The following is a 144,179-nucleotide window of genomic DNA, read 5'->3' on the forward strand; positions in this document are numbered from 1 at the left end:
AATTTAAAACCAACAGAAGCATAAAGGTTTGCCTGGCACCTACATTGTACTCCTTCCGTCGCCAGCTGAAGACCTTTTTTATTTTCTTAGTATTTTAACACCTAATTTAACTTAAATTTAAACTTTGCTGTTTTAATTCTGTATTTTAACTTATATCAATTTCTGCTGTGTGGTTTTATCCTGGTTGTGCTTTTTATATTGTATTTTGTAATTGTGTTTTTAGACTGTTGGTTGTTTTATTATGCTTTTCATGGTTTAAATTTTTGTGAACTGCCCAGAGAGTTTTGGCTATTGGGCGGTATAAAAATGAAATAAATAAATAAATAAATAAAAACAACAATATCCATTTAAAACAACTATTCTGCTGTCAGTTAAAACCAACAAAGGCAATGGTTAATCTCCCATTTTAGAAAATTTGCTGATGAAAGTATTTGGCACTGTAAGGGTTCCATCGTATACATATTTAGACAGAAATAACTCCTACAACTCTCACCATCCTCCACCCAGCGTGGCTGGCTTTGGGATGCTGGGAGTTTTAAGATTTTTTTCTGTCTAAACAGGCATCTGTTTGCATCCAAAATGTGTTAGTCTTTATGGAGGCCTGCGGCCACACCCACTCCTACCCTTATATCCTTTCCTATCTTGCCCCATCCATCTTCTACAAGAGTTTATTTTATATACATTCCATTTAGCAGATGACCAATAACTATTATTCTCTGGGAAACAACAACAACAAATGTGCATAGGTTAAAGGAAACAAGTACGAAGGAGAACACGGTTACATGATGAAAATGGTCCCTGCCTGCTAAAAATATGTTTCTCAATGCTATTGGTTAGACCAGGGATGGGGAGTCTTGCAGTGGGCAGTGGCTCTCTTACATGTACACACTCCATTCTTGCACACTCTCCACTCATACAAACATGCACACACTTCATTCATACACACTCTTCTTATGTTTTTCTGCATGAGGAATCCATTTTATCTTTTGCCTCAGGCAGCAAAATGTTTTGGGTCATTCTGCCCCCACAGAGTGGCTTTTGAACTAGCAGATGCTTCTGCTAATGGAAGAAAAAGGGGGTGATTTTCACCAATTTTCCCTTTCCTCTGTAGCCCCCCACCCCACGCCGTTACCATCTACACTGTAGATTTTGGAGGGCTGCAGAGGGAAGGGCGAATTGGGTGGGGGGAAGGAAGCCTCCCTCCTCTTTCATTGGCAAAGGCATCTCCTGGATCGAAAGCCACTCCGAGAGCAGATGAGCACATTTATGGCTACATTCACACACTGTCCTCTCATACTCAGTAAAGTGCCATGCTTTATACATGAATAAATGATCAGCCCCAGTGTCTTCCCTTTCTTTCTTTCTTTCTTTTTTTTAAAGCCAGATTGTGAAAACTACTGAATTTGTTAAGGGCTATATCTTGTTACCAGTCAAACAGTTAGAACAATGTCCTTAGGCAAGAGTGATAATAGGAACAGTAATTGAAATTCAAGGATTTTTGAATAGGCTGATTATGAAATTATAATTATTAAAAGGTAAATGAAAGGAACATAACAAGAAACAGTCAGTCACATTAAATGGTAGATGAAATGGCTTGTGCGCTCATAAGATAGAGAATTGAAAAATATTTTAAAAAGGAAAATGGTACAGAAAAAGGAAAACTAAAAATACAGAATAAACTACAAAGCTAAATACAAGGTTAAAAAGTATGAGGATACAAAAGCTAGATTACTTAGAAAACATTGTTAAATTGCATAGATATTGTAGTGAGCTTAGCATAGCATTGTACTTGCTCAGTTCTTTTGTTTGAAAGGAACGGAGAACAAGCCTTGCTCGCCTTGGGCTATCATTCCCATCATTCCCAGCCAACATGGCTAAGGATGCTGGGAGCTTTACTCCAACACATCTGGAGGGTGTTCAATTTGGGGAAGGGTGTTCTTATCAGAACCAGGTTTGCAGTCCTAGCACTTTTCTGATGGAGCACATCTCTCACTAACTATTTCCCCAGTGTTTCTGCAGCTTCATTTTGGGCATCCTCCCACATTTTAAAGGTTAATCTTTCTAAAATTCAACTTTTGGTTTGAACCCATAACTATTCTTCCGATTCCTTTTCTCTGCCCCCAATATTTGTATTTCTTCTTTCTCCAAAATCTTTAACCTGAGGATTGTGTTTGACTCTTCACTTTTCTTCCTTACATTCAAGCCATAGGTAAGTTTTGCTAGTTTCATTTCCTTATTGTTTCAAACATTTCTATCAATAAAGCTAAGAGGTTGGTCCCTTATTCTTGCTACACTAGATTACTGTAGTGCTCCCTTCACCTGAGAAGTTTACTCATTTCTGATCTATTACTTCTTCTGTTCTGAACTTGTTCTGCTCACTTTGTGTTTTCCACTCCTTGTTTTTCTTACAACTATCCATTTCTCTCTCTCTCTCCCTCCCTCCCTCTCTCTCTCTCTCTCTCTCCCCCCCCCCATTGGTTTCCTTTGCCTTACAGTATTTATTTCTTGTTTATAAATGCTTACATTCACATGTCTCTTGATGCTCTCTCACGTCTTCTTTATTCTATTGGTACTCTAAATTTCTAAACCAATAGTTCTGTTTTCAGTGCCTCTTTTCTTGTTTTTATTTGCTTGCAATCCTGTGGGCGGGCCTGAGTTATGGGGTGGGTTCAGGGACAGAACACATGCTTTGCCAGCAGAAGGTCTCAGATTTAGTCCCTGGCATATCCTGTTAAAAGGATTTCAGAAAGCATGATCGGAAAAGACCCCTCCCTCTGAGACCACAGAGAACAAAGAGGCCCGCTCCTTTATTACCTCAAAAGCAGACAAGAATGTCCCAAGCTGCTTATAAATAACTTTAATGCAGAGTCCCTTTAAACATCCGACACATTTTGAGCCACTGTATGTTCTCTGGGAAATTCTAAAACTGCCCCAACGTGAGCTAGTTTTCTTTCCTCCTTTCTCCAACCTTCTGAATACTCTCTGGGAGATTGGAGAAAGAATGGAAATCACCTTTCTTTGTTGCAGTTTTAGAATTCCTTGAAGAAGAGCATCCACTGGCTCAAAAAGCGCTATTGTTGACAAACACATTAAAGTTATTTATAAGCATCCCAGGATGTTCTGTTTTGTTTTTATGATACCATGGTGAGCCACCGCTGGCTAAAACAGACAGTGCTGGGCTAGATGGAGGACGAATGGTCTGACTCAGTGTGAATTGAAGTTTTATGCACTACCCACATCTTCAATGCACTTTTAAAATAAACAATAACATTATTGATTCAACAGGACTAACTTCTGAGTAAACATGGTAAGGTGGATGATTCAACCATCAAAATCAAGGAGTAGTATCCAGTGTTAGTCCCATGTAGAGCAGACCCAATGAATGGGACATAAGTTAGTTGTGACATCTTGTCTCATTCATTTCAATGGCTCTACTCTATGTAGGACTAATATTGGATACTTCCCAAGAGCTGGACCAATGACAGAGTATTAACAAACAAAGTCTTCTTTCTTTACCAGCATCCTAATGGTGATGTGGTTAAAACCAACTGAGCCCAAAACACTGAATATTCATGAGATATATGATCAGAACTTTTAATCAAGGTCATGACATGAATCTGTGGACCATTATAGTAATGCCATAGCAACATGACCATTGGCATCTGGCACCTTGTTTATCATGACACATCAAAACGTCAACATTTTAACGTGTAATGGTCTTAAAGGGAGAATTTATTAAAATATATATATTTCACGAATGGCATTTCAAAACATTTGGCATTATAATCAGAATAAGGCTGATTATACATAACTGCAAAAATAAACTAAAGAGGCGATTCTCTGTGAGATACGCATTCTACTGTTAGTTTTGTTCAGTTTTTCTCTTTAGATTTGTTCAACTTCTATGAATTGCTGGAAACTTTTGCATGATCCTATCCCTGTTTAGGCCTGGGATAGGGGAGGCTGCAACTTCCTGGCTGAGGGGATGGTCTCTCCTGAAAAGAAGGTGTAATGGCACATGTGCAAAAGCCCTGGCACAAGTTAAAATATTCCAATTGCAGCCAATCAAGAATTATAAGCAACTGTCTTCCATGTTCTCTTCTTTTCTCTGTGTCCCCAGTGCATCTACTACAAGAAACATGGTGGAGAAAATATGGTGGCCTTTTATTTCTAGGGGAGTAAGGAAAGAAAAGCCTCAGGACTTTTCTGAAAATATTGTTTTTCGAGAAATTTTGGCTCGGTTGTAGTTGTCATTCTTCAGGGTTCAGAACCATCCCCGGAGTCAAATGTTGCATTTCTGAGGAGCAATTGTGGCTACATCTTGCCTATAATGAAGGTGCTAATATCTCTCCTTCCCTGCAAGCCCTGTATCAGGTGTGTCTAGCTCCAGGGCAGAGGATGAAGTAATGCTGTGCCAAAATCTTACCTCCTGTTTCCTGAAAGTTTTCTTCCCCCATGGAAGAAGAGGCTTCCATTTTTCTGCTTTGTTCTCCGGGCATTTTATATTTTATTTTGAATTTATTTTGGTTGGTGCTTTTGACCTTCCCTAATTACTGTAAAGTGGTCTGGGTCATCTCTCTTTCTCTCTCTCTCTCTCTCTCTCTCTGTGTGTGTGTGTTTCCTTTGTGTTACTCATTCCTCCATTGCTCTGCAGTCTCCCAAACTGCCTGCACTTCCTAATCTGAAAAGGGCCTATGGGAAGAATTACCCCTTGATGTCTTTTCCTGGGCAGGAAGACAAGGTGGCTACAAGTTGCCAGAGAGACGATTGTACAGCGAAAGATAGGATATTCACTCACATTCCTCAGCCACTTCATAAGTAAGATAAACACAAGAATCCTGAACCAAACCCATGAGAAATTCTCTGAAATTTCTTTTCCTTTGAATTTATTTTTGAAAGCAATTTCTTTTCTATCAAAAAGAACGGTAAAAAATAAATGTGGGGCCATCCCCCCCCCCCACACACATAGCAGTACTTAAAACAAATTATTTTTTCCTCCTTTAGAACACCCTTCTTCAACTTGGTGGCCTCCAAATGAGAGTTGTAGGATCTTTTTCCTGACTAGACATGTACCCTAAAGGAGGAAAACATACTTGGAATCCTGCCAAAAGCAGAGACATTTTCAGATATTTTCAGACCAAATTCCATGCCACATGAACTGAACTCTGAAGATGTTTGGAAATGACAGAGTCTAAAGGGGAAGGATGCATGAATGAACCATATGACGAAAGCTTGATAAGGTGCAGATACTCATTTGTTTAAGAAAGAACGAAGTATCATGGACTCCAGTAGGTGCTGAGAACTCAGGAAGGATTATGGGAGTTAGGTAGTGCTGGGTGGCAGCTCTTTGACAGGAGCAGTTATGCTGGAGAAACTTGGGGAATGGATAAGGTTGATGGCTTTGTTCTGCAGAGTGCTCTTTGTAAGAGTAATTGCTATACGGCTTTAAAATTCTAGCAGCAGGGGAGGGAGGATATAGAATGCTAAACTTTCTGTAGGTCTGGAGGTGTTGCCTTTATGTATGGACAGGTGCATGACTTGCCCTTCTGGAGCATAAGAAGCTAGATTATACTAAACCAGACCCTTGGTCCATTAGCCCACTACTGTTGAAATTGACTGGTAGTAGCTTTCCGGGGTTCTTTCCTAGCCCTACTGGAGATGGAACCTGGGACCTTCTACATGCAAGCCAGGTGCTCTGTCACAGAGCTCTAGTCCCAACCATAGGCTATGATCCCAGAATGGTTTGTGTGGAACTTGTGGGTGAGAGTTAAGGAGTGATATGACTTGTAACACTATTGGGTTTCCTTGTGGGGAAAGATGAACTGTCAGCCAATAGGGGCTACATGCACTTTGGGGTATTCCAATGTGCTGACCACTGAGATAGGCAGCTGCCAGGGGAACTCTGAGCATCATCACACAGGGGGAAATTGCATTTGCTTACCTTCGCTTCCCCACTCGCACGTTTGTCCCTCATAACTTCCTCTTTTGAAAGAAGAAGTAAACAACCTGCACGTGGCCTATTTAGTGGGCTGTTTTGATCACGCTGCTTCTCCTGCACACAGCAGGAGATAGTGGCAACTTCTGTCTTTTAAAAAAAAATAGACTTACTGGGGTGGTTTTTTGTCACGCAAAGAAGGCTAGAAAGGGCAGGAGGCATGCGGGAGGAAGACGACATTGTGAGAGGGACCTGTGAAAATTCATGACTGCCCAGTAATGAGTATGCAATAAAACACTCATTTGATGGAGCGTTTGTGTGAGTGAAAGAGCAAGGACAGCTGAATTAGGCCTCTGAGAATGCCATGATTTGAACTAAAGCTCATTCTTAGAACTAGTTGTGTATCTCTGGTATCAGTCTGAGAACCATGTGAAGTGTAAGGAAGGCAGTACCACTGAGCACGTGTAGAGTGCAGTTTCCTTATTGTAACCCGCTCTCTCACACAACTAGGATTAGGGTTTTCCAAGCACTTACCTCACCTCAGGGTTGCAGATGGCTGAGGAGAGTATCTTGGGAGCACCCAGGAGGATTCTGACTTTGGGGGCAAAGAAACAGCTGACTTTCGCTGTTGGGACTCCTCAGGAAGAGACGTTGGCTGAGTTCGGACGACACGCTAATCAGCGGTTGTTTCCCATTCTGTTCCTATTCCCCCCCCCCCCCAGTTGATTAGCGTGTCGTCCGAACTCAGCCATTGTGTGGGGTGGAGGCGGTGTGGTTAGCTGTTCCGAAGGAAGGTGTGTGCGTGGGGGGGGAGGTCGCTCTTTGAGCCCCCCCTCCATGCGCAAGGTTCTGGTGGGAGGCGGGCGCAGGTGCTGCCGCACGTGGCCTCTTCGGGGCTCCCCCTCCCCCGCGATGGGGGCGGGTTCGCGCGCTCCCTCCTTCTCTCGCTCGCTCGGGGCTACAGGCGGCTCGGGCGCAGCCGCGTGCTCTGCCAGCCTGCCAAGCCGGAGCCAGAGCCAGAGCCGGGCGCAGCAGAGCCGCCTCCTCCGAATCCTTCCCCGCCTCGCTCTGCGCGCCTAGCCGCTGCCTCCCTCTTCCGCCGCCGCCGGGCTGCCCCGGGGATGTCGCTGGGCGCGAAGGGACCCGGGGCTCCTGCACTCGCCTGCCCCCGCCGCAAGGACTACTGAGAGCGCGTGAGTCACCCGCGAGGGCTGCCCGAGCGCCGCCGGTCGAGGGGCTGGCTGGCGCTTGCCTCGGCGCCGCTTTCTGCCTTCGGGAGCTTTGCGCGGGGTGGGGGGTGGGGGTCTTGCCGGGGTCTTCCCCTCTCCTCAGGTGCAGCCCGGCGAGAGCGGAGGGCGAGGCGAAGCGCGCGCACGGCTCGCATTGGTGGGGGGAGGGGGAGGGGAAATCCCCGTGGTGGCAGGCAGGGAAAATCCAGGCTGAACGCGCAGCCGGCGCGCGAGAGCTGGAGGAGGCAGGCGGAGGGGGCGGGGGGCCGCTGCCTGTGCCAGCCCCTTCCCCCCTCTTGCCTCGAGTGCGCGGGGCTGCTTCGAAGCCGGGCTCTGGCAGATGATTCATTTCTTGCGGAGGAGGCGCTGAGACACTTGGCTAATCGCCTCCCCCCCTCACAATGGCGAGCCGCGTGTGCGCTTCGCGGGGTGGGCGGCGGTGATGCGAATCTTCTGCTGCGCCTTGTGGGGTTTTTTGGGAGGGGGGGTGTCCAGCCCTACTGACTGCTCTCCCCGCGATAGTAGTCCCCCCCATTGTTTCTTGGGGGAGAGTCGAGGGCGAGCCGCGTACAGGTTTCTCTAGTGGCGTGGAGCACTCCCAAGCGCCCGGGACGCGACACTTGACCTCCTGTCCCTGCAGTGCGAGCCTTGCGCTTGGCAAGGGGGGTTGTGGCGTGCGCTTGGGAGCAAGGGCCGCCCATTGAGCTCTGTGGGACTGCTTCTGCGACACCGGGCCGGGGATCAGGCTCGCCCCGTGGAACTTTTAGGCCGTTTAGGGTTGGGAAATAGAAGAGCGGTCTGGGCTGAATTCGGCGGGGGTGGCTGGGTGGGTTAATGAGAATGAGGGGATCCGGTTTAGTGCAGCTGGCCGAGCGCTTCAACTTTCTTATTTAAAGGTTCTAGGTGGGAAGTACCGACATTTGGGGTTTGTAGTATGCCTCCTCTTCTTCCCTGTTGGTCGGAGGTGACAGGCTCTATAGATTTGGGGGGTGGGGGGAGAACTCGGAGCAAAATCCCTCTCTTGTTTCTTCTGCAGCCTTTACAGCGAAATTGGGTTGCTGTGCAGAATAACAATACAGAGCTAAGCTCCCTGAACAGATCTGCAACACCATCCCAGGCTGAATTGCCAGAGACGAGAAGGGGAGAAGGGATTTATAGCCCAGCGGTACCTTCTCTCTCCCCACCCCCTTTCCCCTTGTGTTATCACACACACATTATTACACCTCAGCAGGGAGCTCGCAATGAGAGCTTCCCTTAGAAATCATTATAGAAGCAGTCTGAAGCAAACTAGCTCCAGGGGAAATAGGAGATAACTTTAGCAAGCGCCAAACCGCAAAGCCAAATACTAGCTGTGGTTGAAGATTACTGTATTGTGCAAATTCATACCTTGTCTTTTGTCTCTCTGCCCCCCCCCCGCCCCCCCTTGCAGCAGTTGGCTTGCTCTGTTCTTTTGGCTTTGTTAGATGTAGTAGGCAAGTATATGCTGGGTGCAGCATTGTCTTTAAACGTTTTGTTCTGGGAGCGCCATTGAACACCCCTCAGTCACATGAACTAGCTGAAGAAACTCAAAATGTGTAGACTGGCTGATACAACAGGAAAGACGAGTGGGCATCCAGCTTGAAAATAGGTTTCATGAATTCTAATATGATACGGAGAAGAGAGTGATGGATGGGAGAGGGCTGGGTTCAAACTCCAGTTCAGCCTTGGACTTTCTAGTTTACTTGAAGCAAGATAGGGACCCACGTAAAACAACACTGTAGGTGCCTACTCTTCTGGATTGGCCCTGTAACACACAGCTAGAAAAGCAGTAGCTTAGGATGTGACCTGGGGAAAAAAGTCAACTTCTCTCTGGGGCGTCCCACCTTATGGTTGAGGTTAGCTATACAAACTGTTTGGATCTTGCTAGACTCTTGCCTATTCCCATGAGCTGCACGAATTGTGGGGACTGGCTCAGTTGTGTGTATACAAAATGCGTGTTCTTTGGTTTGTCCTTAAAGTAGAGATGGGAAACCAAGGGTGAGTAAATTATGAATAGCAGCGGTATATCTCTCTAGGTCGTTAGGGAAGATAAACCAAGTTCAGGATTGTAAAGCATGCTGCAAGGTAAACAATACTTTATTGCTAGGAGCATAAGTACTTTCTCTAAAGGGGAAAACTGGTGGGGGTTGAAATGACAGCTCAGGTAGGAGGCAGGAAAGGCTACCTGATTCCATTGAAAGGGCTGTGTAGTTTCTACTTTGCACACATAACTATACAAGTACAAAACTTAAGAGAGGGCAGAGTTATATAAAGTATTTTGCTGGTATTGGCAATGACTAAATAGGTTCTTGGCTAAATAATGGCAACAGACGCATGTGTCCTCATAGCTTGTAACTATCAGTGTTTGTCCTAAGCAACAGACAGTTCTTTACTAGAATATGCTGATATGAAGCTTCATCCTCCCCACCCCCTTTTTTGTTTCTGAAAATATCTGAAAGGCTTTTGTTTAATTGAATATAACTATTAATAATTACATCTCTTAAGATTTAAAACTTGCGTCACTTTTTGTCTGCAATGCTCCCCCCATCACAATAACTTTGCATTTTGGATTCTTAACAGAGAACTTAATTAAGCTCTATTGTAATATTCCCATTAACACTAATTAAAACCAGCCCCTCTAGGTGAGTGCTAATTGTAAAGAAGAAAGTTGCATGAAGTGCAGGCTGATTAAAAGGGAGGGAAACAGTAAGGAATATATGTTAGCTTGACAGTGCAATCCTATTCATATCTATTCAGAAGTAAGTCCCATGGAGTAAAATGGTACTTACTCCTGGCTAAGTCTATAGGATTGTAGCCTAAATGTGTATTTGGGAAGCGAGAGCTTCTTTCCTTCCTTCCCTCCACTTTCTTTCTTCAGTCTGTTGTGCAACTGTGGAGGGAGAAGGCAAGGATATGTATGGCAGACTCTGCAGTAGCAAGGGTCAAGTGAGGGCCATAAAATCGAAGCATTTGCATCTTAATTTCCATTTTCTGCTGGAAAACAGTGCCTATCAAATTTTATTCTAAGTAAGGTCCAGTATTAAGGATGTTTATTGGGTTTTGTTTGTTAGTGTTTGAGAAGGGGTAAAATGAAATATCCTCTGCATTAAAAATAAAAACCAACCTCCTGGGTTATAGTGAATATGTAAATAGTGAATGTATAGTGAATGTATAGTGAATACAGGTGCATTTCTGTAATTCTATGTATTACTGTTTACAATGAAATGAGATTGCATGCATGATGTTGTGGTGATACAGGCTTTTGTTTTATGTAAACCTAAACCAATGTGCCTTCTAGCAGCAAAGCACATCCACCATTGGAATGTAGCATTTCCCCTCCATTCTCAGTGGTTACAGTGTGTATGCAGATAGTAAAAAGTGCTCATCAAATAAGGAAGTAGCATAGGTGGTACTTGTTCAGACATCGGCAGGTAGGAAATGGGTGAACTTGTTTTCGATGTATAGTTTCCTGCACCACAAGGAGACTCACCCCCACACACACCCATGCACTAGGAATGCATATTTACTGCATTGTTACTTCTAGAAACAGTTCTTTAGGTACAGAATGAAGAAACGCCTGGAACGCTCTTCCAGAACATTTGAGAACTACAAGTTCAACCGCAGCTTTTAAAGCTCAACTAAAAACTTTTCTTTTTCCTAAAGCTTTTAACACTTGATGTTGTGCAGACTTCTACTGTTACTTTCTACTGTTAGTTTTACCCTACCCTGTGCCTGCTTACCCTACCCTGTACCTGTTTGCATTCTCTTCCCCTCCTTATTGTTTTACTATGATTTTATTAGATTGTAAGCCTATGCGGCAGGGTCTTGCTATTTACTGTTTTACTCTGTACAGCACCATGTACATTGATGGTGCTATATAAATAAATAAATAATAATAATAATAATAATAATAATAAAGAAAAACTTAACTGGTTAAGTATTTGGGTTAGGAAAGTCAAGCTTTTAAAATTTATATGGCATTTCTAGACTATCCCAGATGTAGTATGCTTTCAAAGTGATTTTCAGATGATGATGGATGAATAACTTAAGATCTTATCATTGCAACTGGAGTTTTGTTGTGTTGGAGAGGCTATAATCTACAGGAGGATGCAAACAGCATATGCCTTACTGAACTGCCAGCCTTTAGGCTGCAATGGAAGTGACTAAGAGCATAATCAGACAGGGGAAATCATGTTTCCCTACCATCACTTTTCTGTCCCACAATAGGGATAAGCAGCTTCTTCTTTCTTCACATGGGGAAGGAAGAGGAAGCAGCAACGATGCTGCTTTTCCTGCACACAGCAGGAAATGGCAGCAAGTTTCGCCTCAAAATAATAATAATAATCAGATTTACCTGGTCTTATTTTGTGGTGGAAATAGAGCAACAGGAGGCACCCAGAGTCATCAAAGGGACCCATAAAAAATTGTGACTGGCCAGTAACAAGCCTGCCATGATTCCCCAAATCATTCTCATCATATGCACATATTCACAAGGGACTTCCAATCCATCTTTTTTGTTCTTTAGCATAAGACAGAAAATGTGGGAAGCAGTCCTGGGAAGAAAAACAGGCATTGGGAATCTTGTGTGCAAGATCAGCATCTCTTCATTTCTTGTGTGGACAGGACAGTTGTGTGCCCCCTCAGATTCTCCATGTCTGTTAGATGCATAGATGGAGGATCAGTATAAGCTGTGTTTGTATGCTTACTGACCATGCCTGAGACCTACATGCATCTCTTGCACAAGAAATGATGACACTCCCACTGTTTGCTGGGCTTGGAATTGAAGGAAAATCTTACCTTATGGCCTATTATATTTGAACCAGGAACTTAACAATAGACCTGGTTTGTAATTTTGCAGCAAAGCTATAGGCTGTAAAGAATGTTATTACTATTTTTATGCAATTACTGAGATGCTAAGTATTCCTTAACAAAAACTGTAAGGGGTAGGCAGTGTTATTACTTTACATTACAGATAGGTGTATGTGGATTTGTTTGTTTTTGTGGGGGTTGGGAGTCTTGCTAAAGGACATCCTTTGTTTGAAGATTAGTCTGACATCATTACAGAGCTGAGATTTGAACTGGGGTCTACAAGCTCTCAATTGTACCATATTAGACAGAAATTTGACTGTGGAGCAGGGATTCTGAAAGAGAGATGGAGAATGCAGGTGTAAGAAGTTTACTAGAGGTCTTGGGAACAGTATTATTTTGGGGGAGAAAAGTTTTGAAGTACATTGAGAAGAAACCTCCATATCCTAGACCAGGGATATGCAGAAACTAGATCTCCAGATGTTTTAGACTTCAACATTCAGTATTCCTGACCACTGGCCATGCTGGCAGGGGCTTCGGGGAATCAAAGGCCAAAACATCTGGAGATCTACTTTCTTGCTTTTAGGTGGATTCCTGCACTGAGAAGGGGATTGGACTCGATGGCCTTGTAGGCCCCTTCCAACTCTACTATTCTATGATTCTATGATATTCCTCCTACCCACCCCTGTCCTAAACAGAAGGGGATGAGTGGGTAGGAGAAAGTGAAGGTACTAAGATCACTGCAGCTGCATGAAATGTAATTTTTTTGGGGTGAGTGTGTGTGTATACTTTAGCCCCTGAATGGTGAGTTAAGTAAAAAAAAAAAAAAAAAAAGAAAAAGCTTATGAATCTCAGGTTATAGCAGGGCAACAGAAGTCTAATGCTGCAGTCCTAAGCACTTTTACTCAGAAATAAGTTCTGCTGAAATCAGGGATTTAATGTCTAAGCAAATAAAGGATTGAAATGTAAGTGAAATTTCAGGTCTTAATTATCCTTGCACTGGAATTATCTCTCTGAAAAGTTTAAAAGCCTAGTGGATGCCCGTTTTCTTTATCCCTTCTGAGTACTGGAAGGAAGCTGGAATCACCCAGTATTTGACACAAGAGAGAAACTTGCCTCTTGGGAAGAGAGGTATGAAGGCCTTTGCCTTCGGAAGGCTGGTCCCCCCCATAAATGATTCTTTCAAAGCTGCTTCTTTGCTTTTTGGCTCTTTCTTTAAGAAAAAAAAACTTTTAGAAAAGATTTGCACATATATCTGACACTTATTCCTACATCTTGACACCCCAAAGTGCTGCAGTCTTATTGAAGGCTCAGTGAGCACTCAGTGAGTTCCAGCATCAAGACTGATTGTATCTTGAGTAGCTGACTCTGCTGGTAATTCTTCCCTGGTTCTGGGATGCATGCTCCTTGCTCTGTCAAGTGGGTCTCAGGTGCAGATTCTGAAAGAAGCAGTCTAATTTTCAACTTGTATTGTTTGTTTTTACTGGGTCTACAAGTCCTGCTTGATAATCAGATCCCTGTTGGGTGCTAGGCATTATAAAACACAGAATGCCATGAATGTCCTTGGTATTGCTAACTCCTTGGTGGCTAAAATTATAATAGGAAATTGTTTTTATAGCCATGAAGGACCAGCAGAGCCAGCTGGCTTGACCTTCTATGCTTGTGTACATGTTAGTAGGGTAGCTTTTCCTATTTGTGAAACTTGCATGGGTCTCATCACTTCAGTGGTTCTAAAGTAAATTTTTCATCCATGTGCCCAAGGCATATGGTTATATGGCTACCTTGCATTCTAAAGCAACTACTTCCTTATGAAGGGTTTCTGGGGAGGATGAATTTTAGTGGTGAAGTTGCAGGCAAGGGAAGAGGTGTTTAAGCACTCCTAACTGCTTTTTCCTTTGCAATGGTTGCCCTCTCTGAAACTTTGCAGATCTGTGTTTCTGTAACAGACATGGCCAATGGGGGTGTTGTGCTGCATAAAATGTTGTTCTGGCATTATTTTGGCCAGAAGGTAGTGTGACCATCAAGATAGGGTATTGTCTATTTTCATCCACAGTGCATGGCTCCCTCCAGACCACCCAGTGGTAAAGGGAGCTGGGAGAATAAAGGGTATCAGAAAATAGTGTGGGCCCAGCATTCTGCTGTACTTGGCAGGTATGAGAAATGAATACTTAATTTAGGGTGACCATATGAAAAGGAGGACAGGGCTCCTGTATCTTTAACTGTTGTATTGAAAAGGGAATTTCTGCAGATGTCATTTGTATATATGGGGAACCTGGTGAAATTTCCTCTTCATCACAACAGTTAAGGCTGCAGGAGCTCTGGCCTCTTTTATATCTCGTTGTGCTAGGCAGGGCTCCTGCAGCTTTAACTGTTGTGATGAAGAAGAATTTCACCAGGTGCTGCATGCATACTGTTAAAGATATAGGAGCCCTTTTCTCCTTTCCGTATGGTCACCCTATATTTTGCAATTCCCTGCCCCCATCAGGAATGAGGCTTAATTATTTATGCCTATCAGCATAGGATCATTGTATCTTGAGGCAGTCTTGGTGGGTTGTGTGCATCTGCAAACTTCTGAAGTTACTGCAGCCCTGCTCATTGCTTCACATTGGGCTAAAATATAACACATATTCGGCAGCAACATAGATTAGCATGTTTGTAAGAGGAATCAGCACACATGGGGTGATCCACTGTTACCAGGAGATGCACTTGAATGACACCTAGACAGATTGTCAGGGAAGTAGCTGGTTGTGGTAAGATTCCAGTAGCATGCATACTGGTATCAAATATGTGTGGCCAGGCCGCTGTTGGGCCTGCTTAGGATGTTTGAGAAGCATTTGCCTCAACCCAATGGGATTTGTTATAAGACTGGAGTCCAGTTTCATTAGGGTGGCCATATGGAAAGGAGGACAGGGCTCCTGTATCTTTAGCAGTTGTATAGAAAAGGGAATTTCAGCAGGCGTCATTTGGATGCATGCAGCACCTGGTGAAATTCCCTCTTCATCACAACAGTTAAAGCTGCAGGAGCCCTGGCTAGCATGATTAGATACAAAAGAGGGCAGGGCTCCTGCAGCTTTAACTGTTGTGATGAAGAGGGAATTTCACCAGGTGCTGTGTGCATCCAAATGACAGCTGTTGAAATTCTCTTTTCTATACAACTGATAAAGATACAGGAGCCCTCTCCTCCTTTCCATATGGTCACGCTAGTTTCATGTAGGCTGGACTAGTGAGAATACCCAGGATTACATAAAGAAGTGCCATCATGTGAAGATTTTTTGCTTTCAAGGTAGCTTATCTAGCCCCATGGGGCGCATTTACTCATTCAGTCTGTAAATGCAGATTTTAAGTGCACGCATTTGCTAAATTAGTTTGTCATCACAGTTTTTCAAAACATACCAGCTGATGGCAGATAAATGCCTTTTGAAGGTTACTTGAGATAATAAAAAGAGTATGTAGGGAACTCCTTAATTTATTGGAGCATTTAACTAGTATATCATGTGGCTAGTATACAGTCAGTAATTTGCTCTTGTGAAACATCTAGGGCAGGTGTAAAGAAGCAAATGAAAAGGAGAAGGGACTGATGTTTATTGCCTATATACTTATAAAAATGGCTATGGAGTAGTGCTTATAAAACTGGTAGAGTATGCATGTGAACTTGCACAGCATGTACACCTAGATCATACTTCCCCAATGAAGAGCCTTCCAGGTTTTTAGACTTCAACTCCCAGGCTTCCTGACCATTGGTCACCCTAGCTGGGGCTGATAGGAGCTGAAGTTCAAATATCTGGAGGGCACCAGGTTGAGGCAAGCTGATCTAGATTATGGCCAGATTGGGATATTCCCTGGAGTAGGGAAGAATGAAAACTTCCTAAACATCAACGCATAATGATTAAATGAAGACTCTACTGCCCCCTGGCAACCTCAATGCTTGTATTTTATCTTAAAGTACTTTACCATTATTATGTTACATTTTTTTGTTTTTTTACTATCTCATTTGAATTTGCCCCCCACCCCAACTTTTGCTAATTGAGGCATCAGTCCTGTACACACTTATCTAGGATTAAGCCTCATTGAACTTTTGAGTAAATATACATATGATTGTTCTGTCAACCAAAATATCACAGAAATGTGTAAGCTTTTGAGACTTCTAGATTCTGTTACAAAAAGCAGGTTTGAGAGGGGCAGGGTAGAATGGGAAGGGAAAAAAAACCCTGAGTTCTGGAAAGATAAAATCCAGCTGTTACTCAGATGTGCTTTGGAGAAGGATGGAAACATATAGGTCCTTCAGATTCAAAACTGAAAAATACAATAGAAATGATGAAATCAAAAACAAATATGATATGTTAATTAAAAAATTAAAACAGCAATACATGAGGAGCATAAAATAACCAGGACAGTTTAAAAATACATCACAAATGCTGACAAAGCTGCAGTGGCTAAAATTCCCTCTTCTGCACAACTATTGAAGGTGCAGTAGCCCTGTCTTCTTCTGCATTTGGCCACAGCAGGAGATTAAAACAGATTTAAAGCATGGCAATTTTTTTTAAAAAAAAGTCTGCCATCCTCTTAATATTCAAGGAGAGGGGGGCAAACAAACTTCTTTTGGAAGGGAATTCCATAATCTTGATGCTGCTACTGAGAAGGCCCTGTCTCCACCAAGGACACCTCTGAAGGTGGTGGAATATGGGGTAGGATATCAGATACGGAATGTAGTTATATCCAATATTAGTCCTAAATAAATAGAACCATTGACATGAATGGGACCTAAAGTGGACTAACATTGGATACAACCCAGTGTGTGATCAGGTTCGTGCAGGAGGAAGCAATCATACCAAATAACTTGGTCCAAGCTGTTTAGTGCTTTATAGGTAATAACCTGCACTCTGAATTGTGTCTAGAAACAAAGTGGAAGCCAGTGCGAATGGAAAAGAACTGATGTAATATATTCTGAAAAATGAACAGCAGCAACCACTCTGACCATATTCTGCATCAGCTGAAGTGTCCAAACACTCTTTAATGGCAACCCCACAGAGAAGGGGTTGTAGCAGTCCAGTGTGGATGTGACCAGAGCAAGAGCAACTGTGACTCGGATCTGCATAATTCAGGAAAGGGAGCAGCTGGCATGCACTCCTGGCCACTGATGCTTCCTGGGCCTCCAGGAGTAAGGTTGGGTCCAGGAGCACAGTCAAAATGCAGACCAAATCCTTCAAAGGAAGTGCAACTCCATCCAGCACAGGCTATATCTCCAAGCCCAGCTCAGTTCTCTTACTTTTGCCTTGTCTGGATTAGTGTTTGGTTTGTTAGCTCACGAGCCTCGTGTGACACAGAGTGGTAAAGCAGCAGTTTCTGCAGCTGAAACTCTCCCCACGGCCTGAGTTCGATCCCAGTGGAAGCTGGTTTCAGGCAGCTGGCTCGGGTTGACTCAGCCTTCCATCCTCCCAAGGTCGGTAAAATGAGTACCCAGTGAGCTGGGGGAAAGGTAATAACGGCCGGGGAAGGTAACGGCAAACCACCCCCCTATAAGGCCTGCCAAGAAAATGTCAGTGAAAGCTGGCGTCCCTCCAAGAGTCAGTAATGACTCAGTGCTTGCACGAGAGGTTCCTTTCCTTGTTAGCTCACATCTGATCCATCTCTGCACCTGGACAACTTAATGTTCAGTCTTTGTCCCTTTTGTTTTCTTGACTACCCTTTGATTCTCTCTGCAGAGTCACTGATATCAAATAGATTTCTGACAGGAGGATTCCCTTTGTCCAGTTGTGCAGGCTTCTGCTATCCAGTACATTTTTATCTCATTCCTGGTAATGTCCATACACTTATGAGCCCTAGTCCTGATCCCAAAGCAAACCGAACAAACCAAATGTTTATTTTTTGTTGAACTGGAAGAGAATGGAATTTTATTTGAAAGTTTTTGTTTAACCCAAACTGGAACCGAACCGGGGAAAAAAATCCAGTTCTGCTAGTATGCTCATTAGCTTCAATCAGAATGAACCGTGACTGCATAAAACAATGAGTTGGGAAGACTTTGACACACTTTGTGTTTGTCAGGTTCTGTACTGCTCCACCTTCAAGGGCCAGGAAACAGCAGGTGGAATGGAGGCATGTAGCTTTAAGACTGTAATTCTTTGTAACCAGCTAAAGATAAGAAATCTGATGGAGGAAGGAATTTCTTTCTAAACCTTGACATCTATCTATCTATCTATCTATCTAAAAATTGTTCCATTCCAGCTAGGGTGGGGAACTTGTGGCCCTCCGACGTTGAACTCTGTCAGCCCCAGGCAAGACAACCGATGGTCAGGGATGATGGGAGTTCTAGTACCGTAGCATGTGGAGAGCCACCAGTCCTCCAGCCTTGCTTTATGGATAGGTTGCATCCCTGATGGTTTGTCATGCATGGTCCCAGGCAGTGCAGTAGCACAGTTTCCAGGCTCTAATATAGATAGTTCCAAGAGGCTAGAAATAACGGTGGGATAAGAAGGGTGTTCTGAGTATAATGGATGAGGTTTTTTTTACTTAAACTTTGTACGTTTACTCCATCAAATTGGTGCTTTCATTATAAGTAATAATCCAAACTCGGTTTCCCTGTGCTCCTTCCCTTCCCTGTGAGTTGTAGTTTCTCTCTCTGTTATATTTAACCATCCAGTGTTGAGATTAGGGTCAAATATAACAATAGTATTAATTACCTTAGAGTATATGCATATGAACAGTGTTGCTATTTCTGTTTTCCCATGTGAACCCAAACTGAACTGGCTTAGGTGCGTGGAACCAACTACTAAAAGCTTATTGGCTTAAGCCAGAGCCATGTTGTCAGACACAGCTGAACTTGAAACAAACCCAGAAAAATGGCTTTTCTTTGACATGCTGGATATTTGGAATAATCTCTTGGATTTCCAGTGGAATTTTTAATATATTAATGAAGAAGTAGGATTAGAACACTGTTTCCTCATTTTCACTCTTTGGTGAATCAAAACACTCTTAAGACTTTGAATCGTCTTAAGTTACTATTACCACAGCTATGCATAGAAAATCAGTCTCCCTATGTGTTAAATGAGGCTGGAGCAAGGCCCCATACAGACTAAAGGGTCACCTGATGTATGCTTCTTCTTTCTTTGAAGAGACCTTGGCCTGGACACTGGTGAGTGAGTGGGTGGGTGTGCACGTGCGCACCCCCCAGCTGAACATGAGTGCTGTCCTCCCTTGTTTTGCTAGTGAACATTGATAGCAGAAAGCAGTATGTAAACTCTCACCTGTTAGGAAAGAGGAAATGTGTGGCTTGCTTTCCATTTATTATGTTCATAGCCCAGCTTTGCTCCATGAATCTCAAGGCAGCATTCATGGTCCCTCCATTTTATCCTCACAACAACCTGTGAAGCAGGTTAGGTTGAGAGGTAGTGGCTGGTTTGAGGTCACTAGTCCTCGTCTGATTCTCTAACAACTGCACCAGGCTGCCTAGGGTGACCATATGAAAAGGAGGACAGGGCTCCTGTATCTTTAACGCTTGTATTGAAAAGGAAATTTCAGCAGGTGTCATTTGTATATATGGGGAACCTGGTGAAATTCCCTCTTCATTACAACAGTTAAAGGTGCAGGTGCCCTATCTTTTAAATCAGGACACTCTAGTATAGCTCCTGCACCTTTAACTGTTGTGATGAGGGAATTTCACCAGGTTCTCCATATATACAAATGACACCTGCTGAAATTTCCTTTTCAATACAACTGTTAAAGATACAGGAGCCCTGTCCTCCTTTTCATAAGGTCACCCTAAGACTGCCTCTTTATCCTGCAGTCTCAGGGGAAGGAAGGACTGGAAATTGTGTTTGAAGAATGCATCCTATTTTCCAAGCCTGTTTCTACCGCCCGACCCCCCATCATTTAAATTTCTAAGGGGGATATTGCCAGACCCTTGTAGTTTAAAGGAGTATGGGTAAAAATGGAAGCTTTCAGGATGAGTTTTGGTATGTGGAAACATTCTACTACTTCATTTGGAGTGCCTTGAAAACTGCTGTCAAAGTCAGTGACGATGTTGGTGTGAAATATGTAGATGACCTGCTTCGCACATCAGGGCAGTTATTTAACCCAGGAATTGTAAGGATGAGCAGAGTGCATGAGCTGTGCGCTTGTTATTTCCATTTCTAATTACCAACCCCAGAACACTGTTCCTGTGTTGTTTCATGATGTGCACACATGGAAACTTATAATTGTTTATGGGTTAAACAGTCTGGAGTTAACTCAACAAGAAACCATGGGAAAGTATTGGGTTAGTTTTGGGTTGTTTTAGCCCATAAACAGCCCAGAGTCATGAAACATCTCAAGAACAGGGCGTTCCTGACTTGTTAATTAAAAGCTGAAATGATGAGCATGTGGCTCACACACTCTGCTTGTTACTGCAGTTCCTGGGTTAAACAAACCAGACATTGCTGCCATGACACTGAACCAGGTCATCAACATCTACTGTTGCCTTTTTTTAATAGCCCCTCTCTTGTTTCTTTTTGGGTACAGTTATACTACTACTACTAATTATAATAAAGTACTGTTACATAGCATATTTTATTGTTAGAATGTACAGAAACCTTTTTAAGGAGCATCTGTACTTGCTAGCAGGGAGAGGGTTTTCAGGCAAAAAAATGTCAGATTTTGATTTTTCCTTTCTTTTGGCTTCATGAACTAGAGAGACTTGAAGTTTGATCTGTAGCTAATATTATATGTGTTTTTGTTAAGAGCAATGGAAGTCTCATTCCTAACTGGGAAGTTGCATTAGAACTGTGCAGCTCACAACTAGTCTGATTAGTAATGCAAGATGGGATGAAATTGCACCACTTGGAAGCTGGTTGCTTTGTGATTCGCGAATACAAATTACTCTCCTAGCTGTTGTTTTTTGTCACTGGTGTATAATAGGTTGACTGCAAGTAAAATAAAGGGCTGGTCCAACCCCCCCTCCACATCTCCAGGGTCTCTTCTTAGCTGCTGGACTACATATATACATTTAGCTTTTGATAGAGGTCTGTAGAAACGTAGTCCTAGGAATTTCCAGCGGGGTATCTGTATTAGTCTGTATCTGTATTAGTCTGCTGCAACAAGCTGCTGTGGTACCTTAAAGGCTTAACAGTGTATTCTGGCAAAAGCTTTTGTGGACACTTAATGTATCTGATGAAGTGGGTCTTGGTTCACAAAAGCTTATACAGAATAAATGTGTTTGTCTTTAAGGGCCACATGACCCTTTGTTGTTAGTTATTGGAAGTAGAATGTGCTTAGAGTATTCCACCTTGTTTTGCAAGGAGCTAATTTCACACTGATGGTGTGGATGACTATAAACTACCCCTTTTCCCATTTGTAAACTGCTATTCTTCGGTGGGGCTACGGTGGCAACCAAAGTGCTTTAGTTTGTAGCAAGTACACTGCAGATCTCTGCCTTTTCCCTGCTGCATTGATAAATCTTGTCTACGCAGCATTTCTCTGCAGTTGCCCCAGAGGATGAGACAGAACCCCACTAACATCTCCCAAATTGCATGTCAGCACGGAGTTATAGCTCAGCAAGTAGAGAGAGGCCAAGCAATAGTTAACTCTGAGAGATGCTGACACTCTTTCCTGCTCTACTTGATAGACAATTAAAGTGCTGCAAAAGAGCAAATTAAGATCCAGCAATAGAATAAACTGAAAACTACCTCTTGGTCTGTTTTGAGCAGTGATTATTTACATTTCCTGATGCTTTGTACCAACTCTGATACATTTTGAGAGCTTGCTTTTTGGGATAGGATGAATTTTTGTTTCATGATCAAGTTTAAGAAGGGCTTGATTCTGTCTCATTATTGCCAGTGGCAGGATAAGCGTAACAAGAAAAAGTGGATAACAGCATGAGGAGTTGTCTCAGCATTTCTAAGGCTCTTTAAAATGAATGCTGGACACTGGAAAATAAAGAATTGCAGCAAGGGTTGAACCCTTCTTTCCTCCCCAAGGCAAGATAGGGAAGCTGGAAGCCTCCCTAAGCAAAACCAGTCTGTTGTTTGTACAAACATTGAGAATGTTCTCTTGGAGAAGACTGGGGAGTCTTTGGCTTGTGTATTGCATTGAAACAGGTGATTTGAGGTTGGGGGTGTCACTCAGTCTTCTGGCCAATTCAAGACAGCATGGATGGGGTTAGGGAGCAGTTCATGGTTCTCTGTTCACCAGAAATTTACCAGAATTATAGAGAAGCTGACCCTGTACTAACATGAAATGCTGCATGCTTGTATCAAACTAATCTTAAAGAATTGGTGGCCTTTTGGAAGTTTCTCGCGTTATTTTTTTTAATCTTATGGAGTAAAATTATGTAATTTAACAGAACTTTATGCTATATAATTGGAAGTTAAAACTCTGCTTCCTCTCCACACACCTCACCCCAGCTCTCAAAAATTAAAATTGATGCTTTATGAAAGCATTGGCTTCACAGTTTACATTCAAGAAGCGCATTAGAGTAATGCTGAAAGTTCACCTAAGGTGGAGTGCAGAGTTTTAATCAAAGTTTTGCTTTCATTGATCCGGTTCAGATGACACACTAAGCCACGATGGTTAAGCCTTTTGAGCTAAAGATTACTGCTTAGTATGTCATGTGAACCATGACTTAGAGTGTCATATGAACCATTCCTAAACATGGTGGCAACATAATCACAGTTTAAACACACTCATTAACCATTTACTGCAAAAGGATTAGCAGCTTAACCATGGCTTAGAGTGTTGTCTGAACAGGCACATTATTAATTTCTTTAACCCCACCCCCTGCAAATTGATAAAACATTGGAAAATAAAGGTAGATGTTTAAACTTTGGATGGATAAATTCCATTTCGTTGGTGCTTTTGGGAGCTTAAAATGAAGGTGTGGGGTAGCTAATGTTGGTTATTTGCTCATCAGGTATATGGTTTCTATTGTTAAGGCTGAACAGATTGTCAAGTATATATTTTCTATTGGACATGGGATCACTTAAAGTTCATATTTTCCTTCTGCCATTTGTCTGTTCTGTGTTTGGATAGCAAGTCCTAGTTCATGCCAAACTTGCTATCCGCTGTGGAAATTCCCAGTTTTCCTTCTCCTCCTTTTCTTTCTTCTCCTTACAAAATTTCATTTTGCCATATCATATTTACCCAGAGTGTCATCATCTGGCTCTTCCTTTTTTTTTTTTTTACTGCCTTCTTTTTGTTTATGTATTGAAATATTGATTTTGGGAACAATTGAGTTCAGAACATTGTTTTGGCTTGATTACAGGACAGATGGAGGAACTGCATGTGCACTGGAGACACTGTGGTGCCAAAGATACACTTCCCAGTATGTTAGTTCGTCGTTGTAGCCCTGTTCTTGCATGGCAGGGGTATGTCACCATTTTTAAAAACCAAGTTGCTCTTAGGTGTGACATCATGACTGTGGTTTAGCTGGTGGGCAGCTGGACTGCACCACACTGTGTATGTGTGTTTGTATAGTTATCTCCAGGGTCACATTGTATCGCCGTACACCTATTGGTGAGGCAGATGCGGAAGAAACATGCTGTTCTGTGCTGAAATACTCTGCAGGTAATCTGCATTAAAGTACATTGTTTGCTGCAGTGAGTTAAAGCAGCATTATAGCAGGAAGAAAATACACAGACCGATTCCCATTGTGTTGTCAACAGTCTCCATCAATAATACATAAAGAGAACCATTTCTCTCCTTAGTGGCAGCCGTGGTTGTGTCACTAGGCTTGCTTGGCCTTCTCACTGCAGATTTTTTATTAACCACCACTTTCATAGGTTGCTTTGCCTTTAGCAAAGGGACATTAAATCTTACTTTATTTTGTGCGTCTTTTGTCTCTGTATATTGGAGGCACTTTATAAAGCATGCTGGGGGTTGTGTTTGCAGAAAGAGGTGAATGTTTCTGTTTATAATCTGCCTCTCTACAGTATTCTGTGGCAAAGGTAATTAGGAGTCCTGAGATAGCTCCGTCTCTATCTTTGAAGCAACGAGGCTCATAAAGCTTGATTCAGGGACCTTGTTATCTTTATTTTTTAAAAGAAGGTTTTTTTTTATTTAACTTCCATGAAGTTACCATGGTTACTCTCATACTTGGTGGCGTCTTTGCCTCCCTCTTACCTTAAATGCAGCTGTGCTGCCATTAAGAATTAAAATATCAACAACAGGAACATCCCCAATGTCAGCCAGCCGTAAATCCTGTTTATGTTCCTCATGGAGAGGGGAGCTGCAGTGGCGGCAGTTCGGAGGGACTGTGGAATGGAGGATGTTTTAATGCAGTCCTGTTGAGACATTGGGAATAGTAAAATGGCTCTATCTCCCTTGCTAGAATAATTACCGGCGGTAGAACTTAGAAAGGGATGCAGCATTAGTCTGTACCAGAGAGAAAATGTTACTCCCTCCCAGCAGAGCTACTTTACTTCCTTGTCGCACATGACAATTCGGCAACAAATTGATGCTCTGCTCTCGGCTAGCAGTTGGCTAATTCTGCCACTTTATCCCCATGCTTTAGTTGCAGTGAGTGGAATATTGCTTAATTTAACTGCATGCCACCTTCTATCCAAGCCACTTAGCCTCTTGCTGTCTTGACATCTCATTAATATGAAGGTATCTTATATGGAGTCAGACCATTGGTCCATCTACTGCCTACTCTGAAAAGCCACTGCCAGCCAGAGTTTTGGTCGTTTGGACTCCCTCCCTCCCCGTCTCTCTTAAACTTGAGTTTCCAGGGATTCAACATCAAGCATTGACCTGGTTTGTATGTAGCAGCAATTTGTGAGCTGTTTAACCCATTAATTGTTGGAGTTGCGGGAGAGCAAGCACACTGTCTCCTGCTTGCTCACATCTCCGGCTTGCTCGCCACTTCTGCTTTGCAGCTTGCTTCTCAAACAACCCAGGAATGCCTTGTTCTTGCTTTGTTTGATGTGATTTCTAGACCTGTAACTCTGGGTTGTTGAGGGACAAACACCCCAAAGTTTTAACCCAACAACAAGCCATAGTTGTTTGTCCTTCAACAACCCAGAGTTTGGGGACAGATGTTGCATCGAACAACCCAAGAATGGGGGCATTCCTGGGTTATTTGAGAAACCAGATGCACCGCAAAAGCAGCAAGCAAGCAGGAGGCAGCATGCTTGATTGCTCTTGTGTGGTCTCAACAACCTATGGTTTAAACAATCTATGGTTTGTTACATGTAACAGGTCATTGTGCATGCAAAACATGTGCTCTCTCACTGAACTATGAGGCCTCCTATATTTGAACAGCATTCTATACAGGCTTCTCAAGGTGTGAGACTTGGCTATGGCTCTCTGACTGGGTACTCATCCTATATATTCCCTTCTTGACAAACCTATGACAAACATCCATTTTATGGTTGATTTTCTCAGGTTATCTAAATCCAAAGAAATTGCCCAATAACTTCATTTACCTTCCATTTTGTACCTTTTAAAGAGGGATTTAAGAAGGAAGCTTCCATATTAATGTAGGTACAATCCACATTTGGCTTGTGATGCTCCTCTGGACCACACTGAAGAGGGTGGAAGCTTCTTTGATGGGGATAGGCATATCCATCTGGGTTCACCAGTTATGGTATGTGACTAGCTGGATTGGGCCCACAAATATTAGTAGGTTTTCATTTCCACTGAAAAATGAGAGCTCTTTGTGCTCTGAAAAAAATAGAGGTAGGGTGCTAATAGTCAACCTGCTCCCAAAAGGCATGGATGTTACATCCCAATATACGCCTGATGACACTTCGCTGGATATTTCAGATAAGATGTAATAAGAGATGCATTAATTAAGATATGAATAAATTGCAAGAGAAAGCACCAAGACTGACAACCTATTAACGAATTGTTGTTGTCTGTTAATTTCCCTTTTCATTTAATTAATTAATTGGTAAAATTTGCATATTACCAAAACTTTAACTTCTTGTGAATAACCAAACCTACTTCTTACTCTTAGAAGGAGATAAACAAGTACATCCTTAACTCAGACTGACTGATTAAAATTGACCCTCAACCATCAATTAGCTAAATCATTAATTGACTAATCTATCAGATTAAAGCTTGCTAAGGGTTGAGCAGTTTAAACATTCAAGCTTGGAATGTTGATTGTTAACTTGGTCTACATTTGTCTTCTTACAAACCTGTATGATTTTTAAATGAGACCAGTGGGGACCTGCAATAAAATGTTGCAGTGTGTTTTTAATTATGTTGTTTAATTCCTACCCTGACACACTGACCCAGTGGAGACGCTCCATTCCTGGCTTGCTTAACTTTAGTTTAGCAGCTGAGAAAGAGCAATGAGACTACACACTCCATCCTCTCACCTCCCCTAGCCTCCTTCCTTGATGCCTTCATCCTGGTTTAATTAAAACACAGCTAGCTACACATCTGATTTGGGGAACTGTGTTTTAATGTCAGTTTACTAAACTGGATCATAAAGCAACTGTGGTTTAATATCCTGGAAAATAAACTGACATTGAACCACAGTTTCCTGTATCTGATATAATGACCTACTGTGGCTTAATTAAACCAAGATGTAATTGCTAAACACAGAAGGAAAAGAGGGGAAGGTTGAGCAGTGATTCATTGCCCATTCATGGTTTCTGAACTATGGTTTAGCAAGCTTTGAAGTAAGCATCTGACTTGGGCCACTGTATCTGAGGGTTAAAGGTTGGCTAATCTGAACAGTATGACATGGGAAGATGTATTTTTACATCTCTTTCCCCATACTGAATAAGAAAGGGGAGAAATTGGAGTTGGGGAATATGTGCCTGATAGCACATGTATCTTGGCCCAATTTTCCTCTGCCCAGTTAAAGGATTACCCTCCTGGGATTTAGCTTCTTTTGTGCCCTTGTTTTGGCTTTGGCTGATGATAGTTAAGTGATGACTTAAAGGAATTAAGTAAATGGGTAGCATTTACCACCTTCTTGCATAGGTGCTCAACTCACGCCCTACTTAGCTTCTTATTACTTTGATGCTTTGTTACTGGGGGCCCTCCTTGCACTTGTAGTGCTAGGCTCTGCTGCAAGTTTATCTTTGTGTCTATGCCTTGCCTCATGTCATGCAGCTAAGCGTCCATGATGGTATGAAAGCTGCAAGCTTAAATATTCCAATTTGGTTTGTGTGTTCCTCTTTAAAAATACACAAATCTTTTGGCATATCCAAGGTGCCTCCCAGGTATGCAGAAACTACCTACTACTCTCTGGGTAGCCATGTTTTGTCACTATAGTAAGTGGCACTAAGTCATCCATTTTGCTGTTATAGATAATTTTCTGGTAGTTTCCCCCCCTTTATCTTTGTGTCCCGTAGACTTTCTTGCTCATTAATGCTTGTTCTGATGTTGGGAGCCATTAACATCCTTGGATTTGTGGATACTGGCTAGTGTCCAGAATGGCAGCCTTTCCAACTCCTTAATTTTCTCTTAACAACTGTAGTAGCTACATTGTACCTCCTGCTGCTGAAACTAGAGCTGGATGAATCTGTCAAGTTGATTCTACCCTATTTCTGCATCAGTTTGTGAATTTTTAAAAACTCTGCATGAAAATTTCATGTGCATTTATCTAGAATCAAGATAAAGTGAAAGACCAGTGAAGTTGGGCTGAGCAGCTTCTCCTGCCCCACGTTCTCTACCCAATGGGAGAAGGTGTGGGGCAGAATAAATAGCTTTGCAGCATGCATTTAGTCTCCAGTGGAAGAAACCCCACAAACAGTGAATCCATTTCTCAGTGGATGCACCTGAAAGAACATCTACCTGGTGCGCCTGCTGGGAACCAAAAGATGTCAGTGGATCTTTCTCCACCTCCCTTGGATGTAATTTGGCCCACAGAGGGCTGGGTGGGGGTCATCTGGCACACTACCTGTTTTTGGATGCCTGCTCAGTGTATGCATCTTTGTACACACTTTTCCGAAGGTACACACTTTTGTACGTGCTTTTCTAAATAAACGTATTTTTATAAGTGATTTCCTCTAATACAGTTTAATTATTTCCAGACATTTTCTGATTGTAGGTATTTTGTGCATTTTTGAATTGTGAACTGTATCGCAAAATGTGAAAGAACAAATATTGCCTTATCACTGTGTTCTGGTTCATGCATGGGACTTTGGGTAGTGCGAATTTGGTAAGTTTCACAGATTGCCCACTCCTGTCCTACAGCAATAGCAGCCCTTGTTCGTGGAGTTTGTACATGTGCAGCGGACCCCATTGCCCTGGTTGGTGCATACACGGGCATTTAGGAAGGATATGGTGAAATACAAGTGATAGCTGTTTATGTAGGACTACGATTGAATCTTTCAATCTTTGTCCTATGTTCTAACTTTTTGAGTACTGTTTTTTGGAATTTTTTAAAAATCCCATATAAACCAAGAAGCAATGTTGGTAGAGTTTGAGGAGAGGTTACTGAAATTCGAGCTCTGACTTTTGCTGTGATGTTTGTAAAACGGTTGGTTTTTTATTCTTTTGCATCATCACCCTTCAACCTCCCCTCCAGCTCCTTAAAATTAAGCAAACAGGTTTTGCTTGTGTTCCCCTCCTTCCCGCACTTTCTGCCTCCTCCAGTTCTTTCATTCTTCCATGTCCCTTTTTCCTTTTCCTTCCCAGTGAAAGATTCCCCTCCCCCTTTTCATGCTGTGTCAAGGCAATGTGGCCTGGTTCTGTAATAAAGAGACAGCTTATTAGAATTAAAGCCTAACAGTCTTAAAAAAAGCAATCTCTGCAAGATTGAAGCCATGGGGGAATTGTAAATTCTCAGCAAAGACCTCATTTAAAGACTGGAATGAAAACGCATGCACAGGCACAAGCAGTGTAAAACCTTACCAAAGGAGAGAGGTTTTAGTTTAAAATTAAATAAAATTAAAGTAAGTGAAGCGGAGTCATGTTGGAGGGAAGAGGAAAGTGATTTGAGGTGTGCTCCCCCTTCCACGGTTGGCATCTGGCCAACGTTAAGCTGGTCTGGTGGAATTTCTTCATCCCCTGAAGGTGTTTTTTTTAAAAACACACACACGCTAAATTCAACCTCTTGCACTATTCAGTGGACAATTTTAAAATTAAATATATGCATTTATATTTATGTAGTAATGTGTAGATGCACAGTGTGGTTGTGATTCTTTTTTCCTTCTGGGGCGAGGTTTCAGACCTCAGTGTTTTTTCTCCCTTCAATGTTTTGCTTCTCTTGTAATATATTGTCAACTATCTTTTTCTATTTACTTTTTCATTAATTTCTCAGGGGATAGATTACCCTTTCAGCCCTCCTCATTTTCCTTTACATCTTCACGCAGCCACTTGCCCACTGCCCTATCTCTACAAGTGGGGATTGCAGTAGTAGCAGAAAAATGAGTGATCAGGTTTTATTTAACATGTAGCCTCTTCAGAATGTCAGGGAACCCTCCATTAATTGCCCTGCTGTTTACAAGCTAAGAGGGGCAACTCTTAGAGGCTTCAAGATGTTTTGAAAGGATCCATAAGCTGTTTAAGCTAGTGCTGGGCTGAAAATTTCAACCATTCCAGTTTTGGCATTTCGTGGGGGTGGGGGGGGGGGAAATAAACTCAGGCGAAAGATGCTGGGAGAGGTGTGAATTTTGGAGAATTTTCTCCTTGGGGAGTGGACAGGGTTTCTACTTATCTTTTTAAATGTAGCCAGTTGTTGAGGGGTCTTCTTTCTTATCTTTTTATGTTTTCAAAACACCATTAGCATTTTCAGGAGCCCAAGAGTTCTTCCTGAGTGCTTATTGGAGAGGGTGAGGTTACATGATCTCCAATAGCATTCACTTCTGGGATCCTCCAAATGCCAAGTGAATCTGGTGGGTTTTTTTTTTTTTTTTTTAAAAAGAACCCCTCTCAGCAACTGGCTACATTTTTTAAAAAAAGGTATGTGGAAACCCTGCACTCCCCACAAAGAGAAAATTCTCTGAATTTTCCCCTCTCCCTGCAAAAGAGGCAGAAAAAACAATGCCTCTTTCACAGGGAGAGAGAAAGTTCCCGAAAATAGGGGGCAGCACTAGTTTAAGTCATAACAGGTGGAGAGTTTGCCAAATCCAGTTGTAGGTGTAAGTTTGCGTCTGAATTAGGACCACTGAAACTGAGAGTTATATAGGAGAGATGCACCTCCCTTTGAAAATCAACTAGTCATCTGAACTTTGACATCTCTCCTGAGTCTGGATTTGCAGGACTATGCCTGGTTGCAAGTTAACCAATTCTGTGAACATATATATCCAGGAGCCCACCATGCAGGGTGTAGTTAGAGGAACTGGCAATTTGAAGTGGAAAGCTGGTGCAGTGAGGGTGGAGCTCCTTCAACCTTTTTGCATCACATTATTTCCTGCTGAATAGCCACTTTCCCAGTGGCACTGCTGTATCTCAGGGGGGCCTGGACTTCTGCCTGAAGGTACGTGGCTAACTACCATAATAGTAGAAGCTGAACCTACTAAGCTACTCCTTGAAGAAAAGTCTAGAGCAGCCTTCCCCAATCTGGTGTCTTCAGGTGTTTTGATCACAACTCCCAGCATTCCTAACCGTTGGGCATGTCAGTTGGAACTGATGGGAATTGATATCTATAATCTCTGGAGGGCACCAGGCTGGGTAAGGCTGCTGTAGAGAAACTGGGCCCTTCTATGAGTCCAGATTTGGCAAAAGGGGAGCCTGGGCAGCTAGCAAGAACTGTGTGGGCACATCTATGGCCAAGTGAAAAAATGATGCCATAAATAGGCAGATGTGAATTCTGACTGATGCATGTTCCTCAGCTCCCCTACCTTTCAGCAGCGCAATAGGGAGCTTGTACTCTCCTGGCAACAGGTGATGACACAGATAAAAAGGATACAAATGCAGGCATTTCCTCTCTGGAACATCTACAGTCCAATAGTCTAGTGATGATTACACCAGAGAGCCCTTGACTCTTTGCAGGTTATTAATTTTACAGCATTTGGAAGGAATGGCACTAAGTCAAGGGATAGCTTCCATGCAGGACATTTGTGCAGTTCTAGAATCTCATTAAAATCTCTACTGAACCCAGTTTAGCTCTGCATATTGCTGTAGTTGGAGACTGGCACAAATCTCCATGGCTGTGTTAATATGTACATAGGTGAACAGTGGGAATATTCAAGAGAAAGTACTGCTCATTATTAATCTTAGAGTTCGCTGCAGCATTTTCCACTGTGCTCATTTTCTCAATCATGACTGCTATGATACAAAGGTGGCCATTTGTTGTTTGACAGTTGGGGAACTGAGGCTTGGACAGAGGGAGAGAGCAGCTTGTCTAAATTAAATGTGCAAACAAATCCATGATGCTTACTAGCCCACATGTATCTGTAGCGTTAATGTAAGGTTTATAAGGAACAAAGAAAAGAAAGACAAACATACCCTTTTCCCCTGTTCCTTGAAGGCAATTTTGAGCCACCACATAAAGCTAGGCAAACGACTATTCCAAAAATCTGGGTTGAAGCCAGCTGTTGATTACACAGCTGTGCTGGAAACTGTGTCACAAGGAGAGAGAGGGTAAATGGTAGAAATTTGAGACAATTTATGAGTCTGTAGTTGCCCTTGATTTCACACAGACCCCAACCTTCCTTCTTTCCTTCCTAAGGGGCAAAAGTGTATCTTACTTCTGTTTGTTAACCTTTGTTTCATCCAGACCCCTGGGCTGCCTGCTTTCTTTCCTAAAGGGCAAAAAGTACATGTTGATATGATTGGTTGGCCTTTGCTTCATTCAAGCCCAATATTCTAATGTGGAGGCCATGCCATTGCGTCAATTTTGCAGACAAAATTTTACAAGCAAAAATGTTCAGTCACGGTCTATGTCTTCAGTAGGAGTTAAGAAGCTATGCTTCTTGGATTCCATGCTATATCATCTGCCATGAGAGAGCAGAGTCACTTTTGACTCCTGACTCAACTGCCTCTGCAGTGTGTAAGATACTGCTGACCTGCCAGCTAAAGACAGTTCTTGGGTGATAGACCAACATTGTACATTTCCTTTATTGACTACAGTTCTATGTGTCTCTGCAGTTTGCTAATAATTCTTTTTTAATTTTATAATCTAGTGTGCTCTGATCCAATAGGATTCTAATTAACCCACCTTATTTCATCTCACATCACTGCATAGGTTCTCTCCTCCAAGCTTCTGCAAAGGTATGTTCTAACTCAGGAGACTTGGGTGGAGATGTAATTAGATATCTCAGTTAGATCTCTTCCCTCCCCATGATACTTAAGAGACCTATTGCTCTTGTAACTCAGTAGGTGGTGGCAGCTATTGAATTTGCAGATACTTTAGTGTGTATCTAGGTCCAGTAGTAAAGCTGGGAGTACTTTGAACCCATCTATTTTAGCTTACCTGGTGACCCCATGGGGTGCCAGTTTTAGGTAGAAAGGTAAGGATGTGTCTCAAGCGCATTTCTGATGCTACCCAATGAACTAAACTAGTTCCAAGAAGTCAAGATATCCCCTTAAATAAACAAAGGGGAGTTACAAAGGGGAGTGAATACTTTACTTTGTTGCTGACTTTATTCCTACTTCCTGTGCAAACATGGAACTAAAGGGAATTAATTTTTAGTCTTTGGAATGGGGTGTGAACATAACCCCTGCATAAGCTTTTTCCAGCCTAGTTCTCCTACAGATGTTTTGGACAGGATTACAACTCTGAGCATACCTTATCATTGAACATGCTGCTAGGAGATTTATTTATTACATTTCTGTACCACCCAATAGCTGAAATTCCTAAACCTCTGGAGGGAACCAGGTTTGGAGAGGCTCTTCTACATGGTACGAGGTGCTCCAGCTGATAGGCTCAGATTACGAAAATAAGCTTTTATTGTGGAATTACATTGGTATATCATAGAGGCATTTTACCATGCAATTGAATAAGGAGATGCCAGTGATCAAGGGGAATATAACTCTCCAATATGACTTGAAACCATACTGTGAATATCAGGCACTCAGGAAATGACATATCACATGGCTTGTTCTACCTGAGATGTTGCTTTGCATTCTAGGTGCCGCTGGGGCAGGCGATCTATAGAGATTCTGCAGTGTGAATTGGTCCTCAGTGGCTGCCTTCTACCTCAGCCAGAGACTGTCATTTAAGGCTCATCACACTTTTTCCTGACTGATACGCAGTTCAAAGTGCCAAAGATGTGCTGTTTTGGCTGTTGTACTTGCCGTCTCTTGCATCAGGCTGTTCTGGCAACCAGCATAAATGAACTAATTGTTACTGTTGTCCTCTGTCTAATTCCCAGTGACACAGTCAGGCGATCTAGAAATATGTTCAGCCACAAATCATAATATTTGGCTTTCTGTTGCACAAATTAGATGGCCTTTCCAGCCTCCTTAAAGCTGAACTTATTTAATTAAAAAAGAAAGAGATAGGGCTTGTTTGTGAAGCTTTGGCTATCTAAATCACAATTAACCAAATTCACTGTGAGACCCTCATACAGGATCATCTTGTGGTATTTTATTTATTTATTTATTACATTTTTATACCGCCCAATAGCCGAAGTTCTCTGGGCGGTTGCATTTTTAATTCATGTATAGTCCACAAAAACTTCCTTTCTAGTGTTTCTTTGGGTATTATGCCATATATAAAATGCATAGCAAGGGGGTGGGCAGAAGGTAGATCTCTAGATGTCTAGGACCTCAACTCCCAGAAGCCCCTACCAGCATGGGCAGTGGTCGGGAATGCTGGAAGTTGATGTCCAAAACACCTTTCTGCCCATCTCATGATATTTAGGATGTGGAATATTAATTGGAAAAGAGTAGTCTGAGAACCTAGTTTAAAAAATCAGTTGCAGGAATGCTAGTCAAAGGGTAAATTCAGTCCCAAGGGACTTCCATTCAAACAGGCAGCAGCCTGAACATCAAAGTTGATTGGCTTAGCTGTGCCTCCAGAGGGATAGAGATTCAATCAGAAAGTGTTTCTAACAACTTCACTTTGAGACCTATTCAGAAATAGGTCTTGCTTGTTTCTTTGTGAATGAGAAAGCACTGTTTACTTTTTAGAATGCACCCATCATGACTATTGTATAGGGATTGCTCACACAGCACAATAGTGTGAACAAGTGTGGGTCTGGAAGGAGATTCTGTTAGACTTTGGGAGGGAGGATAGTTGGCTATACACCAGCGTTCTTAGTCTATGTTTATCTCGCTCTACAGTCCCAGTCTGTGCAGGACAAGTTTCCTTCTCTGCATTTTCTTTCATTTTCAGCACCTTAATCAATGTAAAGTACACTTCCATATTCTGTAGAACTTCCACTAATGCAGTCTGAACAATGGACATTATTCCCAGGTAAGTGTATATAGCATTTTCAACCGAGGCTGCATTTCTTTATATACTTACTTGGGAATAGGACCCACTGAACTCAGTGGGACTTACTTTTTTATGGAAAATGGAGGTGGTTCTGATAACAGACATGCATAGAATTGCACTGTGAGCTGTAAACCAGAAAGGTCCGAATTCAAATCTCAACTCACCATGGTCTTAGTGTTGGGAAGAAATATATTTATGACATCATATAAGCAAATGTAAATTCTGGGAGTTAAATTGTTAGGACTAAACTGCCTTGAGACAATAATCTTTTGCCTTGTAAATATTAACTGGGTTTATACAAAACCAGACTCAGTTTTGGAAAACCTAGAATACTTTCAGTAACATTATTTGATGTATGGCATAGGTGGGTCAGGGCGGGTAACAGCCCCCTTTATCCTCCCCAACCCTATCCCCCACACTCTGTGCCCAATTTTATATGAATATTCATAAAAAGCCCTAATGAGTTCACTGAGGCTTACTCATAGCTAAGTGTGTACAGGATTGCAGCCGAAAGGAAAGAAGTCCATAGAATAACTACTTCAAGTAAGAATGTGTTTTAACTCCAGATATTGTTGCACCAAATGGTCACAAGCGAACATTTGCAGAATTGAAAGGGTGCTTTTGAGAGGGCTAAAACGGTTTCCATGTATTTCTTTTTCAGTTATTTGCACAATTGTCTGGTTGTTGCTCTGGAGCCACATTGTTTAAAATTCGTCATTGTTGTTTGGCTGGTCATGAAATCCAGCCGGTTGGAGATCACATAGCCAGTGCAGTGACATCATGACAACATGCAACTGCAAAGCCAATTCAGACTGAGGTAGAGCTGTGCACAAGTGGTCTCTCAAAGTGATTTGTGGGTAGAGAAATTGGTGGGATAATTTCACCGAATTTCTCCAGGGTGAGGAGAAATTTTCCAACAATTTCTCATGGGCATCACCATTCGCAAGGGATGTAGAACAACTTCTTTCTCCTAAGGGTTTTTGGGTTTTTACAATGGTACTGTAAGTGGCAAAAGCATCAACTGTGTTGTCAGCCTGGCCCCCATTTTGCATTCTCTGCAATGCCCCATATACCTAGCATCACTCCAGGGCATTGAGGGCAGGTAATGAAGCCACCACAAAAAATAATGGTGGAGAAAATTCTGAAAAGTGTCCTTTTATTTTTAGGAGGTATGAAAAGAAAAGTCTCAAAAATTTCTTGAAAGTTTTCTTTCCCCATGAAAGGGGCTTCCATTTTTCTGCCTAATTCTCAGGGCAGTTTATAATTGATTTTGAATGTATGTTGGTGGTGTTTTTTACCTTAATTAATCACTGTGAGGTGGCTGAGGGTACTGTCTATATGTTTCTTTCTATTACACATCTCACCGTTGCTCTACAGTCTCCCAGGCTGCCTGCACTTCCTAATCTGAAAGGGCCCTTTAGGAGGAATAAATTTATGATGTCTTCCCTTGTGTGGGAAGCCAAGGAGGCTGCAGGCTGTCTGAAACATGATAGTACAATGAAAGACAGGACACTCACACACACCCCTCAGTCATCTCATCAGTAAGATAACCACAACAACCATGAACCAAACCCATGAGAATTTCTCCAAAAATTATTCCCCTTTGAATTTTTTTTCCAAAAGCAGTTTCTTTTCTATCAAATTGAATGAGAATGATTGAAATTTTCATAGAAGGGAGCACAGCTGAAGAAAATCCTGTCCCTGTTCACAGCTTCTTTCCCTGTAAAACCACTGAAAGGAATTCTTTCATGGAAGGAAAACTGTTCCCCATTTTATTTATTTTCAACATTTTTATATCGTTCATATCTAAAATAGATTCCAGAGTGGTGAATATAGTAATAAAACAGTAAAAGGATTAAAATACTAAAGCAGCAAATTAAAATTGTTCAATTTAAAACAGAATACCAATAAAAAAGTGGCTGGTCAGTTGAGGGATGCTTCTGGAATACCTGAGGGCCTTCTCCCTTATCAATCTGTCCGGTCATTAGAGGGCATGTTCCTGGTGGTTCCACATAGCCCTATAGCCCTATTGGAGTCCAACAGGAGAAGAGCCTTTAGTGTGGTAGCCCCTTCTCTTTGGAACTCCCTGCCTGTGGATGTCAGGCAGGTGCTTCTGGCGCCTCCTGAAAACTCCAGCAGCTAAAGAATATTGTGTGCACCATGTCAGCTGAACCTCACAACCTCTCACATGCACAGTGCTTCATCTATGTAACATGCATCCAGTTTCTGTTTTGTTTGTTTATATACTTATTTATAGTCCACCTTTTGGAGTATTTGCTTACAAAGTGGGTTATACTAATAAAACACAGAATACATTAAAAACAAGAAAATCTAGACATTATAAGACCGCATCACATATTTAAAAAAATATAGGTCAGTTAATGAAAACATTTAATAAAACAGCAGCATACATTAAAAACAAACAGGGCAAAAATATTTTAAGAACAAAATCAATCAGTTTTTAAAACCTTTTTTATATGTATGTGTGTGTGTGTGTGTGTGTGTGTGTGTGTGTGTGTGTGTGTGTATATATATATATAATCAGACACATGCAAATCTCAGGGAGGAGGGAGTTCCATAACCTGAGGACTATCATGGGAAATGCCCTGTTTTTCGGGCCCTCCAACTAATTTAACCTTACAGGCTAGTTGACAAGTAGAGCCTTTGAGGCAGAATGTCACCCTTGCCAGATCTGCATCCTCCAGGAATGGATACAGTTGGTGCAGCAGTCTCAGCTGGGCAAAGATACTCCTGACCAAAGCCGAGGCCTCGGCCATCAGGTCAAGGTTGGGTCCAGAAGAATCCCCAGCCTATGTTTTCAGGGGGAGTCCTATCCCATCCATCATAGGTTAAACCCCAATTCCCGGGTTACCTGTACTGACCGAGAGCTCTCTGTCTCGTCTGGATTCATTTTCAATGTGTTAGCCCACATCCAGTCTGTTACCATCTCAAGGACAGTTCAAGCTTTTCTCCCTCTCTCATAATGCTAGAACCTGGGTTCATCTAATGAAGCTGATTGGCGGGAGATTCAGGACAGATAAAGGGAAGTACTTCTTCACACAGCACATACTTTAACTATGGAATTTGCTACCACAAGATCTAGTGATGAGCTGATGTCCACCAACTTGGATAGCTTTAAAAGGGGATTAGACAAATTCATGGAGGATGAGGCTATCAGTGATTACTAGCCCTGATGGCTATTTGTTACCTCCAGTACTGGGGATAGTATGTCTCTGTCGTGGGAAGTCACTGTAGGGGGAAGGTGCTATTGTACTTGTCTCCTGATTATGTGCTTCCAGTTGGGGCATCTAGTTTGCCACTGGATGAACAAAATGCAGGGTTCTGCTTGTGTTCTTAGTGGAGAGTTTTTAATAGAAATCACCCTTGCCTTATTTCTGGATGAACTTGCTCTCCTCTCATATCACTCCAAAATAATAAGTGACTGCTTGTCACACCCCAAAGTGATACCAAAAGGAGCTGTCCCTTTGAGGTGTCATCCCTTGAGGTGGAGCTTAATAGTCCAAGCTAATATGGTGGCAGTCCATGGTTCCTTTTGGCTGCCACAGGCTTCATGTCGCAGGGTAAGAGCCATAGGGCAAGAGACTCTATGCTGGTACTAGCTTTATGATGGTTACTTGATGAGTGGACACAGAACACACTCAGGCCAGTGGTGGAACAGACTTCCAAATAAACAGGCAACCTTCCCCTTTTGGCTTTCCCTCAAGTGCAATAGGTAAAAAGAAATATCAAGGATACTCTATCCTTCTACTTGTCTGCTTTGGACGTTGCCCTTGTCAACATTGTGGGGGAAGTGATGCCAGGACTCTGTGGAAATGATACCCTTTTTGTCATGGCATTCTTTGTGTGTTTCATTCTTAGGTGAGGTTCTCCCCCCTCTAGTATTTGAATATACTGAGTGTGGGGTGTAATATTTTTTAATCTGTGAATTAAATCTCCCAGTCTTTGATCTGAATTTATGCTTCTCAGCTGTTTCACTCATATTTTAACTTATATTTTTATTATGATTGACTGTTTTATTTTTGAGCATATTTCTAATAGAAATGAAGGCTAAAGTATTTTTTTAATAAACAGGTCTGAGAAAGTCAAGTTACATAAGAATAGCATGGGAAAGCAAAGAAACACAAATTCAGGCTGTGTGGCTTAGAGCTGTTAAGATCCGTGCTCCAAGTAGGAGAAAGCTGTTGCCGACTTTCAGAATGTCGGCCTTTGTCCTTCTTGCTTCCTCCACCCATTCCTTTGTTTCTGTGCCTCCCCCTCCACCAACAAGTGCTTCGTTTTCTAGAAGCTGTCATATTACATAAACCTCTCAGCGAGGTACATCCATTCCCACTGCCAAAATCTCCATATCAAACACTTGTAACATGCTTCTGAACTGACAGCCCTGACTACACAAGCTCTGCAGCTTTACAAAAGGAATGCTGTGTCTATATGAGGGATATAAATACATGCATTGGAATGACACATGACCCCTGGGTGGGTGGGTGTGGGGAAGACTCTCCCTGCCACCTATCTAGCATGTCTACTGCCTAAGCCTGTGGAGGCCAAGCCCCCTCCCACACGCCCCATGTAAATGTAGGGTTTTAGCTGAGGCAAAAGGGGGAATATGTCTGCCAGTTGGTAGGGCAAAGTGCTGAGAAAGTCATAGAATTAGAGTTCATGTACGTGTGCTGGGTAGATGATGGTGGGAGAGAGAGGCCGCTTTGCTAAATAAAGGACAAATGTTTCCTGGGTGATAACGGAGCAGAAGAGACCCAGGAGCCTCAGAGTTGAGCTTGTGAAATCTGATAATGCGGATGCTAGTGCCTCAGCATAGAAATCAGTTCAGCTCTTCTAAGTGATTGTTACATATCTTTCTGCTTCACCAGTCCCACCTCCCTGGACCAGTGCAAGTGAGCTCCTACTCACATTCACCTGGGCATCAGGATAAACTCAAAGTTGCCCTGAGATGCCAGCAGGCTCCTCTCTCACCTGGGTAGGGTGGCCAGATAAAAAAGAGGGAAGAGCTCTTTCACCTTTAATAGAGGAAAAGAGGGGATTTCAGCAAGTGTAGCTTTTGTGCAGGGCCTCTGTCGTCTCTTGGGTCTGTTCACCTTGCACTTGGGTTTTGGGGAGCCCCATCACAGTGGTAGTCCACAACAGTGTTCCTCAAAGATTTTGAAGTGGGGCTCAACTCTAAATTAACTCCACCCCCTCCCCTCTCTTAGCATTGTCACAAAGACAAGGGGCCCATTCAGAAGACAGCTTAAACTATAGCTTTAACCATGGTGGTTAATCCACAAAGCCAGGCTGTATTCAGATGACACCTTAGACCAGAGCTTTCCAAACTGTGTGTCACGACACGTTAGTGTGTCAGCTGCAGTGTGTAGGTGTGCACACAAACGTAACGAGAAACCTCTGAGTCTATGTGAAATAAGCAATACCAACTTGCATGCATTTTTACGCAGCAAAGGTGCCGATTAGTATGGTGCACTAGTATATTCCCCTTCTGTCGTATCCGTTTATGCACACCATGGTCGAGGGATCATACAGGTATTGCGCATGCGCAGTATGCATAATCGGGTCGAAACAGCTGATTCCACGTCACTTCTGGTGACGCGGCTGCACCTGAAGTGACGCATTCGAGAAATTCCATGGGTCCAGTTTTTTGATAGCATACCGTCTCAACCACCGTTCGATCGCAGCTCGACAAAATTGGTTCAATGTGAAAAGTCTTGGAAATGTATTTTATTATCTTGCAAATCATATATTTTTAAAAATATAAATGAAAGGTTTTCATGATTTATGTTGTGTCCCCATACATTTTGTTATTACAATTTATGTATGTGTCCGTATCTCTTATAAGGGGTTAGTTTAACCTCTGGTTTGCTAGTAAAACTGAATTTTTGAGTTTTATTGTGTTGCGAAATGATGCATGTCTAAAAAGTGTGTCACCAACATGAAAAGTTTGGAAAGCTCTGCCTTAGACCATGGCTTTAACCACAGTGAATAAAGCAAAAAGCCTTATTCACCATGGTTTAAGGTGTCTTCTGAACGGGCCCAAGATCAGATAAATTTGCTTCTATTTTCAACTAACTGCAGTTTGTAGTTACATCTGAATTTTGACAGGCTATAAATAAGCCAGCTTCAACCCATGGTTAAGGATCATGGCTTATTTCAGTAAACTAACCACAGTTACTGATCCAGACATAACAACAAACCATGGAAGTAGATTTTTTCAATCTTGTGGCTGAGCCAAAGGAGAAGAGGGGAAGAAGAGTGTGTTCTGAGAAGAATTCTGAGGTTCTTACACATGATGCTAAACTATGGTTTAGTGTTATGTGTGAAACATTAGAGTAGCATTATACTGTGCTTCCCTGATGCTGATTCTCATTCCCCTGTGCCTGCACACTGGCAATACCGAGTGCTTCCAGAGCAGCAACTCTTCCTAGTATTATCCAGTCATCTTTTGCTTAAGCTGCAGTTGATTTTCCACTTTTTGGAGGATGTAGCACTTTGGGTATGGGTAGGTGCATGTTGCATGTGCTCTGCTATGTTCCATCTACACTAGTGGGCATGATATTTTTGTGTGGACAGGGAAGAGAAAATGCACCACTAAAAAAAATAATTCTTATTATTAAAAAATCATTTTTGAAGCTTGTTTAAAACTTTAGTGGTACTACTTGATTACTTAAATTACATTAAGATAAAATAAAGAATATAGAAATGCATGTTTTAAAAACATCAGAAGGGCGTTGTTTTTTAAAAAATGCCAGCCTGTTCATTTGTGTAAAATACTTTTTCATTTAAGCACTCTTTCATGAATGAAATATTGAAATACGTACAACTTGAAATATGAATTAAAAATAAGTTGGCACTGAGTGGAAAGATAAGAGTGAAGGTGTGCTGAGATATAGGTGTGTGTGGGTGTGGGTATGTGAGATAGACTCACCTGCCTGGTATGTCACTGCACATGTCAAACTCATTCCTCTTAGAAAAGATTAGAGTCTAAGATGAGAGTCTAAGATGATCTACACTTGTGGACATTGGACTACTTTTCTGTTCTTCCCCCACCCCCAAAAGCAGGGCTTCCTGAAGTCTGAGTAAAGATGGAAGGATCATGTAGGAAAATACAGGTGAGCAAACATTGATGACATCCCACAAGTCATGCAGATGCCCTGTAAAAAATTAATGATTAAAGTGTGGTGGCTGTCATGGGCTGTAGCTGCTCAAGTGTGTCCCCAAGGAGTCAAAACTTAAGGAAAGTTCCTTGGCAGAGCCACAAAGCTTTATTGCAAACAATTAATACTTCTGTAACGAACTAGGCACCTTTATGGGGAAATTTCCCCTAGGCAACTCTATGCAACTAAGCAGAACAATTGACCATTCAAAGGAAAGAAAAGGCGTTTCAAATGTCCCAAGCTTCAAGGTGGAGGAGGGAGCATAGTCGCCTTCTCACACAACCTCTCCAACTGTCTCTTTGGTGCTAATCTTGCTGAACGTTTTAATTTCCAGCGATTCCTTAGCATCTAGAAATGTTTTGGAATGTTCACCCCCGGAAGTTGACTCCCTGTCTCCTGAGAGCATAGGATCTGGCCTTGAGGAGACAGACTCTGGGAGGGGCGCATTCACAGCTGGAGGCTCTTCCGTGTGAACTTCCTCCCCCACTGGCTCCACATCTTCTGAATCAGAATCTGTTTCTGATGGATACCCTGTGTCACCTGGTCCCAACATTGGAGCAGTAGGGGCATACATGACAGTAGCATTCCATGCTGAATGCCGAGTTTGGAAGCACCCACTGCTGGATGCCAGTGCAGATGGAGCACATCAGGGGCAGGTTGCAATCAGTATCAACCTGCTCATAACAGCTAATGCAAACATGGCTTCTGAAGACATCTGTTCTATTTCCTCAAGCTGAATGCAGAGTGACCTTGCTCAAAGTATTTTCTGTTTTATATGCCTGCTTTCTTCTCCAGTTGCTGTACAACTTGAGTACTTTGCTCTGTCTTTTCCACAGCTAGCAAACTTTCAGTTTGGAGTGTGTGTGTGTGATTGTGTGCACATACACACACACACACACACAATCTAGAATGCGAAAAAATTGTGCAAATAGAATTTTGATTTGAATGGATTTCCATTAAGGCAGAGGTAGCGAATTCCCCCCCCCCCATGAGGGCCACATTTCTTTGAGGGTAAAGTCTTGTGGGCTGCATGCTGGCAGTGAGTGAGGCTAGACCCACCCCTTCTCTTTCTCCATTAAGTTTATCACCACACCCACCACTTTCTTTCGCTTACCTGCACCGAGACAGAACTACATCACACTCTTTCTGTGTGTTTCTTAGGTACACCACATTTACATCCATTCACGCACACATCCACACAAATACACTGAGTGATCAGTTCGTCCACCAGCTGCTCATTTGACTTCTGTGCCTGGATACCTTTTGAAAGTACAGATCTGGTTGGATCCACACTTTCAAAGTCCCCAGCTATAGCATTCAAGAAAGCTATAAAGACTGATCTCTTCTGGCAGGCCTATCCAATGGAATTTTAAGATGTTTTAAAAATGTTTTTAGGATGTTTTTTAGGATGTTTTAAACAATGTATATTATGTTTTAATTGAGTATTATGTATTTTATCATTTATTGTTGTTCCCTGCCTCGATCAGAATGGAGAGGTGGGTAAGAAATAAAATTATTATTATTATTATTATTATTATTATTGCTCAGCTTATTGGCAGGAGGGAGGGGCAAGAGGGAGCTACTGAGCCCCACTTCCCAGCTGGCCCTATAGCCATTATTTCTCTTCTCTGCTGCTTAATTGATCAGTGGGAGGAGATGCCACAGGCTCCATAAAATTAGGCATTATACTGCATGCAGGCTACAGGTTCCCTGCTCCTGCATTAGGGGAAAGGGAGGATTGGAATACTGTAGGCTGGGGATGAAGGTGCCTAACTGAGAATGGAAAATGTGTGAGAGTGTTTCCGGCCCCTCTCTAAAGTGATCTTGGTTCCTTTTCAGCATTTCCCGTGCCTTTCTTTCACAATACGCTTCCCTCTCCATGCTGCAGTAATGACCAAACTCTTTAAATCTCTCACTTGGAACACGGGGTCAGCTGTGGTCAGGGTTTAATAATATGCTCTCAGCCACTGCATAATAATAAGTGCCCCCAATGTGGCATGTCATTGCCGTAGCCTCCAGACCTTTCCTGTGGCTCCTGGGGGAAAGCCTTTCTTGGTTCAAGATGCAGCGTTTTATACACCTTCTGCTTTGTAACATATGCATATTGGATTGCATCCCAGCTCTGCTCTGTTGTGGGCTCAGCTTATTAACATGGAAACATTTGCTGTGGGACGTGTCATCACTCCCTCTCCACCCCCAGCATGCAGCCCTGTATTGCCTCTGTATTCCAGTGAGCCATCCCCTGACTGAGATTCAAGGTCAGTGAAAGACTCTCTGAATTTAAGGAGGATGAGCTGGCATGGACAAGTCTAGAGGGGCAGGTTTTTCCTTTCACTGCCAGGTGACACTCCTCACAGCCGTGATTTATGCCTGACTACCTTTTTTGAATGGCATCCAAATGGTGTTTTCTTCAAGGCAAATCTTTGTACTGCCCAGTTATGGAGTCTGCTGTAGAGGGAACTGGGTTTATGTGTATGGAATTTTTCAGGAGCCTGGTATTTATCCAACATTGCCTCGTCTATTGGAATACCTTGATGCACATCCAAAACATCTGGATACTTGGCATTTTATAATCCACTAGTGGATAGACTGATGGGTACTGGAGATCCAGAACTTCCACTCAGCTACAAAACTCTCTCAATTACTGTTTATCAACCTTATCATGCAAGCTTTTTGGGAGGAAAGTGTGGGGTATTTTATACACTGAAAAATATGTGAGTCTCACTTGCATCATTTTTTAGCTAACAAAACTTGGGAAATTTGAAGAATGGAAGTATTGGAGTTGTCATGAGGGTCCTGGTTGCATTTTAAAGTGAGGAAAATTAATGTGGGGGGGGAATAGTAGGAAAATGCAAGTTTCTTGGTAGTAGACTATTCCATACTATTGCAAAAATGGAAAGAGGTCAGCTTCAAAAGATGGCAAGGGGGAGAGGCAAAGACCACTGCCTAATAAAGAATTTCTCTTTGAGTGTACTTCGTTAAAACACATGAACATATAGATTTATAAACTACTGAAAACACATTGTCTAAATGTTTTGGGCAGTTATCATTACACAAATTCTCCATTTACCTATCAAAAGTTTGCTTCATTTTTACTTCTTCATTTATTTATTTTTTGCCATTTTACTATATACTGGAGAATTTATAAATAATAGAAGTAAAACAAAGTATCCCCTTTTGTTCTGAGAAGTGTATTCTTTTGTGTTCTAGCATAGGTTCCCCCCCCCACCATGGGAAGGCATTCCTGTTGCTGATGTCTTTAAGGTATGAAATCTCAAAGACTGCACACCATTAGAGGTTTATGTGTGTTCTCTCTTGATGCCTGTGAAGTTCATTTTCAAGAAGCACCAAGGTGTCATGGTCTCAAGGTCAGACTCCCTATGTTTGGAGGATGAAGCCATGGACTCTGAGGAGGAAGTGGTGGAATGGAGGAGAGAATTATCTTCAGCACTGACCCCAGATGACCCTTCTTTCCAAGAAGCCCCAGCACCTGAGGAAACCGTTTTGTCACCACCTTCCTGACCTGAGGAGGTTGCACTGCCATCCTGACTCCAGCTTGGAAACCCCAGCAGAGTCACACCCACCCACCCAACTTTTGCTGAAATAGACACAGCCCCTTTTAACTACAAGGGGCTTCTCCTAGTGGAGGTGAGGCTGGCCACTCTGACTGAATTGCACCCCTATTTAAATTTCTTTTGTCTGCTGAAACAATAGTTGAGTTTTAGCCTGGAGTCCACACGGAGCTCTCCAAAGTGCTGACTTGCCTTATTTCTCTCCCTCGCCCTGCAACTTTACACACCACAGGCAGATCAGAACACAAGTGTGAAGGATACTGAACATTTGGCTGGCTCCTGTACAACTTTGATGGCTAAATTCACCAAGCCTGTACATAGGTTTAATTGTTTACATTGGTTTTACTGTTTTTAAATTCTGTACTGGTTTTAGCTTATTAATGGTTTAATTAGTTTTTAGCTGTGTATATTTATTGTTTTATATTGGTTATATGATTTTATCTGTACGCTGTCCTGAGATCCTTGTGATATAGGGCTGGATACAAATGTCTTAATAATAAATAAATAAGTAAATAAATAAATAAGCTTGATGGATTATAATAAAACATGCTGAGAAGTAGATCTGGTTGTGCTTTCTGCTAGTGGGTGTGGGAAAGTATCAACATTGTTCTAGGCAGACGTTAACTGGAGAAGATCAGCAATAACAGCTTTGAAAGCCAAATGGTATGTATGTATGAAGTGCTTTGACATCTTTTACTTTGGCCTGGTTCAGACAACATGCTGAACCATGCATGCATTCCCTTAACCATTTTGTGGTTAAGCAGCATGGTTTAGCATGTTGTCTGAACCAGGCCTTTGTGTAATCTATATTTTCTTTGTTCTTAAATGAAGTTAGTCAATCCTCAGTTGTGGCTTGGTTACATAAGTGGAAGTCAGAACTGATGTGGGGTGTATGTGTTGTTAACACAATTAATACTCGTGGCAACAGGAAAGTACTTTTTAAAAAAATTATGTACAAATTTACAGAACATTTGCATGTTCTGAAAGTCCCAAATGGGATGCAAATTATTATTTCAAATCTGCAGGTATAAAAATTTCCCAACTATTTGATTCAGCCTTTGGAAAAACTTTGGTCACAGCCAAAAAAAACCAGAAGACTGTATGGAAGGTAAATATCAGATAATAAGAAAGGGATCTTTCAGCATCCATGAGTTAATTGGGGCATTTTTTTTCTTGCTATAAAAGCACAGATTCTGTGTCGCAAAGTTGTCAGGTTGAACATGTCTGCGTTACTGAGGCCTACTTGTTTCTGCAATGTTCTATGTGTCCTTGAGCTGAGTCTCTACCAAGTATTGACCTTACCTGACCCTGCTTGGCTCACGGTACCTTGAGGGGAGCACTAGCTGTAAAGTGTGAGAGAGGTCAGCAGAGATAATTAGAGGCCTAGGTGTGGGATAATTTGACAAGACTTATGACTGCAATATTTGGGAGGAAGGCTTTTGGGAAGAAGTGCTAGTGTCTGACCAAGTTCTTCACTATGTTGGATAGTGGTAAGTGTGTGTGTGCATGCGCACGCAAAGAGAAAAACCATAAACAGTATTTTAGAGGACTAATGCTTTAAAGATTATGGTCTCTAACCTAAAAGCTAGTATTTATTAGCTATCAATGCTGGACGTTCCTTTCATTTTTAAGATAGCAAAAACTACAGAAATCTTTGCAGCTCTGGAGAAAATCTTGAAGATCAGTAGGCAATACTATATCAAACTAGGAGGGGTTTGTGTGGGGCTTCAAGTAGTTAAGAGGAAGAAAGGGCTTTCTGCTCCGCTAGCTTTCCTTCTGTGTGACCTCCTCTTTTCTTCTACTTGTTTAGGCCGGTGACAGATGATAGTTGATTGATGGGTTTGGGTTGTTGTTGTTTTTCAGAATGCTGATGGGCAGTTTGAAATGGGGATTTCTGCTCATGGAGTGCACACTCCTTCCATGTTAGCCTCTGGTAAACAGAACCACACTATCAGCAAAGTGCAACAAGGCCAAAAAAAAAAGTAGCCGTGTATAGGACCGGGAGCCAAATCTTTCAAACCGCTTCCAACTCTTTCAAAAACTATCTCCAGCCATGTTGTCTACAAAATCCTCCCTCCCCAACAACGAAATGCCCTGTGCCATCATTTCTCATGCACCATACTGTTCCCTGTGTGCCAAACCTGCATGCCCCTTTCTATCTCTTGTAGCAGGTAATAACTGATACTTTGTATGAGAAGCGTGCCACACGTCTTTATTTTATTCTGACAAGCACAGTTCAGGTTTTCTGATTGCAGAATGAAGGCGATTTAACTGGAGAAAATTTAAACTCCCTGGTTGCAGGTTGATGCATAGGAGAATAGGAGGCTGTAATTGGCAGAAGAAGGCTCCCCTGGCATGCTCGAAATGCATTGGTAATCAGCCTTACAAATAATTTCCTGCACCTGGTTGTTTCTGCCTTTTGCGTGTTCCCACCTGCAGTATGTGAACAAAGATGGATCAGTATAATTCTGTTAGAATTGGTCCTTTTTTTTATCTTTGTGCCTTTTCCCCCCTCTGTGCTTTTTGTCCAACACTCTGCCAGTGCAAGATACAATGCCATCCTTCCATAAAGGTCCCACAGAACCATTAAGGTCCTTGTGTAACTGTTTCTGTTCCAAATGGGATTGCTGAGAAGACCTTTCAGCAATAGAAGCAGAACAAGACGTGTCATACCTTATTTTCAGGAAACTGAATTCCATACCCCAAATATCTAACTTTGTCCGGAATACACACAGCATCCTCCTCCAAATCTGAATCAGTCTGGATTCAGTCTGCTTCGGAGGAGTCCCACCTCAATTCAAACATCTCCCAAATCTGTCCAAATGAGCCCAATTCAGTTCGGAATTTAGCTGAATCCGAAACAAATGGAAAACATAGCAGACCTATTATATATCACTTAGAGAACTACTGGTTGACCTCAATCTACCATCTGCCTATCTTTGCTCAAATATTTAATACGCTGCAGCCAAGGATGTATGTTTTGAACTGTCCATAACCTATTGTGTTTTTCTAATATAGCTTTAGCCCAAAGAGGCATCACCTCTTATCTTTTAAGCCAGTGGAGGAAATGTATTTACTTATTTAAAAGGTTCCAGGCTGTCTTCAAGGCGGCTTACAAAAATAATAAGAGCTGTTGCAGAGTAAATGAGGCCAATCCACAGCAGGTGAAGTAGAGCTTTCAACAACATTTAATAGCGGAGGATGTGGAGCTTGGAAAGTGTTCCTTGTTGTGAGAACAGAGATGTTACAGGATGAAAGCAGGGGCATGCTGTGAAATGCTGGAGGTTATGCTGTAAGTCACAGAATTCAGCTTTTTTTGGCACAGAATTCTTCTTTTTGTATGTGTGATGGAGATTACGCATAACTCTGACATTTTGCTTCTACAGCACTGTTTTGGCAAGTCAAAGTGGCTCTTCCCGTATTTGTGAACACTGAAGTGACTGCAAAGCAAGGCAGAAATGATGGAGGATGGCATGTGCAGTGGCCACTGCAGACAACTGGGAAGTTAAGGGAGGGTAATTTCATCCTAAATGTTCATTCACGGTGTCTGGCTTAGGGTGGTGTTCCTCCAGTGCCTCCTTTTTCTGTACTTGGTTGCTAGCAGAAATAAAGTCTGCCTGGCTGTGAGTTCCATCCCCAGCTTACTGAGACCTCTGACATGGTGAGACAAGCCGTGGCTGCTAATGGAAGTTGTAATTGGTGGAGTGTATATCCCATCACTTTTAATGCTGCATTTCAGACTCACTTGCACCGTGGGACGAACCTTGACACTGGAAAGCTGAGTTATTTTTTAATGTAATGTCATTAAAATGGTTTCTAATTGAGTTCATTCCTACAAATTCTATGATAAATTTTTAAGCACCACAACTTGGAATGAGAGTGTCTCTGTCTCTTATGCTTTGCCTCTTGTGTGCCCCACTAATTGATTGTGCATGCATGAAAGGTGAGTGCATTCTTGTCCTTGCTGGTGGAGTATAGATTAGCCTTCCTCAGCCTGGTGCCCTCCAGATGTTTTAGATTACAACTCCCAGCATTCCTGACCCTTGGCCCTGTTGGCTGTGGCTGATGGGAGTTGAAGCCCAAACATCTGGAGGGCACCTGATTAGGGAAGGCTGATATAGTCTTAATTAGGCATGAATAAATGCTTGAGTTCTTGAAATGTTTCTCACCTGCCTTTAAAAAAAAAAGGGATGTTAAGAGAGCAGTCCTAGCTCCTGGGTTAGTGGGTTTAGGATGGGGTAGAAAAGCCCCACCACTGACAGAGAGAAGCTCTAGCAGCAAATCTGCCCCAGATGTCCCCGGTATGCATGAGTACTACCAGTAGTAGGGCCCAATCTTGGGTGTTTTGGGGTAGGTCGTGGATCCTTTGGAGCCAAAGCCCCCTCACTTCCTCAAGATGTCCCCGGATTGGTCCACCAATCTTCACCAGCTTCAGGTTGACATAGATGTTTCCCTCCCCATTGCTTTCAATGCAAGGGAAATTACATATCAAAAATCTTCTGCAGGGCGGGTGGGGGTGGGGGAGACAGAAAAACAAACCACCTGCCATCATGGTTGAAGCAAGCTGTCAGGGCTCTGGAAATGGCAGATCATCTGCCACAAAACTCCTCCTCCCACTGAGGATTGATCTGCCCAGCAACTTGTTTGCCATGGAGGACCATAATGGAAACAATCATCTGGAGGCACATGGCTAATTAGCATGCTCTTTTAATGATGATAATAGTTTGAATTTCATTTGCAAGAACATTGTTCAGGCCAAACCTTTGCTGGTGGCCAGATTCGATTTGTTTTGTGATTTTCTTGTTTCGGAATTGGTTTAAATTCTAATAATTATGCAAACGAAAAACATCAGCCATGAAAGAAAAATAACTGTGCCTCCAAAATCATGAGTTATTGCCGGAAACCACCTTCTATACAATTACTTTATGATCCTTAATATATAGTCTTCACAGTTTCAAGGTTACATCCAGAATCATGACAACTGGAAATGACAAGAGTCATGACAAATTTACAAGCAAAATGTGGTATTGTGCGGATCTTGGCACAAGTCAGCAAGGTAAGAAAAGGAGTTAGTCAGTGGCACTGTATCGGCCACTCTTGTTTAAATTGTGTTTGAGGGAATTTTGCACAGTGTCCCTCTGAGCATTGTAACTGGCTTCAACCTATTCTTATCAATGCTCCTATTCTGAGCAATTGAGAGAGAATAAGTGAAAAAGGTCTTCCCTCAGGTCTTGTGCTTCTATAAACCTTGTGAATTGCACACAGCATGAGTGTTTAGGCTGTGATGTTGCCTGCTGCCCTCTTTGACTAATATCTATACAGTCTCTCTCCTCTCCTTCCCGTTTGAGTTGCAATCTCTGTAGAATGGCAAGTGAATCATTGATTTGCTCCGACAGGCTATTTGTCGTCGTCCCCCCGCCCCATTCCTCATGTGCTCACTTCTCCAATTCCTCCCCAGACTCTGGCCTGGTTTCCATTCTTAAAGATCATCATCTTTGTTTAGTACATATCACCATGAAGGACCATTTTGGAAGCAATTATGCTGCAGAATTTGGTTTACATTGGTCTTGTATATATACATAATTACACCTTTTTAATTATAGACATATGTTGGGTTTGTATTTCTTTGATCAAACTGCCTCCATCTTGGCTTTGAGCTTCCAGCTTGCTTGTCTACATTTCTTTAGGCTAGAGAAGAGCAAGACTACTAGTTGAGATGTTTATTCAAACTACTTGTCGCTTGTCATTCTTTTATTTAGGCTCAGGCCATTCTACCCATCAGGTAAGTAGGCAGAGATTTCTTACTTAACTGATGGGATATTTCCAAGTGCAAATTTCAGCCCAACCTGTTGGATAACTTTAGCTCTCCCTTTCCACACAATTTAGTGACTTTTTTCAGGTGTTCTATGCAGTCCCAAATATGGGAATGAGCCCACTCAGAACACAGGTGAAACTCACTTGAACAGGGATGGGTAGAAGGTAGCTCTCCAGGTGTTTTGGACTACAACTTCAAGAAGTCCATGACAGAGTGGTCAATGGTCAGGAATGCTGGGAGTTGGAAGTCTGAAACATCTGAAGGTCTACTTTCTGCCCGCCCATGCCATAGAACACTCTGGAAATTTAGGAGCCCTGCCTTTCTCCCAACTATGCTGCGCAGTAGCATGCCTTGCATGGGGGTGAGGGAGCAGAGATGACACCATCCCACTCAGTGGCCTCCTGACACACCAAGAGGAGCAGCAGGAAGAGGCCTCTTCTGTACAGAGAGATCTATGGGTTACTTTTATGAGGGCTTATTCTCTTTTCTTAAGCTCTCACACTCAGGGCAAGTACAGCACTCTTGAAAAAATGCCTGAATTGGATTGTCATGACCGCTGTCTTGATGAAGGTCATGGCATTGAGAGTTATAAGTGGTGCCAAGATTTTACTAAAATGGCCAGGGAGCTTAGAACTCGGCATATCCAGTTTGTTTTGTAGAAATTAGCATTTATTTGGCTACAGACATGTCCCCTTGCTGCTTTCATTCTATCCACTCCCCTCTTTCTGAGACCTCTCCAGTTTCTTCTGGATTCCATTGCTTTATTTCATCAGAGAAGACCTCTGCTTCACAGCCTTCCATCTCTGGTGCTCCTTGCTGGGGAACATGAATGGGAGTTCCTGGTCCTGCTTATGGGTTCCTGGTCAACAACTATGAACCACTGCGGCTACTGTGTGAAATGAGTGCTTGTCTAGATGGATCCTTGATCTGATCCAGCATGGCTCTTCTCATGCTCTTATGTTCAGTGATGCTGAAGACTGCTTCTTCAAAATCTTCAACCCCTTGAGTCCTTGACATCCAGGACTGCCCTACAGCTCTGTCTTGTAAAATCTCCTTGTCCAACTGGATGTCCTTGGCATCTGTCGGTTTCTAAGTGTATGGCCTTGAAGTCAGCTTCTGAGCATTCATTGTTTTCATTTCCCACATACCACTGGCGAGGTCAATCATGTGCCAACACTAGAGAATAGGCTGTTTCAACTCTGGCCTTGTGGTTGAGGAATACATTTTCAACTGGGGTGCATCAAGCCCTGTCATTACAGACCTTGAGAAGAACTCGTTTTCTCTAGCCTTTTCTTAAAATAGGGTTTTATGGGCTTTGAACTGAAATAGCTTTAGCTGTTGTTGTTTAAATATTTATTGAAGTTTTGTATTTAACTAGAAAGCATGTTTTAGGTCTTAGCTGGCTTTATGTAACTTTATTATTTTATTAAGTTTTGGAAGCCACCTTGAGAGGGCTTTTTTTCTTAAAGGCAACATTCAAATATCTGAAATAATAAATAAATAAATAAATACTAACATACTGATGCCAGTGGTACCATCAAGGCAGGACTTTTGAGCAGAGGCTCGGGACTTCACTCAATAGAATGTGCAGGAGGGCTTTCAGATGCAACCTGGCTGGCTCACCACATTTAGAAGTAAGTGAAGTGATACCCATTACCATCTAAAGAAGAGTGGAGCTTGTAAGCACTACAGGTTGATTTGCTCCAAATCTCCTTTGGATCCCAGAGACTCGGGGATCAGCCAGTGGTGAATAGACCCCGGACCCCTGTTTTCTTCAGCCTTCTGAATCATCCTTTGTGGTTTTATGCTTCCATATTTTAAATTTCATGCTGTACCTAATGGTTTTAATTTTTGTGAACCACTCAGAGAGCTTCAGCTATTGGGTGGTATAGAAGTGAAATTAAATTAAATTAATGGCTAAATAAAAAAATCTGCCTATGGAGTCTAAGATATCTGACTCCTTTACTCACATGGATCCAATAGGATTTATTGAACATCTGACTCAGTTGTCTCAGTTTTCTCAATATGACCCTTGATACTGAGGGAAAGTGACCTCCCTGATGTTTGACCCTACTAGTTTTTAGGGATGAGCATTCCCTACCTCACCCAATGGGAACAAGGATACGCACTGTTTGATTATTAGCTTGATAGCGAACCCAAACTTGTGCTCATTTCTAACTTGACTGTAATGATGTGCTACACTTTGGAGGTGCTCTGAGACCCTACACAATTACCCGAGTAATCCCCCACTCTCTAGCTCTGCACTAGGTAGGGGATTGGGGCAGTGCCTCGTCCCTGTCGTGCTGAGCCTCGGAGAGGCTAGGAAAGGAGTGAACATCTTGCTGCTTTCCAAATTTCTTTCAAGATTTAACCCCTACCTTTCTCCAAGGTCTGGTGAAAGGCAGGGCCACACTCATGAATAATAATAATAAAAACCTTGCCAAATGTGGCAAGTACATTTGTGGGGACTCCTGCAAAGGAGATTCAGTCTTTAAAGTGTTCACTTTTGTGTTCACCTCTGAATACATATGATTGACACAAACCTTTGGAATGTGATTGAGGTACCTCACTCCTATTTCATTCTATTGCTTGTACCTACGTTGAAATTTCAATCTCCTAGGGCGCTCTGCTGCTGATCTGAAAGCAGCTATTCTTCGAGAAAAGGATGTCAAAGGGAGACTCCAGCATGAAATTGAACTAGAATTTATCAGCAAGTTTGATTCTACTCAATTAGGACTCAGTTGAAATCAGAATTTTATCTTCCATTAAAAGTGCTAAATTAGCATAGCAAAACCAGGAATATTGTGTTATCGCCAGTTACTGCTGTTGTGAATGGTCACTGTGCTTATCTTGTGTGTGTTTGAGCTTTGCATAGAAATGTCACAGACTGTACCTCTTGCATTTCTTGGCCTTTTGGCCCTACTGTTTACAATTCTGCTTCTCTATGCTTGTGTTTATTTTACTTACACACAAATACTCGCAGAGCCAAATGAGGATAACGCTTTATGTGTCTGAAGGCTGCAGTCTATAAAATCATATGCCTCAATAAGAGACCAATCCTATGGTCCTGGGAGCCATAGGAATCATCAGAAAACACCCATCTGAGGTCTTAGATGAAGCTCTGACCTTGGAGAATTTTTTCCCCTTTCAGTGCCTCCCTCTTGGTCTTGCGGCTCCCTCTGTGTGGTTGGAACTCCATGGCTCTCCAACCTCAAGGAGAAGAATAGTTGTGGTTGTGGTGGTCAACAGGGAGGTAGTAGCCATGGATCCAAAGGATCCACATCCCTCTCTGGCCCCAACCAACCTTGCCCCTGACATGGAAGGGGATATAGATTAGCTCTGAGGCTGAGCTAAACTGATTCTAGATGTTAAAAAAAGAGGGAGAAAAATAATAATAATCCACCTCTGCCGTTTCTTCTGTTATGTCAGCAAGAGCCTGGTATGGCTATGGATATGGCTTCAACAATGGATGAAGGCCAATGCAACAATGGATGAAGGCCAATGCACCACAGTACAGAGAACAGCTCCAACAGTGTCCAAAAATAGTGTCTGCAACAAGGTAGGAACAAAGCCAGACTATAAAACACATGGTCTTCGATGTCTATATACTAATGCCCAGAGCATGGGAAACAAACAGAATGAACTTGAACTCTTATTACATGAAGGCAAATACGACTTGATAGGTATAACTGAAACTTGGTGGGATGACTCCCATGACTGGAATATAGCAATTGAAGGATATAACTTGTTCAAAAAGAACAGAAGAAATAGAAAGGGAGGTGGAGTTGCACTATATGTTAAAAATACCTATCCCTGCACAGAAATACAGGCGGATGAGATTGGGAGCCCCGTCGAGAGCGTCTGGATTAAAATAAATGGGGCTAGGAATAAAAAGAATATGATAATCGGAGTCTACTACCGACCACCCAATCAAGGAGAAGACGAGGACGAAACTTTTGAGAAACAAATTGTCAGTGTTTCAAGGAAGTGTGATGTAGTAGTGATGGGGGACTTCAATTACCCTGATATCTGTTGGGAGACCATTACTGCCAAAAGCAGCCCTTCCAAGAAATTCCTGACATGTATGGGTGATAACTTTCTCCTACAGAAAGTGGTGGAAGGAACTAGAGGATCGGCAATCCTTGACTTGTTATTGACCAATAGGGATGACTTAGTGGATAAAGTGGCAGTTACGGGAACTCTGGGGGAAAGTGACCACGTCATACTTGAATTCTTGATTAGGAAGGAGACAAAAGTTGAGCGTAGCCATACACGTACTCTGGATTTTAGGAAAGCTGATTTTAATAAACTCAGAACTATAATAAGTAAGGTCCCGTGGCAAGAGAGCCTAAAGAGAAAAGGAGTGCAGGATGGGTGGGAGTATCTAAAAAATGAAATTTTAAAGGCACAGTTACAAACAATTCCAACAAGGAGAAAAGATAGAAGACAACAGAGGAAACCAATGTGGCTCCACAAAAAGCTTATTGATGAACTGAAAACAAAAAGGGATACATATAGGAATTTGAAGGAAGGCCAGGCTACAAAAGAAGAGTACAGACAAGTGGCGCAGAAGTGCCGAAATGGCGTCAGGAAGGCTAAAGCTGTGAATGAGCTGAGATTAGCGAGGGATGCTAAAAGCAATAAAAAGGCTTTCTTCAGATACGTGAGTAGTAAAAGACAGAGGAAAGAAATGGTGGTTCAATTGCTTAATGAGGATGGCAAATTGATAACAGACGACAAAGAAAAGGCTGAAGTGCTCAATTCCTACTTTGCCTCGGTCTTCTCCCAAAAGCGGGTCTATGACCCCCCTGGAAAAAGTGAAGCAGAAGTTGAGGGGGCAGGATTGCAGTTTGAGATTGATAAACAAATGGTCAAAGAACAACTAATTTCCTTGAATGAGTTCAAATCTCCAGGGCCCGATGAACTGCATCCAAGAGTAATGAAGGAGCTAGCGGAAGAACTCTCAGAACCTTTGTCTATTATCTTTGCAAAATCATGGAAGACGGGTGAGGTGCCGGACGACTGGAGGAGGGCTAACGTTGTCCCTATCTTCAAAAAGGGCAAAAAGGAGGAACCTGGGAACTACAGACCAGTCAGTCTGACATCCATCCCTGGGAAAATTCTGGAGCAGATTATAAAGAAGTCAATCTGTAAACACCTTGAAATCAATGCAGTGATTACTAGAAGCCAACATGGATTTGTCAGGAACAAATCCTGTCAGACTAATTTGATCTCATTTTTTGATAGGATAACCTCCCTTGTGGACTGTGGGAATGCTGTGGATGTCATATATCTTGACTTCAGCAAAGCTTTTGACAAAGTACCACATGACATTCTGATTAACAAACTAGCTAAAAGTGGGCTAGATGGAACAACTATTAGGTGGATCCACAGTTGGCTACAGAATCGGACTCAAAGAGTACTTATCAATGGAACCTTCTCAAACTGGGGAGAGGCAACGAGTGGGGTGCCGCAGGGCTCAGTCCTGGGCCCAGTGCTCTTCAACATTTTTATTAATGATTTGGACGAGGAGGTGCAGGGAACGCTGATCAAATTTGCAGATGACACAAAATTGGGTGGGATAGCTAATACCCTGGAAGACAGAAACAAACTTCAAAGTGATCTTGATAGGCTGGAGTGCTGGGCTGAAAACAACAGAATGAAATTTAATAGGGATAAATGCCAAGTTCTACATTTAGGGAATAGAAACCAAATGCACAGTTACAAGATGGGGGACACTTGGCTCAGCAATACTACAAATGAGAAAGATCTTGGAATTGTTGTAGATCACAAGCTGAATATGAGCCAACAGTGCGATATGGCTGCAAGAAAGGCAAATGCTATTTTGGGCTGCAGTAATAGAAGTATAGCTTCCAAATCACGTGAGGTACTGGTTCCTCTCTATTTGGCCCTGGTTAGGCCTCATCTAGAGTATTGCGTCCAGTTCTGGGCTCCACAATTCAAGAAGGACGCAGACAAGCTGGAGCGTGTTCAGAAGAGGGCAACCAGGATGATCAGAGGTCTAGAAACAAAGCCCTATGAAGAGAGACTGAAAGAACTGGGCATGTTTAGCCTGGAGAAGAGAAGATTGAGGGGAGACATGATAGCACTCTTCAAATACTTAAAAGGTTGTCACACAGAGGAGGGCCAGGATCTCTTCTCGATCCTCCCAGAGTGCAGGACACGGAATAACGGGCTCAAGTTAAAGGAAGCCAGATTCCGGGTGGACATCAGGAAAAACTTCCTAACTGTTAGAGCAGTGCGACGGTGGAATCAGCTACCTACGGAGGTTGTGGGCTCTCCCACACTAGAGGCCTTCAAGAGGCAGCTGGACAACCATCTGTCAGGGATGCTTTAGGGTGGATTCCTGCATTGAGCAGGGGGTTGGACTCGATGGCCTTGTATGCCCCTTCCAACTCTGCTATTCTATGATTCTATGATTCTATGATAGATAAGAGCACTCTGTCATTTGGGCTCCTCACCCTTAAGTTTGCTCCCTAAATTTGTTGACCTTTAAGGTGCCACAAAACATTTTGTTATGGTAGGAATAGGCTTGCTAGATCCGGTACTGTTTCATTAGTTGTGTTCTGATTTTCCTAGAAGGCCAGTATTTGTAGTGTGGGCCAAGCTAGCCCCACCTGAAACACACACACTACTTAATTTTTGTGGTGCCTTAACCCCTTCATTCAGCTGGTAGGCTCTGCTCGCTAGTTCACAGAATCACAGAATCATAGAATAGTAGAGTTGGAAGGGGCCAACAAGGCCATTGAGTCCAACCCCCTGCTCAGTGCAGGAATCCACCTTAAAGCATACCTGACAGATGGTTGCCCAGCTGCCTCTTGAATGCCTCTAGTGTGGGAGAGCCCACAACCTCCCTCGGTAACTGGTTCCATTGTCATATTGCTCTAACAGTCAAGAAGTTTTTCCTGATGTCCAGCCAGAATCTGGCTTCCTGTAATTTGAGCCCATTATTCCGTGTCCTGCACTTTGGGAGAATCGAGAAGAGATCCTGGCCCTCCTCTGTGTGACAGCCTTTTAAGTATTTGAATAATACTTAGAGTTGCTCTACACCATTAGTTGAAGTCAACTCTGCCTTTGCTAGGGACTCTCTTGGACTTTTAGTACCTAGCAAGAAGAAACCATATTATTGGGACTGTGCTGTAGCAGTCAGATAAATAGGAAATGCTTTGAAATTCATGAGATTTGGGGATATGTCTGTAGAAGCATCCTTCTGCTTCAGTTCCTCCTGGATGCTCTTGCAGATTTACCTTAAGCATGTTGCATTTACAACCAAGTCCCACCGAATCTAGTGAGACTTATTCTCAAGGAAGTATGCATAGGATTATGGTCTTTGTGTGCTTCTTGTTCATTCATGCTTCTTTACCTTGAGATGGTGAACTGCTCAATGGGTTACCAGAGAAGTAACTCTTAAAATAAAGCTGCACATTTTGCTGTAGTGCACAAACAAAAAAAGTGGGCGAACCTTCCCCTCCATGTGATTTGGAGGTAGCTGGGTCAGTGCAGTGTCAACAGAAAAGCTCACAGAATGAAATGGTTTATTGGAAAGTATGACAAACTAGTGTCTCTGCACCTTCAACCCTGTGAGGTAGGACAGGCTACAAGATCGCCATTATCTATATTCCTTAGAAGCAGACTCTTGCCACCCACATATTAATAACTCTTATTTAATATTTAGTAACTCATAATCTGAACACGTCTTTCCAGAGCTTCCTTTAAACTCCTTAGAACCTGATTTTTTGCTTGGGCGCAGCTTGTTGTGACTTCCGAACCTGGTTTGGGTAGGTAGTGGGGGTAGTGCAAGCCTAGAACAAGCCATGGGTTCCAGGGTGGTTTGTAAACCACCCCTGCTCGGTTCGGACATCATGTCAAGCTGTGCCCAGTGAGGGTAATTGTGATAATTAGGCGGCATGTGACAGGAATGCGCAAGGCTGAAAAATAAGCCACGGTGGCTTATTTCCCCTCACCAATCATGCAAAACCCTAGCAAAGAAATGTTTTGCAATGACAGGTATTTATGTGGGGAATGGAGAGTTCCGAGAGAGGTGAACTGATGAATCGATTGTCTGGGAGGACCTGGCCATGTATCCTTTAGGTGATTTCTATGGTGTCTACTTAGCATAAGGCTGAGTTAGCCTGGAATCTGTATACAAAGGCAGATTTGGGGGGCTATTGCAGCCAGGCCATACCTGGGCATACTCTTTGTTCAGAGATATTTCTAGAAAAGGGGAGGAGGGAGAGAGAAAGAAGGTTGGATTTGTCACAGTGGGGATGGCTAAATAGGTAGAAAACGACCTATTATAAATCTCTCTCTCTCTCTCTCTCTCTCTCTCTCTGTGTGTGTGTGTGTGTGTGTGTGTGTGTGTGTGTGTGTGAGAGAGAGATATAACATTTCTATACTGCCCAATAGCAAAAACTCTGGGTGGTTCACAAATAAAACTTAAAACCATAAAATACAATAACATAATAAAACAAAAAAACTTAAGTTTAAAACAAAATAAAACCAATGTAAAAACCAGAGTAAAAGCCAACATCACTGTAAATATAAACACACACACACACTTATTTAAAATAAAAACTTTAACAAAGGTGCGAAGGAAGCTGCTGCGGAAGAATGGCCAAGATGAGGGCTGTTTAAGATATCTGTCAGAGCAATCATGTGAAGGTTACAGCTGTTGAGGGAGATATTAACTTTCACAATAACATCCAGGAGTGAAGGACTGGTCATAGAAGTGGAGGGTGGAAACTCTACCAGGTATTAGTAATGTATTTTGGTACAAATCATGTGAAAGACAGCTGGTGCAGATTAATTTCCTAACAATATTGATATGGTTAGAATGTAAACCTCTCTTCTTTTCCCAGATTATCTCATGATGGTTCAGAGGTAAAAAGAAGAGATTTTTAGCTTATGGTGGTTGTGAAATAAAAGTTTGGACAGAGAAGTGTGTTGCTTCCAGTGGCTGTGTTTGAGTGATGACTGCAAAGTGGGCTTCTTCAGTCAAAGTTCATGAACGTTCATCATGAGCAACGTAGGAAGGTTTTTCTTCTAATGTGCTGATTAAGAGCCTTCCCAGCATTGTGGCATGTGAGATAAAATACTGGAGATTGCATTCTTTGCCTTAAAACTTAATTAAAACCATATATCAAAAAGCAAGACCCTGAGCTTAATAAAAGAAGCCTTGATAAAATTATACTAATACACTTCAGTTTCAATCAAGAGCTCCCTGATGGAAGGCGTTTGAGAGGGCAAGCCTGAGTGTAACTAGATTAGAAACGCCTCCAATGCAATATTTATGATGCAGCCAACCCCTGCTTAGAGATACATGGCCTGAGAGTCAGGAATGCCCTGGCTCCACAGCAAGGCATCAGTCCTGCTTACCTGTAAATGGAAGCGGGGTAAAGACTATGCAAGCAGACAAGTTGCAGTTTTGCATGGGAAGCTGTTGACTTGCAAGTTCAAGGACTAATTTTAATGGCCGGTTCCTCACCCACGACACTTTGGCTTTTGTGGGGGGAGGAAACGAAGACTTTCATTAGCATTTGGGGCTCTGAAAGAGAGAGCCCCATTCCTTTACTCACTGCACATGACCCTCCATTCCCGGTGAGCTCAGTTACCCTATTTGAGAAACCCTCCACCCAAGTCCTACAAGGTGCCATTTTTAGCACAGCAGTGTATGCTGCCCTGGCGTAGGAGTCACTGCATTTAACAAAGGAAGCAAACAACAGGAACTTTAGGACACTCTTGCCTGCCACAGCTGCAGCAGCTCTCAAGAGCTGCCTCCAAGTACCATCTTGGCAATGGGAGGCCGATTGCTAATGTACAGCATAAATCGCAGCAGAGACAGAATAGGTCGGATGAGGAAGATGGGATCAGTAAAGCATTACGGTCGGCAAGACACAGTCCTTAAAGGGAAAAACAGGATCTAATTAAAAAGAGAAGGGAGGATATGACATGTAAGAAGCTGCAAGGACCAAAAGGGCTTTGTATTCTCTTTCCAACTTGAAAAAGAGGTCCTATTAGAATCTGGGTGCATGTCCATAGATAATAGCCCCAAGCTCTCTGAGAGTATCCTGTGACCTATAGTATCTCTGGCTGAGAAATATGCCCTAGTACGCTGGCAAAGCAAGTCTCTGTGCCCTTACTGGAAAAGGAGAATCCTCACTGTAACTTGTTTAATAAAACTCAGCAGCAGAAATAGCTCTTTGGGGACCAAGCTGAGGGAGAAAGATTTAGCAAGGCATCACTGAGAGATGTGTTCTGCATGGTAGATGAGTCTGAGAAAAGAATGGAGGAGCAGATACTGGAAAGAACAGCCTGTTGTATTTGACAGTTTTCAGACTTCCATCATGGCCCAGTGTTTCTGGTTTTGTCACACTAAGTGTAATAGAAATGGAGATCTCTGAATTGGCATAATAAAGGCATTACATTGATGGCTTACACACTAAGCCATGGTGGTTAAGCATTTTAAGCTAAACATTAGGGCTTAGTGTGTCATGTGAACCATTCCTAACCATGGTAGCTACATAACCACAGTTTAAACACACTAACCATTTGCTGCAAAAGGGTTAGTGGCCTCACCATGGCTTCGCTTGTTGTCTGAACAGGCCCATTATATGGGTTTTAGAAATGGAGATGTAGTTCAGAAAGGAGGCAAGCAGATCTGTGCTCTCAGCCTCCCTTCCTAAAGGTTTGTTCTTCCAGGGTACTCCAAAACTTACCATGGCAGCCATGTCCAGAAGATCAAGGGGAAGGGAAAAGCAGGGCGCTCCCTCCTCTTCTCATGGGTGACTAGTTTGAAAAAGGCCAGACCATTTTTTCTTTTTCTTTCCACTTCACTTTTTAAAATTTCATTTTTTATTGTGAATATCAACAAAACAAAAAATACATTGTGAAAACAGGAAAAAACCATACATCGTGTATATAAAATTATCATCATTTTCCATCATAGGTACTGTTCCAAAAAATAAATAAATGGAGTTATAGAAAGGTTTCAAGAAAAGCAGACCAGATATCCATACATTTATCCTCTTGCAAGTTGCGTGTATAGAACACTTGTTCAAAAGTTGATAATGTTATTTGGTCCTCAATCCATTGCATTATGGGATGTGTGAATTTGTCCTCCCTGGCCAGATCATTAATAACGTTAAAGGGGGAAGGGGTTGAAGCACGTGGGGGGGGGTGTAGCAGGAAAGAGGGGAATGTCAAGGAGAAGGAATAGATGCCTCCTTTCTGAATATTGAGCAATTAACTAAACTAGATAAAAGGTAAAATATAAAGATGAGTCTTAATCAAAACTCTTAAGATATTTGGGGGAACATAGGAAGATGAATTATACTGAGTCAGACCTTGGTCCATCCAGCCCAGTATTGTCGACACTGACTGGCAGCAGCTCTCCAGGGTTTCAGGCAAGATTCTTTCTTGGCCCTACCTGGGATGCCAGGGATCAAACCTGGGGCTTTCTATGTGTAAAGCGTGTGCTCTTCTGCTGACTTGTGTCCTTCCTCCCACTCCAGATGTCTGTAAATCCAAATTTTACCTTTTGTCAACTGTCTGCTTGTACCTTATGTTCTATTATGTGGAGATTGCCACTGCATTTTACCCCATTGCCCAATAGGAAAATTATTTTGATACAGATTGTGCTTGGAATACCCTTAAATGGATGTTTGTCAAGATGATGGCAGTGGAACAATTTCTCTCATGCCCATGTTTCTTTGAAATAAGTATCGGGGCAGGCATAGTCATTGACTGGGTTCACATAAAACACTTACCCATGATGGTATATTTTCTGGAACAACCCATGATGGGCTAGTGTGCTGTCTGTGGGATGTCCCCACCACCACCACCACCACCACCACACACAGTAGGTTATTTCTTCCAAATAAGCCATCCTGAGAACCTGTGGTCTGCAGTAAGGGTTATTTTAACTGTGGTGGATTAAGATGTTGTCTGTTGTAGTAGCATGGGTTATGGAGATTGCCTACAGAGCTGCTCAGCAAGGGCGGCCAAAAATGCTGCTCCTGCTCTGTTCTTCTCAAGCGATATTTATTCCCACCACAGAGGAAGCTGGGATCCCTGCCCAGCTGAGTGGGAGGATTACAGGAGGAGGAGGAGGAGCGATGTGGGGCGGGGAGAGTGAACTAAACTACTCTGTGTAGCTTGTTTGCCTGATCATCTGACGGGAGCACAGTAGGTTGTTTGCACTACCACCCAGTGTAGTCTGCTACCCAGCAAGTGTCTGGGGAATTAAATATGGGGCAGAGATGCGCCTTTGGGTAACCTGACCTCAAGCCATTTTGAATTGAGCCCAGAAGCAGATGTAAGGTTAGAAAAACCCTTCCATTGGTACCAGTGGACACTCAGGGCCCTGGGAAATAGATTTGGGGCCTGGGCCATGTGGACCCAGACCTAGCAATGCCCCTGCTCCCTAAAAGTGTGAGTCACAGCCCAGCCCCATACAATCTGGAGTTTCCTTTCTTGTACAAAAAATTGCCATGGTCAACAGAGTTGTCTTACTGGCACATACGTTTAAACAAAACCTCCTGTTTAGCTCTGCTTTGATTTTAGCAATTGTAGCAGGAGAGCTGGCTAGGCAGAGAGAGAAGGCCCGCGAATGTTCCACATGGGTCTTGGCAAGCCCCATATCTTCCTACCTCACTTCTTCAGAGCTGAGGCTGTTGGGCAATGAGGGTTTTGCCTCCTCCTCCCTTTTGAATCCTCCTTATGGCAAAGGAAATATTCTCATGTGCAGCTGCAGTTTTGGAGTATGCTGGGGAAGGGAGAGGCAGTGCAACGCGTGCCTATGGGTGTTTGGGGTGGGGGGGGGGGAGAAAAAGGATTGGCTCCTTTTCAATCTTGTTGGAAATTCCTCTGCTCTACTTCCTTCATTTAAACCAAGCCGTGAAGCAGAGGTTCTGTGACTATCCAGTCTGCCAAGAGATAACAAGGGCAGCTGCAGTGCAGTTTTAAAGATAGCCTTATTCTCTGCCTTTTTGGCAAAGGATTGGCTGTGTGCGGAGCTGGGTTGGGTTGCCCCTGCTAGCATCCCTCCAGCAAAGCGCTGCTCCCCCAGCTGTTAATAGTGGTGTGGCCGTTCTGTGAGCTCGCTTCCCTTCTTTAGCGTTCTGGGAATCTGCTGCAGTGTGGGCACTAAAAGGGCAATATCCCCCCCTTTTAGGGAATTTCCTTCCCCTTTAATACCTGGGCTCCAGTTCTTCACAGAAAATGCTGGTTTTGATTTCCCCTGTGGTGGCACAAAACAGGGTTCTCAGAGCTTTAGGTTAGAGTGACCATCTTCGCGTCCCCACTCTACCTGCGCAGGTGATGGAGGCTTGGTGTGCAGTACAATTCTTTTTCTGCCAACAAGTGCTGTCGGTCGAAATGATTTTTTTTTTTGCTGGAGGGACGCTAGCAGGACTTCTCCCCCTCCTGAAGCCCCCTCCTCCTTTCTCATCTGGTTTTTTTCAGTAGCTGGAGGGGTGATGCTACGCCTGCTTATGATGAATGGAGCAGAAGGGAAGACCAATGTCTGTAAAGTATCTGAAGTGTTCTCTCCTCCACTGGTGGGCAGTCTGTGCAAACCTGCCCCCGCCCTTGTTTTTTTCCTTCTTGGGCATATTTTTAAATCTCAGACTTTCCAGTAGTTATGAGCCCCACAGCTTGTGTGAGCAAGGCACACTCTGCAACATGCCTCTTTCTTTTTTTGGGAGGCAGTGGGGGTGTGGGGATGTCGTGTGTGTAAAATTAGCACTGCCTCGTTAGGCCTTTTCAGGCTAATTCAGAGTGAAATGCTCTAGCAGCGGTGGGCTGATTCTATCAGGAGAACAAGGACTAATTAAATTCACTCTGACCATCAAGCAGTAAATTATTTATATCCAGACAGATGCAATCTAATCTCTGGTATCTAGCCCAGCCCATCCTCCTTGATTCAGAGAGAGGGGAGGGATTCAAAACAGAGGTGAGAACAGAAGAGAAGAGGTGGTTTGGGGTATAGAGCTGGATGGGATAACATTTTCGGGAGGCAATGTGTGATTCACCTCCACCCTCTTTTTCTAGCCTTATGTGAAAGACTGGCAGTGAGTGTATGTTTGCTAATGAGGCAGACAAGAGTTTGTACATAATGAGCTTTAATGGGTAGATTAATCAACTACAGCTTTAGTTGATTGATCGGTGAGGACAGAGTTTAATGGGTAGGTCAATGATTTAAGGCAATAGTTTTAGATTAGGCTGTTTTGGTTCTGATGCGTTACTCTTTACTGAAAACAGCCTATTTTTAATATTTTCCTTCAAACAATGTGTGCTTATTGTGTTGTAAATTCCCTTACACTTTAATACCTTGAAATTATATATCTTCTAATACTGTACCCACATTAATTTTAATCAATTGATTAATTGGATACAAGGCAGATGATTGATCAGCTAAAAAATATTTCATTGATTGACAGCCCTAGCCATCATGGCTGTCTAGCAGACATATTGCCGGTAGCTGAAGAAGTATGCATGGGCCACTTTAAGTGTTATGAAGTGTTTGCACAGTAGTCATCTATATAAAGCTACAATGCAAAGACCCAACCCATGTTGAGACTGCAGACAAATACATGTTTTGCAAGCTTAAACATAGCAATTGACTAAGATATATGTATTTGCTGTATTACTCGGTTTATGTTTTAGGTGGAATGTGAGGAAATACTATGTAGTTATAAAGTTGACATTTCTTGCCTAGTTAGAGCTGCAGAACCTAATGTTGGCCCTCTCTTCCATGACTGCGGGGCCACACCAGATGTCACTTTGATTTCTTGAATGCAATTAATATACACTTTTAAAAAATGAAAATAGCAGCCATGGGGCGTGTGAAGAATTTACTCTTATCTATTTATACGTTGATCTCAACAGTTTAAAGTCTTCTAGATCCATCTGGAGTGTTGTCCTACTGCATATTGTGTAATCAGAGAGCCTTGTTCCATGCTGTATTCACTTTTGTATATGCTTCCACACCTTAAAGCACTTATTGCAGAGTAACTAAGAGAGTTCGACAAGCAAATAGTTGGATGTGAGCATATGTGTATGGCCTGGGAGGGAGCCACTTTACTACATTAATGCATAATCCAGGGATCATCTTTGTAATTCATGTAAATTCTTAATTACTTTTCAGAGGGCCTGTTCAGACAACACGCTAAGCCATGGTTAGGCCGCTAACCCTTTTGTAGCAAATGGTTAGTGAGCATGTTCAAAACCATGGTTATGTAGCTACCATAGTTAGGAATGTTTCACTTGATACACTAAGTCATGGTTCATAACCACCATGGCTTAGCGTGTCATCTGAACAAGGCCAGAGATAAAATGTCCTTGGGTAGGTTTCATTCTGGGAATATCTTTGTTTCTACATTGAGAAATATGTATTTAGTGTTTGATATCGTGATTGTTTAATTGGTTTTAGTATGTGTTGTGCATCCTCTTGAGCACCCAAAAGGTGATTTTTAAAGCAAAATTCTGAATCTGTTCACTTCTAGCATATGAGCAAGCTTGTGTCCCCTGATTGGAAAGGAGATGCAAAGAATGTTCTTGATGCAAATAATGTTCTTGCAGGGCCAGCCCCCAAAGTGTATCCCCTAATTGGAAAGGGGATGCAGAATACTTTTGCATGGCCAACCTCCCAAAGTGCCATAAGAATGCTTAGCTGTGTGGCACATAGCTGTTGCCTTCAATAGTAATAACAACTTTATTTCGTGCTGTAAGTGTGCAGGACACTTTTCCTCTTGAATGCGAGGCACTGTGTGTGTGTGTGTGTGTATGTATGGTCTGGTGGGAAAGACACGCACTTGGGAGGCCATGTTCGTCTCAGCCTATACACGGCATTGCAAGAGTCAGGCTCTTCTTCCCTGATAAATAATATATAACGTGGGAATAATCATTGACAGATAATTACAAGGATGGCTGAGATGAGGATGATGAAACACTCCATAATACATGGAGGATGGAATATGTTCTTCCCCACTAGAAAACATGAGAGTTAGAGTGGTGTAGTGGTCAGAATGGGGAGATCCAGATTCAAATCCCCATTCAGCTATGAAGCTCCCTGAGTGATCTGGAATCAGTCACCATATCTCAACCTAACCTACAGCGTAACCCACAAAGTTACTCTGATAAAATGTGGGGAAGAGGAAACATGTTCATTTGAAACATGGAATTGCTTTGAGGAAGGGCAGAATAAAAAGGTAGTAATGGTCATAATAATAGGTTTTAATGCACTACTTGAGTGTAACAGAAGGATGTCTCAAGTGATTAGTAGTTAATGCTAGCAGTAAGAAATGTTGTTACTTTTAACCTTCCCTTCATCGTCTTTCAAGTGTCCTATCATCTCTTCTGCCCAGATGTAGCTTATCCTTGATTTTGTGTGGTTGTGAGCACGCTTACCTTAAATAAATAAATGAGACTGCTATTCTTATTGCTTAGCTTATTCAGATGTGGTTTTCCAGACTGTGATGTCACTAAAGTTGAGATGGTTTTGAAGAGAAGTTTGTCTCCTGTTTTCTAGTCCCAATCTTCCTCTGGTCAAGGAAAACATCTTATGTCATTTTGGATACCTATTGGTTGATAAGAATTGCTGTAAGAGTTCCTATCAATGTTTCATTCTATCCACTATCGTACCTCTAACAATAACCTGTACAGGAAACATCCGAGAAAAATGTCAAGAAACCCCAATGTAATTATAGAGCAAACTGTAAATCAGTTATTGGAGGTACTTTACACATTAGATTTTTCCTATATGGAAATCACTTTTGTAGGAAAAAGGATAAAACCAGGTAGGTAATCATGTGCATTTCATTGTAGGATTCTTAGCTATCTTCATGTTTGTTTTTCTATACAGAATTGTTGTCTGTGTAGGAAAAGCATAATGTATAAATAAACAGGCCTTCACTGACCATAGTTTCGAATAGTGGAATATTTGGTCATGCCATTTTAAATTGCATCTTGGAAAAATTGTCATTTATGAGGCTAGCCTTCATGAATATCTACGGATTTTAATTTCTTTAAAAAAATACTGACCACTGTGCTGCCCTACAGAGATAGGTTCTAGAGATTACGCTGACTTATTACTTGCAAAAAAGTATACCTGGATTCATGATGTATCGATCGGGAGTACTATTCTGGAACAGTTTCAGGAATCTCATTGTAACCCTTCAATCATTGGACTCTTGTCAAAATTTCTGTAAGGAGAATGTAGTCCTGATAGCATGGGAAGAGTGCCTGTGTATTTCCTGGGGCTCACTTGAGAACAGTGGCTATTGCAATAGAAGCAGGGAACATTCTACTTTGATGGTTTTAATCAGAGCTGGTTGTGGGCCCCCAGATTTGACTACAGTTTTAATGGTACGTGTTTTCACTTGGGTCTTTCAACTGTAATGTAACCTCTTCCCCATCATGCCTTTATCCATCTCGTCACCTGACATGACCCCCAAGAGCCTTCCCTTTAGGATGCAGGCAGGTAGCACAGCATAATCTCAGAGCAGATACAAACTGTTATGATCTTCTTTAAAGACTTTCTTTTCTTTGGGTTATCTGACCCCAGTGTCTGATTAGATCATTCTTGTGTCTCAGTGGTAACATGAGCTTTGACTGCTTAAAAGCTGCAGTTCACTCTAATTACTATTGAGCTGACACACGGCTCTTTCCCTCCAGTTGAAAGGGAAGGGAAGGATGGGGTGGGGGTAGATGAGAGGGATGGGGGAGCAGAGACCGGAATATCTGGCTTAATCCTTCAGAGCCTCGTAAAGGTTTGCAGCATCCTAAAATCTTCCTTCAGCTGATGACTGGTTAAGAATATTATGTTGGGTGGGGGGAATCGTTTGGCTGTCAGACAGACACACAACAAATTAATTTCCAGGGAGCCAATGTTGTATATTTCATTAATGATATATACAATAAAGGGGGGAAATGAGATCCAAGACAACATGCATGTGTAGAATGGGGAACACATGTTAAAGCCAGTTCTGTATTATGAAACTGGCCAGCCAGGGTTGCATGAAAGCATAAAGATTTAGGAGGCATCCATTTGCCTTAAATTGTTCATTCCATCCCATTTGGATCCATACCAAGGGCTTTCTAGGAACAGGATTGCTAATTGTTTTCTTATGCTGATGTTTGTAATCTTTCGAAGATATGTATGGGAGTGTGCGTGCAGTGCCTTGCATAAACATAGGTCTTGTTTTTTAGCTTCTTGAATAACATTTCTGGATTTCCTCCCCTTTTTTCAAAAAAGAAGCACAAAAAGTAGCTTGGTATGGCTTATAGAGCCGATTTTTATAAAGAGGACGCGATAGTTAAGGCATTCTTGTGGTATTTGTTAGGTGCCCATGATTAAATCAGCTGTAAGTACACTTTCTTCTTGATTTTTCACAGTCTCTTCTCCTCCCTTACAACTCCTGCCAGTCCCATACCCTATGGTATTGAGCTTTGCAGAATGCCAGAACAGCCTTTAGTTCATCCTTCACTCACTGACTGCTCCATGCCCGTTTTCCTCTTTCCTCCTTGCTGTAACCACCAGCTAAGCCACTTCCTGCTGTAATTAGGGCAGTGGTATGATAAAGCAATGTATATGGTTTTGAGTAGACATATTCAAAATAGTTAAAATAGAAACAGTTGGCACATATTTAAATGCTCATGTTTTACATGCAGAAAGAACATTTCATTCAGGAATCTCCTTGTACAAAGAAGATTAGTTTTATATATTTCAGAGAGAATTTAGGAATGCAGTCTTCTACCTGGAGGTGAAAATGTTACAGCTGAGCAACAGCTAAATCTTGTACTTTTAGCTCATTGCGTCCACACTAGTTCCTTAAGGGGGAAAGAGAAAGCTGTGCATACAGCCTCTATAGCAGTGCTCTAAGGGGGCAGAACTATGTAGGCTATGCAAACAACTTGGACCTCTCCACCAGCAGCCATGAGAATGAGGGTGCCTGGTCTCTTGTAGCCAATTGTTACTTGCCACAAGTGATCAGCCAAGTGCTAAATTACAAGGCAGTTTTTATTTCTCCCAAGGCCACTTAGTAATTTTTCATCTTTAAACAGGAAATTCTGTCAGGCTCCAGGGCTTACACAACCTGGTTTGCAAACAGTATGCATCAGCTTCTGATCTGATATTTTTCTCTGGTAAATTTATCCTGCCTTCATATTCAAGGATAAAGTAAAAGAAGGCTGTGACCACATTATGGGCAGTATGCTTTGTGCTCTCAAACCATAACCTTTTGGAGTTAAAGGGATAAAAAAACAATTCTTGCATTCTTCCCTCCCATGTCCTCTGAACGAAATGAGCTCAAGATCTGTTCTGGCTCTGCAAAAACTCTTTGTGGAGTGAAACCAACTGTTCCATTCATTCTGAGTTCAGCCATAGGGAATAGTTGCTTTGTAACCATTTTAACTTTGCATCAATTGAAGCTTCTGTAGAACCAGAATTTCTACACCACTTTGAGACCTGGTGGGCTAAGTGAGGTTAGCTGCAACTACACTGGCATGCTTATGATGGAATTAGAAAAGAATCTGGTGCAGACAAGGGGCTCATCTACATCAAGCAGGATATTCCACTATGAAAGTGGTATATAAAAGGCAGGTGCCACACTACTGCTTTATAGTGGTATTGAAGTGCACTGACAACTGTTGGGGCCCAGGACACATCTACACCAAGCAGGATATAACACTATGAAAGGGATATGAAAGCAGTATATGGTATGTGTCATGGGCTCCAACAGTTGTCATTGCACTTCAATACTGCTATAAAGCAGTAGTGTGGCTCCTGCCTTTTATATACCACTTTCATACTGCTTTCATTGTGGAATATCCTGCGTGGTGTAGTTGAGCCAAAGGTCTAAAGGCCACTTCAGCTGTTACAGACCAAATGTTTATTATCACGTTTGAAGCAGCTATAAACACTTATTCCTTGTGTGCATCCAAGAGGAAACAGAAACTGGTTGCTTCATATATAACTCTACACCATATGTACATGTTATATAAAGCATATATGTTAAGTAGGCCTCAATTAAGGATGTACAAACTGCTCAGCTGGATGAGAGAGAATATGTTCAAGCCTAGTATCTTTAGCAGCAGATGTTATGCAGAAAATATAAAAGAGCATTGGGGGAATAAGGAAATCTGTTGTGAGACCTCTGCTGTTTATTTAACCTCTTTAACAACCCCTGTCTTGGATAATTTCCAGCTGATCCCTAATATTGCATTTCTGGACAAGATGTTTGAGTATGTAGTAGCGTCTTAGTCACATGGGTTTCTGGATGGTACAGATTTTCTGCATGGTAATATTATCTGGGCTCATTTTAGGACAACAAGAATCTAGGAGCACCTTTTATCATCTTAGGTTGATATACCAGCTGCGACTCTATCTGGACAAAGATAGCCTTGTGACTGTTGTCTATGCTCTGGTAATCTCCCATTTGGATTATTACAATGTGTTGTATGTGAAGCTACCTTTGAAAACAGCTCAGAAATTTCAGTTAGTCCAAAACAGAGCTGCTAGGCTATCAACCAGTTGACATTTAAAGCCATAAATGACTTGGACAAGAATATCTAAGGCAGTCTTCACCAACCTGGTGCCCTCCAAATGTTTTGAACTTGTCAGCTCAAGCCAGCACGGTCAGTGGTAGGGAATTCTGGGAGCTGTAGTCCAAAATGCCTGGAGGGCATGGAATTGGGAAAGGCTGAGCCAACGGAATGTTTCCTACCATATATACCTGCCCGGATTTTTAGGTTATCTTTGGAGCCCCCACTTCTCTTTGAGGGTCCTTGCCAAATGAAGTTAAGCAGGGCTACAAGAGAGGGCCCTCTCCATTTATGCAGTGTCCTCCTGAAAGACGTTTGCCTGGTGTTCACACACTATCTTTGTGGTGGAAAGCAAAGACATTTTTCTTCTCCCACGCATTTTAGACTTTTTATTATTGTGATTTTATTTTCAAGTTTGTTATTTGTGGTTTTTATTGTGGAAGCTGCCCTAAGAACTTTTTATTAAAAGGTGGCATATAAACATAAATAAACAACAGCACAGTGCAGAAAAACAATGACACTCTAAATTTAATTGAAATAAAACTCGTAGCAGCTTTAACTCAGTGCTGTAAAAAACAAGGTGGGCATCTGGAGAGCTTCCGGAGACGCTGTTTTGCAAGCAAGTTGACACCACTGAAAAGGTTCTGTCCTGAATCTGCCACCTGCCATACCTTGGATTGCAAGGGTGCCCTCAGAAGACCCTTTGGTGAAGACCTCAGATTGATATGGGGAAAGATGGACTGACAAATGTTTGTTCTTTGCTATTCCCTCCCAGCTTCCATAATTCTATGGTTTACTACATTCCTGAGTCTGAAGATGCATGTTTAGATTAGGTGTGATTTCCTAATAATAGAAATCGGTAAGCAATATTCTCTGTTCATTCAGTTTACCTCCCCAATGACTTCTGCTAACTGGTCACCTAAGAAATAGCCGGTGACAGACATAGCTGGTATCTTTTTCCAACCTACCTCTCCTTTGTGAATAAGGAAGTGCTCCTCACCTGCAGCAACATCAATAATTGGGTGTACAAACTGCATCTGAGTGTAGTATACGATCTGGAAAAGGATCTTTTGTTTTTGGTAGGGTTACTGGAACCTGAAGGCAGTGGCAACATGGAGCATGAAACTAGTCGTTCTAAAACATTCTACAGCAACAGTAGTAAAAGGTGATGGGTTGGGAGGGGGGAATTGAAAACACTGAACAGCCTTCAAAAGGTCAAGCCACTCTCTTAACCCATGTTTCCAGGAGCAAGTCTGTGTGTTCAGGCAGGCATGTACACAGCGAGTTTTGATCTCTTATCTGTGTAAGCTGGCAAGATCAGTAAGGTGAGGATGCCTGCTGTGGCATCAAACAAGCAGAAAAGGCTGAGGAAAGTAACATGAAAAAGTCAAGCCATGGTTTCAACTTGCAGGCGAATTGGATAATGGGAGGGTTGATTAAACAGCTTCTCTTAGAGGGAGGAATTAAGAATTTCCCTCTGGGTTTGGTGAAATTGGTTGGAAGGGAGAGGGAATAGGAGGCAGCGAGTGGGGAGGCAGCCAGGCGGAAGAAAGGGAACTTTGAAGTGTCTGTCAGGAGGGCCAGTGCCGTTTGATTCTGCTGACCTCCCTCGCTATGGTTTGTGACAGCTTATTGGCTGCCATGCGGCAAATTCCTGTCACTGAGGATGTTTTAAAACATAGCCATGTAAGCAAGGGCCATGAATTCCCAGAGAGAGAGAGAGAGGTGTGGGTGGGGTGGGGTGGGGGCTCCTCAGAGAAGGCTTCTCTTCATTGTTTCAGCAAGAACACTTTTCTTGTCACATGGGATGATGTGGAGCTGACCTATCTAGAATGGAGAAGGTGTGAGATAAGGAGCTACACAGTTTTTGTTCCCATTACATCCAATGCCTTAAAAAAAAAAAAAAGCAGCAGGTGAGGGGATCTAGAATTGGATATTTTAAATGTTTCCTGCCAGAAACAGATTGGTCCAGATTACTACCAGAAATCCCATTCAGAAGAAATGCTTCATATCAAGCAGATTTGCATGAATAATGGAAGATGGGTGAGGTGCTGGATGATTGGAGGAGGGTTAACGTCCCTATCTTCAAAAAGTGCAAAAAGGAGGAACCTGGAAACTACAGTCCAGTCAGTCTGACATCCATCCCTGGGAACATTTTGGAGCAGATTATAAAGAAGTCAATCCGTAAGCACCTTGAAAACAATGCAGTGATTACTACTAGAAGCCACCATGGATTTGTCAAGAACAAATCCTGTCAGACTAATCTGACCTCATTTTTTGATTGGGCAACCTCCCTTGTGAACTGTGGGAATGCTATGGACATAATATATCTTGACTTCAGCAAAGCTTTTGACAAAATGCGCTATGATATTCTGATTAACAAACTAGCTAAAAGTTGGCTAGATAGAACAACTATTAGGTGGATCCACAGTTGGCTACAGAATTGGACTCAAAGAGTGCTTATCAGCAGTACCTTCTCAAACTGGGGGGAGGTAACAAGTGGGGTACCACAGGGCTCAGTCCTGGGCCCAGTGCTCTTCAACATTTTTATTAATGATTTGGATGAGGAGGTGCAGGGAACATTTATCAAATTTGCAGATGACACAAAATTGGGTGGGATAGCTAATACCCTGGAAGACAGAAACAAACTTCAGTGATCTTGATAGGCTGGAGTGCTGGACTGAAAACAACAGAATGAAATTTAATAGGGATAAATGCCAAGTTCTACATCAAGGAAAAGAAACCAAATGCACAGTTACAAGATGGGGATACTTGGCTCAGCAATATTACAAATGAGAAGGATCTTGGAATTGTTGTAGATGACAAGCTGAATATGAGCCAACAGTGTGATGTGGCTGCAAAAAAAGCAAATGCTAATTTGGGCTGCATTAATAGAAGTATAGCTTCCGAATTGTGTGAGGTACTGGTTCCCCTCTATTCGGCACTCATTAGGCCTCGTGTTGAGTATTGCATCCAGTTCTGGGCACCACACATTAAGAAGGATGCAGACAAATTGGAGCGTGTTCAGAGGAGAGCAACAAGGATGATCAGGGGTCTGGAAACAAAGCCCTATGAAGAGAGACTGAAAGAACTGAGTATGTTTAGCCTGTAGAAGAGAAGACATGATAGTACTCTTCAAATACTTAAAAGGTTGTCACACAGAGGAGGGTCAGGGTCTCTTCTCGATCCTCCCAGAGTGCAGGACACGGAATAATGAGCTCAAGTTATAGGAAGCCAGATTCCAGCTGGACATCAGAAAAAACTTCCTGACTGTTAGAGCAGTATGACAATGAAACCAATTACCTAGGGAGGTCATGGCATTCACACTAGAGGCATTGAGGAGGCAGCTGGACAACCATCTGTCCAGGAAGCTTTAAGGTGGATTCCTGCATTGAGCAGGGGGTTGGATTTGATGGCCTTGTAGGCCCCTTCCAACTCTACTATTCTATGAATGCACCCAGTGTGCAGTTTTCCTAAGGCATCTAGTTGTAAAGACTGTGTTCACAGTGACAGTGTGTCCACACGCACTTTCCAAAGATTGCAATGGTAGCTTCAGCTGTGGGGCGGTATATAAATGTAATTAAATAAATAAATAAATAACTAAACAAACTTTAAGGCTCCCTGGTACAAGGCCAGCACTTGATCCACTGGACTGCACATGGTATTGGCTCTTGTCATCAACCATATACCCTTAACAAGTAAAAGCAATTTACTAAAATTGAATAACTCTATAACTTTATCCATGTACAAGCCGGCACAATAGTAGTTCATTTTGTAACCCAGGGAGTTTTTTCTGCCGAACTTGCACTCCAGGGGGACATGCTTTTCTTTGCGCCACCCTCAAGGGAGCCACAGGGAATAGGAAACCTACTCAGCAGGCATTTTCCTCCCTTCCTCATTCTTGAATGTGATTGCTCTTTGCCTGTCTTACAGCACCTGCTATGTTGCACCATACGCATGCTCTCTAATAAACCAGCCTATAAGAACAAGCACTGGAAAAGAAGCAGATTGTAGAACTGTCTTTTCAGGTGTTGATTAGACCAACAGCCTATGAAAATGGTGGGTACAGCCTACCTCATTCTCTTCGGGTCTTAGTATTTAACCTTTTACTTGTGTTAGGTTAACAGAAAACAATAGAAATATTAAGAAAATTAAAATAAGGTGTTAAAACTAAAAGATACATACATTCCCCCACGCCCCATTAGACTACAGAAGGCTCCAAAATGCCTCAGGCCATGGTTAGACGAGGGGGTTTTACGGCGAAGATCTCGCGATTTTATGATCGTGAGATCGTCGCCCTCGTCTACACTCAGCACACAACATCGCGGCCGCCATTTTGAATTTATTTTTCTTAAAGGAACAGGAGTGCACGAGTGCGCCACCGAAATCGCAAGTTAAAAAAAAACTCGCGTTACCCCCACCCCACCCTTTATGGGTTACTCGCAAGGAGCTGGGACAATCCACGATGCCTGGCCACACGTTCCGCGGTCTTGGGATAATCCTGAGACCGTGGGAAAAACCAAGAAAAAGGTATGGCGATATCCCAGGGAAATGGAGGGATCATCCTTCCCTGCTCCCGGGATGCCCTGTGTGTCATGTGGATGCACAGGGATGATCCTGGGGTGATTACCGGGATATCGCCCCCATCTAGCTATGCCCTCAGTTTGTTGTGGGTTTGTTTGGTTCGCCTCTTGGCTATGGTGCTTAATGCTTACTGATAGATGGTCTGTGAGGAGTGACAGTTTGATGCAATGTATTGGCTTACATTTCTAAGTCAGTGATCTCTTCACTGATGAAGTTAAGTGAATAAAGTTATTTAAAGGTGAAGGAAGAGTGTTATACCTTATTTGTGAAGGGTACCCCTGGAACAGGCATATTTCTTTTTCTTTTTTTTATGAACATTGCTGACCTTCCTAGCAGAGCAGAAGTGTGTCCATCTTGCCCACCAGATCTGGCCCATGGTGTGGGGGTTCCCACACCTGATTTACATCTGTTGCTTCCTTATTCCTGTACTGGGCATAGTTCCAAATGCTGATAGGCTGACTTATACTGCAATCACATGCATGTCTACTCAGACGTTAGCCCCACTGATGGCCCATTCAGTGGGCTTTTTAATTGCGCCACTTCTCCTGCACACAGCAGGAGATCGCGGCAAGTTCCATTTCTAAAAATAAATCAGACTTACCGGGGTCTTTTTTTGTCACGGGAAGAAGGCCAGAAAGAACGGGAGATGCCTGGTAGGCAGGCAGTGTCATGAATAGGACCCGCGAAAATTCGTGAGTGCCCAGTAACAAGCAGGCTATAAAATGCTTGTCTGAAGATCCCCTGTGTTTAATGAGTCCAGGTAAATGTGTATAGGATCGCAGTCTTAAATCACAGTTCCTTACAGCTGGAGCTTATGTCTTTCTCAGCTTACATCACTTTTATGAGTATGTATGTACGTATTTATTTAAGGCAGGCCTTAGATAAATGAGCCTTGTGTGGCGCAGAGTGGTAAAGCAGCAGTTTCTGCAGCTGAAACTCTCCCCACGGCCTGAGTTCGATCCCAGCGGAAGCTGGTTTCAGGCAGCAAGCTCGGGTCGACTCAGCCTTCCATCCTCCTGAGGTCGGTAAAATGAGTACCCAGTTAGCTGGGGGAAAGGTAATAATGGCCGGGGAAGGCAACGGCAAACCACCCCGCTATAAGGCCTGCCAAGAAAACGTCAGCGAAAGCTGGCGTCCCTCCAAGAGTCAGCAGTGACTCAGTGCTTGCACGAGAGGTTCCTTTCCTTTCCTTAGATAAATACATACATACATACTAGTGATGCACCCTTCAACCCATTGTTTTGGACTACAAATGTCTTAGTCCTTAACCATTGAGTATGCTGGCTGGGGTTGATGGGAGTTGAAGTCCAAAATATCTGGATGGCATGATGTTGCCTACCGCCAATTTAAGATATTTCTATATCGCCCTTCATGATGTCCATCTCAGGGTGGTTCACAAAATAGGTTAATCAGCAACAATGATAAAAGATATGAAAACACAATTAAATCAAACTAGTAGTTTATCTGTTTTCTGCAAAAAAAAAAAAAAAGCTGACTTATCCCTTGAAACTACTATACTGTGATGACTACATTTTGGTGACATCCATCACCTCCGCCCCTGCAAACATGGAAGTTCAGCAAGAGATAAAGAATGCTTTTTGTAGGAAGTCGGTCGGTCGGTCGGTCGGTCGGTCGGTCGGTCGGTCGGTCGGTCGGTCGGTCGGTCGGTCGGTCGGTCTGTCTGTCTGTCTGTCTGTCTGTCTGTCTGTCTGTCTGTCTGTCTGTCTGTCTGTCTGTCTGTCTGTCTGTCTGTCTGTCTGTCTTTCTTTCTTTCTTTCTTTCTTTCTTTCTTTCTGCACCCTCCTTCCACAATGAGCAGAGCAGTCTGCTCACCCTGCTCTGCATTTTCATCCCTGTCCAGGCATCAGTTCTGCATCTTGGTGTCCCAAAGAGAATCAGCTGAGGTATTCACTGCCCTGGCAGAAGTCCAGTTACTCTCCCACCTTCCAACTATTAAAGAGAGATGTACTGGGCCAACAATTGAACCCCTTTGCCTTGCAAAGGGGAGTATGAAAGGGATGACATGTTGCAGCAGCAGAGCATAGGAAGCACTTCACCTAGAGAACCAAGATAAGACAAAACCTATGCAGGGCAAAATAAATATATCCAGCTGGTTTTCTCTGCTGTGCCTTCAAGACTAGGTGCTTCATACATTCTCCCAAGGAAAGCTATTCTTAGAACCATTGTTCAAGTTAGACAGATTGAAGTGGTAGAATGAGATGGCAGAATTCTCAGGCTGTATATATTTTTTTAATCATCCTCCCTCTCCCCACGTACAACAAAACAAGACAAACCCACAAATACATAACGCTATGCCACCCCAGTTGGGTTGGGGCGGGGAGAGAGGTTTAATGTAGCGCTCTTCTGGATATGCTGGTTTACTATATGAAGAGAGCTTTCCATATGGGGAGCATGAAAAAAAAAAAAAGGGAAATATGGCAACTGGATTTTCTCCAAAGGCAGAGGATGCCTTTGTATGAAGTAGAGATGAATTCAGATCCCTCCCACCCACTCTGCCCCAGTGAAGAATAGGAAAGGACTCCTTTGAGATCCAAAGTGGGAAGAAGGCATTCATTCTAGTTACTTATCCTTGTGTTTCGTTGAAAGATACAAACCAGTTAGAAAGTTGAGACAGAAAAGGTAATTTAGGGTGGGGCATTATAAAAGTAACTCTTGATCGGTGAATGAAAAATGTAAATAGGTGGAAGTGAAAGGGAAATCAATTTCTGTAGTTTTAAGCAGAGAGAATCATGTCGTCTTGTTCTTTTGCTTTCACAGGGAAGCTTCTTAATTTTAACTGGGCAGTGGCCAAAACTCACATAGTGCCCTTGAATTCAATCCCATCATGAGCTGGCGAGTTAATGGGCTTTGTACCTAAGACTCTGGTGTTGGATAGTGTTCAAAGCAGTTAATCTTCAGTGATCTTTATTATCCTTCCTTTGTTTTCTTTTTCTCCTCTTTAAAGGCTGTTCTCAAGGAAAAGGTGGAAATTATCAAGCTATCGAGAGCGGACCTGTTTTGTGCCAATGCTGGCATGGCTCTTTAGGTCAACTTCTTGCATATTTCTGGAGTTCTGAGAGCTAGCAGCTATTACTGTATTCTAGCTTAGAGAGCCCTATGAATAAGGCAGCAGTTAGGATCCCAAATATGGGGAAATAAAAATACCCTGATTTTTGTGCTGTTACCTCTTTTTCCTCCACCCATCAAGAAAATCCTCTGTGTGATATTTTTGTTGCTTTGTGGACATCCTTTTGTGAGGTTGCAATTCTTTAGTGAGGTAGAATTAAGGCCTTGATCACAAATATGTGAGGCGGAGGAATATGTATCCTTCTTTAACTCTTTGAAATTGAGATCTTGATCTCCCTGATTCAAAGGAAATTACGTGTCAACCTATGTATTGTTGTCACTCATCCATGGTAGAGAATGAATCCTCAAAGACTTCATGGTTACCTAAAGTGTTTAGAGTGGCAAATAAAATAAAAAATACTAAGGGAATTGTGAAATTGCAACTGTTATTCCAAGAATCCAGGGGTAGGCAACCTTTTTGGGCCAGTGAGCACTTTTGGCAATTTAAGAAACTGTCTTGGACATTACCACAAAATGGTTGCCATGGCAGGCGTGGCTAGTCACAAAGGACAAGCAACCTGCCGAAAAGATTGCATACAAGGCAGAGGTGGGGTCTGAGTCCCAACAGATGAAGGGTTCAATCCTATGCATGTTTAGATGGGGGGGGGAAGCCCTACAACTTTTAGATAGAAAGAAGTTCTACAACAAAAAGTAGTAGGACTCTTTTTCTTTCTAAACATGCATAGCATTGCACCCTAACTAACTCTTTTGAATCCACAGTTTTCAGTGCCAACAGAAACCTATTCAATAGAAGGCAAACTCTTTTTCTTTCCCCTCCCCATCTGTCCCACTTTTGCCAGCCAACTCATTCCCCATCACTTTTTCTCTCCGCATTCTCTCCCCCACCTCTCTCACACATCATGTATCCATCATGCATACACACATGCCCCTTTCTTATCACTGCAAGTACACACAAAACCACACTCACTCCAAAATCCCCTCATCTGGAAACTGTAGGTAATAATAAGTAATGCTCTGTTGTTTTCGCTTCTCACTCTGTCCTGTAGTAGCTTATACTTGGGTACCAATCTGGCCCTGTCAATCTGTTTTTTTCACTTTGTTGTTTGGGTATTGTGGTCTGAGAAATGCCAGATGTAAATCCTTAAATTATGAATCTCTGCCTGTCTAATGAGTCTACAACGGTCTTAATTTCTAGAGGATAGCCATGTTAAATCTATTGCAACAAAAACAACCAAGAGTCTTGTGGCTCCTTAAAGACTAACAAATGTATTCTGGCATAACCTTTTGTGGACTGTAGCCCACTTCATCAGAAGCATGGAATATTAGTTGGTCATGATTAATTGATTTCTTCAGAAGAGAGAAACTGATATATGAACCGTTGTAACTAACTTACAAACTAACTAACTAAAGGAAGTTGAAATGTTATAGATGGGGGAGAGTCTCTCTCTCTCTCTCTTAGAATGGTTACCAAAGAGGCATGTTTCAAGAAATTTGACCAACTTGATCAATCTATTATTATTATTATTTATTTATTTATATAGCACCATCAATGTACATGGTGCTGTACAGAGTAAAACAGTAAATAGCGAGACCCTGCCGCATAGGCTTACATTCTAATAAAACCATAATAAAACAATAAGGAGGGGAAGAGAAAGCAAACAGGCACAGGGTAGGGTAAAACTAACAGTATAAAGTCAGCATCTATCTGGCCTGTAATATATGAAGTCTATATATCCTGGGACTTTACATTGCGACCACTTTGGGAGCAACTTCCAAGCTGAGTGTTGCCAAAATGAAGACAACCAGCACTTTTAGGGGTGTTTGTGTGTGTGTGTGTGTGTTGTTGTTGTTGTTGTTGTTGTTAGGGAGTTTTCTGAGTTGAGGATAAGGAGTTTAGAGGGATGTCATTGCATCAGGCCTGCTATAGCTTGCCAGCAATGTAGAGGAGAAAGCTAAAAGGAATCATGTCACACCTCTTTCTGAGTTTGCACCCAATTGATTATTTCCAGTGATGCCCTTGCTTTTCCCTTCTGTTAGGTTTTTTAGAGGCAGCAATTTTGTTATCAACAGCAGTAGCAACTCTATGCAGCTGCACTGTGCGATAGGGCAGTGGCACCATTCAAGGAGCCAAAGCCTTTTAAATCTCTGTACGTGTGTGTGTGTGTGTGTGTGTGTGTGCATGTGCATGTGCATGTGCATGTATGTATATCATTTTTTCTCTCCTGTTTTTGACATTGTTCCTCAGTCCCTCTTTTCATGCCGCTTGTTAAGCTGTTAACTCACTCCATTTATTTAGTGTGTGTGTTGCCGAGAGCTCAATTTTTTATCTTGGTGAAAACCAGGCTTGCTCATGGGCACATAATGAAATTGCATAAATATACCCTTAGCCAGGGAATCTAATTTATTTTCCCTGTTCATTATGGGGGAGAAGGCCATTATGAAATGTATAACTTTTCCCCCCTCCTCCTTTCCTCAGTGCAGGAATTGAAAGGCAGGCGTGCGGGCTCTTTTTGTACTGATGATTTCGCCCTGATTCAATTTAAAGCTGGTTAGAGCTCAAATACTGTAGCGTAATTGACAAAGATCAGTGTGGGTTGTAATGCTAATGTCTTGGCTGTGGCTTTGGAGGCTCTACAAGAGAGCAGGTTAGTGTACACTTTCTGGAACGGATTGGATCTGTAGTAGTCTGCTGGGCTGATGAAAAATCAGAAGGTAAGTTGCTATGATCTGATCCTCTTTGATCTAGGGTGCATGTGGGGTATTGTATAAACAAAGCAGTGACTTGGCTAGTGGTGCATGTGTGTGCATGTAGACATAATGAATACATATGAATGCTCCTCTGCCACTTGTATCACAGTGCTGCAGCCATAGGCAAGCCATCCAGCAAGTGTACCAACATTTACTCCATATTTATATTTAATTTAATATATGTTTTGCTGATACCTGAGATATCATAGTCCAGATAGAAGGATCCCATAGGCTATGGAAATGTTTTGTTAGCAGGCCTGCATGGTGATCAATGCTGGAAGAACAGTGTTAGTTGTATCATGTGATCAACATGCCTCTAGGGCAGTGGTTCTCAACCTTCCTAATGCCGCGACCCTTTTATACAGTTCCTCATGTTGTGGTGACCCCCAACCATAAAATTATTTTCGTTCTTCTCTACACGATCCATTGTCATGGGATGGTTTGCTAATGAAAATAATACATAACAATAGCTTTAATAATACAAAAGATGATACATGACATAGTTCAGTCAATACAGTTTCCTAAGACCATCGGAAATATGTGTTTTCTGATGGTCTTAGGCGACCCCTGTGAAAGGGTCGTTCGACCCCCAAAGGGGTCCTGACCCACAGGTTGAGAACCGCTGCTCTAGGGCATCACAAGGTAAAACTAAGACATCTTCCCTAATCTGAAGCTGGAATTAAACTTGTGTGGCTGCTGCCAAAAACAGAAGTTTCATGTCTTCATCCTTTAGTCCTGTGTAGGTGTCATAGGATGCCACTGTAGGCTTCCTCACTCCTGCTCTACTTCTGGGGGTTTCCTCACCACTACACTGCTCCACTTCATTGGCTGCTGTCTGCAGGGGCGGGGACACTTGCATCATGATGACATCACATTCATTTTGCATTGATGACATTATCAGCAGTTGGGGGTGGGTTATAGCGGAGGAGGAGGAGGTATGGGGATGTTGCTTTCACTAGCAGCCATGCAGCTCCAGTAACATCAGGGTGCAGATACACCTCCGTATGACCACCAGCAGATTTATTGCTTCACAGTGTTGCATGCAGTGTCTCATGTATATGATCATCAAGGTAGGGAACAGCAGTGGAAATATGAATGATTCTGTCACATCTCTAGAACGATCGCTTCACATATCCAACTTGGCAGCATGTATTTTCCATGCAGTCTCAGACATGTACAGAATCATGGGGAGAAACATCAGCATGAACAGGACTGCACAGCCTTCAGTGACCATGGCTGTGATTGTGGCAAATTTACTAGTTAATGAAATTCTCATAATAGAGGTGGGAAGTTGTGGCCAGCAAGATGCTTGCCTGTCCATTAGTTGTGTAGCCCAGGATTTATTTACATTTTAAACACATTGATATTGCAATAAAATCCACATCTACAGAGTTATAATTAAGGGGGGCATTTAGGTGATACTGCTGAGTGAATTTATAAGATGTGTGTTCAGTATGTTTTAGCTTTAAAAAAGAAGATAATATCTTTTGCAATTGTATTGGTTTTGACAGTCATTAGTAAAATGGAGGTTTCTAGGGTCATGTTGCCAAGCTAAGAAAATGGCAATTATATCCCAGCCACTGATTGAGTTTAATTGCCTCCTGTGTGAAAAATCTGGAAGCTATGTATAAAAAAGAGATGCGTAATAGAGTTGGGAGTGCTGCTGGAGATTTAGGACAGATCCACCAACAAGTCCAGCATGTCCGGAACTGCACTAATCCCCATCGGACCTGGCTGCATGAAATGAGCCTCTGTACTCTAGAAATATCCCTTTTTGCCCAGGCGTTTTTAGAATTTTTATGTAATTGATCGTTGTGTTATTATTAGTTTTTTTTTGGTTTGCTGGTTGAAGCATTGTTGTTTTTTGTTATTGTTTGATTTGTATTTGTTTGTTGTTTTGTGTATTGGATTTGTTTTCGTTTTTTAACTTTTGCTTGGTGTTTTTTTTTTTTTAATGTTACCTTGCAGGTAAAGTGTAGCTTTTAAGATTTAAAAAATAAATAAATAGAAATGGGTTCCTTGTTGAATGGTTGTTGTTGTTTTGGGGAGCCACCTCTTGAGTGTGCCTTGAAATAGGGAGCTGCTGTTCTCTGTCTGGTTTACTCCAGCCTTTAGAAGAGCTTGTGCTAGCACTGGCAGGCATCACTTGTGTTCACACATGTGTTCTCCATCTCTGTTTATCACTTCTTCCCTTTCACCTCAATCTTGTGTGCTCTGTGCTCAATGAGATGGGGTTAATATTTGCTTCGCTTAACTGGCTAGGGTGTTTGTGAGGATTAATTATTGAAAGCCTGTAAAGTGGTTTTTTGAATGTGAGTGCAAAGCTTTATGATTATTTTATCCTGCCCCACACTCAAGAGGTAGGGCAGGCTTTCCTTATGTTATCACAGGCGCATGGACATGTCACTTGGCAGAGCTTGCTGGTATTACTCTTATATCCAGAGCTGAAAGAAATCTTTACTTTAATGTAAGCTGGAATCCTTCTCTGTTCAGGAAGGAATAGGCTTTTTACAGCTGCTACTGCACTTTATGGGGACAGGCACTCCTCCCAGATGTCATCTGTTTCTGCTCACCTGAGCTGCATCTCAAAGATAATAAATGGATTGTGTTGCTTGGCCTGCGCAAACAAATTGACTCAGGTACAATTGGATTGTTGCTAAGCCAAAGGAGGCAACGGGAGGGCATTCTAGCAATGACGACGACTACGCATTGTTCTTATTTCCTCCACTATATGAAAATACAGAATGTTCATTCTTCTGGCAGAGTTCTAAAGGAAATAGCAAGCTACGGTGCAAGTGACCAGAGTGACCAGGATGTGAGGAACACCCTCCCAAGCTGAAAACTTGTTTGTATTTTGTTCTGCAAAATGCCTAGCCTTCTACTTTTGGATTTTGCTTCATAAAGAATTCCTTCAAAACAGCAAGCGATTTGCTGGTGTGATACCACATGCAAAAAACTATGAGAGAATGTTCGTTCCTAAGCATTGTTCCTCAAAGAAGAAGATTGTAGAGCTATTGTTTGTGGTTGCTTGATACTAGACCGGACATCATAGTTCTATGATTGGATCTTCCATTTCTTGACACTTTTGCACGGACCACTGGTTCAAATTAGGACCATAGAGCTGGGGAAGGGAAGTTTAACCCTGACGATAATCCTCTGACTTAAACTATTTCCCCTATTGGGGAGAACATTTGGATTCCCTAATGGGACAAATAGCAGCAGGCCATTTTCAACAGAAAAACTGTGAGGGTGAAGGATTATGGATCTTCCCCCACTCCCTCCCCAATACCACAGTCCTGATCCAAATCAGGGTCCCCTTCACTTGCCGTACACAAATATCTTAAGTAGACCTGAGGTCTAGTCATGGGTTTCCATTGTCTCTTCAGTTACTCTTATTTAAGAAGGTGGAATGGATGTACTGATTTTCTTTTGGATTTAATGAAGTTTACAAGGTCAGTTTAGGATCTAACAACTATATATGAAGTAGGAGAAATATGATGGGCTTATCATTGGATGTAGGTTGTATAGAACCATCTATAATAATAAAAGAGGATGTATGCTTTCTGTCAGTGTCATAGTACTAAGACTGGGAAACCTAGACACCCAAAACTTGGCATATATACTAAGGGAACCTTAGGGATGCACACCTTTGGGTAAATTATTTTTAAAAATATGTAAATTAATTTAAATGTGTCCACGTGATTGAAGTTTGCAATAACATCTTCCCACTACTAGGGGTAGTACATAGCTTTGCAGTTGATAGAGTTTGATAGGCTGAGGGACAGAGTTATACACCCACCCTCTCCACCATGTTGTGGGGCAGTTCCCCTCAGGCGAAGGAAATAGACAGTCCTGTCCTGCAGGGGCTATAGAGGTGCACTATGGCAGGGAGCAAGCCTAGGGGTGCCAGCAGACATAGCTTCATTCAGATGTGATGTGTTCAACCCTGACAGCTATTTCAAGTGAGAGGTTGTATATAAATATTGTTAATAAATTAAATAAATAAGTTGTGTAACTTTGCTTGAAAACTTCATTGTCTCCAATAATTCCAACCCACTTGAAGCCAAGTCTGATCACTAGTAATTTGATATTGAAATGTTGTTTTAACACGAAATTAAATAATTCTTTATTTTGTCTCCTTTATAACGGGGCTCAAGTAATTAACCAACACTAGTTAAAGAAACAGGCTTAATTAAAAAAAACTTTATTATGTAAACTTTGTAAAAGTATAGATTAATATACAACATGTTATTTTCAGGATACAGAAATTGCAACATTGGAAGTCATTAATAGAATGTCTCTCCAAAATTTATGTTTCATGTGTCAGCCCCATAAGTGGAAAGTTTACAAAACAGTTTCTAAACCGTAAGCCCTCTTTTCCCAAAAAGAATGGAGCCTTTAACTTCTTCTACCTTTTAGTGTTTAGAAGAAAGATGAATTCACTTCCATCACACTTAGCTATTCTATGAGCTAGTTTACATGACACAACAGTCCACAACAGCTGGAGCTGAATTTTGGCAGCTCTTGAGTGTGAAAAAAGTTGGAGGATGCACTTTTTAGGAATATCTGGGTTTTGTGAAATCTATCCCGTGTATGTTTCATGGATTGTGTGGTGTCACTTGTTCCGGCATCTGTTCACAGACAAATTCAATTTTTTCCCATTATGCAAAAAAAACCACCCCAAAAACGTAAGTTTGCAACAACTTGCGCAATTTATGTTAGTATGTGACATTTAACGTATTGTCCCCATTCCGTTCAATTTCCCCCCGGATGTGTTTTCTAGCATGGCATATGTCTCAGGAGAAATGAGCATATTTTCCTGCAAATAAATTTGCGTAAATTTCAGAAAAGTAAAAAAACAAACACCAACACCTGGAAGTCTGCAGACTCTGCACAGCCTAGGGAGGCTGGCCTGCAGTGGATTCCGCAGGTCAGGGTCTTAGAAATCCAAACTCATTTTAGTCCGTCTCGAATTTCTCCAGCATCCCTAGAACTTTTCAATAAAAACGGGGTCCTGCCGATTTGGGTAGAATGGAGTAAAAGGAGGGCACCCTCATTGGTGGGGGGGTAAGACTTTAATTGGGGGGGGCACTCAGCAAACTAGGGGATCTGGAGCACTTTCCCCACCTGTCAAAAGTGCTAAAATCTCCCAGCTAGTTAAGAGCACCTACGCTTTAAAGTGCCACACTGCCATCTGTGGAGCACCTCCTCCTATTTATTTTATTTTATTTATTACATTTATATCCCGCCTTTTTCCCTCCAAGGAACCCTAAGGTGGTGTACATAATCCTCCTCCTCTCCATGTTATCCTCAAAACAACAACCCTGTGAGGTATGTTGGGCTGAGAGTCTGTGACTGGCCCAAAATCACCCAGTGGGTTTCCATGGCCGAGTGGGGACTAGAACCTGGATCTCCTGACTCCCAGTCCAACACCTTAGCCACTATACCACACTGGCTCTCATCTAGGGTTCCCCTTCCCAAGTCACGTGCACCCAGTTTCTATAGAAAAATGGGAGCCACACCATTTCCTTACCCCAAGCTGCTGAAGTAGAAGTAACAGTAACAATGACCTGGGGAGAGCAAGGAAGGCTCAGGTACACTTAAAAACAGGTGCAAGACACCCAGGCTATTGGGGATTTCTAATAGGACACTCCCAAGGTTCAAGGCAAGGCATTGAAACCTGGAGATGACCTTCCTGGGGAGGGTGTGTGTGATCTCCAACCCATTTATCTACCTTTCAGCTGTGCAAGGCTGGCAAAATAGCTGTGATACAGTGTTGCTTTGAATGTTCCCTATATTTTTGGATACCAGCAGTTGCGAAGGCTGGTGGCTCAGGTATTTGGCATGTCCAAGTTTGTACAACATGGCAGCCCATTGTGGGTAAAATAACCCCTTCTGTAGACCATGGGGGAAAACCCATCCTGATGAACCGCTGCAGGTTTGGACAACACGCTAACCCACCATAGATTGTTTCAGACAACAACCGATTTTTAATTGGCTTGTCGTGCGAGCCCAGTTGTTGGCTGGGTTTGCACGATCGCATGGGAAACCACGCAGTATGGGTGGTTTCCCCCACCCCCGCGCATCCTGCTCATATAACTGGTATTTGCTTAATTACCCGTGCCATGTCAGGAATTGCCATGTCATGTGAACCCGGCATACCATGGGGATGGCTTCTAACCCACCCCACAACCTATGGTTTGCAGTAGGAGTTGTGGGTGGGTTAGAAGCCACCCTGCCTTGCTGCATGTAGGTTTGGACATCACAGTGACCTGCAATATGGCACAGGTAATTAATTAAGCAGCATGGTTTCCCCTGCTGATTGTACGAACCCGGTGAACACTTACTGCCATGGTTTTTAATAAAGTTCCCAGTTAGACCTCCCTGTAAGAGAATGCTGCCACAGCTATAAAAACTTTAAATACAAAATAAAAGCCCTACAACTAAAGGAAACTCAGTAGCATGGTGGTGTAGGCATGGAATTGGCAGCATCGCTGGAGACAGTCTTTCAAAATTGCAATAGTTAAGATGTTTATTAAGGGGAATTATTTACAAAAGGGAATAAAATGTCAGTCTTCAAATAGTAGGTTGAGAATGCTGAAAGGTTCTTAAATTAAATATGCTTGGTTGCCATTCTTAATAGATGAGAGAATTTTGCCCAGCAAAATAAGCTCTCAATAGCTTTTCCTCCAGACCAAATTTTGCTAAATTCCACCTCAACGAATTCCTCACCAACAGGAACAGAGGCAATCTTCTTCCGCCTCCACCTCTTCCTGCTTCTTCTAGCTTCTTGGATAATTCAGATGTTCCAGGGTGTACTTGCTGAAATTCCTAAAATGTATTATGTATAACTAGGTTTGCTGATAAAACTATTGTGTTTGGTATATTAAATTTAAAATATAGTGTATTTCAATAATAATTATAAATTTACTAAGTTTACTTTTATATATTTGTAATATTCATGATAATTTTATGAATAAACCAAGTTACATGTAACACACTTTTGTTCCTAAAGTAACAAAGTGATTTTAAAACTGTAAAGAGTGCTAAAAAAGTAAATACTATTTTTTTTTCCAAATTGCTCCCAAATTTTCATCTTTATTTTAAAAAAAATCCTGGGGGCAAATGCCCACATGTCACAACTCTGCAGAAGTGTAAACCCCCCCCCCACAGAATATCCAGTAGGAATGTGAGCAGAATTCTTCTTCCTAATAATTATTATTATTATTATTATTTATTTATATAGCACCATCAGTGTACATGGTGCTGTACAGAGTAAAACAGTAAATAGCAAGACCCTGCCGCATAGGCTTACAATCTAATAAAATCATAGTAAAACAATAAGGAGGGGAAGAGAATGCAAACAGGTACAGGGTAGGGTAAGCAGGCACAGGGTAGGGAAAAACTAACAGTAGAAAGTAACAGTAGAAGTCTGCACAACATGAAGTTTTAAAAAAACAGAAAATCTTGCTTTCAGTTTTTTTAAAGTAAGCTTCCAGTCTTTATGAGCAAACAGGCACAGCTGAAAGTCTGTGGACAACACCAGGTACAATTTCAGGAACCAGAAAGATTTCCTGTACCTAAGGGCAGGTCTGCATAGCCCCTTGCAGGTTTGTTTATTTATTTTTAAAAATTGTGGTGGCATGTGTTCATTTTAAGGACCAAAATGGCACTAATGGTTGAGAGCATTCCTCATGCGTGCACAAAATGTCCATGATGGTAACTCCCAAGAGAGAGGAGTGATGTCTGTTTGTTTGATCCCAAACAGGTTCCCCCATCAGTTTAAGTTGTGCAGTGTTTAGAGACGCTGGGTTTCCATGTAAATGTGAGACACACTAAGAGCAACCCCTAACCTGGTTTTCATTTCAAATCTTTGGTGGGGTCGGGGGAGCTCTGTAAGGCCCTCCATTTCTGTTTTTTTCTATTCTCTCATCCTCTTTAGGCCATAGAAGGCCAGTATCTATGTACCTTGCAATGACATCTTTTTCTTTCTTTCTGTGAAAGCAAAATTATTGCCTGAGAACCTCTCCCCACAGAGGGTGAGAGACAGATGTACAAACAACATAGGCGGTCCATGGAGAGATACCCATATGCTATGCTTTCTCCACTAATACACTTATTCCATGAATACTGAACTCGCACAGTTATTAAAAGCTCAACAGTTTTCGGAGCCTTCTGTTCCCAGTCTTTGCCATTTGCCACAACTGTTGTCTAAGATAGCAGAATTTATTTAGCTTTCCCCTCCTCCCCCAGCACCATTGTGTCCTGCATATTATAACCGGGAGGATTTATATATCTAAAACTCACATTTTTTTGTTTTCCTTTTCCTTTTGTGGAACCATAAATGGACTCAATTGGAAATGGAATATTGGGTGGGGCATATTTTGTGTTAGAGCGAAGAAATTTCTCCTGGACAGGTTGGATTTTTAATGTGTTCTGTTTTAGCAACCAGAATTTCATATCATCATAAATTTATTACCATATTTGGTTTCTGGGAGGTCTTAGGGCCACATTTCTTTAGTGCATAAGACATTTGGTTTATAAATACACTATAAAACGTGGTATTAAAATGCCAATAGGTCCAAAAGATAAAAGCAGGAGATTATGCAATAATGAAATAACCTCATATACAATTAAAAACATGAGAGAATAGGATGGACTTTGTTGGGCATCTAAATCGGAGTAAAGAAGGCACCAGGAAGTCATGCCTAGAGAGGAAATTCCACAGTCGGGGTACCACCACTGAGAAGACCCTTTCTCTGGTTGCCAACTGCCTAACTTCTAAAGGTAAAGGCATTTAGATAACCATTGCTTATGAAAATTAGCATTTTTTGTTGTTGTATCTGGCCAAACATGGTCTTTTGATATGGGATTATAAAATTTTAAATCTAAACAGGAGATGGTATCTCATTGGCCTGGTTAGGACTATTTAAGGAATACAGTTAAACTGAGAGTTAGTTCAATGCTCTATACAGCCCAGAATCCTGTCTCCACAGTGGTCTATATCAAGCAATATGTAAAGGAAAAATAGAAGGTCTAGTGTAATTACAAAATGATCTTGAGCTGAATATTCTGCAAAATCAAGTTGTGCATGTGTACAGCTACCCCTGAGCAGCAGAGCCATTTATGAATTAATTCATCTTCTATCGTTCTTGTCTGATCAAGAAATATTAGTGTCCTGTATATACACTCTGTCCCATACCATTGGTGAATGCACTTAGACACGAAGAGGCTTGGGGCTTTTATATTCCTTCTCACAGATGCAGTATTTCCAGTCACAGAATTGTATTGAGGAGTACAACAAAAAATTCCTCTCAAATGTAAAATTAATCTTGTTCATCCAATTGCTTGCTTGTTCAGTTAGGCTGGCAGGTTGGTTGGGCGGCTTATACTTAAAATGTGATTCCGCTTCTTTTCAGCTCCACTTTGCATTTGCATTTGCAAGGCCTGTGTATTCACAACCACTTATGCCTCTTCTTTGCATCTAGAACCTAGAATCTTGCTTCCCTTCAGCACACCAACTTTGTTGAATACTCCCCTGTTTATTGCTCTTTTGGATAGAGAAATCTGGTTTTTGAAACAGACTTGATATGCATTTTATGACCTAAATTGCCTCCATCTTGATGGAATCCTCATCTTTCTGCTAAAACAATGGCTTTAGTTTTCACAAAAAAAACATTGCTCTGCAATGAGTTGGGAGTCATTCACACCTAGCCATTTTTATCACAGTTCTCAGTGTTTGTTTGTTTTTAAATGGAGAGAAACCAGTGGGACATGTATGGATTCAACCTACCCATCATCTTTTTCCTCTTCCTCGGTTGACACCCCAGTCTGCCTAGCAAATTGAGTTTGCATCAAATGTTTACTGTGTTTTGTCAGTTTTGTAACTGACTGTAACTCTAGGATTGTTTGTGCCACCTTGTGAGCTTCTAACCAGGAAGACTTTTCCATAAAAAGGGCGTAGCCCTGCTAGCTAGAAAGCTCTTTTTTATTCTTGCAAATAAAAAATGCAGACTTGTATTGCTGTATGGATCTGTGTCATTTCTTTGCTGGGAATAGAGAAAGTCAACACTTGAGAGAAATTTGTAGTTGCTTGAAAAGGGCTAACAATTCTAATAATGTAACTTGAAGGCTTATGCCCTGCTCCTTAACGTTTTAACATCTAGTTTAGGACAGTGGCTTGCTAATATCCTTTTTTAAGGGTCCCCACCCTTACATGCATTATATTCCCAAAGTAAACTTCCCCCGTTTTAAGATGTACCTGTTATTCCCAGCCTTTACCAGTTTCTGCTGTTTGGTTTTAAGCTACTTGATCATAGCATTTATTAGGAATAGATATTGAAGTTGGAAAACCTTTGTAAGAAAGGGGCTTTCTTGATTCCTTTACTGAATCTGAGGAGTTCTGAACCTGGTAAGTGCTTGGATAGGACACCACCTGGGAATGGCATGAACCGTCACTTTGAGTCTGTGTTGAAAGAAAAGTGGGATGTAAAAGTAGTAAATAAAATAACACCTCCCCAGTACCTCTTCTTGTTTCTAGGTATTCTTAACTATTTGTGGACAATGTAACTATATGGTGACAGCTGTTTGAGACTGTACCGCTGCTAGGGATAATCTAGCTTTCAAACTCAATGAAATTAATTACTTTAGTACCCTGTTAAAGTCTTCATTTATTTATTTTTGATAATTGAATGGTGTTCCTATGTACTTCCCACAGCTGTAAAAGACCTTTTAAAACTGTTAGTCTTACAGTGGCACAAACAGACCTTTAAAACTGGTAGTTTTACAGTGACTGGAGTCTTCAGCTTACACAGCTTCTGCAGGTAGTTCCAAGGTAACTTTTGTAAACCGCTCAGAGGGCTTTGGCTATGGGGTGGTATAGAAACGTTTGTTGTTGTTGTAATTTTGGGACAAAAGCAAGAGTGCTGTTGGGTAGATGCAATAATACAGAATATTCGGGCTAGGTTTGCACTGGTAAATTTTAGCAGGTCTCTTGCTCTTCAAAGATGTAGCCCTTCTGCACTGCAGTCAGTACCTGGAGCTGCTTGATTTTATTTTTTACCCATTTGTTTTGCCTTCAAATCTTGCTTACCAAACACCACACTAGCAGTGTTAAAATAACAACAACAACAACACACCCTCATAGCTGTTCACTATGCTCTTGTTTAATACATTAATGATCTAGCACTTTGTCACAGCATCACATTCCTGGTTTGTTATAAACCACCCTGAGCTATGGCAACTTCCTTGGGGTAGCGGTGGTGAGGCACTGCCAGCTTTGCATCTATAGTCTCATGTGCTCAAGAGGGCATTTCCTCAATCAGCTATTCACAAGCAGAGCTGAGAATGGGGGAGCGGCAGGTGGTGTCCTAAACACAGCTGAAGCCTTTGATGTGGAAATATCCTGCTGTTGTTTTCTTTCATGTCAGTCAGAGTTTCTGTCTTCTCAGTTAAATGGTTCATCTTTGGGTGGCTGCTTGGGAATCAGTACAGATGAAGTGGAGACAGGAGAGTAACAGCAGAGTCCTGGATAATCGCTGAGAAAAACAGGCATTCAACACCAAGTGTCCCCACAAGTCTGACTAACATTTTTATATCCTGGGAATAAATATATATTCTACAGCTACACTAAATCTAATAAGAGGAAAAATACAGTAAATTGAATCATTTTGGCGGAATGATGTGGCATGAAGAAACTCTAACCTTATGAAATCAGACAGTCTATTAGCTGCTCTGTATTATGGTAGATTCCTGAAGAAAGCCTTCCCCATTATCCCCTCCCAACATGGCCAATGGCCAGTGTGACTGGAGTTGTAGTCCTAACAACATCTGGGAACCTGCTGTTGGAAAAGTCTGTGTTTTTTTCAAAAATGAACTATGTATTTTAAAAATTCAACACAAAATTATGCAGAAGTAGAGGTCAGGGCAAACACAATAGTCATGTTGTCTCATTCTAAGGCACACCCTTTGTGTTAGAAAAAGGGCAATTCGAAACCTTAGTTTTCCTGTTGACCGGTCTCTACTCCTGCCACCATTCCACAGGCGCCCCTCAGCCACCACACACAAAGACCCCTCCAGACTCCAGGGTCTCATGAACTGCGTCAGGGAGTGGATGATCATGGCAGCAGGCTGCTGATCGCAGTGGTGAGTGAGCAATCACACTTGCAAGTGGGTGATTGCAGTGGCAGCAGCAGGGAGTTCACGAGTGCCCACTGTCCCTGGGCTCTGGTAGGTTCAGCCCTCCCAGCCAGTGCATGCTGGGAGTTGTAGGCTGTTCCTTCTTTATGGAGGCTTAGGGCTCTGTGAATTAAAATGGCAGATCTATCACAAAATGGCTGCCAGTATTTGATTTTTCGAATCCGAGGCCCGAATTTGCACAGCCCTAGTGAATACCATAGTTTAACTGTGCGCTGTGTGAAGAAGCACTTTTTATCTGTCCTGAATCGCCCACTGTTCAGCTTCATGGGATTACCCTTTATTCTAGTATTATGGGAAAGGGAGAAAAACTCCCTTAACAACTTGTTCTGCTCTCAGTTCTTAAAAGCAAAGAAGTGGAGCTGGTGGGATACCTCTCTACCATTGCAATGAAAGCCTTTCCCCTACACAAGCTGCTGAAAAGAGAATGGCAGTGTCTATACTGCCCATTGCCACATGCACAGAAATCTTCCTGACACTTAAAAGGCTTGGTGAGAACAAAAGGTTCTAGAAACCTTTTGATCCCCTGTTTTCTCCAGATACTTAATAGTCAGCCCACTAGGCCTGAATGGATAGCAGGAAAGAACACTAAACCCCATTTCAATACATGCATATTAGGTGAACAAACTACTATTTCTGCTCCCTGGTCTTGAGTCTCCAGTAAATCTGTCTGTCCAATTAAAAAAACAAACCCTAACAAGGCTGTATGACAACATGTAATATAGGACTTTTGTGGTATAGCAGCCCTGCAAGCATAATGGAAATTTCCCAAAATTAATGTCTTTACTTCCTGAGCTGCAGTAGTATAATATGGTTGGGGCCGCATTCTTGTACATATTTACTTGAGAGTAAATCCCACTGAACTCACGAGGACATACTCTTGAGAAGGCATTTGTTTGTTTACTTTGATTTATACGCCTCTTTAACAGGATCCCAAGGTAGCTTTAAAAAGTTACAATTACAATAAAACAAATGAAAGCAAAAGCAGTAAAAGCCATAATATAAAAGCAGTCAGTGGAATGAAAAACAAATACCAAGCAGCCCTGGAATAATGAACAGTGGAATGAAAAACAAACAAACACCAAGCAGCATTAGAATAATGAATAGAGGATATAAAAGCTTAGGAAAATAAAAAAGGGTCTTTGGTTGGTGCTGAAATGACATCAAGGTAGGTACCAGGTGAGCCTCCCTGGGGAGAACATTCCACATTTAGGGTGCCAGAACCAAATAGGATCTTTCCCCTCAGATTGTAAGACTGAACTGTGTATGGGGTTCCGGGGAGGGGATTGTAAGACTGAACTGTGTGTAGGATTTGGGGAGGGGGGAGCCTTCCAAAACCTCATCCAGTAACACCGGATTAGAAATTCTGGGAAAGGGTCTCTACAAGGTAGTCCACCACCTCACCCTCTGTCATGCTGCTTAGAGAAATCATTGCCTTATCTTAATTGTGTATTTGGGCAGAAAAAGCCTTTCTGCTGGCTGGATTGCATGTCAGCATCTTCCATGCTGGATTTGTAGTGTTGATAGGATCAGAACCGTCCTGTTGGCGTCAGATGTGCCCCTCTGATGGATCACTTAGGCTGTTGATCTTGTACATCCTGCACATCGTCTTAGGTAATGAAGTAAGGATTTTATCAAAGCACAAGCCATCAGATCATATGAAGCACAATACCATTTATCCAATAGATTAGACAGAGACGTGTGGAACATCTTGAGTAACTGTGAGGTTATGTTCATGTGGAGCTGAACCGTGAAACACATAATTGCGTTGCAGCTTCATGGTAGAGATCCCTGTTCTTAAACATCTCTCCACACACCCCTGGAAGCTAAACACAACTAATTAGAAGATCTGCCATATTTCATTTATCCATATTCAAACAGCATGTAACCGTTGTGGGTGGGTGGGTAGGTATAGGAGTGCACTGAGTACAAACCCAAGCAAAGAAGAACCTTGTGTATTTTTTTAATAGTGCAAGTAATGCACAGAAAGCTGATTCTATAAATAACTATAGAGCAGAGAAGGAATTTCAGTAATGGGGAGTGAACGTGGGGATGGATAGAGAGGAGCAGAATGGAGAAGATTAAAATGAAAACTTAACTTACAGTCCGTCTGCTTGCAAATGTGAAACTCTCATCTCTTGGGTCATTTTCCCTCTACTTTTTCCCTGTGATTGATGCTCCTGACTGTAGGGTGATAACCAAGTGACTGCTTTCTCTTCCTCGGAGGGCCGATTGAATGCAAGTTTTATGGGCTTCTAGAAAACTAGCCTCTGTAGGGGGAGGGGAGAGGGGCACATTAACCTCCAAGTATAAAAAGGTGTAGATATAGGAGACATAGATCTCCTTGCCTGTAAGTGCAGATAACATTTAGGGGCTTGGGAAGATCAGATTGCACATGCCCCCCCACCCTTCCTGTGTCCTTGGGAGAAGTAAGGGACAAGACTTGATGCTGCAGCTGGAGCCTAGGAAGTACGTTTTGCTTTGTCATGTGGGCAATTTCAGTTGGACAGACATAGATCTGTGCCTCTCTTCTCACTCCATCTGCTGCCAAGTTCCTGGAAAATCAGGTTGGGCATCTTTTGACCTTTGGGGTTTTGACCCATTTACTGTAATGTTCTATGGACTTCCTCTGTTCATTCATCATAGAAACTTCTGTTCCTACAAGGGTAGGATTAGAAGGCATGTGGGTGGCTTGGGGGATGTCATGCTGCTTTCCTTCTTTTCCGAGGAAAGCAATGGATTCCATTGGTTTCAAAGGGAGGTTGTCATTGTCTTTAAATAAGGCAGCAATGAATAAGGCTGAGGTGGACATAAAGATAGTTCCATAGATTTTGGCATTTCCAGTGCCTAAGGTGGGGACTGGTCTTTGCCCCCAATTCAGAAATCTTTCTCCTGATTGGGACCTTTACCTTTTCACATAGACACCAATGGGAAGAATTCATTTCTATGTGAGACATAGGCAGTATCCAACTTAGGCATCACTGCTCATTCTGATTCACCCTGCAGGACCAACTGCGAGTGCTTCCTAATGAAGTCCCGAAATGCTCGTTTCCAGACCAGGGCAGGTCAACGGAGCTCCCTTCTGTGAGCTCTGCTGGCGTGCCCCATTCCAGAAGCAAGCATTTCCCATTGCACTAGCAATGTGTCCTCCTGGTGTGTTGTGCAGCATTGGGTATATCTTCTAATTGAGATGGAGAAAAATCCTGGGTCCTATTCTAGATCCTGTTTTCTTCTCTTTCCATCTCCTCCCCATCTTCTCTCTTAAATCTGGCACACACTTGGTCTGCTGAGAATTTAGTTCCGGTTTTATTGCCCCAACTTACTTACCCGTAGCTGAACATTTTGCATTTTGCTCATGTGCCAATAGGCCTTGAACTACTTCATGATGGCCACATGTTAGGGTAAATAACAATCAACACACACACACACACACACAGAGAGAGAGAGAGAGAGAGAGAGAGAGAGAATGCATTTTAAACTGTTTTTTTCCCTTTTCCTCCCCCCCCCCCAACTAGAAGCTGATTTCCCAGGGAATTAGGACATTTCTACATTTATTCAAGGACATCCCTTTTCAATTAAATCCTGGTGTGGGACTAAACAAAGGGGCTGCTGAGTTCAAAAAGGATTTTTTTATTTCTATTTTTTAAAAAACCTTTCTTAAAAAGCTGCCTGAAAGGCTCCATCTGAAGGACAGCAAAGTGCTTTTCTTCTTTTTCCATTAGCCTAGCTGGGGGGCGGGGGGAGGAAAGCACCCATTAAATTCCCATAATGGTTCTGCCTATGTTAATATAAAAACAGAGTGTGTGCAAATATTGGGCTGCATCCAATGGTGTCCGTCCGGCAATGGAACAGTATCTGTTAGCAGAATGGATTCCCTTCTCCCTTGTAGCCCCCTATGCCCCTGTGTATTAAAACATAACATAGAAACAAATAATAATGGAGTTAAATGCACAACAGTAAAAGAAATAAATTGCATCCAACCAATTTTTAAACAAAGCAGCAACAGACCAGCTTATATTCCAAAGGCCTGCCTGAATAAAAATGACTTTGGCTGCTGGCAGAAGGACAACAGAGAGGGGGGCAACGTAGCATCTCTTGGCAGGAAGTTCCAGAGCCTGGGAGTAACCGCCACAAAGGCCCTGCCTCGCATCCCTACTAGATGCACCTCTGATGATGGAAAATCTTAATAACCAGGCAGGCTCGTATGGGTGAAGGAGGTTTATCAGGCAGTCTGGTCCCAAGTCATACAGGGCTTTGTAGGTTATAACCAGCACTCAGAATTGTGCCCAGAAACAGGCCATTTGCCAGTGAAGCTGTTGTAGCAAGAGAGTTGCATACTCTGGTCAGAAGTCTAGCTGCAGCAGTCTAGACCAGCTGAAGGGTTCTGAACATTTTTTTGAGGCATCCCCACAGAGAGTGCATTTCAGTAGTTCAATATGAGATGTAATTAAGGCATGCACGACCATGGCTAGACTGGTCATCTCTAGGCAAGGCTGTACTTGTAGCACTATCCTCAGCTGTGCAAACATACTCCTAGCCACCTCCAAAATGTGGGCATCCAGGTTTGAGGCTGCATCTAAGACTATATCCAGACTGCGAGCCTGAGTGTTCAGGTGGGGTATAACCCCATCCAGCCAAAGTGGAGTCCCAATTCCCTGATCTGCCTTTCAACTAAAAACTGTACACCTCTGTCTTGTCTGGATTAAGCTTCAATTTATTTGCCAGCATCCAGTCTATTATTAACATCAGACACTGATTTAGAATGAGAACAGCTTCCTTGGATTTAGAGGTAAAGGAGAGATAGAGTTGGGTGTCATCAGCATCCTGGTGTTACTTACCCCCCTCAAAAAACTTCAGACAATCTCTCACCTCCCCCCTGTCCCCTGGGTATGGTTCTATTCAGCAGGACAAGACAATTAGGATTGATCATATCAAACACTCAGACAAATTCCCCATGCCAGAAGTCAACCAGGGCTTTGACAGAATGGGCTACCAAGGTGACAAGGGAGTCCCCAAGAGCCATCATAAAACCATGCAGATACATCAGTCTCCTGAGGTGTACCATCCTAATCAGTTTACCATCCCTGTGGAGGCTCTAAGTCCAAGTAGGTCTAACTCAGTGGTTCCCAAAGTGGGTGGTACTGCCCTCTTGGGGGCGGTGGGATTGCATAGGGGGGCATTAAGAGGCAATGGGGTGGCAGGGGGGCGCTAAGAGGCAAAGGGGCGGCAGGGGGGCGCTTGAGGTGGTCTTTTCCGAGAAGCGCCTCTCCAGAAGGTCTTAAGACCCAGGGACATTTTTATGGGAGAAGGTAGTTTGGTCCTAAGTCATATAGAGGAAGAATCCACACATGTATTAATACCATTTAAGAAGAGTCCTTTTAACGGTGAATTGAAATGTTTCAAAAGCACCAAAACGCTAATGAAGAGACATACCCTGCTTGGTGTGCCCCGCCACGCCTGCTGCAAAACAGAGGCGTTCGCTCTCTTTTCCCTCCCTCCCTCGGCAAGTCTGCGGCGGGTGCTTCCCATTTAAAGGGGCCATGTGCAGGGGGCACTGGGCATGAGTTTGTGGAACCAAGGGGGCGGCGGTTACCTGAAAAAGTTTGGGAACCACTGGTCTAACTCATCAATGTATGTCATCAACGTGCTTCACAAAGTACAAGACGATGGGCCATTGCTCAGCCCCCAGGAAGTTACAATATAAATTTGGCACAAGAAATAGAAATGGAGGCAAGGATAAGCAGGGGAAGAATATGCCCACCCATGAGAGCAATTAGGTAGGTAATCACACGTGAGAGAGCCTTCTCTGTAGTGGCCCATATCTTTAGGACAAACTGCCGTTGGAGGTCCGCCATGCTCTGTAATTGCAGGCTTTTAAGAAAGCATTGAAAACAAATTCTTTTACCACAACGTTCTCTTGATATGACTACTGCTGCTGTTGCTGTTATTGACATTGTTTTTGCTACTGATTTTACTGTTGTTTTAATAGCTATTTTATTGTGTATGCTTTTAATATTTTTCCTGTTTTTATGTATTTTATTGCTGTAAGCTGCCTTGGGAGGGCTTCTGTCTTGAAAGGAGGCCAAGAAATGTTTTAAATAAATAAAATAAAAATAAATTTATTTCATATACTTTGGTTTGGTTACAGTATGGAAGTGGGACTGGGGTTTGTGCCAAAGACATAAACAGCAATGGTGGGTTTTGAGGAGGGATTTGGAGGAAGTGAAAGAGGTACCATCTTGCAGCTGTTCTGAAAGTTAGTTCCAGGTATAAGGTGCATCAGGGGAGAAAGAGTGGCACTTCAAATAGCTGAAGGTGGAGCAGGAGACATCTGGACGCAGGCTGTACGTGTAAATTTCTCCCGTATGAGTCAAAGAGCAACTTTTGAGGGGTGATTTCCATCAGGAAAATAGTACTGCAAGAATGTTCTTCCCCAGCGCTGCAGTTTCAGTCTGAATCGACCACTGCAACCCTGCAGCTGTTACTTGCTAAAATTTGAAAAGACTGGTGACCTTGTATAGTTAAGCTCTTACACTGTCAGTCTTTCTTGCTATTGCCCTGTTACTATTCCTCCTTCATTGTTGGGGCATTTTCCTCCCCCTTCTCTTGCAATACATTTGCAGAATTCCACTCATACACTCCTTCAACTAAGATGCCTCACTATTTTCATCTATCAATTTCCTTTACCTGGTTCCTTTGTGATCCCAGAGTCCGGCTACTTCACAATCCACTCTCCAAGGTTATTTCTGTTCTTTTTATTTCCTGGGAAACTGTATCAGATTTATTGAGGGGGAGGGTGTATGGGTGCAAATTCAGCTTTCATTAAGATGAGAGGGGGGGGTGAAATGCAGAACCCGAGACTGCAATTCTGGGAGGAAGTGCCTATGCACACAGAGAGCTTTCTTCTGGGGGTAGTGAGGGTTGGAATTGAACCAAAATGAGATGTGATAAGAATGTTGGGTTGACTTTGGGCATGGCTAGATGGGGTGATATCCCTGGGATCGCCCCAGGATCATACCTGTGTGTCCACATGTCGCACAAAGCATCTCGGGAGCAGGATGGGATGATTCCTCCCTTCCCCCGGGATATCGCCCTACCCTCCCATCCTGCTTTTCCCTGCAGTCTTGGGATGATCCTGAGACCGCGGGATGTGTGGCCTGCCATTGCATTCCCCCCCCCCCCCAGCTCCTTGCAAGTAACCACAAGGAGCCAGGAACCAGGCACGGGGCATGGAGCTTCTCAGGAGCTCTGTGCCCATCAGGGGTGGGGGTGGCGGGAACACAAGTTTTTTTAAAATCCTCATGGTTCCGTTTAAGCACTCGTGCGCTCCTTTTCCTTTAAAAAAAACTCAAAATGGTGGCTGCACCGCCACACGCCGCGTGTAGACAAGGGGGATGATCTCGTGATCATAAAATCGTGAGATTGTCCTCCTACACCCCCCTCATCAAGCCATGCCGTCTATCTCTGGAAAGAGGGAAAAGATCTGCAAAGTAGGAGAGCCATCTACTTGGGGAGCTGCCCTGCATACTCACTTCTCCAAAGTTATGCTATGCCCTTCTGAGCTTTGGTTACAGGTGGGTGCAACTAGTTTTTGTTAAGTAGCAGAAAGCTTGACTTCAGCACCCTTTCCTTATCCTTCTGAATGTAGCATCTGCCCTCCCTGGGAATCCTCCCTCCTCTTTCCCCCAGGCCCAAGCGCACTAGGGCTGCTCTGGAATTGATGATCTCGTTAAAGTGTCAAGCCAGCCCAGGGATGGTTCCATCGCGAATGAGGATTTATAGCAGAATCTGCCTTGGTGAAGGTTTTATCGCAGGCTTTAAACGGAGCTGGGTAAGTCCTCCAGGGCCTGGCTGTACCAGCTGCCTTGTTCCTTAAAAGAGCCAATCAGGACAGCATGGCAAGAAATTTGGAGGGAGTCGTAGTATTATACTAGAGATAGAAAAATTGATGGTGATTAATTAAGGTCTTTATTCCATGACCCTGTGGAGGGAATAGACTTATTAACTATAGGTGATGCAAGCAGAGATCTGTCTCCATAGCAGCACCATCCTTTATTGTAGGGACGCTGAAATAATTCCTGGTTACTTTTCCTATTGTGAACTAGTATCTGAAACTCAAGGAGAACTAGGAGCTCTCCTTGAAAATCCTTTCATTTCTTTTCTGCAGGGATTGGACCCAAGGGAGAACAGAGATCATGGGTACCGGGTTACTTTGCTCTTTATTGTCAACAAGATGCAACTTGAGTCTAGGTGTTTTGGTAAATTGCTTTGCCACTTGGACAGATATTCCTACTGAAACCAAGGCCAAATTCCGATCCTTAATCCTGATTCAGAAATGAAGAGGGCTTGCTCAAATATCCTTTTTAAGGATGAGGAGAGCAGGTTGTATGGTAGCAACACTTTCTCCAATTACAGTGACCGTCTGCTCTTGTGAATATGTTTTGTTTTCCTTCTTTCCTTCTCAGTCCAGCTAGTTCTGCAGCATCTCTTCTTTCATCTTTGCAAAAGATCTTGCAAACTGGACTTCATGGTGATTATTGCCCATTATTATCTATCCCTAGTGCAGCTCTAGATAAGCCATAAACATACAATGGGCCTCATGCACTACTCCCTGTACTTGTTCACCTGCATGTTTGGCTCAAGACCATCAACGAAGGGCTTTTATTTCTGAAATAAGTTCATGCATAGCTGTGGTAGAAACCCTTTGGTAACTTTGGCAACTTGGCCTGCTTTTACTAGGGCTTTGCTACTGCTCCTTTGTCATTCCAATCCTCAGCTCTTTCTTGGAACAACATTGCTCCTTTCCCCATTCCACTGTCCTAATCAAGATAACACTACATATCTTAATCTCCAAGTACATGAGAAAAGACTGTAGTCAGGGCTATGTTAACTCTTATTATGTGGCACAGAGTCCCAGGCAAATCAGGGATATTTATGACAGTGATCATATCTAAGAATATCCTGGAGTCTGAAGACCACTCTGGACAATTCCTGTAATTATCAATAGTTCAAAACCCTACAGCTGTTGCAGGGAAATAGAAAATACAGATCACATAAAACACAGGCCTTAGCTAGACAGGGTTTTATCCTGGGGCGAACCCTCGCTTGATCCCTCCCTTGCCCCAGGATATAGCCCTACACTGGGCCCAGTTTTTCCGCGGTCCCGTTGCTGCGGTTTGACCCGGCTCTGCAGCGCTCTTTAGGAGTGCTGCGCCCATCGGGGGTAGGGTGGGGAGAGCGGGAATTGAAATTATTTTTTTTAAAAAAGACTTACCTTTTGCGCAGGAGCATTCATGCGCTCCGGTCACTTTAAAAATTAAAAATTAAATGGCGGGCGCAACACCTCTCCTCCTGAGGTCGTCGTGCTTCATGTGTAAATGGAGGAGGGATCTCGCGATAATCACATCATGGGATCTTCCCTCCTCCGTCGCGTGATAAGAGGTAGGTCTAGCTAAGGCCACAGTCTTCCATGTGCACTATACGTGGCAGATCTCAGTCATAGAATGGGTGAGGGGGAATTGTGCATTTTGTTTGTGTGGCTCTGTGTCAATACCTATGTATTACTGTTAACTTTTGAGTGCTGACAGTGGGATTATATGTGGGTTTGGGGTTATAGATACCCCCCCACACACACACACACTGCAAATCTGTCTTTAATGTAGGATCTCAATGTTATTTAATATAACCCCAGTTATGGCTATGCATATATACTATAATTTTGTCCTAATAATGCAGAGTAAATATCAGCATAAAACAAATATTTGAAACAATTCAAATATTCATCAGATTTTCTCAGCAAATTCTGAAATGGAAATGTTGCATCCCATTTGCAAAGAGGTTATTCAACTTTTCAAATTGTTTACAGTAAAATCTTGCTGGTCCAGGCCTTTCTAATCAGAACTCCTCCTGCATTCTGGGCATGCTTTATTTTCATCACTGCTATATATTTATGGGCTTCTTCCATTCTAGGCATCCTTTTATTGCAGGGAAACCAGCCCCATTTCTCACTCCAGGGAGAGGTAGGAAGGCTTTTTTGCTTTATGGTTGGCTGTTTAGCTGAGTACTTGTTAATACATTATTAATTTGAAATGTACTTCTATGTACTTTCCATTTTACACAAATAATTTGTTTAATCCGACTTACTGTATTTCTTCGATTCTAAGACACACTTTCCCCCCTAAATAAACAGCTCTAAAAATGCGGTGCGCCTTAGAATCGATGGCGTCTTAGAATCGAAGAAATACGGTAAGTCTGAAGTTGCTATAGACATTTAAGGCACTGGTGAATCTGTACACTGGAATAATTTCAAAGAATTTAGCATAATAAGCATTCTCACTATTTTGCAGGTGAGACAATAGAAGCATAGGAGGAAAGTGACTGAACCCAGCAAATTGTGATCAGGGAAAATACCAGGGCCAGAGTCCTCTGGTGTTTAAAGGTCCACTTCTCTTTCCATTGCTATTGGGCTGCTAGATCTATAAATCTGTCTGTGAGCTTTATGCTTGTAGGTTTTGCTGATAAACAGGATACTGCCCTGGAGAGATTGCAAACAGTGGGGTGGCTTTCTTATAGGGTGACCTCCGGCTGATAAGCCAGGCTTACTAAAAGTTTGTGCTCTGTGGGCCTTCACTTGAATCTGTTTGAAGAATTGATTCCTTCTCTTTCCCATCTCCTCTGGCATCAAAGCCTATGCCTGACTTTTCCTTTGAAAGCAGCATTGCTTTTAAATTTTCTGTCCTCTTAATAGATTTTTATATAATCACTACAGTGCACTTTTAAAGAGTGATAGATCACGTTCATTGCCTTTTCCTGTGATTAATATCCAATAATAGTCCTAGGTAATGCCAAGGCAAGGAGAGGAGAAGAGAGGGGGAGAAAAGAAACACTATCTGCACATTATCCACTTTGTGCAGAGAGTATAAATGAATTAGATCTAATTTTTGTTTAATTGTTTCAGTAGCTCAGACTCTAAGTTTGCATGATAATTTGTTTTACAGCTTGGTGGGGCAGTGAGAGCAGAGAGCAAGAGAGAGAAGGGAAGAGCTTCTCCAAAGCCACAAGGGGCTGTCTTGTGTCATGCTTAATTGCATTGAGTAGCCTTATTTCCTTATAATGGTTAGTCTCATTGGAACTTGTGCTTACTGCCAGATTCCCTCTTGGCTTGTTGTTTAATTGATGGATGGAGGAGGGAAACCTTGGACTATGGATGGCTTTGGGAAGTGGGTAGCTGAAACTACTTTGGGAGTCATTGGCAAAGAGGCCTCTATAACTTTCAAAGCCATAAGAATAAGAGAACCTTCAAGAAGTCCATTCATCTGTTCCTTGTGCTCAGTCAAGGGAAGATTAAGCTAAATACACATAGTCATGCAGTATTTTCCCCATAACATACCAGTTATCGTGGCCTCAGGTATTTTAGCAGACCTTCCACGAAGGGTGTTGGTGAGGTCCTCTAGTAGTGGCCTAGGCAGGAGGGGAAGAACCAAAAGCCAAATCTCTTAGACACACCAGGGCCACATGTTGCAGAAGCTAAAAATGTCTTGAAGCCACTTTCTCAAAGGCTTGCTCTCCCTGGTGATGAGCTCCATAAGCTACCTCTTTGAACGTCCTTCCTTGCCCTGCCCTTCTCATAGGTAGGGTAGAAAAGAATCTGGTTAACATCATATGGGGACAGCCTGAGTGATGACTGACATTATAGCAAATGGTCACTGCTTTTCGGGGACGACGACATTATAAGTAGTATAATCCTTTGTACAAGGATGTATAATTTGGGTAATGAGGATGGAAAGTAACACACTACTTAATCCTTTTGAGTGTGTTCAAACCAAACTACCCCCCTGCCCCTGTTGTGCATTAACTTATGTAGCCAAAGAGGTCGTTTGCATGAGGCTCTGTACCTGCTGTCTTTTCAGGTAATGCCATCTGGAAAATCTACTCACTTTTGCTGTAGACACCAGTGTGTATCACACCGTTCAACTCAGCCTCATGCCAGTTGAATTCCTACTTCATGGTCAATGCAAACAAAGCGTGCTGGGGAAAAGCTCTATGATGTCTGACTATGCGTCTTTTTGGAAGTGTTGCACCTTGTAATTTGGGGTGGAGTTCAGAAAATTGCTAGAGATGTTTTACCCCACCCCCTACACTATTTTCAAACCACTGTATAATTGTTAATATTGGCTATCTTCTCTATACATTGTTTGTCCATCCTCTCCAGATGAAGAGGTATCTATGAAGAGCCTTACAACAAAGAGAGACCATGTCTCAGGATGCTGGAAAATGTTTGTTTTATCCCTAGCCCAAAGTGTTTTGTTCCACTTTCATTTCAGAGTTTCTTCAGAGGTCATATTAAAACAGCCTATAGAGCTCTCCAGTAGATGTGTCTCCAAAATTCAATAACTGGCGACTCAGTTTTGGAGGCACACCTACCACTGTAGGCACTTTTAACATGACTCCTGAAGAAGGCTCTGAAATAAAAGGGGCCGGAAATGCATTGGACTTGGAATAAACATTTATTTTCCAGCATCCTGAGACCTGTTTTTCTTTGTTGAGGGTTTGTAGTGGACGCTCTCCAGTTCTTTTTATATTCATCTTAAACTAAGGCTGTAACTGCAAAGCGTCCAAGGTGGTATTTTGTTTGTTCTAACTTTTCTTGGAATACACTTATCTTGTATTGACCTGACAACACAACAATCCACTGTGGCTTAATTAACCCTCAGGGTGTTGCAGCATGTGCTGTCCTCCATTATGAATACACAAACCCCAGCCAGGGATTGGCATGGCATGGCATGTCGTCTGAACTCAGGCAGTGGAGGTTATTTGAGGGTTAAACAACCTTTGTATAACCCACAGTCTGTTTTAGGGTTATGCAAGAGGTCTTTAATCCTCAAATAACCCCTACCACCCACCACCCCCAGATTCAGATGACAGGACAAACCACAGCAACACCCAACCGGGGCTTACATTTTCATGATGGCAACTGGCAAGTGCCACAACTCCTTGCGGATAAATTAACTCTTGATGGACTGTTGTTATATGTGAACTGACCTACTATCCACTGTTCATTTATTTTATTTGTATCCTGCGTTTTTACCAAAAAATGGCACTCAAGGCAGCTACTGTTCCCATGTCCCTGCATCTAATGCATATATTTTCCTCTGTGTCAGCACAGGTTGGGTTATGTTAGTTTTGAGATGCTTACTTGGGGTTTGTTTCCTACTCTTCTGTTACATATTAAATCTCCTTCAAAGCTCAAGCAATATTACAACACTGAGGTCTTGCGGAAAAAAAGTAACCTTTACGAATTGAGCAAGGGGAGGACTCAAGGGCACTACGCGCTCAATCGGTGGGCAACAGCCATGCTGATTAGATATATGGGATTTCTGATCACATACACGCTTCTTATTTATGCAGCAAGTTGAAGTGGGTAAGTGCACTTCTGTTCAGACTGATACCGCAGTAACGTCGTACCAGTATGCGGTTCCCTGATGAGGCAGATCAGATGTGCACTACTGATACCTCCAACTGGCAATGGTGCAACAAGAAAGGAGGCGAGGAGGTGTTCGGCTATACGCCGCCCCCCTTTTGCTTATCTGCAGTGCTTGCTTCACTTCGGTTGCCCCTGGTGCCCTTCTGTACCAACTGGTCTGGTTATGCCTTTACATAAGCGCTCACTCTCTCTATCCATATACAGGGAGAAGGAGGACCCTGCGTGTAGCCCCACTCTCTTCCTTGCGAGGATATCCATTAATTGGGGGCAGGCTGGAGTGCCTGGCCTCTTATTTAGAATGCACAGTGGTGCTGAGGTGAGGGTGATGGTGAGGGAGGGGAAGGCTGCCTTTCCCTGTGCTAATCTGCTCCTAAAGAACCAGGCTACCTTCAGCCCGTTAATCACAGGCTGTAATTACAATCTGAGGCTTATCGGGGGAATATTAATTAATACTTGGACTAAAGGGGTTGGCTCTGTATGTGTGTGTCTGTTGGGGGAGGGTGACTTGGGCCTGCAGGGCATTGGAGACAGACCTCTTCTTTCCTAGTTGTTTTTGTTCTCTTTTGTCATTGCGGAGTGGGGGAGGGCAAGCAGAGCAGCAGAAATGAGTCCTCGTGGCTGTTGTGCAGCGCTTGCAGCCATCTCTCCAGTGCTTCCTGCTTTACTAGGAATTCTCACATTGTGTCACAGAGATTGCCAGTTTGGTCGCTGCTGCTGAACACAGTCCTGCACAATGGGAAAATAGAAGGATAAGATTTTTCAGAACCTGACAGCCATCAAGGAAATGAGATTTTATCAAAACATTGTAATCAACAAGTTGAGTGTGGCTACTTGGCATGTCTAGCTAGAAGGCCTGTAGCAGATAGGGAATCCATTTGGGGTGGGTGGGTGGGGAGCTTGATTAGCTTCCTTTGGGTCGACCCCTCACCCCAGTCCATTTTCTGGAAACTGGCCCAACTTGATTTGCATCAAATTGCGCCAATGTAATAACTGATATTATTACGTTGGAAGGATGAGTATTCATCTCCCATAACGCAATGGACTGAGGACCGAACAACGCTAGGTTCTTTTCTTTTCACGATTTGTTTTCTGTTCTGTTTTTGTCAAATTCACAATAAAAGGGAGGGGGGAAAGAATAATTAAAAAGAAATTTGAGCAAATAGAGATTTTTGCAAATTACAGCTATAATTTGCACAAATTTCAAGTGTAATTTGCACAAATTATGCAAATTGTGATTGCAGTTTGTGGAAATTATAGAAGTTGCAGCTGCAATGTGTGCAAATCCCTATTTGCGCAAATAAAAAATCTGAAACAGTTCCTGGATTGCGGGAAAACCCTGTGGCTTGGACCCCAAATGCTAGCTGAGTTGGACATACAGGAGAAATCTGTCAAGCCAAAGAAGAAATGGATTTCCCGGGGATGGACATCCCTATCAGCAGATGACATTGCAATGTGAATCTCTCTTGGCAACCTCTAGTCAGGGTCTCTCTCATAAAATGATGTGAGGAATTGATTGAGGTAAGACCAGTAAATAAACAAAGGGTCTGGCTGGGCACCTTGCAGTAACTGATGGCAGAGAGATGCTTGAGTTACTCATTAGCCACGGCCCAAGGGATGCAGCACTCTGGAATACAAGGCACAGATGTGGCCTGCAGAGACTGCAATGCTGAGAAATCCCTTCTCCCAGCAAAGCATTTACAAATCCACAAAGTGTCCTTACTGCAAAAGCACAAACCTCAAGGACCTTGCGCAATCTAATTCAGCTTCTACATTGACTTGAGTAAGAACCCCAATGTTCATTTGCGGGTGTGACCAGTGCAGCTTTGGGGATCAGGACCCCAAGGAAGAGAACCCCCCTACAAGGATAAAAGAAATGCTAAGCTACACGACATCCAAAAACAGCTAAGCAGAAGGATTTCAAGATTTCCTCCTTGAAAAAGGAGTCATCTGACTTTTAAATACATTTGAGGATATTTTAAATTACGAGGAACCAGGGCGATCATATAAACAAATAAAGACTTGGAGGTTTCATAATTCTTCCTGCCATGGCTGTTGGCAAGCTCAAGTCCCAGCAGGGCAGTAGGGGAAGGCTAGCTGGCCTAATTGCTGAGGAAGCATTGACAGTGGGAGGGCATTTTAATATTTTGTGTCACCAGGGTGCCAAAATGCCTAAGGCCAGCCCTCCTGTTTACAATCAGACTCTGCCTGTGTGTGCGCGTGTATGAGAGATTGAGAGAGAGAGAGAGAGAGAGAGAGAGAGACTGCAAGGAAGAGTTCTATCAAATACTATGAAGGTGTTTTTTGGGTCCTTGGGATTGTGCAAGCCACACTGATCCTGCTAATCCCTGGTCTGCTGTTTGGACAAGCAGAGATCAGCATGGGGATTGGCATACTCCCGTTGTGGTCTGCACATGTCAGGCATGCGGAATCAATGCATCGTCTAATCGGGAAAACCTCCTGTCTAGAAATACCTTTAGTGAGCTGAGACAGAAAGCTGCTGCTTCCCTTTGCAGTAAATCCTCTCTGTGAGGGATGAGTTTTTGCTGGAGAGGAGCAGGCTGCGGGGCCCAGAACTCCTCCCTGGAAAGCGCTGCCAAGCAATCTGTAGGATGGTTACCTGATTTTAGTAATGAACAGAGTGCAAATGAGCGGAGGTGAATTGCAAGGAGCAGGGTGAAGGAAACTAAGGCCTTAGCTAGACCTAAGGATTATCCCAGGCAAATGGAGGGGTCGTCCCTGCCTGCTCCCGGGATCCCCTGTGTGTCATTTGGATGCACAGCGATGATCCCGGGACAATCCTGGGATATATCCCTGGTCTAGCCATGGCCTGAATCAACTCCTGAAGGAAAAGTCCTGGCTGGAGGGGTCTGCCTTGGTTTTGAAACTCACCCCATCTCTAGGCGACCCTGTCCAAGTGTGCAGCCTGCTCTGTCCTACTGACTAAAGCCAAACATGCAACAAGGGCTCTTGAAGCCTTTCCTGCCTTTCCTGTCTCCACTGCCCCCCCCCAATGCCCAGTTCTGTCTCTTTACTACCTCTGCCAATCACTCATTTGCATTGTGTAGCCTTTGCAATCTGATTTACAGCTTGCTGCTCTTGGGCAAAGCTTCCTGGGCATGTTAAGTGGCATCTGCTTTTTTGAGTTCTGGCTGTCCTCTTTCCGTTTCAGCCCAAACCAACTGTTTCATGCTCATTCTTCAAATCCTTCCAAAGTGGCATCCCCCATTCACTCTCCAATCCATCAGTCTGCACCTTCTTTTCCAATGACTTTTTAAATACATTCTGCTCAAAGTTCTCCTTTTCTGCTTCCCCATGTAGGGCATAAATCTGCAACTCAACCTTTCTTGTCTCAGGATTCTTGTCATTCTCCAAGCAATCTGTTTCTCACTTTGAGGGGATCTCTGTTCTCTTCCCCTCAGTGGGGGCAAGAGAGTCTAAGTAAGCTAATAGTAGAGCATAGCATTCCTGGAAAAGGTGTGCCACACCATTTCAGCCTAACTTTAAGAATGTCTGTTGGAATAATAATAATAATAATAATAATAATAATAATAATAATAATAATAATAATAATAATTTATTTGTTGCCCGTCTCTCCCTCTGGATCGAGGCGGGGTACAACACAAATGCAAACACCATAAAATACATATAACTAATTAAAACAGTTAAAACTACTACATTATTAAAAGCAGCACATTATTAAAAAGGCATCTTAAAATTCAACTGGGTGGGCCTGCTGAAAAAGATCAGTCTTTATGGCTTTCTTAAATTCCAGAAAACTGTTAAGTTGACGAATCTCTCCAGGCAGGCCGTTCCACAGTCTGGGAGCAGCAGAAGAAAAGGTCCTCTGGGTAATAGAAAATGCTGAACTACGTCCAGTACAGTCAAAGAACCCATGAACACTTGTAGCACTCCTGCACTGCTTATGGGTTTCCCGTGGGCAGCTGGTTGGCTGTTGCATGAACAGAATGCTGGACTATATGGACCTTGGTCTGATCTGGTAGGGCTTTTCTTATAAACAAAATTGTTGTAAATGACTGGTGACATACACATACATTTCTAGTGAAATGGCACATTTGGGATTGGAACACAACGCCTACCTGGGGGTGTGGTGGAGGGATTGGGAAATGTGTGATACATGAGCCTTCTCGGGACCAAGAGATGCACCCTGCCTGCGTCTTGTCTCTCCCATGAGGTTTTGCTTCCTTGCTTCTTTGCATTTCCATTCTTTGCAGCACACTGTACATAACTCCTGCTTATGCCCAAATCCCTCATATCAGGGGCAGGGGGATCCATATTATGCAATTGGGCTCTATTAGCAAGTGAAAACATATCAATACATAGCTGTGTGATTTGCGTATCTATTTCAGTTACAAATATGGGCTTCACTAGTTGTAGAATCTGAATTTTTAGTACAACAACTTAAAGAATTTCTATCCTGTGTTATAGTTCAGCATTCAGATGCCTGAAATGCCACATCCAAATGATGAGCAATAGTATCAGTCTCTCTTTTCAGTCTGTATCACCTTGTAGTCAAGTATGTAGTCTTTGAATATGGAGGTTGTACTGCGATAGTGAGCCAAACATGCATAGAATGTTACTATTAAGTTCCATAGTTAATTTCTGTGTTGTGTGAAGTAAACATCTATATCACGTCATTACAAAATGAGCTCATTAAATCTAGAATAAGCAGTGCAACCATTTATTCTTAATGAGCTTAATCATACTTTTTTATTTACTTCTCAAGATGCAGGGGCCAGAATTGGTGCAAGCAAATGTTTGCAATTTCCCAATATTTACATGCAACATGAAAATGGCATGGAAATTTCTGACTAGCTTTTTAAACACTGGGGAAAGCCCTTCTTTAAACCAATGTAGTTGTAGTGGTACAGACAATTCTGTAAGTGTGGTGTGACCTCCAGAAAGGCACACTATGGCAAAATGCAAACTTCTGTGTCCCGTTGTTGCACTGGAGTCACAGTTCAAATGAACTTGCTGATATGTGACTTTCTCCTAGAGCTGTTAAGGAGCTTAGCTCTAAAGGGTGAGTGGCAGGGATAGAATCTATATCTTTTGGACCACCTGGTCCTTTGTTTTTGATATCATTTCTCCCACCACCACTCTCTCTGCCTCTAGCATGCTATGGCAATATAATACACATTGTATTTACTACCTTATTGGCTTGAGCAGGGAAGACTGCAGTGATAGAAGCATCTGTGACTGTGAGGTTAGCCTGAAGAGCATTGTTTGCCTGCAGCAGGAGAGAGCATCATTTCTGTCGATAGATCCTGAAATCTTGGTGGTCAATGGTGTCAGGGAAGAGAGTATTGCACAAAGGGCCTTGCTAGTTCACTGATATGTGAGGTTGAAAAATAATTCAATATGAGCTCCCCAGTGGAGATTGGGTTTGCCTTTTTAAAAAACCGAACCAGAGCCAGCTGGAAGAAAGGGACAGAGCATGAGTTGGCTTCAACAGCCAGATCTAAGCACAGTGACAGTCCCTTGGGGAGCACCAGAGGTCAATGGGCCACCCTGAGTCAGAATTATGAATTCCCCTCGTTTCCTGGTGCTTGACACCGATGGGGCTTTTGCTGGGCTGATCAAAGAGAAGCTGTCACTTCCCTCTTTAAAATATGACTGGTGAGTGGCAGATGGTGAGGAGAAGAGTTTAAGATCTAATAATAAAAGGAGGAGTGGGAAGGGGCTAATGAATACATCCCTGCATTTCTGAGATGTCACCTTGAGAGACAGGTGGATGTGTGTGTGTGTGTGTGTGTGAGAGAGAGAGAGAGAGAGAGAGAGAGAGATTGTGGCGGGTGTGTATGTGGAGGAGGCATAGAATGTATGAGCAAGCTAGCTTTCTGATTTATGAATATGGAATAAAGTGAAGAATCAGATTGGCTCAATGTAGGAGTGTATTCTTAGTTCATACTACCACTCCTTCAGCTCTGCTGCACCTCTGAGGTTCTTGTGCCAAAGATTCAGACATGACATGTGGCTGCACAGGGCCAGTTTCCCACATGGAAGACCTGGTTTGTTTAAAAATGGCATCTGAAGCCAGAATTCTGGGTCCTGTTGGAGAAGCCTGCCACATCCTTTTTCTCTTGGTGTTCAGGGCTAGGCTGGGTGTGTGTAGCCTAATTATGCTTCCTGGAACCTCAGTGGTGATCCTTGCCTATTCCATTTTTTCCATCTAAAAATATCCTACAGTATGCATCTGTCCCCTGATGCCAAGTTGCTAGTCCTGTAGCTGTTCCCTTCCCCATGCTTAGGTTAGGACTCTTCCTAAGGTCTTTATGAACTTGGAAATAGCAAAGGCTAAGGGCAGTCACTTTCTGCTATTACTCTTTCCTCTTTCACCCACTGTCTGGGCTTTATTCTTCTGCTTTTTGTGTCAGTTGAATCAATCCGTATTTGTGCTGCTGGATGCTTAATGATGGAGGCCCAAGTTATGCTGTGGAGTGTTTAAAAGTAAATTGCAGGCATGGATCACCTGATCTGGATTGGGGTCTGAGATGGAGGGGTCGAGGAGCTTTAACCCACTGTCCCCTACTGCATTCTCAATCTGATTTAGGGCCCTGCAGCTGCTACTTGCATTTGGGAGGTAAGCTCCCATTGGAGCAAATGGGAGCTTTTTTCCTCCAATGCGGATAAGCAGGTGCAGGTTCCCCAATCAGGAAAACAAAGGGGGACAGTGAAGAGCTAAATTCCCCTTACCCCCCATGCCAGAATCCTGATCCAGATCAGCTCCACACCCCATGCCTGCAATTTACTTTTTTTTAATAGGAAGGAAGTGGGGCAGGTGGCTACCAGGAGGAGGGCCTTCTCTGCTGTGGTACCCTGGCTGTGGAATGAGATCATAGAGTCATAGAATAGTAGAGTTGGAAGGGGCCTGTAAGGCCATCGAGATCCCCAAGGAGGTCCGCCTGGCATCTACACTATATTCTTTCAGATGCCAGGTGAAGACCTTTTTACTCTCTCAGCATTTTAACAGTCTATAAATTTAATTTTAACTTTGCTGTTTTAAATTTGTATTTTAAATTTGTATTTCTGCACTGCTGCTGTTTTTATCCTGGTTGTGCTCTTTTTAATTGTATTTTATATCATGTTTTTATACTGTTTGTTTTATACTTTGAATGGTTTTAATTTTTGTGAACTGCCCAGAGAGCTTCGGCTATTGGGCGGTATAAAAAGGCAATAAATAAATAAATAAAAAGACTTGCAATGAAATGGGATTGTATGGCTCCTGGTCTCAGGAGTTCGACTTCCTCCTGTCAGAAAGGCAGTGGACATTGGGAAGCTTTGGGTTCTGTGGAACCAGTGCTAGATAACTTCTCACCTTGAAGGATATCTTTGCTCTCACTACTTCCGCTCAAATTTCATAAGGAAAACATCTCTTCCTGTATGTTCCCTTCCCTTGCTACTTTCTCCTCACCTTGCTGTTTTAGCTTCTGTGTTGTTCTGCTCTTCCTTGGAACAGAGGATTTGTTGACCATGACTAAGGAATGAACAGATGTTGCTGACTGAAGCCAAACATAAATACTGGTTGAAGCAACTATGGATGTTTCTCTGCAAACAGGAAGTACTGCCATCATCCTCTTTTCCCAGCCTCAGTTATGGAGGTTATATTTTGATCATTTCATTAAGAGATTACATGACCTGTCTAAAGGGCAGCCAAGAGCCCTCCTCCCACGCTTCATCTGGCACAATTGCTGTTCTGTGTCCAGAGTATTGCTGAAAAGTACAGTCAACTTTTAAAAGATGTACATTACCTTTTGTATTAGAAATTGTAGGCTCTTCTACACACAGTTATTCCCTTCATGGCACATATCCAGTGGTCTCACCGTGTATGTGTTTGTCTGGATGGATTTGTTATATATATTTCTGCCTAATTTTCCTGTGGGCTCTCTGATTACCTAAAGTGGTTTCGGAGACTCCATCATTTAAAACTTTATAGTTGAACTTCAGTTGTAGCCATCTTTTCCTTATCCAGCTCCATGTCATGATGATGGATGGGGACCTGATACAAGCAGTGTAACTGTATTGCTTGTACTTTGTTCTGTCCTGAAGCCAGGGCTTTGCTGTCACCAGCCAATCTGTTTAAGAAATCCAGGCTGGTGTAGTGCCTCTCGGGTATAGCGCCTCTATACCAGTCAGTGCCTGAGAGGGCTAGGCACTTTCTTGTTTTAGTTGTAGAGCAGGGGTGCACAACCTGTGACCCTTTTAGAACCATAGGCCCTCTGCCTAGAGTTTCCCTAGTTAACGCTAGCACTACCTAGGAAATGCCCGAGACTTTCCTTGCTAGCAAGGGGAGCCCTTCCTTTTATTTCTAGCCTCTGCCGGTAGGTAACCAATGTGGCCCTTGGGGCCAAAAGGATTGTGCACCCCTGTTATACAGTACTCACTCTTCTTTAACCCTCTGAATTGCTGTAGTATAGCTAAACCAATAATTAGGCAAGACTTCTAAGAGCGGAGCCAAAAGACTTGAATTCTAAGGTCAGGAATAATTCAACAAAAGCTTTTTTTTAGTCAACAGAAGACTGACACATGAACAATGATACAAAATAAAGCACAAATAATATATTCCCTTACTGTGTTACCTGAAGCTACAGTGGGATCCTTTGTCAAGGGAAATCATAAATATTTTGCATAAAATTGCAAACAAATTAATCAAAGACATGGTGATTCCTTCAGTCTTGTGAGAAGCTGGCTGTGATCACTGGCACATCATAGTTGTTAGGATCAGCCTCCACTTTAGCAGCCTCAACATACACATTTTTGCAAGCAATTATTCTAATATGCATTTTTGATCATATTTTTTCACTAATAGGCAGGTTTCTGTGCCCCTTTCACTAATATATGCATGATTGAAGTACTCATTGCAAAATTTGAAGAAATGTGAATTTCGAAGGATAACTGAGTTTTGATTTGTGTATTGCTTTGAAAGTCCAAAATTAAGTAAGCCTGCTTTAAAATGCAAACTAATTCATTAAAATACAAACTGAATAAATTTCTCCCTGTCCCTACCTATCATTGCAGAAGCTCCCCTAGAAATTCTTAAAGAGGGCAGCAGAAATGAAGAAGACACCAACTCTATGCCACAAACAGCAAAATATCATTCAAAAGGAGAGCATATGAACTTCCGTCATAGTGAGCTAGCTAGCCATCACTTAGGCTGTAGCTAGACCTAAGGTTTATCCCAGGATTGTCCTGGGGTCAAACCTGTTCATCTAAGTGCCACACGGGGCATCCAGAGCTCAGGCAGGGACGAACCCAGGATGATCCTGGGATAAACCTTAGGTCTAGCTACGGCCTTAGTCTATGCCCAAGCTGTCTACTGAGCCAGAGCTCCTGAACTTCCTGACTGTTAGAGCAGTCCGACAATGGAACCAGTTACCTAGGAAGGCTGTGGGCTCTCCCACACTAGAGGCATTCAAGAGGCAGCTGGACAACCCTCTGTCAGGGATGCTTTAAGGTGGATTCCTGCATTGAGCAGGAGGTTGGACTTGATGGCCTTGTAGGCCCCTTCCAACTCTACTATTCTATGATTCTAATGGGAGATGGTGTTCTGGGACCTTCTTTATGCAAAATATTCACACTGCAAATATGCTGTGACACACACATTCCTATGATGAGAATGCACAGTGCAGAAGCAAGATACATAGCCACGGCAAGCCTGCCCCATGCCATCAGTCAAGTTAAGATGCTTGAGTGAAGTCTTTCCTAGAAAATGTGCACACATTTTTTAAGCCCTAGAAGTTCTTATTTTTCAGGAATTTCTAAAAATGCTGCAGTGAGAACTAGTTTTTTCCTTTCCTTTCTTTCTCACAACCTTCTGCTGTAGAGACTGTAAAGCTTATAATAACACAATTGTCGTTTGTGGATATTTTAGGTTAAAGATTCCTCTCCAGTACCTTTTTGGGTGTTCAGAATGGGGGGATGTTCCGAATAATTTTCTTCCAAATCAGCATAATGCAGAACCTTGCATATTCTTGGCATGTGCCACAGTGGGAATTTCAAGACTTAGAGCTGTTCAATTTACTGCAGTATTCTTCTTTTGTCAGTTCATTGTCTGGTTTTGGTTACCAGGTGAAATATAGAAGATCAAGACCTTAGACCTTCATTATGCTTTCAGAGGGAAAAAGAAATAAACAAAGCTGCTTTTCATATTCTCATTCAACTAGTTAATGCATTTTCAGAGCAAAAAATTAAATTAAATAGTAGGCTGTGAGTGTATTGCTTTACCAATCTCATTACTTATTGTGCATTTCGAAGCTTGGAAAAAGATAAAACCTTTCAGATTTGACACAGTTTTAGTTTTTTGTTGTCATAACTATGGCAAATCGACCTTCGAGGCCCTCAGCAGTGAGTCTGAATAGGAAGTGATTTAAAGCAAGCAAGCTGCACAGAATACTTGACATGCTCATGCAGAAAAAAGACCACAGTGAATTTCTTGCCATCAGTAAATGGTGAAGCTATGTAACCACCATCTCTTTATCCATGCATTCCCCTTTGCTGAGTAGGTTTCAATTGATTGATAACAAGGTGTGCCGATTTGGAAGATGTAACTGTGTAGGGAATGGTAAACAAACACACTGCAATCTGGTATACCGTTGAGAAGAACAAAATTGGATCGTAGCCGCAGACATAAAGCAGAAACAGGTTTAACCTCCATCTTAGTGGTGCCCCAGAGGACATCCCTTTTACTCTCTTTCACTTTCTCTCATATAAATAATTGGCTACCATTCATTCATATGGAGGAACAATTGAATTCCTTCCAGAGGGGTAGCCACGTTAGTCAGTTGCTGTAAAACCTACCAAGAAACTTGTGGCACTTGAAAGACAAACAAATTTATCATGGCATAAGCTTTCATGGATCAAAGCCCGCCTCATCAGATGACTTGATCAAGCAAGCTCTGGTCCATGAAAGCTTATGCTAGAATGTTAAATTGCTACTTTAAGAACATAAGAAGAGCCATACTAGATCAGGCCAAGGGTCCATCTGGTCCAGCATTCTGTTCATACAGTTGTCAATGGGAATCCCACAAGCAGGACAAGATGCAACAGCACCTTCCCTCCCAGGTTCCCCAGCAACTGGTACATAGGTATTCTGCCTCTGATACTGGAGTTAGCACATAGCCATCAGGACTAGTAACCATTGATAGCCTTCTCCCCCATGAATTTGTCCAATCTCCTTTTAAAGCCACACAAATTGGTGGCCATCACTGCATCTTGTGGAAGTGTACTCTGGGACATTGATGCAGTGAGTGGGTGGGTGAGGGGAAGCTCCCCATCTACCAACCCAACCTCTACCAAGAAAGACCCATGTTAGGTGTGTGATGCACACTAGAATATTTTAGTGAGGCTAGGGAATGGAAGATCCCCTCCCTACAGAACATGTAGCTGGCTTGGTTAGAGTGGTCTTAGGTGAGGTAGGGTGAGTCTTTTACCATTTGCCACATTCCCAAGGCCAACATAATGCTGTAGATGTTGATACAGCCTATGAGGATGCCCCGGATGCCCACTGCTCTAGAGACAGCAGCAGAGCAACTCACGAAGCTTGTTTTTGATAGATAGTGAGGGTTTCCCCTCACCCTCACTGAAAATCAGCCACACCAAGTCACTTGACTTTAGCACAAGGCAGAAGCACAGAGATAGCTTTGTCATGGCTACCTTTGGTGCATGTCTGGGTGTAAGTGTACAATGGAGGCTTGGAGACCTACCTTAAGAAAAACCATAACCAAGACGTTCTGTACCACATGTCTCGGCATAATTAAGGATCAGGAAAGTGGCATGTGGGGACAGGTGCAGTTTGATCAGGACTCTTCTTGGAAAATATTTGAGTGCAACATTGCTTTCAAAGTGAGCATGACTGAGCTGCATACATTCTGCAGGCCCAGAGGTTCCTCATCTTGGCTACAGCCATTGTCCAGCAAAGTGAGATGCAAACACTAAGACTTAAAGGTGAAAGGTGTTTGATGCCCAACCGTCAAATTTCAAATTGAAGGGTGCAAGACATTGCTGGTGTGCTTATTTCATTTGATTGCTATTTTATTGTTGTTTTAACTTCATTGTTACCCGCTTGGAATTCTTATGAAGGGCGAGATACAAATAGAATGAATGATTATTATTATTATTATTATTATTATTATTATTATTATTATTATTTTATTTATTTATTTATTTATTTATTTATTTATTTATTTATTTATTTATATAGCACCATCAATGTACATGGTGCTGTACAGATTACACAGTAAATAGCAAGACCCTGCCGCATAGGCATACTATTAATATGTATTGAAGATGTCTGCAATCTCTGGAGCACCTGGGTAAACTTTGAACTTCTTAGCATTTAAAATTGTACCAATTACTGCATAAAAGGGTCAAAGTAGATCCATCCGTGCCAAACCTTACAGTCCAAAGAAAAAACAGGATACAAACGGGAAGGGGAAGCAAATAGATATGAAAGTACAAATACTCATGTTACATAATGTTGGAAAATATAATCGAGTGGAGGTTTCTCTTTATACCAGGAAATGTTTTGCAGGTGGGGGTCCAGCTTCCAACAACAATTAGTCCTCTGCCCAGTGACCAGGTCAAGGTAGCCTCCCCCATTTCACCGTGTGTTCTTGCAGAGTTCTTTGTTGGATCTTGTCTTCTAGGACTTTGTAACAGGGCAATAACTGTTTTTGTTGGGGGAGAAACATTTTGGCAGGTAACCTGTGAGAGAGGACCTTCATATGTGATGTGGCGATGTTCATTGCATGTTGCTGGCTGGAGCATTGGGAAAGGGAACAGTGGGGTGTGCAGGGCTGCCTCCTCCCATGGTGCTATTACAGCAGTCTGGCATTGAACAAAGTCTCCTTAGGCTTCCTTTTTATCTTCTGAAATGAAACAGAAGTGTCATAAGTATTAAACTCTGCCAAGTGTGCAATTAAGTAGTAATTCCACCCCCTGCCTCTTTCTCCTTTCCCCTTACCTAGGATTCTGTTCATATGCCCATTAGTAGCTATTTCTGAAGAGGCCCCTTGCTTTTCCAGATGATGGGCTTTTCTATACCATACATTTGCTGTGCACTCAGCATTCCTCACTCATGGTTGTTTATGGTGTGTACACACTTTCCATGGGTATTTTTATAGCAAGGAAATACAGCATTATTTTTTTAAAGCAAAAGAAAATTATTTTCTTTAATTGTGCTATGGCATTATACCACAGTACCACCCAAAGATTATGTAGCAGAAAAACAGGAAAGGAAATGCTCTTCATGTGGTGCTCAGATCTCAATTTTGTGACAAACACATAAGTATATACGGTGAATTACCAACCTTGTATAGAAAAGTTTTTTATCAGAGGTAATAAGCCCATATACACCAATTGCTAGGGAACATGGATGGGAGGGTACTGTTGCCCTGTGTCCTGCTTGTGGATCCCTAGTTGACAGCTGGTTGACCACTGTGTGAACAAAGTACTGGGCTAGATGGACCCTTTGTCTGATCCATCATGGCTCTTATGTTCTTATGACACACAAATCAAAACAATGCTCACCATTATAGGGAGGCAGATCATAAAATATATAAACCTAAATGTGGACTATCTTAAAGTCATGGTTGTTTCTCCATATAAGTAAAATGCATATATGTCTTCTCTATTCAGCATCTCCTATTGTCTATGTTCTAGCAGCAGATATTGCTCTTGGAATAGATAAAAGTTGGAAATGGTTTTTGATTTCTTTCAGAGAATTTCAGCTCGCCCTTTTTCCTTACAAAGGGATGGAGGACCTACAGATGTTCTTGGCTTCACTGTCCCTTCACATCTTCCCTCCAGAGATTCTCCAGTCCTAAAGAAGCTCCTCAGCAGCCTTGCCACAGTGGCATCAAATTCTGAAATCCCTCTTCTCTTCTGCTACTTCCTCTATTAACTCTTTATTTTATTCACCCTGCAGCAAAAGCTCGTGAGTGAAGATAATTCCAGTCAATCAGCAAACTGGGGAGGTTCAGCTGGGCTAGGGAGGGCGTATGGTGTATACTTAGCAAAGTTTGCTTAACCTTTCCTTGGGTCAAGGAGGTTGCAGTCTGTGCCTCTTCCTCTGGTCTCTGATGCACCACTTGAAAGTCACTGGGTGTCTATGAATGCCACAGGCCAGTTGAACATCTGTCCCAATGCTTCATTTTGGTGCATGAGTGTACCATCATGGCAATAATAGCTGATATTTATTATTGTCTCAGGGGGAAAAATAAAATTCGTCGTTTCTTCTTTTTAATTCATAGCATGCTTTTATGAACCTGGGAGAGCTTATGGTGGGGATATCATATATTGTCTCTGAGCCTAACTGGTGCTTCTGGTCATTGGAATTTCAAAGTACTAGCTAATTAGCTTCCTTTCCTGCTAATCCTAATCTCCTGCAAGTCAATTTTAAATGTGTTTCTTTGTGCTGGAATAAGTCTTGACATGCTATCCTATGTTCTACTTGAGGCTGACAGCACATCAGTTTTGGAAAACCTTTCCCATGAGGAGTCCTCTTAAGGCTCCTTGTGGTGGGTTGATGTTTCTTAACCTTTGATAAGTTAAAACATGGAACTAGCCCCTCCGACGACGCCCCCACCCCGCAAATAGGGGAACTGTCTAGATTCCAAGCTCTTTGTCCCACTTATCTGCTTGTTTTTGATCTAAATGTCTTGCTGTTCAATAAAGTTTTCCATAATGGCCGAACTCTGTCTATATATTGTTGGTCCTCAGTTGGTGCTTTCTGCTTACTGAATGCCCAGTGCTGTGATCTCTGATAGGGGTTAGAGATGGGATTGATTTCAAACATCAGGAGCCATTAAACTTAGCTTTGGATCTTCTGCAATTAGCATACACTTGCAATTTCTCCACTTAAATTATGTCATAGGCAAGTTACTACCAAAAAGTTTACAATTTCCCTTGTTCATTTTACTAGATTGAAAACCCATGCCACTTTTGTGTTTCATAACCATTGACTTCATATTTATCATTTAAACAAATTGTATCCTGATCCAGGTGGGTTTTTACAAGCTAAATTGCTCCATGTTTGGGCTTTATATGAGGAACATAGAAAGCTGCCTTACAGTGAATCAGACCATTAGTCCATCTAGGCCAGTATTGTTGTCACTGATTGGCAGCAGCCCTCCAGGGTTTCAGGCAGGTGTTTTTCCAGTCCTACCTGGAGATGCCAGGGATTGAACCTGGGACCTTCTGTACTGCAAGGCAGGTGCTCTGCTACTGCGTTATGGACTCTTTTATTGTGGCTGCTTTTCTAGGAAGATGTAGAAAATCTTTGAACTGGTTAAGATTGGAGAATTAGGATTCAATTATCAAGCTATACATATTTAATATTAAATAACTATTCCTGACTGCTGTCGTCAAAGTCCTGTTGCACTGTACTGTGATTAGCAATTGGCTGAACAGGTGTGATATCATTAAATGTTTACAAACATTCTGGGTGGTTTTCAAGTAAATCCGGCTGCTGACAGAATTGTTTCCATCAGCGGAATAGAGAGAGGGTGATTTCCATTCCCCCTCTCCCAGAGCAGATTGGAAGGGGTACAAGGGGATCCTTTACGGTAATCTGGGAGGGGTGAGGGGGGTGCAGCAGGGAGGGAAAAGTCGCATCACGCAGTTGGACTTCTGCTCACACAATGTTGCATTTTACCCTCTGCTCAGGGAACGTCCAGCCTCTTCAAGTAAAAAGAAAGCAGTTTGTCAGGCACTGAAATCTCACACAGGTCGTAGGAAGAGAAGAGGCTGAATGGAATGGGTTGAGGACTGGAAAGCTAAGAGAGAAAGGGATGAGGAGAGGTAGGATGGCTAAAAGAAGGAAACCAGTTAGGAGAGAGAGGTAGAAGCTTCAGGGAAAAGTGGAGGCCTGAACGGAGAAAAGTATGGGTCCATGAAAGGGGACTGTCAGCAAAGTTCACACACAAGGTCTAAGAAGGAGAGGCTGTATGGTATTGGCAGGTAGTGGAAGAAAGGTGTGTGTGTGTTCTGGGCAAGCACAAGGGCTTGCCAAAACTGGAGAATGATTAAAGAAAGCAAGATTAAAGAAAGAGTAGGGAGTCCGCTGGAAAGCGGGGTCCTTAGGAAACAATGACTAGAGGAGGCAATGAACTGAATAAAGGAAAGAGGGGGTGGGGAAGAGCTTAGACACCTCACCAAGGGGCAAGGAGTTGCTGACAGGAAGATAGTGGATTGCTTTGGAGGCGGTTGCTGGTCCAAATTTATGCAGGTTTGTCTTTAACATAGTCACATAGAAGAGAGTAGTCTTCCAAGTGCAGCTTCTGTAATCACTCCAGTACTAGGATGGGAAGAAGTCACACCTGGTGAAGTTCTCCTTTTCTATGCAAAGGGATAGACCGAGGCCCTCTATTTCTAAGGTCTGAAGCTAGAAATCCTGAAGGATGGCGAGTGCCAAAAGATAATGGCTTCGAGGGAGCTTGAATTGCCCTGATTGAATTGGATCTAGTTGACCAAAGATGTATGAAGAGAGGTGAGGCATGTCCAAGACTTGGGCTGCTCCAAGCAGGCCTTTACAGTGGGCACGAGAAATCAGCACTCAGCTTCATTTTGCAGAAGTCTCTGTGTGATGGTGGTATCTTTTATAATTTTAAATGCACAGCTGCTGCCACTACAGAGGAGCTGCTGATTCAGCCTCTCTTCTTGCTTCCCTCCTCTAGAGCTGCAGCTCCAAAGACAAGCCACTGCAACAGCCTTATGCCTCAAGTTAAAATGCTAAAATACAATATATCAGTGTTAAAACTCAGTCCTAGTCAGTAAGAAGCTGCCAATATGAAAATGTCATTGTTTTCCTCTTCGTTGTTGCTCTCCCCCGTTTTCATTTCATTCAGAGCGCTGCACTAATGTCCACTGTTAAAGGGGGCAACATGGATATATTGGAGAAAAAGCAGAAACCAAACATCTTTGTGCCCAGGACTATACCAGTTCTTTTAAGATGGACAATAAAACGCAATGAGTATTCAGTAATCCAAGATTACTGAGTACACCCAAGAAGGCAGAATACCAAGATTACTGAGTACATGGAGCTGTTTGTTGCTGTTGTTTAACTGTGCATAAGCCATGTTAAAGTCAACTTCAGAAAAGAATGCAATTCTTCCTAGATAGGTGTGAGAATGGAATTTTCTACTGTCAAGCACAACAGCATTTGCCAACTTTCCTGTAGGATATGTGCTCATTTTAATTAAAGGCGGTGCTTCACTTTCAATCATCTTATTCGATTTTTGTCAAGTTCAAGGCTCTTGCTTAATGTTTCGAGATGTTAGTAACCTAAGACTACTGCTTATCTTGTCAAGTGTGAGAGCTGATTATTAGGAGTCTTCCCCAAGGCTTCGTTGTATTTAGGGCAAGATAAAAACCTGCAGTTGTTGTCAAGGGTGGAGTGGTTGCAAAATGTAGATATGCCTGTGTAGGGTTAACCTGTGATAAGTGCCAGTATCAATATGATAGAAATTGAGTGAAATATAGTTTATTTTAGAATGTTCTGTTGTACTGTATCACAACCAAAGTGATAGTGATGTCATAGAGGCCCCTATGCTATAGAGGTTTTGCTAGCAGAAACCAGTGCTTTCGCACCAGTAGTGCTTGTCAGCTCACCAGGTTTTCCAGAATACCTATTGTACTAGCAAGCACTATTGACATTGTGCTAGTAGAAACCAGCACTTGTGCAATCTTAGTAGTGCTATGGGCTGGATATAATTGGATTTCCCCCACAATATAGAACCCTGAGAGGCCACTTTGCATCACAAACACAGCACTAGAAATCCCCAATTACATGTACCAGGAAGTTAGAGCTTTCACCCCAGAGACAAAGGTACTCCTTGGGCTACAACTATCCCTGCTTCTCTTTTTCTGGGAGACAGGCAGTGAGTACACTCTTTTGCAAATCTGTCCCTGCATGGTCCAAGCCTGAAACCAAGTTCTTCTCAGCGTGTTCCGTGTTTTCTGATTTTGGAGAATTTAGCTAGCTAAATACTAGAAAAGAAAGGAGAAAGGGGGGTTATTCTATGAGCAGGCAAGCAGGAAGGGCTGTAGTGTGTGTGTGTGTGTGTGTGTGTGTGTGTGTGTGTGTGTGTGTGTATATACACACACACACACACACACAAAGAGAGAGGCTGAAAACAGATCCTTTAAGGGAGGGAGTAGTGGTACATTCTGCAAAAGTACTTAGGAATTGGGCTGTGAAACATTGCCTTTAAAGGTGACTGATAGAAAGAGCTGGCTGAGAAGCCAGGAAGCCTTTTGGCAGTGAGCTGACTCATGCTAAGCTGCTACCCAGCTGTGCATATCAATAGAGTCTAATGAATGGGTATAATTAGGTGGAAAGGGAATTCCAGCCAGTTGGGGGTGGGCTGGGGGACTGTTTGCAGTAAGTACAAGGTTCATCCTCCTAGTTCTCCTTCTCTGTCTTCTACTGCATTCTCCCTCCCTTGCCAATTTTATGTGTATGAATAGAATGTTCATTGTTAAATATCTGGACGTGTTTCCTTTTTAGCTTCTATTGAAGAATGTGTGCGCTACATTTTAATGCAAATATTTAAAATGCCTGAACTTGTTTTATTGACTTTTATTTTCAACCAGTGTCTTGGGGAGGGGATTTTATCTACTTCCAGTTTTGAAAAAGTTGGCAAAGTTGCATTTGACCCAAATGGCAAGAGTACATGCCTACTACCTGTAGGTGTGCCAGAGTACAAGAAGCCTATGGTGCCTTCCACAGTGGTCAGGATGATTTGGTACAATGTCCATTCGGGCCCCTGCCATTTTCCCTCTGCAACTAGTCAAATAACAAACGCAGGAATCTATCTTATTGCAAGTCAAACTGTTTGCTCATCTAGTCCAGTATTGTCTATTCCAGCCTTCAACTTGGTGCCCTCCAAATGTGCTGGATTGCAACTCCCATCATTCCCAGTCAGCATGGCCATTTGTCTACCCTGATTGGTAGTAATTCTCCAGGATTTCAGTCTGAGGCCTTTCACATTACCAGATCATTTTTACTAAACATGTCAGGGATTGATTCTGAGACCTTCTATGCACAATCCATGTAGGCTGCCCCTGAGCGTTGGTTCTTCCCCCTTTAGCAGGCTGTAGAAGGGGGGAACATGAAGAAGTAAACCTCTTTCCCGTAGAGAGTACATACAAGAGGCAAGAGAGTACATACAAGAGGCCTACTGTCTGGGTCATTGGTACTGGGCTATTATAATTTCCAAGATTATCTGCTCGAAAGTTGGTTGTTTGATTAACTGAATCCAGGAATTAGCCCATTGTGAACCGATGCCATCTTCCTGGAAGGATAAGGATCTCCCTGCTTCCATAGGAAGGATAGGAGAAATTCTTCTCCTTGAATGATGGTTGATTTAAGCTACCTGGTTATCTTAAATGGTTGCTTTTCTGTATCAACTACAGGAAAGGCAACTGTTTTGGGCTATGAGCTCATTTGGCAATTTGAGAAACTGTCCTGGGTATCACTACAAAATGGCTGCCATGGAAGGTATGGCAAAGGAGAAGTAATCTGCCCAAAAAACTGACTAAAAGGCAGAAGTTGGGTCTAAAGAACCCACAGTTTTCAGCACCAACAGAAACCTATTTTCAGCACCAGCAGAAATCCCAGCTGCCAATAAAATGTGTTAATTAAAAAAAAAAGTGGGAGGGGTAGAGCACCTTGGTGGATGCCAAGAAAAGGGCCCAGGGACACACTGGTATCCATGGGCACCATGTTGCCTACCTTTGAACTATGTTAATACACTTCCTACCTCCCTGTTATCAGTGAGTGCAGAGAATGAATTGTGGAAAGGCTCCATGCAGACAAGTTAAGTGTCCTGGGGCTGTGATAACCTTCTGTGTAAGGGCATGATAATCTAGAACACACTACGTTTCTGTTCCTTGTTATGAGTCAGGGGAACCACTAGAAACTGTGTTGCCCTTAAGAGAGAAAACAAATCTATTCCAATTTATTCTTGCTCAATAAAGGCAGGATTTACCTTAGCATGCACAAGTTTATCCTATGATCCTAAGCACTTCACAGGTGAATTGTCTGTCCTTTTTTCTGCCTGTCTCCACAATTTCTGTGTTTGCAGATAATGCTAAACATGGTTTATGTTAGTATGGCTTGTTGAATCTTGGGTTGTTGTTATGTACAAACCCAGAATTATGGGTTAACTATGGAACAACCCACAAGGAGAACTCATGCTTTGCTGTTAGGGTATGAACTCTGGGTTGTTTAAACCATGGGTTGTTGTTATATGCGAACCCAGAACTGTGGGCTGTTCATGGGATGTTTCACCAGGCTACAGATGGGGTGGGCAAGAGTGATTTAAAAAATACAGCTTGTCTACATGCTAGTACTACAGTGTCACAAAGACATGTCAAATACAGGGAGGGAGTGGGCAAAGGTGGCAGGAACCAAACAACCCAGAAATTTGAAAAAACAACCTGTGGTTTGCTGAATTGTCTGGCAGCCAAATCATGGGTTAACTCTGGGTAAGGCAGCAACCCATGTGTTAATTAAACTATAGGTTGTAGGTACGTGTGAACCAGGTCAACATAATAGGACAGGGTAAACTAGGGAAGCTTCATAGGACTGAAGAGGAAGCTTGAGGTCTGTGTTGACATGCTCATGTGGGAACTTGCTGAGGCAAGAAGCACAATTGGGAATCCACACTTAAGCCCATGCCAAGTACACTGCTCCCCTGCCCCAGTCTGTTTTGAATAACTATTGATTGGCATCCTTGGTTTTATTAGGACCCTTTGTTTAAGCTCCTTACATTTCTGGCTGACTGATTTGTATTTATACACATGGTAATATGGCATGTGTCGGTGTATTTATTATACCATAACAATTGCCCTGTCCTTGGGATCTAGTGTCAGTTCTTCCAGGTGCTCTGGAGGAGACCAAAGGCCAAAGTCATTTACTCACACAAGTTCTGGGGCCTGGAAATCCAATTAGAAGCACTGGCTTCTGTGGTTCCTGGGATCTCAACGTCTCTCTTGGCTACTGCCAGATCCTGTTGTCTCATCCTGCCTGTACATAGGAAATGCCAAAGAAATGAAGGAACTCTTGGACTGGTCATTTTTTTCAGACAGCATATTACAAATAGGTAGAAACACAAGATCCTGCAAAATCTGGTCTCCCCATATAGATACCAGGCTGAAGTATAAGCACTTTTATGGTATGTTTGGCTAAACATAGTATAATGTTTATACTATGTATAAGCACTTCCATGTGAGCATGTGCAGCCCTGATTTGATCAGGACCCTGGTGGTGTGGGAGAGGAGATTAAGCTTTCCCTCTCACCCATTTTTTCCTTGAAATCCCCTCCTTGTGCAGTGAGGTTAAAAAAGAAAAAAAAAACTCTCTGTGGGCAGGGGATTTCAGGGATAAAACAGGGGGACGTCCCCCCACCCCTGATCAGAATCAGGGCTAGATGTGCTTATGCAAAGGGTAAATAAAATGAGCATGTATAGTTCCTCTATGTTTGATTAGCCAAACATTTAGTTTGGCCTACAGGGAAATAAGTTTCAATAAACAACACCAAGCATAATTAATTCATATTGTTCCTCATGGTAATGGGGTTTCAGCATAGAGTTGATCCCCTAAGCCTGGGCATGGGGCAGAGTGTCATAGCAGATACTTGGGCTGGATCTACATTACTGCTTTAAAGTGCTGTATAACTGTTTTGACAACTGTATATGCAGTGTGTCCTGGGCTCCAACAGTTGTCAAAACTGTTATAAAGCGCTTTAAAGCAGTAGTGTAGATCCTGCCTTGGTGGCATTCAAAGACAGCATATTGTTAGCTGCTTAGACTTCAGTGTGCATATTTGTATGTGTGCATGGGAGTTTGAAGTGAGTGGGGGGACACCATTTTTGATTTTTCATTTCAGGTGCCAAAATGTCTAAGGTGATCTTGTCCTATATCTTTTTATTTTGAGCCGTGCATGTTGGTAAAGTTGGAGTTGATCCACTGCAGACCCTTCTTTATTTGTATCCCCTCCACCCATTTTTAAAGTAACTCAACCTTATGGGAAACCTTGAGATTAGCACCTAAATGAACTTTCTGTATTATGGAACTCCTAGTCTCCATCTCTTATTCTTTCATGGGGATAAATCTTGGGTTCTGGATGTCACGGTTCTCTCAAAAGGTTTGATTACACATTCATGAATATGTGTATAATTTAAATGTACAGGTGTTCAAGCACAAAATATGTACATTGTATGGGCATATAAAGAGAAAATGGATGCAGTGTGTCTAAACTGCATTCCATTCAGATTCTGGATGGATAGCTTCGGCTATTGGGTGGTATAGAAATGCAATAAATAAATAAATAAATAAATAGTGCCATTAGTTCAATAAGAAGTTGGGGAAGTGTCATAACAGTAGAACTGTTAAACTATCCACAACCTCTGCAAACTGAAATTGATCAGTGATGACATGGCAACATTTGGACAGTGTCCATCTCTAGGGAGGGTTGCTGTTGTTGTTTGAGGATGATGATGATGATTTATCCTGTAGTTGTTCCTGGGGACAGGAAGCATTGAGCCCATGCAGAAGCTGGGAGGGAGGAAGATATCACAGGAGTATATGCTCTTAGCAAAATGTGAATTTTGGGCCACGTAAACAGAACAATCCAGGATGTTTATTTATAAATGATAATATATTCCATGCTTTGCAAAGACAAGTTGGATGAAAAGCAAGGTATATTCACAGGGTGTTTCGCCTCAAAATTATACGTCCTTAATATCCTTCAGGCTTGCCTTTGCTCCAGTTAAAATATGGGGGAAATGCAAGGTGTAAATCATGTACTTTTTTCTGAGAGACACAGGGGAATGAAAAGTGGAAGTTTTTTCTTCTTTATTCAAGCATAATGGCTGTTAATCTTGTTAAGAATCACAAGCAAGGAAGCATAAATATACATGCACATTTACACGCTTGTGCAGAATTGCATGAGATTTGGCTTTGTCCAAGCAGGCTGGTAAGACAGAGTGCGGGGCCTTCTCTCTTCCTGTGCAGTGGGTTTTGGGCTGGAGTTTTCAGCATGGGCCATTAGCTTTGTACTCTGTGCCTGATGGACAAGGATAAGGGGTTTGTCTGGGCCACTCCTTCCAAGTTCAGAATAAACAGGTTCCAGTTCTGTGATCTCAGCTGGTGGGCAAGTCCTTGGATCAACAGCACAAAAATTGCTGGAGTGGTAAATAACATTGAGGACAGGGCAAGATATACACAGAGCAATTTGGATCGCTTGGTCAGCTGGGCCCTGTTCCAGCAACATCCGTTTTAATGCAGCCAAATGCAAGGTCATATCTCTAGGAATAAAGAGTTATCAGCCAGAGCTATAGAACAGTCAGCTGTGTCCTGGAAAGCAGGGCTGACTGGATCCTCATGGTATGTAATTTAACTGGTTGTGGCTGCCTTGTAGGGTGCTGCAGCAATGGCATCAGTCTGATCTATGCTGCAGACAGGGAGGGTGGGGGATGGGGACAGATCAGACCCTTGTTAGGTGCTATGCCAGTTTTGATGCCTTGGATGGCCTTTGCTATTGTTCTTAAATGGTATTTTAAAATGTGCTTCTCTTTACAAAGTCACTGCAAGAATAATTTGAGGGTTGAGGGAGATAAAGCTTTTAATGAGAGTCCAAAAGAGCTTCTGAAAAACAAAGTGAAATGATAACTTGATAGTATTATAAGCATTTTCACAGTGGAATCATGTTTGGTGGTCTAGGCTCAGTTCTGTAGTTGAGATAAAAGCAGGCTTGAATTCCAGTGGTAGCATGGGCATGAAGCAGAACATCTCACCCCATTGGTAGCAAGCCTTTCTTCTTCTGCCTGTTTTTCTGAGTGCCTTTTCAAATGTGATACAATTCCTTCTATGCAAGGACTAACATGCAACCTATGTATAGACAATCACATGTGATGATTGCATGGTTTTTGTTCCACTGCATGTATATGCAATGTATACCTAATGGGAAACTGCAGCAAATTTCAAGTTCCACCATGTATACATGCAGTGAAGTATATGCGTGTGTGCATATAAAACGGAGGGTCCATGGCTCAGTGGCAGAGCACGTGCTTTGCATGGAGAAGGTCCCAGGTTCAATCCATTTCGTTCCTGAGAAAACTACAGGCTGAATAATAAAGGTGTCCAATTGATCAGATCAAGTACAGTATATATACAAGTTTGTTATTCCCCAAAACAGACTTATTTGAAATTCCAAACCATCAGATGACTTGAAAGAGGCCTCAGAAAATGTCCAAGGTCATGAGGTATCAAGTAAGTTAAGTCTCACAATGAGTCCAACAGAATGGTGGCTTCAAGGATACACCACCTAGGCTCAAAGAATTTTCTCAAAGAATTCTTGATTCTTCTCTAAAAGGCATAAATAGCAATAGATAAACATCTCACTTTGCTTATGCATTTCGGTTGCATTTATTGATAAAATATACTAAGAAAACGTTGTTATGAATAATTATATCAGTAGTGACAGCTTGCACATTCTCAAGCAAACATACAAATAAAACATTTATTCATGTACTGTCTAAAGTTCAGCCCATATCTAATACTACTAGTTGGGTAATGCGTGTTAATTGTAAGTTTGCGCTGGGAGGTGATGATTGATCTCTTGTAGAATTCTGAATGGGTCGATCTATATTGTACTATAGTAAGAGTCCGCAGTGGTAGTGTTGAAGCCTCTGGCAATGACTGCTGGGTTCCGCTATTGTCACAGGCAGGCAAAGGCAGGCAGAAGGGTCTAGCTGCCATTGGCTGAGCTGCACAGAATTTAGAGGGGGTGGGCAAGAAGAATGGTTAATCAGGTTTAGAAAAAAAGCACATGCCTTGGGAAAGAAGGCACCAATGGCCTGAGAGACTAGTAGAGGTTTGTGGTGGGGGCGGGGCTTAGGAAATAAAACGGGGCAAAAGTGATCCAAAAGACTGAAGGATGTGGAGAAGAGAAACTGGGGGAGAGACAGTGGGCACAAGGAAATGCTGTACATGGCCAAGAATTGTAAAAGTGAGGAGTCATACATTGTTTTTAAAATAACCAGCCAAATCTTGGGTTGCAGTCCCCTAATTCATTCAAATTTAAATGAGCTATGCACATTTTTAGAGATTGCGCTATGAAAATGTTATGGACTATAAAGGTCTGAATATATCAGTTATTATGAGTTTGCTTTATGCAACTTAAATTTTGCATGTCAGGTTTAGAGATTTAAATAACACTTTGAAACGGAAGTGTGTGTGTGTATATGTCTATTTGAGGGATAGTAATATTCCAGACCTGCTTCAATAAAAAGTTGCTGACTTAACATAACAACCTAGTAACAGGGGAAACTTGTGACCTAATGCTTTGTTGGCAATCCAGGCTAGATAGCATCAATGAACATGCTTAATCTAATATTTGTGTTCCATTTCCAGACTGGAGCAGGATCTACACTACTGCTTTATAACAGTTTAAATTGACAACTATTGGAGCCTATGTTATATCCTGTTTGGTGTAGATCTAACTTGGTTCATAGGGCACCAAGTTGTCCCATTTTTCTAATAGTAAAGTAAAAAAGGGTTAGAGTCTGTCTAGGGTGGCCAGATGCAAAAGAGGACAAGGCTTGTGTACCTTTAATAGTGTGTAGAAGAGGGAATTTCAACAGTTGCAGCTTGCATGCAAGACTAACTATTGAAATTCCCCTGTACTACACAACTATTAAAGCTTCAGGAGGTCTGTCCTGTTTTCCATGTGACTATCCTAGATGGATACAGGCCGTTGTGTAAAAGCCAAGCTACATGTACTGAACTTCCCTCTTCTACACAATAATTAAAAGTACAGAAGTCCTGTCCTCTTTTGCATCTGGTCACCCCAAGCCTGTCATCATTGAGTAAGGTGCCATTTAGAAACCATTGTGTAATTCCTTCCTCTGTGCTCCTTAATCTGTGCATGGAAACTAGGTCTAGAATTTCTTTCCTCCTTTTCTTCCAGGCTGAGGAGCTAGAGCTGGCCCAAGGACCCTGATGGCTTTCCTTTCCAGCACAGAGTGCTTGTAGCCTGTACTAGATCTTTCGACATCTACTGGGAGTGACTCCGTCCTTCGGTATTTCAGGTAAGAGTCCCCAGCGGGACAGAAAGAGGCCCTTGGAAAGAGTTGCACCTGGAATGTAAGGTTTTTATTCTTTAGAGGTGTGAAAATTGACAGTGGTGTTCTGGGGGCTTAAACAGAGCTCCGGGCCTTCATGAATGGTCCTATGCCATGGAAACTTTCAGGGCAGGCTAGCATCCAAATCCTGACAAAAGATTTGGAATCTCAGAAAGGCAGCAAGGACCCAGAGTGAAGAGCAGAAGTTTGAATTATCTGCCACGAAAATCCATTTTTGACACTTATCAAGCCTAAGTAAAACTGTTGTTGCCTCTCTTGTGCAGTCCACAAATTTAGTGAGGCTTTGGCTTTTAACTGGCAAACGTCTGCTTCCTATAAAATGACAAAACTAGGAATTGCTTATGTACACCAAGGCTTGTGCATGTTTAAGACCAGGTAACACGTATGTTGTTTTTTGTCCTTGTTCCCTTTACAAGGTATTATTCATGCAACCCTTTTCTTTGTTTTCCCAGTCTTCTGTGTAATTGCTTTTATTTCTGTCTGAGGAAGTTCCTCCCAGTGTCACATGACTGGTTCATCTTGCCTGCTACCCTATCTTCTGAAATCATTCAGCACTAGATGCTGCTGAGAAAAGTGTAGTTCAAGAGTACCCAAAGTGAAGCTCTTAAGAAATTAATGTGTGTTTCTTGGGCAATTCAAGAATAGAAATCAGAAGAATCAGAGAGAGAGAGAGAGAGTGTACATGCCTGGGCACAATGCAGACTAGTTTTCTACCTGCCCTCTTCCTGTGACAGCACCATCATGATCCGTAGGACTCTATAAAGAATGAAGGCAGGAAAACCTAGACCATAGTGACTACGGTGGGGAGGAAGAGCTGTGAGGAAGGGAAGATGGCAAAAATAAAGGCAAAATAAAGTGATGGGCATCTTCTGGCTTTTCGCCATATGTAGATTTTGCTATATGGTGTGGTAACTTTAGAGTTTGAGCACAGGATTGCAGTTCTTTTCAACAGATCAACTTGGTTAACCAAAGGTGATGGTTCTGTCTTCCAGAATAATCTCCAATCCTTTCTTGGATTTAGTCACACAATTGTCCTTTACCATATAGAATCATAGAATAGCAGAGTTGGAAGGGGCCTATAAGGCCATCGAGTCCAACCCCCTGCTCAGTGCAGGAATCCACCTTAAAGCACCATTAACAGCTCTTTGAGAGCTCACATCCATACTGTGCTGATTATTCAGTAGTGTTGGGAAATGCATTTCTTTTGTAACTTCCAATTCAACATTATATTTCTGCGTTGAAGCAGATGAGTAAATGGCAGAGTTATTATCACTGCAATGGGGTCATGTCCATCTGTTCTAGCCTGGACTAAAACAAGTAATCTAATTATACCAGTAATCTAAACATTTATAAGAGCATGACTTATGGAAGATTCAAAGACTTTTCCCACCAGCTCATGTCTCATGGAAAAGATGGTGCTAACCAAGAAGTATTTCTTTCCATTTTTGCTTTTCGTGTTTTTATTGGCAGAAGGGGTGTCAGATGAATAGTAACTAGGTCCACTTTATGCTGTATTTGGTCTGGCTCCATGCTGTCTAAATTGCATACCCAGAGTCTTGCAAAAGCTGTGGAGAAGTAAACTGCAAAACCTCCCTCAGCTAGAGTGCTGTGTACTTTGTACACGTAACTAATTTCTGCACCAAAATTCTATGCTTGTATCATTGCGGAACCCAGTGTCTACCATTTCCCCGGGTATGCCTCTGCCATGGCTGGATGATCTCAGGCATATATAGCCGTGCTCCCTGATGTCATTTGGTCCCTGTCCAGAGTGGCAGCTGGAGCATCTCCAGCCAGTACTGTGGCTGTTGCTTTCCACAGCCAGGGGCCAGGCTTTCCTCCCAGCTGAGGAAAGTCCATGTGTGTCGAAGCTGCCTTGACGAAGGTGCTGGGTGGAGGAGCGCTCCTCTGCCCCATGACTTGGTCAGGATGACTTCATCTGCGCCCATGCCTTCCCCCATTGAGGAGGATATGGGGCAGTTGAAGCTCTTGGCATGCTGCTCTACCTCCCAGTTGGGAGGGCAAGCGGCGTGCTAAGTAAGGGGAGGTGGAGATTCTCCAGTGTGCCACTTGCCCTCCCAATGGGGCGGGGCATGCAGGGGCATCCCTGTTGTTACCTATGATCACTGATGGAAGAGAACTGCTCTGACCTATGAAGAGGACAGCAGAGATTCCTCTCCCCACCTCCTCTTCAAGCCCTCATTAGCCTCCAGGGGCAGGGTTTGTGGAAGGGGAGGGGAGGGAGTCTAATCTTCTGTGGGCTGGGTGGGAACCTCCACAGGCTGGATTAGCATGACAAAACTAGATGTGACATTTGTTACATAGTTTGTTGTTGCATAGATGACTTTTAAAAACAAAACAGCTGGTATGTGGGTGTTGGGATGTTGGTGGACTGGGACAGGGGAGAGGGGTTTTTAATTCTTTGCCCCTGCCATGGTCCCAGTCAAAATCTGCCCCCTCGCACTTGCTGTTGACAATAGGAGGAATCCCCCCTGCCCCAATGCATTCTGTTAGCCCAGGGCAGCACAAGTCTGTATTTGAAAAGGCAACATTGATGACTGTGTTTAGCAGTGGGCCAAGATGCATATTTGGCTATAGCAACAGAAGGGCTGCACTATTACAGTTCTGATCAGAGGAAATTCCTGAGAACAGGGCTAAAAGATTGTGAAGTTGCTTCTTCTCTCTGGGATCTTCATCCTCTGCTGAAAGTTGGCCATTCTGCCCCAACTCTGCATTAGGTGTGGTTGGAGCATTCAGTCCTTTCCAGACCACAGAGTTTTGGAGAGAACCACTTGCCTCCAGAGGAGGCTGCCATGTACCATCTTACAGACTCTAAAAGCATCTTTGGGGGCTGAAAGCATGGCACATGCCTCCAGTTTTAGGAACATAGAAATCTGCCTTGTACCTGGTCAGACTGTTTAGCACAATATTGTGGAAGTGGCTGTCCCTCCAGGGTCTCAGACAGAGGTCTTTCACTTCACCTACTTCTGGACCCGTTTAACTGGAGATTCCAGGGACTGAACCTTGGATCTTATGTGTGTGAAGCATGAGTCCCACCACTGCTCCCCCCTTTTAACTAAAAGACTGAATTCAAGTATTAATTTAAAGTCAAATTTCCCAATTTGAAATGCGCATATTTCTTGAACTATGCATATTTACGTTCTTATAACAAAACAAAATAAAAACATACTGTTTTTTTAACTAAATGGAGACTTTATGCAACCTAGAAGCCTAATATAAAACCTTTGGTCATTGAGTCTAGACTGTACTGCAGACAACAAACAAGTTTCTATTTGGTTTTGTCCACACACATGCAAGGCTACTAAGTGAGATCACGTACTTGAAAAGTCAAGGCTGCAATTCTAGGCACACTTATTTGAAAGTGAGTTCTGTTGAACAAAGTAAGGCTTAATTTCCAGAAATAAGCCGTTTGACACTTGGCCATTGGGCTGCAAGTGTCCTGATCTTCCTGTAAGCAAAGGATAGTTCTTACTTGGCAAAGTAGTGTTTCTCAGTGAAAAAGAAAGTAAATGCCTATGCTTTTTGGTTAATAAGGTCCAAAGTATTCATTACTTGAAAACTGAATAAATTGCAGAGCTCAGGAGGTAAAGAGCATAAAGTCAGAATATGAGCTCACCCTTATGAGCTAAGTAAATAATCCTAGTGATATAAAGGATGGTATCTCCTGGATCCTAGCTTCTATGATTACTTACCAGTCCCTGAGTCCCGTAGGAAGCTCACAACAATAAATACAGTACATGATTTACAGTGTCATTTATAAGGCTTAACCTCAGGATATTTTCACCCATTATTCTTTTCCAACATGGAAAAGCAGCCTTTAACTAAATCATAGATGAGTATGATTCAGGTTAAAGAGATGGATGCAGATGTTAAGACATTTGTATTAAATTAAGATTTTTAAAATCTGGTTTTTTTAAAATTGGGAAGTGATCTTTTAAAAATTGGTTTAATGCATCTCAATATGGTGGCATGAATTCAAGGAAGACAGTGCTTTGGTTCCCAAGGAGGTAAAGTCAAGGCTGTTAGAGAGAAGATGGTTTGTGGCTCAAAAGTGTTTGGAATAAAAGTCCTGATGCCCAGGAGAGAGCAAGTGTTAGCTCAGTAATACTAATTTTGGGAGCAGTGGACCTTGGGTAGTTGAGGGGTATTTGAGAATTACCTTATGATTGTCAAGCAGATTAGCATAAATTGTCATACTTCCATACCTCCATTATCAGAGGTAGCAGTATGCCTATATCAATGAGTTGCACTCATGTTCTGCTTGTGAGTTCCCAGTTGACAGCTGGGAAGAGAATTCTGGACTAGATGGACCCTTGGTCTGATCCAGCAAGGCTCTTCTTATGTTCTTATGATTATTCTAATTCTGAAATGTAGCCATGCATTTGTCTTTTTCTCTCATTCTGTAAAGATCTTGGATAACTGGAAAAGCATAGTGCAGAGTCCCAACAGGGCCAAAAAGTCAGCTTATAATTAATAACAATAAGAATAACAATAACAACTAAAAACAATATATTAGGCAGAAGGGTTGGTAGGCACTAATAACTAAGAACAATGGGGAAATAAAAAAGGAGGATGGAAAGGGATAGAAAACTATATAGATGTGTAATTATTAATATTGTATTCTTGATCAGACAGTTTTTAAAAATAATGAAAAAAATGAAGTGTGTGTGTGTGTGTGTGTGTGCACGTGTGCATTGCACAGAGGCCGTAATCAATAACTAGGTGTACTCTGGTTTCTGAAGCTGTAGCAAACAGTGCTCTCGTTTCCTCAATCTTTTTCTTGACAGCCATGAAGGCTAGAAACATACTTTCATTTTTTAAAAAAATAAAATAAAATTGTGAAACTGTGATTCTGTACTCTGAAGCCTGGATGTACAGAATACAAAGCATCTGCTCTGAGAGCCGCATGTGGGACTGTGCGGTGCAGCTTGCATCTCTGCTCCATCGCAGCTTTTCACCCTTGGGGCAACAGCGAGAGGTTAGTGATTATGTTTGTCTTTACGAAGTAGGACCAAACCTGTAGCCTGCAGCTGCATCGCGATAGTTAAAAAGGCTCTGGCTGCTGGATGTAGCACTTTCCCCCTCCCACCAAGCAGCGGCTGCTTTCTGCTCTATTCTTTTGTTGTTCCCAAGTGCATGCTCTGAAATTGTAAAATAAGGAACTGGGTTTCCCCCCCCCCCCTTCCTTTTTTTCTTTTCCCTGAGAACCTTCATTTCTCCGCTGGGGGCAGAGGTCGTCCTGAGAGAAGGATTAAAGAGAAGCCTCGTCTTTCTGAAGAGGCGGCACGGCCGTATTTCCCCAGCTGCATTAATCAGTCTCAAGGAAGCCCGGCTCACTGTCTCACCTTGAAGCTTCTTCAGAGTCCTTTGAAAAACTTTGGGTGGATTATACTGCTCTTTGTAAGGGAGGGAGGGGGAAGGTGGTTTTGAAGGGACCAATCATGCTGATTTCAGGCAGGGGTAGTGTGGGCAGGCATTATGTAAGCTTCCCACACATTTGCCAATGCATCGTAATCCATAACATCAGCGGTCCCCGGATTTTTCCATATTGTGTTCTTCTCCAAATCTCTCACCTGATTTGCTGAGTCACTTTTTGTGCTGTATGTATCTCTTAATGACCAGATTTAGCACTTCTGCCCATTCTTCACCTGCCATTTCTCCTTTAGGTTACATATTTGAAACGTGTTTCCTTTCCTTAAAGCTTGTAGCTTCCATTTACATAACTACTGTTGTTGTTGTTGTTGTTGTTGTTTTAATTTTTCCGCAATAGAAGATAATTTTTCTTCCTTCACCTCTGGAGTGGGGTCCTTATAGGTGCACCTGTCACGTACTGGGATGGTGGCCCAGTGCATGTTCTCATATTTCCATGTCTCTTGAATGTGTTGGAATCCAGGTGAAAGGTCTGTACGGGAGATACAGTTATGATTGCTTCTCTGCAGCTGTGGATGTGTCGAGATCATGCACCTTGCATTTGAAGAATGGAGCGCCAGGATCAGCCTAAGTTCCATCTCGCTGACTTGGTGCAAGGGTGGATTTCGTTTTCAAGGACAGCTGATGAAATGACTCTCTAGGATTCCCAGTAGCAACAAGACTACACTTTGGAGTTTAGGAAATGTTGCTTTATGGGCATGTCAATGCAGTTGGATTGGAGAACACTAAATGGGACCTGGCAGAATAGCATGACACTTAACTCTGCCCAATAGGATATGTCGGTGATCTAAGCTAAGCTAGTTGAGCTCACATCATACACAGCTTTTTTAGTTTTATTTTTTTATTTATTACATTTTTATACCGCCCAATAGCCGAAGCTCTCTGGGCAGTTAGTGCCATTCTGCAGAGGTGAACAGATGGAGTTAACTTTCTGGGCAATACCGGGGGTGGTGGGAACTATTCTCTCCCACCTCTGCCCCTTTTGAAATGTTTTATGCCACCTTTGTGGAGATTAAAGGAGTGTGGTTCATTTTCTAAATGTTATTTCAGATGCCCATCTAATTATAGGCCAGCATGATTGCTGACACAGCATATATTGGATGTATCACCCTCCAACCCTGGGTCCTAACCCTTGCTCATTCTAACTATTGCCTGATGTCCTTGGGGTGACAGAAGCACATTGCTCTGTGTGTCAGAAATAGTGGCCTAGAGGCCAGCAGATGGTTGATCATAGGGCTGCAGAAATATATATGGCTGGGGGAGGAGGACAGATTGGCCCGCACCAGGTGCTCAGTGGGCCAGATGGTGTCAGTGGACATGGCCACAGCTACTGACATCCTTGCCTCCCTACATGTTTTAGCTTTTCTCTGTGCCCCTCTCAGCATGGGGAAAGGGACTCAGAGGGCACTGGGAAGAGCAGCTATGGGACCCTATTGGAACATGTGGTGGCTTCCAAACTCCAGAGATTCCTGGATGAGATGGATTATCTAGATCCATTTCAGTCTGGCTTCAGATCTGGTTATGGGACAGAAACAACTTTGGTTACCTTGGTGGATGACCTACACCGGGAACTGGACAACGGGAGTGTGTCCCTGTTGGTTCTGCTGGACCTCTCAGTGGCATTTGACCATGGTTTCCTTCTTTAGTGCCTTGCTAGAATGGGACTTGGAGGGAAGATAGTTCCAGAGCTATGGATTCCTTCTTGGAGGGGTGGACCCAGGATGTGGTGCTGGGGGACTCCTGTTCAACTCCTTTGCCATTGGCCTGTGGAGTCCCTCAGGGTTCTGTTTTGTCCCCCATGTTATTTAACTGGAGAGGTTGTCCACAGTTTTGGGATGCGGTGCCACCAGTATGCTGATGACACCCAACTCTACTACTCATTTCCACCCAATTCCAAGGAAGCTGTTTCAGTGCTAAACTGGTGTCTGTCGGCAGTAATGGACTGGATGAAAGGAAACAAATTGAAGCTTGATCCAGACAAGACAGAGGTTCTCCTCATCAGTCAAAAGGCAGATCAGGGAATAGGGATTCAGCTTGTGCTGGATGGGGTTACACTCCCCCTGAAGACAGAGGTCCGCAGCATGGGTGTACTTCTGGATTCAGCCCTGAGCCTGGATGCCCAGGTTTCAGTAGTGGCCAGGAGTGTATTTGCACAGTTAAAGCTAGTGCACCAGCTGTGCCTGTTCCTAGAGACGTCTGACCTGGCCACAGTGAAACATGCCTTAGTTACATCCCGATTGGATTACTGTAGCAAACTCTACATGAGGCTGCCTTTAAAGAGTGTTCGGAAATTTCAACTGGTTCAAGGAGCTGCAGCCAGAGTGTTAACCGGGGCTGGTTACAGGGAGCATACAACTCCCCTGTTAAAACAGCTCTACTAGCTTCCGGTCTGTTTCCAGGCACAATTCAAAGTGCTGGTTATGACCTATAAAGCCCTAGACGGCTTGTGTCCAGGCTATCCGAAAGACCGTATTCTCCCTTACAAGCCTGCCCATGCTTTGAGTTGTTCAGGGGAGGCACCCCCATCACAGGCGAGCCTGGTGGAAACATGGGAGAAGGCCTACTTGGTGGCTGCTCTGGAACTCACTTCCCAGGGAAGCTAGACTAGCTCCTTCCGTGATGTGTTTTCGGAGGCAGGCAAAAACCTTTTGGCAAATGGTGTGGACCTCCGTCTATGCACAGGACTCTTAAAATTGTTATATATTTTAGAATTTTTAGTATTGAAGTGTATTTTTGTAAAAACCCCAGAGAGCTTCAGCTATGGGGCGGTATATAAATGCAATAAATAAATAAATATTGTATTATTATTTTTAAACTTTTGTATATTTCTGTTCATAGGTTTTAACTGTATATGTTTTAATTCTGTAAAGCCGCCTTGACGCCCAGCATTGGGCAAAAGGTGGGATACAGATGATGATGATGATAATCAGAAAATGCTTCCCAGTGCTGGCAGAGTTCCTGGCTTTGCGCAGTGCCTGAGGGGGTGCCACACAGAGCAACTCAGCTGGCACTGGGAAGAGCACACACTCTTCCCAGTGCCGGTGAAGTCCCCTGCCACTGACATCCTCATGGTTAGCTCTGATCTCGGCCAACAGTGGGGATTCCTCCAGGGGATGGCGTTTGGAGGGCTCCTTGGAGGACATGGCTCTGCAGGCTGGATGGAGATTCTGCCCCCTGGTTTATCAGTGGGCCACGCAGCCGGAGAAGCAGGTAGTTGGGCAACTGGAATTATAGCTCAGTCTGCTCATGATCAACAGGCTGTGCACTCTGAAGAGCTAGACTAGACTCAGCAGGTCCACAAGGCCAGATGGGACCCTTTTTGCTCCTTGTGTCCCCTGCTGGTTGGGAAATGAATCTCTTTCTGGGCACCTGCACGAATGGCCTTTCAGCATAGTGGTGATCAGGCTAGCCATTCACTTGTAAATTGCAGTGACACAGGGAGTAAAGCAGCTGCCAGAATCCCCAGTTTGAGAATCCTAGTGCTTACACAGTGGATGAGTATTAGTTATGGGAACAGGCTTGCTTGGTTAAAGAACTTCTGAGGTAGACCAGTTATCTGACTTCAGCCACATGCAGTGACAGCCAGGCTGGCATGGCAGAGACACAGTAACCAAAGTGGCCACAACTTGCTTTTCTAGGAATGGAGCTTTGTCCCTGGAAAACGATGAGCTCTACTCCTGGCTGATGTGTTTTGCCTGCAGAGTAATGCTGTACTGCATGACATCATGTACCCTTATCAGCTTGACTCTGCCTCTTGGGAATTGCCATAACTTTATGAAACTGGGCCAAGGTATGGTGGCTTCGGGTAGGTTGAATAATAATAATAATAATAATAATAATAATAATAATAATAATAATAATAATAATTATTATTATTTCTTACCCACCTCTCCAATTGGATGGAGGTGGGGAACAACAACAAGCATAAAACACACAAAATACTGATTAAAAACAGAGCATATACTGTTAAAAACATCCTATATGTGCTCACCGTTGTGATAAGGGCTCACCCTTTATCGTTTGTTGATTAAGCATATGGCAATGTCCTGCCTCTCTTGCTGTTGCTTCCCCTTTTGTTTCGTTTGTGTTTCTAAAATATGCCCAAAGTCCTCTGCCCATGTGTAAACGATGAATAACACAAGAGGTGGAAAGGGCAAGAAGATAAAACTTTGCCTACTCTCAATAGAACAATAGGTTGGTCTTAAGAACTTTTCCTTCATTGTCAAACCTTGGTGATGAGGTAGATACTTCCTCTGCTGTTGCCTTCCTCTGTCAGTGCCGCCGCCACCGAAGCTTCTGCCAATAAGATTTATTGGGCCCCAGGATGTCAACTGGACTCGCTCCAAGAATTTGGGGTGATTTTTGCATAGTTGGTGGGGAATGGGGGCCTGAGAAACCTGCAAGGGCAGGGTGAAGACATTGCAAACACGCCCCCTGTCATCCCAAAATCCTCCTGGGGAAGGAAGCACTTTTTAGGGGAAGAGTTGAAGAACAGCAGCAGAGAAACATCTGAGAGGGGAGCCCTCAAGGTACTTTTGTTCCAGTGAGTAGAAGTCTTTAGATCCGCTTAGACATAAAAGCTGGCACAGTTCCATTCCCAAAGTCTCAGCTGAGGGAGGGGAGGGGAGAGGGAGGGGAGGGGAGAGGGAGGGGGGACTGCGCCTGCAAAGGAAGGGAGGTTATAAATAAAGTGGCTAGAAACCAGGAGGGGCACTTCTCTACTCCCCCCTTTCCCACCCCCAGGAAATAAATTGGGTCAGACTTGAAAGCGAGTTTCCTCGCTGTGGATTTAATTTTAGCTCTTGCAGACTAGTTATCGTATCATAAATGCCAGGCGATTTTTAGGAAACATGCCCAGCGAGGCTTAGCTGCTGTGTAACAAGATTTGTGTCTATTTCCTATGGTAGTATGCTTTCAATAAACAACCGTATGTTCCCAGGGGCCTATAGCAAGGCTAGGATGGGATAAAAGAGGCAGCCAGCTCTGTCCTTCAGCTATTCGGTGAAGTGCAAGTGCTGTCTAGGGTACTGCCAGAATATCCTCTGCCCAGGATCAATCTTTTTGTAAAGAAAAGCACCAATCCAGGGGAAGGAGATAAG

The sequence above is a fragment of the Elgaria multicarinata genome, chromosome 3 (genome assembly GCF_023053635.1).
Source record: "Elgaria multicarinata webbii isolate HBS135686 ecotype San Diego chromosome 3, rElgMul1.1.pri, whole genome shotgun sequence".
NCBI classification, from domain to species: Eukaryota; Metazoa; Chordata; class Lepidosauria; order Squamata; family Anguidae; genus Elgaria; species Elgaria multicarinata.